Source organism: Telopea speciosissima, chromosome 10 (assembly GCF_018873765.1).
Source record: "Telopea speciosissima isolate NSW1024214 ecotype Mountain lineage chromosome 10, Tspe_v1, whole genome shotgun sequence".
Classification (NCBI taxonomy): Eukaryota; Viridiplantae; Streptophyta; class Magnoliopsida; order Proteales; family Proteaceae; genus Telopea; species Telopea speciosissima.
The window spans coordinates 55,042,118-55,174,078 of NC_057925.1; the positions used below are offsets into that span (position 1 = coordinate 55,042,118).

Sequence of the window (131,961 nt, forward strand, 5' to 3'; positions counted from 1 at the left end):
TGGATCTGACAAAAAGTAGAGAAGGGAGCTTGCTCTGTTAATGGTGGAACTAGCAAAGTAGAGACAAACTTGAACTTCAAGGTAGGTTGCAAAGCTGATGAAGCAAACTTGGTTGATTTTGCTTCACTACTCCTGAATAGGATACCTATTCCTTCCCCGTTATATCCTAGCTCGAATTAGATGCTTCTCACTCTCCACGGCAGTATGCATGCGTGCCAGAAAAAGATGACTGGATGGAAGATGTTCCATTGCAGATCTATGTAAAGGATCTTGCGCCATATTAATTTCTTTTCGATGGCCTCGATTCCTTTTAGTCATGGAAGCTCAAGCTCGCTCCTTTGTCTCCTATCCTTTTTTTTTCTCATTTCTCCTCATAAAAAAAATGAAAATTAAAAAGTCACGACTCATGAGTCAGTCGCGTAACGATAATTTTGGGGCAAAATTTTCCGTGGCCGTTTCCGGTGAAGTGGAGTAACCAGTAAAAATTTTCAAATAACAAAACAAACAATGAAAAATCTAATTCTACAGTAAAATTTGTTTTACCGAAGGTTTATAAGTCAAAACAAACGGAGCCTTTAAGGAATTGGAGAGAATTTTTCGCCCCCCATTTCCCCCGCCACGAGTTCACGACTCGACGATGCGCCTACTGCTGTATCATTTTCAATGACCAAATAACCCCTACAATAATTTTAAAATTCCGACATTCAGTCTTCTTCTGGTTCTCTAGTTTTCTTGTCCCTTAAGCTGCCTGTACCCAAACACACCCTCTTTATTCTCGGTCTTAGAAGCTCAAAATAGCGAAGAACAAGAAAAAAAGGGGAGGGAAAAGAGAAAGATAGTTGAGAGATGGAGTGTGTATTCGGACTTGTTGGGAACGGATTCGCACTGGTGGTGGCCGATTCATCTGCAGTACACAGCATATTGGTTCATAAATCGAACGAAGACAAGATTATGGTTCTTGATTCTCACAAGCTTTTGGGCGCTAGCGGTGAGAGCGGTGACAGGTCCTTCTCTCCCACTTTCTCTTTCTTTCACATCTCTGTGATACTTCTGATTGGAAGAATTTATGGTATTTGATTCTCTTTTATTTAGTCCTGGATTGTGAAACTTCGCATTTCTTAACAACATTGCAGAGTTCAATTCACGGAATATATACAGAAGAATGTAGCTTTGTATCAGTTCCGTAATGGGATCCCTTTGACAACAGCAGCCGCTGCTAATTTCACGCGAAATGAGCTCGCCACCGCTTTGAGAAAGGTCCTTTTCATACTTGATACTTCTTGCTTCTTACTTGCTTGATATAGGGTTTCATGGATTTTTTTAGGTTTGTAGGGCTAAAGGTCTCTTCACCTTCTTTTTGGGGTTAGTTCTGTGCGATCATGAATGCTGCGATCAGACGCTGGAGAGTATGTAGGGTTTGGGCTTGATTTAGTTAATTCTAGGATCCTAACTTCTCTTAAGATTTGGTGACACTTGGTAATATTTGGATACTAAGCTAATCCATTTTGAACTTGTTGGTATAACTGTGTTTGGTTGCTTTCCTGGACGAAAGAAATGGAAAATGAGAGGAAATTTCATCCACCTATTGTTTGGTTGTAGGGGGTAAATAAAGAGTAAATTTATGACGAATTTCAGTGAAAACTGGCCCAAAGTGGTCCAAACCAGAACCGCAAGGTATGGTTCTGGCCTGGGTTGCTTCTTCCTGCATTGGTACTTCAAGGACTACCTCTGATCTGCATCAGCCCCTCTTTATCATTGACTTGATTTAGCCTTGTCCTGTTTGTCACATTTTGAGCCTGGGGATTCGGGATGAGTGATAGTTTTAAAACTTTTATTTTATCATATTGTGGAGTTGTGATACAGAGCTAAAAGTTATAAACATGTGATTCATGATAAGTTTGGGTTTGAGGGGTTATAGCAGGTCAGGTATTTGTGTAAGATATAGTGCTATGTTATAGGGTGAAGCTTGATTAGAAATTTGGTTGAGCAAATCAACTTGGTGTTTTACTGGAGTGTTCTCAAACTATCGTTTTTGAATCCCCTAGAAGAGTATATTGGCAGCTAGTACCTTATTCTAAGCCATGGGATTAAAATCAACTAATTTTGGTCAAAAGCACCGAAATATCTGAATATTTGGGGATTAAGATTCAAATAGTTCACTAAATTGGTGTAAGAATAACTAATATTGAAGTTGAATTCCCAGAAAATATTCTGCCAGCTGTGACTGAAATCATGTTTGAAATTGAATCTAATACTGACAGAAATCATGTTTGAAATTGAATCTTAATTTAATGTATTAGCTAAAGTTTGGGATCCACCTTTGCCCCTGAAGGCTAGAACTGGAATTTTTTTTAACTGGTCTATGATGTCGGGCAAGTTGTTGACTCATCATGACATTTATTCTTTGGAAATGGGAGACTTTTGCTCCTTAATGTTCATGTATTTTGCTGGTCAGTTGGAAGGTCCAGGTAATCACCTTTCATTTACTGTTTATTACTGTTTTTAATCCCTCAAACTCCTTGAGTTAGATAAGTCATGTCATGTTTCATGCAATATTTGCAACGTTAATGGAGGATGGGTGGTACCTTTTCATTTAATGGCTACATAGGTCTTATCTATGATATATGGGGCATTTGGGAGGGGGTAAAAACCAAAGGGAAGGTTTTCATTTGCCAAAACATTCATGAACTTTTCTAAGACATCAGATATTGGTTTCCTGAAAAAATTCCTTAAAAGTAGATTTTTTCGTTTTTTTTTTTTTTTTTTGAATTTTATGATAAATAAATTGAATGTGAAAGTGGTCTGGTGACCATCAAGAAGGCCTTTCAAAACTTTGAAAAAATGTTTATAATTTATTAGTGAAGAAATTGTACCAGAAGATGGAACGGTGTAGGCAAGAGAGCTAGTAAAAAAATAGGTACTTTGACCTTTAAGGTAAGTCATTGATTAACTAATCGCTAACAGGCCAAATAAAATATTTCGTCGTACATATTGATACCCAAAAGAATTGTTAAAACTGCAAATAGTCAAAGAAGTTTGAGCCTAGTAAAGTAAATGGGAAATTTGAATTTAAAGGGATTGAGTTTTCTAAAATTACAAATTCACTCCTTAGTAGAGAGAATGAAATAATGTAAAATCAACTAGGTGGTGGGTCTTATAGTTTAGATTTATCAAGAAATTTGACATGTAGTGATGCAGTTAAGATTGTCCAATTGGGTGAGTTGGGTCTCAGAAGACTTTATTTTGGCCCCATGGTTGGATTCTATCGACCTTTGGCTTCTTATTTTTGGGTTTATTGATGTAATGGCCCTAATTTATCAGCTCAATGCGAATAATATTAGTACATGTAATTAGTTGTTATGTTGGGTGTTTGAGTTAGATTAAGATACTTAATAGCTAGATAGAGTTATGTTTTGAGTTTATTACTTTATTGAGTGTAACAAAGTGATTAGGAGTCCTTTTATGAGTTAAATTAGGAATTTTAGATGGTTTTTATATATGTAATACATCCCCATCAATTAGAGATGATTTGAGTAAAGACTATGAGAGTTTTGGGGCTGTTGAGCAATGCATACAGGATTGGTATCCCAAACCTGATTTCTTCTCTTTTTCCTCCCAAGAAGATCGATCTCATCTCTCTTCCCTCTTCTTCCATTGATCTGTTTTCTTCCCTTAACAACGCAATTGCTTCCTTTATCTCAGATCTGATCACAGATCTGTTCATTGGGCCTGCTTGCATCTGAGATTTGTAATCTGGATTTGCAGATTGCATTATTAGTATCAAAGCCGAACCTGAGGCTACATTATGGAGGTTGATCTTTTCGATTCACGTATGAGATTTGTAATCTGGATTTGCAGATTGCAGATTGCATTATTTAGTAATCTGGATTATACAGTATCTGAGATTTGTAATCTGGATTTGCAGATTGCATTATTTAGTATTAGAGCCAAACCTGAGGCTACATTATGGAGGTTGATCTTTTCGATTCACGTCGTTTGATTATTGATGAAATCCGTTCATTAAAAGAAAGTCTATGAATAGGACTTTGTGATCTCCAAACAGGGCTTCTTGATCTCAAGATTGTTGATAATACTAACCGCTTCTGTGATGAGATGTCAAATATGATAGAAGCTTTAGAGGATGGATCAGAGGTGGTAGAAAAGGTGGACAGCGAAAGTGACGATCATGTTGAAGTAAACAGTCTGATAAGATTGAAGCTGAGGAATTGATCGACGGTCCGATTGCAGATGTGAAATCCCTCTATCAAATTCCAATTGGAGAGATATCGTTTGCCAATGATCATCAAGAGATCGTGAAATTCATTGGATCATTGTCTCATCAAAACCGATGATTGCATATTCTGATTGAGTGGTGCTGATTCTCTTGTTTTATAAAACTTAGAGGACGAGTTTTTCTCAACATCAGGGAAATTGATGTAGTTAAAATTGTCCAATTGGGTCAGTCGGGTCTCAGAAGACTTTATTTTGGCTCATGGTTATGTTCTACGGACCTTGAGCTTCTCATTATTTTTGGGTTTATTGATGTAATGGGCCTAATTTATATTATAAGCGCATAGAGTGGGGATAATGTTAGTACACGGGATTAGTAGTTAAGTTGAATGTTTGAGTTAGATTAGTATACTTAATAGCTAGATAGAGTTAAGAGTTTATTTATTGTAATTGGGTGTATTCGAGTGATTAAGAGTCCTTTTATGAATTAAATTAGGAATTTTAGGTTTTTATATATGTAATACATCCCCCATTAACTAGAGATGATTTGAATAAAGAATATGAGATTTTTCTAATAGTTTTGGGGTGGTTGAGCAATATGCATACTGGATTAGTATCCCAAACCTGATTTCTTCTCTTTTGTTCTCTTCCTCCCAAGAAGATTGATCTTATCTATCTTCCCTCCTCTTCCCTCGATCTGATTTCTTCCCTTAACAATGCAGTTACTTGCATTGAGTTTGGTATCTCAATGTTCTTAACACAATATCTTAGTCTCATGGCTACATGTTTTACTTGGAATTTAAGTGTGTTAACCGGTAAGATATGTTTTTAATAAACAATCTTGGGTTGTGCCTAGGTCGGTGCCTCTGTGGATAGTTAGTCAAATAAAGATTATGTGGCTTGAGATGCTTGCTGTCTAGCATCTTTTTTCATTTTTATTTTATTTTACTATTCGTGGATCATTTTCCCTTTGGAACTCTACCCATTCTGTTTTGTATTACCCTTGATATCTTCTTCCCTTTTTATATTTATCTTTGTTTAGTGGGGTCTTTTGTACTGAAGAAGCGAAGACAATGATCGTCCACCACAGTAGGCTTTTACTTTTCAAAAATGTCAATACTGGGCATTTTTAGTTAGAAGCATGTTCTGCATCTTGATGACACTAGTCAATTGAGTCAATTCAACCTTATCCTAACTAAATGGGTTTGGCAACATGGATCCTTTTTCTCCAATCAGCCCTATTTAAAGCCATACTTGTTACTAATTCTATGCTATGCATGTCTTTTTTCATCACTTCTCTTGGAGTAAAATAGGCTTACCCTGGCTCTTTTAGCTCATTCGATTTAAATCAAATTGCCCCTCTGTATTGGAGCACTCAAAGGCCTCCGTTGCACATGTCCATGCCACCTCAACCGACTTTCTCGCAACTTATCATGTATTGGAACTACTCCTAAATTAGCTCTAATTTTTTTATTCCTTATTTTATTTGTGCTAGTTTTACCACTCATCCATCTCAACATTCTTATTTGAGCTACACTAAGTTTGTTTAAATGTTGTTTCTTCATGGCCAAATATTTGGCTCCATACATCATTGCTGGCTGTATAACCACACAACACTCCAGATGCATACAACCACTTCATCTTTTTGTATATCCAAATCACATTGCTTCTCCATTCATCTAGTATTTTTCTTGTGCTCATAATCTTATTAAACAATTTAATTGGCAAAGTTAATCCACAAATTCCTAGTCCTTCCACAATTTTACTGGGATACCATCTAGATCTATTGATGTATCTATTTTCATCTTCGTTGAAGCTTCCTTTTCTTCAAACACCCTAATTTTCTGTATATATCTAAGGTTTGTGGTTTCTTGATGGCCATTACAGCTGTTTAAAACACAAGTACTTGTGTTCTTTTCATTTAGTAAGTTGTGGAAATAGTTTTGCCATATCTAATTTCCTCACCTCTTATTAATACATTGTCATCTTCACTTTTAATGCATCTAATATGGTTGGAATCTCCTCTTCCTTTCCATCATTTTAGCTAATTTATAGATATATTCTATCCCTTCCGGTGTGCCTAAATTGTTATAGAGATCCTCATATTTCTTAATCATTGTTTTCCCTACTATTTTCATAGCTTCATGCCTAGCAAATTTATATCTATTTTAGATCCTCCTCATCCTTATTCCTTTGCCAAGTTTTAAAAACTAGATTTTTTAGGATTAATGGTTGCTTGAACTTCATCATTCCATCACCAAGTTTCCCTGATGATGGCATGGTAATTTCAACAGCTATGGTTAAGCTGTGAGTTGGATGTACAGCATTAACCACCAGCACTGGCCTTCTTGTTCTGGTGGCTGAAGCAACAATACTCATGTGAGACAGTGAGAGATCGAGCTTCAAATGTGTCAGATGGTCTGATGCTCCATTACCATGTAGGAGGTTGAAGTTGTTTGTCTTCATGCTATTGTGATCATGGTTTGTGCCATCTCATCCATGTGGAACGGGTTCCTCTCGCTGCTAGTGAACCCCATAGCAATTTGTTGGGAATAAAACCAAACAATTTTGTCTTTGGAGGACTCAACCAAATTATGGATTTAAAGAATGTTAATTTGTATCTTCATCTTGCCTCTTATTATTTCAGCTAGGTCTGATAATATGTACTGTTAGATTTACTTGCAAAATTTGTTGGGGGATGACTTAGCGGATTGGTGTTTAAGGCTTTGAGCCGCTGTGTGGGGAGATTCAATTAAGCAGAAAGAAGAGGTCTCTATTGATGCTGGAGCATGTATTGGCTAAGACTAGGTTGGACTGAGCCTCTAGGATTATGGATTTAAGAGCAAGACGCTGTCAGATTTCTTTGCCTCAAGTTTTGAATGATATTGCTGGCAGGAGGTGAATTACACAAGCAACACGAGATTGGAAGGTGAAATTTGATAGATATTGGACTAAGGAAAATTTAATTAACGCACGTATATGATCCTTAGATTAGATTATGGTGTATGGAATGTAATCCAAGGTGTCACATAACTGTAAATTATTCCATTTTATACTCTGTAGAATTTGTGTAAGTTGCTGACATATGTTATGATGATGGGATTATTGGTTCTTATTAACTTTCTGATTTCTTGATAAAATTGGCTGGGTTGTAAACTATAAAGTTTCTTTTCTGGCTGGGTGTTGTGTGTTCTGTGAGACTGGTGGATTGTTCTTTTCTGTTGCATTGTTGAGCACTTGATCTCATAGTGCTTTTTAATGGTGACTGCGAACTCACCTCCTTTCATGCTCTACTGGGGGACAGTTAGTACTGCCAAGGGGCACATGAGTTTGTCTGGGTGATGTCCCACATCCAAAGAGCAATGGTCCTTTGTCAAGAACATTAGTTTGTAGTATCATGTCAAGTAAACTGTGCAAACCAGGGGTGTGCAAATTGTATTACAAATTTATTGTAATTAGCTTGTTTGTCTTCTGTGATCTTGCTTTAGATGCTTTAAGTTTCAACCATAGTAGCATATGATAATCATCTCATTAGTTCTGATTGTCACATTACTCAAGTTTTGAAGTAAAATGTTTGGATTACTGTCAGTGAATTATGAAATGAATTTTGAGCAAGCATTTTGTGTGAAAGTGGTGCTCTCTCTCTCTCTCTCACACACACACACACATGCAATACTCACAAAATCTGGTACAAAGATGGAATACCCAGTGAGCTATGCAGATGGTAGCCTGATTAAATTAGTTTTGAGCACGCATTGGTTCATGTTCCTTGTACTGTGTAAGTTGCTGGGTTTGATCCCAATTTCCAACTAGTCACTAGTCTCAGTTGTTTCCATGTGGTCATTTACACACTGCACTTTGGTATGGATTCTCCTTGATGTTTGTCTGTGCAAACATCCATCTATATAGAGAGGGCTATGGCCATCGAATTCTCCCACTCGTATCAATGAATACCATAATGGGAACAGAATCATTTTGGGAAGTTTTGTGTTCATGTTTTCCATTTGTTCTTTTGAAAAGAAAATATCCTGAAAAACTCTTTTTAAAATTTTTTCCCCTGAAATGTTGCACTCTTGATTTTTCAGAATCCATACTCTGTAAACATTCTTTTGGCTGGCTATGACAAGGAAACTGGCCCATCACTATACTACGTCGACTACATAGCGACCCTTCACAAGATCGAGAAAGGGGCATTTGGTTATGGATCTTATTTCTCTTTGTCCATGATGGACAGACACTACCACAGTGGGATGACAGTGGAAGAAGCAATCGATTTGGTTGACAAATGCATACTTGAGATCAGGTCCCGGTTGGTTGTGGCACCACCAAATTTCGTGATCAAGATAGTTGACAAGGATGGAGCAAGGGAGTTTGCCTGGCGTGAATCCATTATAGATGTTACTGTTTCTTCAGCTTGAGCTTGTTTTGATTGTTCGACTTGGACCATCCATCCTGTCTTATTGTTCTTCCAAAATTTGGTATTCTTATGGAATATAACTTGTTTCACTTGCTTGACTGTTCAAAGCTGTTGAAATGTCATGTATACATGCTTTACAATGGTTGTAGTCTTCGAGGAGTTGCAGATTTGCCGTAAAGGGTTGATGGGAAAGTGCATTGGTGGAGTGGCAATGGTTTGCTTACTTTGGAATTCTGATTTAATTTTGGACTAGCCACTCCTTGTGATAATAACCTTTCAAAAACGAAAATGCTAAGTCACATAAATGTTACTGGATGCTGGTTCTGAATAGAGTTAATGGAAAATGACGATCTCTTCTTTTTTCTAAATACAAGGGAGATGAAGGGGATTTGGATCCTCTCCAATGAGGCATCCGATGGCTGAGCTGTGCTGCACACATCTCTATGGCATTTGTATGAAAGAAAGAACGTTGCCATACTGCGTAGCAAACACTAGTCTCTCTATCTTATAAAATAACTTTCTCACGAAAACTTTAATCATAGTTCAGGATAATCGCTAATGGCATACTTGAATACATGCACGTTAAATCAAAGGTGGTGTTTCAAAAGTTGCTGGACATATTATAATAGGGAATTACTAGTTTTTAGGTTTTCGTAAATGTAATCTTAGTTTTATGACTTTAACTCGGATTCTTTATCATTATCCATTTCTGAAGAGGAGAGCCTGATTGTGGAAGGAATGTTGTTCTATTTCGTAATTAAGAAACAAAAATAGTAACTAAGGGTTTGTATGGTAACCTTTCAAAAAATGGATTCTGACGTTTTTCCTGATTCTGGGGGTAGAATTGAATCAAATTATGTATGGTTTGTCCGGTCCGTTTCTGTGATTCTTTGAAACGGACTGGATGATATAATGAATTCTGGCAAGCTTTTGAGAAACACCAAAATGGAGTTTCTCAATTCTAAGAATTGATTTTATGAAAAATCGGGTAGACTTAGGACGACTTAAGTTAGAGGGGCATTTTTTGGAATTTTCCCTCAAAACATAACAAAACCTAAAACGGCTTTACCCTCTCCATCTCTCCAACGAAGAACACTGCCAGCCCTCTTCTCTCCATCGTTTCAGCCTCTGTTCGAACGAAGGGAAAAGCTCTGATTTATCAAAGCTTGGATCATCTGCATCTCCATCAACTCAGGTAATGTTTCCTTTCTTCTTCTTCTTCTTCTTCTTCATCTGTACTTCTACTACTATTTCTCTTCTTCTTCTTCTTTTTGTGATCTAGGGTTTAAAACCTTAGATCACAAAAACGAAATTAAAACACCGTCTATAAATTGATCGCTCTTTGAGAATCCTCCTCTGTATTTAAAGTAGAAATTAAGGGCAGGACAGAGGTTGCTTGTGTTTTTTTTTGCCCCTCTTTTTTGGTTGGAATTCATCAAAAAAAATTCTTTTCTTAAAGTAGAAATGAAGGGCAGGACGGAGGAGCCCAAGTGAAGAGGCTTTCTTTCTCTCATTGTTAAAGCATTGGCCCATTTGAAAATCAACCTGGATTGTTTTCGTAGGGGATTAGGCTTATGAGAACCAAAAATAGCATAGTTTCGGGCCAACCAAATGAAGTAAAAAATACAGCAAGAACAGATAATAACATCTGCTTATCATTCTTATCAATAGGACAAGTAGCAACAAAGGATTTAAACAGTTCAAGAATGGACGATGATTGAAGGCGTTCAGTCCTTAAACCTAGTGCTCCAGCAGCTATGATCTTTTTCGCAAATTCACAAGACAACAAAATATGCCACTCAGTTTTAATTTCAGTCTTACAAAAACTACAGTAAGGATCAACAGGAAGGATATAGGATAAGTTTAGATCGAGTTTGGATTCGACTGGGTCCATTAAAAAAAAAAACCACAAAACTTTGGATGTATCTTTAGATGTCAAATATAATTCCAAAAACTGGCAAAACCTGGCCTCAAACTCATACCATCATGGATCTTAGTAAACCATTTAGCAGCAATTTTTGTAGAAAACTTCCCAGTCTTACTAAGAGGGAAAAACCAACCATCAATGGCAATCCATACATATTTCTGTTTCTCTGTATAGCATAATCAATTTTTAACCATACAACATTTGTTGGTACAGAATTACTCCAAAAATTCAGAAACAGAAAAAATCGATTCTGACCCAGAATCAATTTTTTGAATCAGAATGGTTACCATTCATACCCTAAGGGGACAAGTTTCCCTAAAGGGAGATGGATATAGTGAAAGGATATTTTTTTACTTTATGCCATTAATATGAGTTTGAAGACTTGGTTGCTTTTGGTTGCATTTTAAGAATGCATTTTTGGTCGATAATGTATTCCAAGATAACATATATACTAAACGTAATTTTTAGTCTTCCACCCAAGATCCTAAACATGAGGACTCCACTATTTATTTGATGTATATTTATCATCTCATCTTCTCAATCTCAATATTTTTATGAGTCCTAAGCTTAGTTAGTAAATATGCGTATCCAAATTTTTAAACGTATAATACTTCCATCCCCGTATTTTCTCGTATTTTTATTAAAAATGTATTTTTTAATCGATCGAGTATTATACTCGTATAATATGCATATTATACGTTTTTTTTAAAAAAAAAAAATACCCAAAAGATTAGAATTTAGGGAAATGATTTCACTTTCCCTCCCTTTCGTCCCTTTTGATTTGCGTTGAACATCCAACCGTAGCAGGCAACAGTTGCCGCCCTCCATCTCCGTTCAACAAAGCGGCATTTAAGTCTTGTACTCTCCTCTTGTTTCTCTGGTCTTTGAACTTTGATGGTGGTAGTGAAGCAAATGAATCTGGTGTGATACTGGCGAGAACGGCTCAATCTCTATTCTATTTTATTCTTGTTTTTCTGTCTCTTGTAGCTAATGTGTACAGTGGAGATCCATATTTGGAACTCTCCCTCTTGTCTTGTGTTGGTTAATTAGTGGGAACTCATCCCCCTTCACAAGAACACATCTGGTTAAAAATATATGGTTATCTCATTGTAGATAAAAAGAAATGTAATGTTGGAAGAATGATTTAATGATAAGGTAATCAACTTGCTCATCTCATTTTCAGACAATCTACATTCATTTCTTGTAGATTATTGATATTTTGGTATGTTAAATGATAATCTTAGAGATGTTATATAGCATATTATATTATTGTGTTTATTTTAGTTCATAAAATCATGATATTATTTTGTTTATTAGGTGGTGAATGCATGTTATATAATGAATATATGTCCGTTTTTTTAAAAGTATTATTGTCGTCTATGTCGTATTATATCCGTATTAAACGTGTATCGTATTATTACCATATGCATTTTATGAAGCCGGATTTTTGAAAAGTATTATTACAGTCTAGTCCGTTTAATTGCCGTACGTATCCGTTCCCGTTCAATTGCCGTTCCCAAACTTACTAACTAAGGTCCTAAGTATACCACCCTCTGAAGATCTCAACCCTAAACCCATCATCAAGTGCCATCCATCTTCTCCAACAAGTTAAAGAGCACTAGGGGAGTTTGAGGTGGACGATAGCTTGGTACACTCTTACTGCTCCAATGGGGGGGGTGGTTGAAGTACTCAACTTAGAAAAATATACAGCCTTAGGCGTCGTGTCCTCGTGCATGAAGTGAGTGGATTCAAGTGAACTGACCGTATACAATTATACTTTGAAAATGTTTAGGATTGTATAGTAGACGTTTTGAAATTAAGGTTGCGTTTGATATGATTTCTTGAAATGTATTAACGACCTAGAATGCATACTAAAAATCGCCATATGTATGATGACTTTATAATATATTAGGGAGAATATTTTTTGTGTGGGATGCAGGGGCCATGCCCATGCACAACAAAGGCCGTAATGACCATCATGTCCCCCATGTATGGCGGAAATTCCGCCTCCTTTTATGCCACTGCATGCGTTTTCATTGGTTAGCGCACACAACGTGGCCCCTGCATCCCACCCAGAAAACAATGTGCCTATATATTATTAGAGAAAGGTTCTCGAGCCGACACCATAGAATGGAATCTTCCACATTTTTCTATGCCAACACTCTACTGACCATTGGATAAGGAAGAAAAGGATCCCAGCCCTTCAATATATCTCTGTCGATACTGTACAAATCACACCCCTACCCCTCTTTGTCGCTCTAGTAACCTCTATCAATAGTGTTTTATGTGTTTTTTTGGTAAGATTGACAAGTAGCCATTGGAGCTTCTTCATTGGTATATACTGTACAAGTAAGCAGATGCATTAATCTCAAATGGGATTTCTTCGTTTTTATATTCTTTCTTGGTTTAATTTATTGTAAAAACACAAACGTTTTTACAAGTGTTTGTACAATTTAAAGAACTTAATTCTACTGAGTAAAGCTTTATCTTATAAAGAAAAAAAAAAATATGGCTTCATGCTTCCCCCAGAATTTTTGTCCTAGGTAGTTACTTACTGTACAGTGTAGTACTGTATCGTATAGTGACTGCACCGGTCATGTACACCATGTGAGACCCACCATACCACATGGCCTCTGCTGCTGCATCGCATGATGCAGTACTGAAGCGTGCTGGAAAGGATAACGATTTCCTTTCCCACCCATTTCTCATTTTAGAGGCTTTTGATTTTGCTTTTTTGTTTCTAAATACTCGTTACTTCTTTAGAGAGGTGACGGTACGGTAGTCGGTAGTCGGTAGTCGGTAGTGCGCACCAGGTGGTGTCAAAAAGGCAGATCGACTTGATTGAACCGATCAATCAAATTTCCCATCGATTTGATAATTTTTTTTTGGTAAATGATTGAAGGATCAAACAAATCATTTCAATTAAAAAAACCCTAATATTATTTTGGGAGAAATATCCTTATCAGGTTACGTGGCTTCTGCACTCAGATACAAAAGGGGTCGAGGGGGACAAAATGACAGTCATGATCTATTGTTTTGTGGAAAAAAAAAAATATGATTGGGATCGTTGTCAGATTGTGTGGTCGTTACGCTAACACGGGTCAATGAGAGAACATTGTTTCCTGACCTCAACATGGATGAGATTTTCAATTTTATAGGGTGAGGTGATAATTTTGCGTGTTTCTATGTTTAAATATAAAAATCATACAATCAGACATTAAATGAGAATACGTGCAAAGATATCAACATAAATAAGGTTTTTTATTTTTCAACAATTAGGTGGTAATTTTGAATGCTCCTATATCGTAGAGGTCACACAGCTAAGCAACATTCATTTGAATCTTGCCTTTATGATAGATAGTAGGTATGGGATGGAGTTCTATTGATGACATATGTTGCTGGGTGAAGCTCGTAATTTTGTCTTAGCCATTCACTAGATTTCTTTCTTTTTAAAGAAAAGGGTGGTAGAGCAAGATTAACATCTAGTTGCCCTGGTTTTAATTATAATGTTTAAGATAATAAAAAAAAAATACATAAAATAAGAGAAGAAGAGAATGCAAGACTGTTTTTAATTTACGATTTTAGTTTCCTACTCTTTTTGTCAATATAAAAAATTGAGATTGAATCAATAATAGATTGATAAAGGATCATGATCGTTAAAAGAAAGAAGGGAAAAATAACTCAATAAGGGAGCATGGCCCGTGCGTTCAGACATAGAGGAGGTAAAATGACCATCTCATCCCCATAAATACAATATCGATGTCCTTGTTGATGCTTCTACGGGTGCTCCCATTGGCCCCACATGAGTAGGGGTCATGCGTCTTCACAGGAAACACTTCCTCAAGAAAGAAATAGATAACGAACCAAATCCGATCAAACCAATAGCTTTTGGTTTCAGTTTGGTTATTGTAGACCAAACACTTTATCCATTTGATTTTAATCTGATCTACCAGAACGATCGTTTTGGAAAGAGATCCTCTCTAGCGTGCTAGTGCCCTCTAATGCACCTTCAACAATTGGAGGCATTGAAGATGCGTGTCCAGGGTGCTCCTAGCCGTTGGGTGAACGTTGAAGAGGATCTCTTTCCAACTAGACCAAATCGGCCATTTTGAAAAGAGAGCTTCTCTAGTGTGCCAGTGCCCTCTAATGCACATTTGATAGTTGGAGGCACTCAGGATGCGTGCCTGGGGTGATCCCAGCAGTTGGATACACATTGGAGAGGTTCTCTTTCCAAATCAGACCAGATCGACCGTTTTGGAAAGAGATCCTCTGCAGCATGCCAATGCTCTCTAATGTGCATTCGACAGCTGTAGACACTTGGGATGCGTGTCAGGGGTGCTCCCAACCGTTGGATGCACGTTGGAGAGGATCTCTTTCCAAACTGGACCAAATCTTTGGAAAGAGATCCTCTCCAACATGCCAATGCCCTCTAACGCACATTCGACATCTGGAGACACTCGGGATGTGTGCCTAGGGTGCTCCCAGCCATTGGATACACGCAGAGAGTATCTCTTTCCAAATCGGACCAGATCGACCATTTTGGAAAGAGATCGTCTCCAACGTGCCAGCCTCTTCAATGCGTATTTGACAACTAGAGGCACTCAGGATGCATGCCCAAGGGTGTTCCCAGTTGTTGGATGTGTGTTGGAAACGATCTCTTGCCAAACCAAACCAAATCGACCGTTGTGGAAAGACATCCTCTCCAACGTGCCAGTGCCCTCTAATGAATCTTAGAAAGTTGGAGACACTTGGGATGCGTGCCCAGGATGCTCCCAACCATTGGATGCGCACTAGAGAGTCTCTCTTTCCAAACTGTACCAGATCGACCGTTTTGAAAAGAAATTGTGCCAGCCCCTCTAACGCGCATTTGACGATTGGAGGCACTCGGGATGCATGGCCAGGGTACTCCCAGCCGTTGGATAGGCTGACACGCTGGAGAGCATCCGGTCCATTTTGACACCCCTGGACTGCGCTCATTGAGTGCACAGATACATGAGTAACTGACTGGGTTCCCTGTGCAGAATCACCTCGATCGAACGATTCAAATTCGTCTCTAGTCTTCAGTCTTCACTGTTACAGTCAGAGAAATTAAAAGCTTCGCTACGTGGAGTGGGACCATGAGTTGGTTTTACTTCTTCAGGTCTGGTAGAGCAAATGTTTATGCAGGTATCTCTCCTGGCTACTTGGGTCTGATTGATTCTTCTTCCTGAGGAAGGAGGGGAGAAGGCATTAAGAAACCCCAAAACACGCTTTCTCTTTGCTATCTCCAGTCTCTCCAGTTGCTATCTATTGCTCTGAAATTTGAAGTCAGGAACACCAAAAGGTATGGACTGTCTTACGTTCTGTAGTTTACTCAACTGAGTTCTTCTTTGTTACGGGGAAGAAAAAGGCCCTTCTCATCTTCTCTCAATCTGCATTGGATCATCTTTGTGTTCTCTTCACCGACCTCTTATCATTTCTTTCGGGGCTCTTTGTAAATAGTGATGACGATGATGAATATAACTTTCATTTTTTAGCTATGATCGGTTTTACATCTGAATTGCAGTTGGTGTTTCATTCTGGTTTGAACTCCTATTTCCCCTTTAAGCAATCGTCGGTTTGACATCTCCTATTTGTCAGTCTCATTTGCGACCTATCTTTGCAGGGTTTTCTTCCCCAAAAAACCCATTCCTCATCTGGGTAGTCGGGAAATGGGTTTTATTTCTTGTGCAGATTGTTGTTAGGATGTTTCTCTTTCTCTGTTTTCCATCCTTCCTCGCATCAATATAACCTCCGTGGGGGGCTTTTTATCGCCCTCTTTTCGTCCCCCCCTTTCATCAATGTAGCTTCACTTAGTTTTCGCTAAACGCATGTAGGCATTCAATCATGCTTTGCAGTAAAGTACAAGTAGTTATTCTATCCTTTGTAGCACTAAGGTGCATGCAGTTATTCAATCATTCATAGTTTAAATCTTGGGTGCTAACTAACTGTTAAGTGAATATTGTTGGTTTTTATTCAAGAACTGAAGGAATTGGTTGGTATAAGTATCAATTTTCTGATGGGTAGCATTAGGGACGATTGGGATGAGGAATGCTCTTACATTGGAGACAAAGGAGAGATTGGATTTATTGATTATGAGGAAGATAAATCAGTATGCAGTTACAATCCGCTTGATGAAGGCCCAATTGTTATTTCTGTCCCATTCCCTTTTACCCGTGGGAAGCCTCAATCCATATTTGTAGGGGAAACAACTGCAGATTCTATCACGATACATAATACCACCTCCGACCCAGTTGAACTTTGGGCAGTCAAGATTTACTGTTCAAACCCAGCAGACTCTTACACACTGTCGTTGATGGAACCTCCGTCAGCGAATTCAGATGTGGAGACCATTCGAGGCTTCTTAGAATCATTTTCCTTAGAAGATAGAGTCCTTCAGCCAGGCCAGACTCTCAAAATATGGTTATCATGTAAACCAAAGGACATTGGTTTGCACACTTCAGTGGTGCATTTTGATGTTGGTGATGACAGGATAGAGCGGGTTGTTTTTCTTTTGGTGGAAGATAAGGTCGCTCAATCTCTGTCCGCAAACAAGCCATATTCAAGAGCCCCCCGAAAGAAACAGTTTGCAGTTAATGAGTATGTGGCAGGTTCTCGTCCTGCGAGGGCAGCATCAACACAGAGTTTCAAGCATAGGCTTCCTAATTATAATATCCCGAAAGACCTTAGGGGTATGGTGGAGAATAAACAAGTCCCTTACGTTATCACAGAAGGTCTAACGAGGGAGAATTATGCTGAGTACTTCAGTGCTTTATTGGTTATGGAAGAAATACATATGGAGGTAATTATCAGTAATTCTCTGAGAAAAAAAATACTGTAAATACTATCCTTTGTTTCTATCACTGCAGTTAATGAATTTCTACTTCAGGAAAAAATGAGAGGCCATGACATGGAAGGCGTCACCATGAAGAAGAGGGGGAGTCGATTCTTGGCCCTTGAGGTACCTGGACTGGCTGAAAGAAGGCCTTCATTGGTCTGTGGTGACCATGTTTTTGTCAAGCTTGCTGCTTCAGTTCTAGATGATAGTGCCCCACCATATCAGGTTCTTTTTTACCTCTGCTCCTTTGTGTTGTAAGCACCTTGTTTATTTGTGGTACAAAGAAGACCATATATGTTAGTCCATTCCATCATCTGAAAATCAATGCATGATGAGTGCTGGATGATGCAACATGAATCAGGATGCTGTAAAAACGAATATATAAATACTCGTGAAAACACAACTTGCTTTTAATACCAAATCATATAAGAAGGGTAAATCTTAGGATTCTTTCCAATATTATAGAATTGTGTTTGCTATAAAAAACAAAAGAAAAGTTAGCAAACAACAAATAATGACACAACAATTATCCATCTTATTTCTTTATTATCTTAAAAGTTAAGTTTTTCTAAATGTCTATAGTCCCGAGAACTTGAAGGCTGGTTCCGGTGTAAGAAATGTGACACATGTCTGCTATATGGAGGATCGACATCACCGCTGGGTAGGCAATCTCCCAGGTAAAGCCGTCCAGTGGTGGTCCTGATCATCTTTGTTTATAACAGATTAGGACATTTGGCCACTGCAACCAACCTAGCAATACTTAAATTGAATTGGGCCTGTTTAAGGAGCCCACTTCTTGCTCCAAAATAAATATATGAGATTGATTTTGATGTAACTTGTAACTTGTAACATTGATATGAATTTTACATCACAGATGCCTGAACTTCTGAATTTTTAGGTTGAATTATAGATTTTGTTGGATTTTACATTATGATTACTAAAGGTTCTCACGAGATTTTACTTTAGTCATGTCATTCCTATCTTTCAATTTTTTCTCTTATCATATACCTGGATGTTTCTCCAAAATCTTGGAGTCCTGATCCTTTGGAACTCACATTTGAGGGATTGCGTTGGATGTCTTAAGGGTGTTTAATCAACTCCAGTTTTTGAATATTAATGACCAAAAATTTACTCTTTGGTTGTTTTTCCTTACGCCTTCAATAAATAGTACATATTTTAAGTTAAAGCATTTTTGTAAGGTGAGGAATACTTATTCTGGGGAAGTCATATGTTAATCTATTGCAGTCGCAAGAATCGTTTTTCGACAGATATCAATGGTCTAAGGTTTGAAATAACCAAACTGTCTCGCCCATCCAAAAAGAAGGGGTTAATTTCTGTGCCTGTTATGTGCAGGGGTTCATTCATCGTGTTGAGGCTGACGAAGTGTTGTTGAGCTTTGCTCATGATTTCCACCAGCGGCACTGTGACTCTAACACATATAATGTTAGATTCAGTTACAATAGGATGAATTATAGGAGGCAATATCATGCTGTTAATGCAGCACAAAATCTAGACAATGTTCTCCTCTTTCCATCGCAGTTATCCAAAATGAGGGTGATCAAAACAAACCCAATGGTTCCCTTAAATCAGAACCTCAATGAACAGCAAATGGTTTCGGTTGAAATGATACGGGGTTGCAAAGGGGCGCCACCTTATGTGATTCATGGACCACCAGGTACAGGTAAAACCATGACATTGGTGGAAGCAATCATGCAGATTTACACAAATAGAAAGAAAGGCAGAATTCTTGTTTGTGCTGCCTCTAATTATGCAGCAGATCACATATTAGAGAGGCTCACCTCTAAGGATATTATTGTGGTTCGGGAGGATGAGATATTCAGGTTAAATGCTCAAAACCGTTCTTTTGAGGACCTTCACTCTGACCTCATCCGTTTTTGCTTCTTTGAGGATCACGTCTTCAAGTGTCCTCCATTGAGGGCTTTGATACACTACAGGATCATTGTATCCACTTATATGAGTGCATCTTACCTAAGTGCAGAAGGCATCAATCGGGGCCACTTCTCTCATATTTTCTTGGATGAGGCTGGCCAATCTTCTGAGCCAGAGACAATGGTCCCTATTTCGAATCTTTGCCGAAGGGAAACTGTTGTTGTTTTGGCTGGAGATCCAAAGCAATTAGGCCCCATTGTCTACAACAGAGATGCAGAAACATACGGTTTAGGAAAATCATACCTAGAAAGGCTATTTGAATGTGAATTTTACCACGGTGAGGATGGAAATTATGTCACAAAACTGGTGAGGAATTATCGATGCCATCCATCAATCCTGGAATTACCTTCAAGGCTCTTCTATAATGGGGAATTGATTGCCTGTAAAGAAGAGACAAATGCCTCTGTGTGTTCATGGGTGGACCTCCTTCCTAACAAAGAGTTTCCAGTTTTGTTCATTGGAATTCAAGGATGTGATGAAAGGGAAGGCAATAATCCATCGTGGTTTAATCGAATTGAAGCTAGCAAGGTTGTAGAGATCATCAGGAAGCTGAGAAGGGGCGAAGTGAACGAATCAGATGTTGGGATAATAACTCCTTACCGCCAGCAAGTACTTAAATTAAAGAAAGCCCTTGAAAATCTGGATATGCAGGATGTAAAGGTTGGGAGTGTGGAACAATTTCAGGGACAAGAAAGGGAATTCATAATTGTCTCTACTGTCAGATCTACTGTCAAGCACAATGAATTTGATAGAGCACATTGTTTGGGATTTCTTAGCAATCCCAGGAGATTTAATGTTGCTATTACTCGTGCGAGATCTTTGCTCATAATTGTTGGAAACCCGCATATTATCTGCAAGGTATAACCCTCTACATCAACTCTCATATTTTCCCTCTCAATTTCAATGTTCTTGTCATATAGGGTGGGCAATAGAAAATGTCTGTTTCATCCATGGATATTGCATTAGATATTCATTTTCTTAAGACCCATATGTGTGACAATTAGTTTCTGTAGATATGGAGCTATGCTTGACTGTGTTCAAAATGATCCACTCTTCATTTCCCTTCCTTTTCCTTCATCATCACAGACTGTTCCTCATTTTGTTAGGTTTGATGTCTCTAGGAACCACAGTTTGTTGCTTATTCTTTTGTTTTTCGCAGATACGTTAAGTCTGTCTATTGGAAGCTATGAGATCTGCATGCTGCAGAGCTGCATGTTTATGCTGTTACTCATTACATGATTAATCCCTGACTAGGGATCCTCAATTATAGTCTACAAAGAGTGAAATTAAGCCCTAAATTACCTATGGTACCAGTTGGCTATTGTAAATTAGGAGGAGAAAGGCTGATGTACAGATCCAGAAAAATGTTAACAGAAGAGAAGAATTAGTATTAGGGTTTCCTGTAAATTTGGATCAGAGTTTAGAGTGGTTAATGGTGGATGGTAGGGACAGGCTATCGTTAAACAAATATTGGGAATTGCGAAGTTATGTTTGGGGGTTGGTGGAGGGAGTTAAAGGGGCTTGACAGCTTTCTACCATATGGAAATATAAAATAGAAAGTATGACCAAATAGCCCAATTGCCTGGTGTCTATGTGTGGGGGCTGTTTTATTAGTGAAAGTTAAATGGAGAAAATGTAGGTAAAAAAGAGTTAGTCATTGGGACTGCTAGGAGTTCCAGAAAATTTAAAGCAAGAAGGAAGGGAAGAAGATAAATTGGGGGTTACCTGAAAATGCACAAAGAGCTGAAAGGCCTTCAAGTAGTTGTGACTCCACGTTCTAGCACTGAACTCTGAGATGAACCAAATTATTTCTATTGCCAAAAACATGGCAAGGTATAGATTCTCTTTCAATAGAGTTGTTGTAGACGAGAGCTTCAACTAATGGCATATATAAAGGTGTCTGGTAATGGCATCTGGACTTGATGGTTCCTTGAATGTTAAAATTCCTGAAAGGCCACTTCCCAAAAAATTCCTGCTTTCATAGGATCTCAAGAGGGCTGGACTGGAATCAGTTATAACCTTTGGTGTTTTTTGGACAAAGTGGCTACCATCTGACTCAAACCCACATCTTCATGCTAGAAGACCAAATAATGAACTTCTAAAGCGACCTGTCTAAACCATAATAAATCTGAATCGTTCCCCTCCCTCTCTCTGATAAAAATCAAAATGCTTGAAAGAAAAGAATGGAGGCCTCCTTGTTCTGTCCCTTATTTAATTAAGAGGTGTCCAACTTGACCGCAGGGTGAAGAAGACTCCAGTTATTCATCAAAGAACTGAGAGAAAACTGGACCTAATGAACGATCTAGCTATTGAATGAAGTAATATTTTTACCCTTTACCTTGGGATTCTAAAAGTGTTGATTTACAGGTCTAAAACTAACCATTCATTTCTACTTTTTGTTCCTTGCCTTTAAACACTAGACTTAAGTAAAACAAACTTCAACCGATGTAACCCAGACACTTAAACATTGGTCGTGATATAGGAATACTGATGAATTTAAATTTTGACCACTGATTTGCATGAAAATTATGTTAATGGGCCCTTTGTATCATTTTTTTTTTGCTTAGACAAATGATGAGCCTCCTTGGACCACATATCTGCCATCCTGACCTTGCATAGCTGAATTATCATGTTGTGCCTGGCAGCTTATAACTGCCATCTGTCTGTTTGTCTGATGTCCAAATCTTGTGTACAGGTAGGTTTCATCCTGCTTTATCCACCTGTCAAAGTTCTAGTTAAACAAAAACTCCAGTGTGCCAAAATAAAGAATCAAAATAGTGGTGAAGTAGATTGATGATTGAAGAAATTTGAGAAATGGTCAATCCAGTGGGCATCCTATCTATTGAAAGGTTCAGGTTTGTCATGATATCCCTCCATGTTGCTCAAAATCAGGAACCCATTTGTGCTAGGCTTAGTACCGCTCTCCGCTCATTGTCCCACTCTTTTTTGCCTTTTGATAGATTGACATTGTTCAAATTTAGATTAAATGAATAAAATGGCCCAGTTTGATAGCCTCTTTCACTGATAACACACAGAAAGCATATATACTATAAATATTCATTGGATTTCTGGGCTTCACCTTTTCTACATGACATCTCTATTCCATTTGTCCAATTCTTGGAGTTCCAATACAGAACCATAAGTTTATAAAAGCATTTTATTGGGCTACAGCGGCAAACCACTTGGAATGTAATTGATTCAGTTTGATTTGAATTCAGAATGAGGACATTTTAAGATTTCAATAGGTAAAAGTCATTTCTATTTCATTTCTGTTTAGGTAATGATTTCATCTTGGGTGATAAAATATGAGCTCAATGTACACTGCAAACCAAAATGAATTCCTTTTATCCCATGCACCTGGCAGGCACAGCCTCAGAATTGTTGTCATAAAATGGCTTAGTTTCCTATGGGTGGGGTGCTCAAGTGGTTGTGTGCTACTGGTCTTTTACTTGTTTTTGTTTGGCAGGATCCATATTGGGCTAAGATTTTATGGCATTGCTCCGACAACAACTCTTATCAGGGTTGTCCTCTCCCTGAAAGGCAAGAGCTAGAGCTAGAGCAAGAGCAAGAACAGGAGCATCCAGAGGAATATTGGGCTGGCGAAGACAATCCACAGCCCTCTGACAGTGCAGCATGGGGTGATGAATCCTTCCAGGTAGAAGAGACACCTCAGCCAGTGACTGATGAAGCTGAATGGTCAGATGGCTGGAAGTAAACAAATTCCTATGTCAGGAGTGTGGCACCGCAAGATTTCTTTTAATGCCCTGCCACCCTCCCCTCCTCTCTCTCTCTCTCTCTCTCTCTTCCCATACACCTTTTTGTCTTTGTTTTTTCCCGGGTTTCCTCATATTATTAAGAATCGTTTCTTTTCTAGTAAATACCATAACCTTAAACAGGGTAATTTTAGATATTATAATCTGGTCCATTTGGTTAAAGATGTTGCCATTTATTGGGGTGAAAGTGAAATGGGGTTGACCTTTTAGTATATTGGGTGATCTTGAGCTGTAGTGTTGTTTGCAATGACAATCTATGTGACAATTTCAATACATTCTTGTTTGGTAATGAGTTTCTAAAAAAGTGTTATTATACTATCACAGAGAAATTCACTCCCCTACCCATCATCTGAATGTACTGCAGCTTGTGATGGAATGCAACTTGTAATTTGACAGCGAAATGGGGTGTACTTTTTCGTATATTGGATAATCTTGAGCTGTAGTGTTGTTTACTCTTAACAATCTAAGCTACAACTTCAATACATTTTGGTAGAAGCTAAGGGCTGCTGTTGTTGACTAACATCATTTTAGGTGAATCTGCCCCAAGTGTTGGTGGTGTAGCTGAACTCTGATTCTGGTGGACAAGCTGATCGATGGGGCTGAAGAATTTTCAGAGCCTGCAAGTCAGTGTTCTGGTGACTAATTCACAAGTCACAACAGAATCACCACTTCCACACTTTTTTTCTTCTTCTTCCATTTAGACATCATCATCACATATCATGGTGCGATTGGAGTGCAGATCTCTCCGATTGCATTTCAGTAAGCAGTAATCAAGGAAGACCTTTGGAAGTAGAAACAAATCACTCCTTTTCGATATTATTAAGGATCTTATGAGTATCTTTCCTTTTTTTTTGATCAGTTACATTCTGGAGAACTTGAACCAATCTGCCTACAATGTTGCTGCCTAAAGTAGAGGCAGTGAATTATCAACAGGAAAAGCAAATTGAACTTAACACTGGTGAAGTGTCATAGACAATAAAATTTCCATTTTAAAAAACCAGCTTGATTATTACAGAATGGATGTCCGAAGAAGAATTACTACAACAAATACCACCCATAAGTTGGTCCAGATCTTGGCTTCCTTCCTGCACTCTCCACTGCACGAGTATGACCTCACAATCCTGCCAATGTTATCAGGCATGGTCAAATTTAATTGACTGTTCTTGTTGGAATGTGGCTCTTCTACTATTGTGAAGCTCCTACCCTGAGTCAAGTTCATCGACGTCTGTATGCCAAGCGGTGGTGGTGGTGGCAGTGGCAGTGGCAGTGATATCAGTGGAGATGGCGGCAGCGGTGCGAAGATGGTGGCCATGGAAGAAGGTGGATTTGTGGGCTCCCTGCCGTCGATGATGGGTGGTAGAACCAATGGAGCTGGGACTGAAATCCAGAAAATTAAATGAGTAATTTTGCCAGAAAAAAAATTAATTACTTCTTATAAGAGAAAAGTAAAATTTGCGGATCAAACCATTAGAGTTGCCTGGACATTGCCTCAAAGGAGGTACAGATATGTAACAATTAGCGAATGGCAATGAAAGTGGGGCAGCTGAGAGTGAGCTTGTGGTGGTGGAAGATAATAGCAAGCACAAACAGTGATATCCAGACTTGACCATTTGATTAAGAACTTGGCAGCAAGCATCCATGGAGCTTTTAACTTGGTAATTCAAGCAAGGTTCAAGGTGGTCTAAGCCTACCATACCTTGGTTAGAACAATCAAGAAATTGGGCTTTAACCATGGAAGGTAGAACAAGAAGAAAAAGAAGAACAAATGCTAGCAATGTTGAAACCCATGAACACTTTGCCAAAACCAGTCCCTTTGATCCCATTTTGCTGCAATTGATTACAAACTAACTGTGTTTTTGTTTTTTTGACTTGTAAACCTCTGAGTTTTTCTACATTATTCCCAAAATGCCCTTCTGGGTAATATACTTTAATTAGAATTTCACTTATTACATGAAATGGGTATATTTGTAATTGGGGGACAACCACAAATTCACAAGCATTGTGATGGTCTTTAAGCCTTAACAAACTTAAGAGGCTTGTCTTTCATGTTTGATACACGAATGAAGCATGATTTAATGAACAGTAGTAATTGGAGCGGGTCAAATCATTATTCCTGCCTGATCCATGCCCGTAATTTTTGGTGTTCAACCAATCTAAATCCTTAATTAGGAATCACTCATGGTCCAAGGCTATCCATGATCTCAGAATTGTTTCATGATGGACAACATCTATTTGAACCGGAATCGGCCATGAATCCTCTTTGATATTATTTTTAGACTAAGTTTCCCTTCACCCATAGAGGACGGTTCACCCATCATCCTAGAGTACACAAATTCTCCTAGGATTTTTGTATGTTTCAAAGATACCCTCATGATACCCTTTCCCTCCTCGGTCCTTTATTTCTTGCTATTCTTTTTGGCTTCTTTTAATCAGTAAAATAATAATAAAATCATTGAAATTATCTATTGTAGCGAGATCTACTAGTCTTTTGAATCAAATACTTCAAAAAACCACAAATCTATGAAAATCTTTGCTTCTTCTTTCCGATTCAAATTACTAAGATTTCGATTGATTCTGGAATGATTCTAATCAGAATTGGTGGAATCCGACCCCTTGCATCTAAGACCAAACAACCAATGACATTGGGTTTATAAAATAATGAATAGATACTCAATAAATAAGGGTACACTCAGATCAGGCCCAAACATATGGAATCTAGACCCACCACAACCCCAAAAAAAATTTGGGAGAAAAAAGAAAAGAAAGAAAGAAAAACACATACATATGACATTCTTCAATAATGAAGAAATAATTTTACATGGGTGACAAAGAAAGGTTCAATTCAATAGCACTTCAAAACCACAACTCCTATAACAAATAATAGGAGAGATGGTGAGAAACTGTGAGAGGGATTGGCAGCTGATGGGGTCAGAACTGGCCGGATTCCTGTATTCGTTGGAGTTTCCGAGCTCACCGGTGAAGACGCTGGAGGTAATCCTGTAGAGGTTTCCGGTTGTGGTGCTAGATCCGGAGCCGCCGTCGTTGATTCCGGGATTGCAGAAGCTGCTCACCAGAAATTAAGTAAGCCATTAACATCTTAGCCAAATATGACCTTGAATTAGAGTTTGAAAGGTAATTAAATATTGGGCAAGAGATCTCTACTTGGCCGCATGGTTTCTACACAAGCATCTGGACCAAAGGGCGAGCATGTCTGGATATCTACCTAGGGGGAAGAGATTGTAGGAAACACCAAGAAGTAGAGATCTTTTTCCCTATAAATATTAGATACTATATAAGTAGATTACCTGTTGGACTAGGGGAAAAGGCACCAGTGGGAGAAAGAGCTGGCCCAAGTGCAACAGGACCTGCCAAATTAAAATCAATTCTCTTAGTTTAAACATCTAACTTAGTAGCTTAATTACCAACATTAAGGGTCAAGGTGGTCCATATCTCTATTATAGTACCTGGAGGAGGAAGAGGAGAACCAGAGGCTGAAAAAAAAAAAGTGAACCCACAATTAGTAATCAAGTATTTTTATCCAATGGCTGAAGTGTTGACCGTATTCATACATATAACTTTACCTTTGCACTGAACGGGGACGCCGGGCATGTTACAAGCACTAGGGAGGGAGAGGGAAAGGGTCCGGTTGATGGGTAAGTTAAAGGGAACACTTCCGGTGACGACTAGACATGCACAATCCATACTACTACTCAGAAGTGACTTGAGATTTCTACAACAATCAGCAGTGGGTGAAGAGCCATTGGCACTACTTCCTGTGATGAAACTCAAGCAAGGGGTGAAGGTAGTGATTATTGTGTTTGTACATCCAGCATTGATCTGCCCAAATACTGGCATTACAGACATCAATAATGCAATTGAAGAGATGGCAATGAAGCACAATTGGAAACCCTTGAACCCTTCCATATTTGTGGTCTTAATGAGTGTAGAAAGAAGCAAATTGATGGTAGATTTGAGGAGAAACAGAGATTAATAGGAAAGGAAAAAGTATGAAATGAAATGTGTTGAAGGGTGTTTTGGGAGAAGAGATTGGGAGGTAAGGGATTTATATAGGTAAGAAGAGTGGTAATGTGGAGGGAAAAGAAACAGGTAGATTTGAAGTGGGTTTTGGAGCTCAACTACTTTAACTAACTTCTGTTAATGGAGTGTCCAAGATTAATTAGGTGGGGTTGGCATATATATGTGTTTTTGGGTATCTTAATTAATTAGGTTGAAGATTGGGGGGGTTTTGATAATTTTTAAGTCTTCCTATCCTTCTTTGTATTATATACGTGTTACCTAGTGGAGTCAAACTTAAATATTGATGTTTTGTAAATTAAGCTAAATTAAATGAAAGAACAAAACTAACGAATTCTGGTTCTGGATTTGGAATGTTACTTCTGTCGTTTCTTTCTATCAATTATTGTATGAAAATAAAAAGAATTGGGAGTAAAAAAGAAAGGCATAAAAAGAACACAACACTCGCCAGGTAGGAGTCGAACCTACGACTTTCTGCTTAGGAAACAGACGCTCTATCCACTGAGCTACAGGCGCCATATATTTAAGTAGAAGAATTTATAAGCTAAATACAAATGAACCAACAGCCCAAGGTCTAAAAATTTGGAATCGAGTATGGGATCGGTCTTCATCGATTCTAATTCAATCCCGATTTGAATTGTTACGAAACGATCACGAGAATCGATCAAACGGTTGAAATTGGTTTTACTTGGCTACACTTGACCTAACTCAATTGGACTCCATACATATATGGAATCGTGATTAATTGAGAAATCAGCCTAGTGTCAATACTGAGTCGAATCAATTGATTCAGTCGATTTTAATTCAATTTTTAGAATCGTGGAGTGGACCAATCAAGCCAAGTGCTCTCAAAATCCATGAAACTAAATCTCAATTGAAATTGAGTGAAATCTCCGAATTGCCTCAATTTTGGGCCTAACTGAAACAAAATCCATGGTCGAAATCCAAGTTTCAACCCTGGGTTTCAACCTAGGTAGGCCCAAGGTACAAAATTAGTGACAGAACCTCAAAATTAGATCCAACACTTCTTAGCTCCGGGCCAAACTAAAGTCGACCTTGAAACCGAGATTTAGAATTTCATTCATAACCAAGGTTCTAAAACTCGGATTTCAACTAGGTTTTGACCACCCAGAAAACGAGTTCGTCTCAGTTACGACCATATCTCGGTCAAAACTTGGGACTTTCTCCAGGCTAACTCGAACCTTGGTTTCGAGGTCCAGAAATTGTTTTTTTGCCCTGATTCTTGTTGTGCTGCCTATTTTAGACATTTTAATCTCAATCCATGGATTAGTTTCACATAGAGATTACTAAAAATATACTTGCGGTTTTGATCCAAGCTTGATACTGTATATTGTTCTTGGACATGGTATCAAATAAGGTTTGACCGGAGCATAACTCCTTCAATATAAATGAGATTTAAGCAATCTTGGATTTGTTAAAAAACTTTGTTTTGATAGCTTTCCAATAAGTCCAAGATTGCTTAAATCTGATTTATATTGAAGGAGTTATCTACCGGTCAAACTTAATTCGGTGTGTGCGAATGCTGTCAAAAATCGCTCTGAATAAAAATATTTTTTTGTACATCAAAAACAAATGAATATTTTACTATACTTTTGGTTTTTAGCAATGTTTATCATATTAAGATTTATTGAACTTTTAGATTTGAGAAAAACCTCAGTATTAGAAAGTTGAAAATTGCACCTACCGTAAAAAATCCAGTTTTTGTTCTTGAACTAGAGGGTTATTTTTTTTTCTTTTGGAATTTTTTTTTTTAACTATTTTTATTGGATTCAAATAGGGGGTATTTTCTTAATTATGAATAATATCTTAAGTAAATGAAATACAAATACAAAACATTTACCTATCTGTCCTAGTTTCGAACCAATTTCCCCTAGTTTCGATGGGCATATGTGTCGAAACCACCGAAATATGATCGAAATCAATCGAAACTGGTCAAAACAATCCAGGGATTTTGTAAAACCCCCCTTCAACTCGTCTCAGAAACTTGGGAAACCGAGTTAACTCAGTGGTTTCGACAAGTTTCGATCGAGTTTTTGTTCCATATTCATAACATTGGAATCCCATGTAAGAGAATAATTAAAAGCAAAATTTCAGTACACAATCGTAGCCCTGATAAGATTATAACTTCAATCCAAAATGCTACTTCATTTGAACCAAAGGCAAATCTCCTAAAGTTGCAACTCTTATCATTCTCTTTGGGGTACTTAGTCTATTAGGTGTACGTGTTTTTTGTGTCTTTATTTCTCTCCTCCTTGTGAGTGTTTGTTTCTCTCCTCCTTGTGAATGAATCACCATGACTATTGAAAGTCATCCAAGCGACGGCAAAGACGAAGTCGAATTTGTGGTAGGGGACGAATTGGAAGACAGTGTTATAGTACCCTAGAATAATGCTCTAGTGGTTTTGGTTTGGCATGCTCAAAAAGAGATGGAGGCAGGTTATGATAGATCTTGGGTTATCAAATACATTGCTATATGGATACAATTTTATGACGTTCCAGGTGAGTTAGCATCTCTCAATTTAGAGAGTGTTGCTATACTATGGTATGAGAACTCGTGAGCTTGGGCCTCCAACGCCACTACAACTCCACCACCGATCTCAATCGTCGGTGTAGTAAATGTTGGTTGCCAACAGGGTGGCTCAGCTGTCGATGCCAATACGTTGATTCCTAGTGATTGTTCTTTTCAACCAGCCATTGCATTAAATGATCATAACTCTACTTAAACGGTTACACATTTAAATGTTCAAAGTGCGGCCAACGGTTACACCACCACATTCTCTGCTACCATGGTTTTTTTTTTTTTGGTAGAAAGAAATTTCATTAAGGAAAACTCTGAAACAGCAAGCTCGAAGTTCCAACCAGAACAACAAAGCAGGGATCAGAAATAGGCCAAACAATCCTATCCGAGATGGATTGGGCCCCCCTGGCAAGGGTATCCGCCAATACATTAGCAGCCCTGGAATGTACAGGAATTCACACTCATCAAAATAGGAACTGAGGTGACGAATGTCCTCCACAACAGGCCTGACACATAGGGCCAATTCCTTCTTAGCATTTCGCAGGCAAGAAATGATCTCCTGGTTGTCGCTCTCCACCATCAGCCTTCAGGGGCCCCTCTGAAATCGCTTCCAAGAGGCCTTCTCTTATCGCCAAAGCCTCACCAATCATGATGTCTGTGAATGGAACGGGGTTGGACACCGGAAAACAAGTTCGACCCAAATGATCACATAACAGGAACCCAACCCCGCTATTCCTGCTGTCCGGATTGAGAGAAGCATCGCAGCTCAGTTTCATAACTGCTTGAGGGGGAGCTTCCAACTTGGAGTTTGGACTCCCACCTGCGTGCACATTGGCCCTGTAGAGATGGCAGCCGAAGACAGGAATTCCACATAAGCTCTATGGGCAGCACTGATCACGTCCCCTGGGGACCAATCCTTCCTCGCAAAGAGCTTATCATTGCGGGCCCTCCAGAGGAACCAAAGAATAAAGGAGCACTGTGCAGCCACCTCCACCGCTATCTTCTTCCCCTTTGCCGCAAACACTGACCAACCTTCAAACCACTTGGAGAGCTTAACCTCACCAGCCCTTGGAACCACATACGACAAAGTGCTGCCGAACCACACAGACCGAGCAAATGGACAATCAAGCAAAATATGAGTGGTCATTTCTGACGAGGCTCCAACCCAGGCACTGAGGATCTACTAGAATATGCCGCTTGTTCAAGGCTGCACCCGACGCTAGGCCGTCGGCACAAGCACGCCACATAAAGGTTTTGATCTTAGGCATAGTATGACACTGCCAGATAGCTTTCCAAACGGATTTAGGGACACACCTCCAATCTGCTAGAGCCTCAGATGGTGGTGAAGGGCTTTCTTCCTCAAACTAAGCATTACAAAGTAAATGGTAGGCGCTTTTAACTGTAAAACCTCCATCCCTTGTGGCGCCTTAATGCTCATCAATCTTCACAATTTATTCGTGCTTACATGCCTTCAATTTCATTAGTTTTAACATTTCTTAGCGAGAATAAATTACCACAATTTCATCCATTCCGTGCACTTAAGGATCATTATGAGGCGCATCAATCTCTACAAATAAGAAGTGGTTACATTTCTGTTACAGATGACAAGCACTTTCCTAGTGACAATGAGCTTAATCATAATAGTCTTCAACCTCTCAACAATCAAGTAGCACTAACTGTAATACACATATAGTCAATGATATGTTAAATGTTGCAGCTTATCCCCCCCCCCCCCCCACCAAAATAAAAAAAGGACTCTCTACGAGTAATGCCCCCAATGGATATGACCGTTACAAAATTATTTGGCATCTAATTTGGAATCACGTATTTTCGTTTTTTACTTCAAGGGAGGAGAACAGCATGACTGACTCCTTGTGAAGAGGACCTGAATCTTGAAGTGTGGAACTCGTTCACCTACTTTCAATGTATGGTTTCATGAAGCTTGTAATTCAGAATCCATGTGTACTACATGATTTATCAATAAAGCTTACACAAGTACTTCTATTTTGGTTTGGTAAACTTTGCATTATTCATTAATGAAAATCCTTAAACTTCTATTATTAATAATTTCAACCTGGAGTATGACACACGTTACCTACTTAATAACTCCTTACATATGGAATACTTTCAAAGCACCACAACTTAGGAAGAGTTGGCCAACTGAAAACGCCCATTTAGTGTTTGTCTCCCTTCTACACTTTACAAAAACTTCTAATTTAAATTGTCAGCTAGCTCTGCCTCCAAAATTCAAACTCCACCCCAGAAGAACACATTGAGCTCGCTCATCATCTTCTGCTGCGACACTTGAAGTCTGAGAAAATCCATATAAACATCACAAAAATGGCAGCAACGAAAGGGATCGAGATGGGTCTTGTTGCAATAGCTGTGACAATGCTTTATTGGGTGGGAGCTGCTGTGGCTCAATCGAGTTGCACAAGCATGATCGTTGGCATGGCACCTTGTCTTAGCTACATTACAGGAAATTCATCAAACCCAACATCTTCTTGCTGCCAACAGCTTTCGAGTGTTGTCCAATCTCAGCCTCAATGTCTTTGCCAGGTGGTTAATGGTGCTGCAACTTTGGGCATTCCAATTAATCAAACACTTGCTCTGTCACTCCCTGCTGCTTGCAATGTCCAGACTCCATCAATTAGTGCCTGCAATGGTAAACCTCAACACAACACAACTCTTGCTCTAGCTAGTGATCTGATATGATATGTAATTTGATTAACTTGAAACCATTTGTGGGCAGCAGCTGTTAATGGACCATCAACTTCTCCGGCAACGGAATCTCCGGTGGGTTCTCCTTATCCTACTGCTAGTACTACCTCTAATGGAAATACAGATTCTACAACTACCCCAGCGGCAGACTCTCCTTCAGGTACTTTCCCCTTTGAATTTAGAGATGCCAAATGTGATTTTCTGTTTTAAAAACTAATTTTTTCTTCTAGTTTTATCGATTGACGATTGATGGATTGGATGCAGGAACTGGGTCGAAGACAGTGCCATCAACAGGAATAGAAATATCTGAAGGAACTAGAATTACAAAATTACCACTTCATCTTGTAGTCTTGATGCTTCTGTTCTTGGCTTCATTTGCTTCAACTCTCCCCAGCTTCTGAGTTCTTAGAATCTGCTTGTGGTAGTGTTGTTGCATCAGCTACCTATTCTGTAACTCTTTTTTTTTTTTTTTTTTTTTTTTTTTGAGATTGTTTTCTGTTGCTTGATTCATGTATTAAACAAAAGATATTTCATTGCCGTACTATCAAACAGCAAAATTCAGAGTATTCTGACAAGAAAATTAAAGGATTTTTATGGCCTTTTGGTTCACACATGGATTCTGAATTACTAGCTTTTAAAAGCCATGGAATGGAAATTGATTAATCATTCCAACACATCAAGGACCGAGCTCTCCTAGCAAGGGAGTCAGGCCAAACTGTTTCCCTCCCTTGGAATAAAAGCAATAGTACATGATTCTAAACTCGATGCCAAATAAGTGATATCTTGGATAATAAGAAGCTTCTATCTTATTTCTAGAAGTACTTTAGGTTAAGAGTAAAATAGGGTTTTCAAAATAATTTGATAGCGACTTCTCACTCGATCATTGTCATATGAGAAATGATAATATTTATCGTCATTGCGGGAGAGAAAAAAGTGTTTTATGTGAATAATTGGCCAAATCAGGTATACTGCTGTACAAAGCATATGACAATGCATAGTAAGCTCAATCGGTCCAGCTGCCAGCAGTGCCACAACTTAGTTTAGACAATGAAAGATATGGTGAGTAAATGAAGTAACAATGAATCAATTGGACCATCAAACAACATTTGCAAACCCTAGGGTTGGTGCTCAAAATTCCCAAAGCACTATGCGAAAGCAAGAGCAAGAGAGTTGTAAGCGAAATTAGATTGGCTCAAGAGTGTTTTCATTTAGGGTGTGTTTGATTGAAAAAAAAAACAATAATAAGATAAAAGTAATGATGAATTTATGTGTCTTTTTCTTTTCTTTTCTTGCTAACCAAACACACCCTAGTAAAAACTAAAAGATGAAAAAAGAACGAAATTATAAACACCTTCAGTGTTTGATCCATTATGAAATTTCAGCTTTTTGGGCTATCTAAGTTTTTTAAAAAAATCTGCTCACTCTTTTCACTGAATTAAGCATGCTCCCAAGCATTTGAATCCAAGGACTAAGAGTAAGTTTGCCACCTTATTAAAAGGATTGTTACTGAAATGCTAGTTACTAAGGCAGTGTTTGGTATGCATTTTTGGAATACATTCCAAGTCAATTTCGCATTAATGCATACCAAACACTGCCTAAATCTTTGAAAAGCATATGTTCCAAGCCTTCACTTAAAAAGCCTCTCAAGTCTGAACCAAATCTTAGTTCTTGGTTGGTTGAATCATGCAATTGGTAATGGTAGGCAAAATCAAATCACAACTAGACTCCATACCCTGAATTCCATACATTGTAATCCATTTTTATTTAGAGGTAATTGCTTATCTTAACCAGTGGATGTAGGCAATACTATTTATCTAGCAGTCTCATCAATCTCATTAAATCTCCTTTTATTCCTTAATTTGTTGCAAAATCATGGAGATTTCACAATAAAAAGGACAATGGAAAAAAGATTTTCTTAGTCCTTTTGGAGAAACTAAATTGTTATTACATGCATGAATTTTGCTGGAGCGTTTGTTTCGGAGACTTAGGCTACGTTTGGTAGCGGTCTCAAGAACGTTCTTTGGTGTTTTTTCGTTCTTTAAGAACAAAAAACGCAAAATCTTGTTTGGGTAGTCGGTTCGTTCTTTTAGTCTTCAAACCTATCAGCAATGTATCCTACAAGATTGTGGCAAAAATCATTGCTAATAGACTGTGCCCCCTCCTCCCCTCTTTCATATCCCCCTTCCAAGCAGCTTTCATACCTGGTTGTCAAATCGTTGACAATATTGCTGTGGCCCAAGAAATTTTCTACTATTTGAACCGCTCAAAAGGAAAAAATGGTTTTGCAGCTATTAAAATTGATATGTCTAAGGCCTATGATAGGGTTGAATGGAAGCTTATTTACAATTTATTCCAATTTTTAGGTTTCAATGAACATTGTATCTCTATGATAGAAACCCTGATTTCTACTACATCCTTCTCGTTCAAGATTGAGGGTAGCCCCTTTGAATTTCTTAAACCCTCGCGAGGTATTCGACAAAGGTGCCCCCTTAGTCCTTACCTCTTCCTCCTAGCTATGGAGGTTCTGTCTAGGATCTTAGGAGCCTATAGAGATATTGGTCTTTTTAAAGGTATTATGATTGCAAGACATGCCCCTAAAATTATCCACCTCCTTTTTGCTGATGATACCTTTATCTTTTGCAGGGCCAATGAAGATGATTTCTTAACTATAAAATCAATTTTGGAACTCTTTTCTGACATTTCTGGTCAAGAGATTAACTTCTCAAAAAGTGAAATTTTCTTTAGTAAATCTGTTTCTCAATCTCGTAGAAAGCACTTATGCTCCCTCCTTCATATGAGGGAGATGCCAAATGTTTCTCTTTATTTGGGAGCTAGACTGTGTCATTCCAAATCTAAATGTAAAGATTTGAGCTTTCTGGTTAATAGGGTGAAATTTAAACTTTCTTTATGGAAAGCCAATTTTCTTTCCTTTGCTGGGAGGAAAATTCTAATTCAATCAGTTTTAGCCTCTACATCTTCATATCTTATGTCTTGTTTTTTATTTCCCTTAAAAATTTGTAAAGCTCTTGACTCTATTTATCTCAGCTTCTAAAATAATAACTCATGTAAACGGAAGAAATGTCATCTTATTGGGTGGGACAAAATTTGCCTACCTACTAGTGATGGAGGACTCGGCCTGAGAAAAGCCTCACATCATAACAAAGCCCTCATCTTAAAACTTGGTTGGAGACTAATCTCTGAAACTTCCACCATTTGGGCCAAGGTCTTGAAGGCCAAATACTTCCCCCAAAACTTCCATTTTTTACCCTAAAACCATTTCTAAAAGAGGGTCTTGGACTTGGAACAGTATTACTGCTATCCTGCCTGATTTGAAAAAAATGGTGATTAGACAGGTGGGTAATGGAAAATCTACTTCTTGTTGGCATGATCCATGGATATCATCCTCCACAGGCAACACTTCACCCTTAATCACTAATCATAATCTGTGTTTCAATTCTATTAGTGATTTTATTCAAAATGATAGATGGAACTTTACTGCCCTTTCTTCTTGTTTTTCTAGTCAGACCATCAATGACATCCTTAAAATACACATCTCTGAGTCTGAGGATTATTGGAGATGCTCCCTATCCCAGAAGGGATCGTTCGCTACCAAGCTCGCTGCCAAATCAATTGCCAATCTAAAGCATCCTAGCCCCATGATTTCCAAATGGTGGCACTTCTTTTGGAAAATTAAGATTCACCCGAGATTTAAAATTTTCTTTTGGCGTGTCTTAAATGCAAGACTACCTAACAGAACGACTATCTCAAAATGGATGTCTGTAGAGCCTACATGTGCTTTCTGTGGTTCTAATGACGAATTAATTTGGCACCTCTTTTTATCATGCGATTGGACTAAGCGTATCTGGGCACCTGACCCCATCGGATTAAGAACCGAGCATCTCTCTAGCCCTTCACTGACTTATCTCTGTATTTCAATATTCTCATTTCAAGTTTTTGATAAACAATCTTTAATTTGGATTTTCTCTGTCTTTATGATCACTAGTTATTTTATCTGGAATCTAAGAAACAAGGTTATTTTAGGGGCTTCCAAAGCCGACCCGATGTTGGTTCTCAATGAGGTTTTCAAATGGATTCATGATATGAATATTCACCCTCTTCTCATTTTTCCATCTAACCCAACCTCACCACCTAGCACACACACCCAAAATATTTTTCCAATGATTGCTAATTTGGATATACAATTTCCCGGTTTAATCTGCGTAGGCACATATGAACCAAGCCTCAGAATAACAAGTTGGATTGTTTCAATCTTGATCGACAGCCAGGATGTTCTAACAGATGCAGGTAATCTACATCAGATGCAAAAGAAGCAGAGCTCTTTGGGATTGTTCAAGAATGGAGACTCGTGCAACAACAAAACCTAAAAATTAAAGAAATCATATGTACAAGCATGGAGCTCTTTGACTTATTTCATCCTACTCCTAGAACTCGCATCCCCTAGAACTTAATTAAATTTTATCTTGAGCTAGCTAAAGAAACAGACAATTTCACTAGTATAGCCTTCAAATGTTGTAATCATATACATCCGTGGCCTAGCCATAATTCTATAAATCTTTTACCTTATTAATATGAGTTTCAATTTCTAAAAAAACAAAAAAAACGAACGGGATGAAATCTTATGAAAAGAACATTCTTTACAGACCGCTTCAGAAATGGTCGGTAAAGAACGAAAACAAATTAATTGAAGCTATCATCGAGAAAAAAGAGGAAAAACCCGTGATTTCTTTGTTGGGTTTGAAGTTCAGAGGGGTTTTGTCTTGCAATCAAGTGGGGAAGAGGAGACCTGCAACGCCACAGGAGCTTCAAGGTGAGTTCTTTGTCTCATCTCTCTCTCTCTCTCTCTCTCTCTCTCTCTCTCTCGCTGTCTCTTTCTCTCTTTGTCTCTCTCTTTCTCTGTCTCGCTCTCTCTCGCTCTCGCTCTCTGTTTTGTGATACCCTGTTACGGTCTTACCCGTTTCACTCACTTGCTTTAGCCAGTTTTCACAGTTTTGTTGAGTCTTTTCGGATCTTCAGCTAATACAGAACCCACTCATTGCGAAATATTCTTCTTCTTGGTTATTGAAACTCCAGAAGCCCCAGAATCAAAACTTCTACCTCGGCAATATTCGGTGCTGCTTTGCCAATTCTGCAAGTACCAGTACGGTTTAGCATCGATTTTATTCACTCTTGTTCGCATCTTTTTCTTCATCTTATTTTTCCTCCACTTATGTTCACAAACTAGTTATAAAAATTTTTCATTCCTTTTGAATTAATCTGGTTGTAACCAGTTTGTGGGTTTGGATCGGAATCTTGCAACCCTACTTCGACTTTTTGGCTCAGTGATGTGAAAGAATTGATTGGAGAGAGTGAATCCTTAAATGGGTTTTCTCCTTTGGAGCTGATTGTGTCTTCAATAGCTTATTTCAGGTTAATTTCTGACTCCTTTTCAGAAGCACAGAGAAGAGAGAGGTGAAGAATATGTTTTATCAAATAACATTTTCGTTCCGAACACGTTCTTCAGATCATTATCAAACGGTCATTTTTATACACAGAATGCCATTCCGACCAAAAACGTTAAAGAACATTTCTGATCAAGAACGAGCATTCTTTACTCAGACCATTACAAAACGAAGCCTTAGTGTTGATCTAGGGACTAGTCAATGTTGATCAAGTGATCAGACCTATCTACCAGCCGCCTTGAAAACTGATCAAGTAGATATGAACAAGTTTTAATTTATAGCAAACGAGACATTAATGGGAACGTGAAACAAGAAGAGAAGAGTGATCACCAGTAACCCATCAATGGTAAGCTGTGATCAGTCTCTCGAAGGGTCAAGATATTTCACTGCCAGTAACTTATGATTAATATTCTGACAGTTTTGATTGATCGACCAGATAAGTTTCAAATAAAAGGAAACTACTATTTTTCCTCCTGTAGCTTTTGTTTGGACAGAGATTTTGTTCCAAATGTTGCTTCCTAGGTTCTATCTGCGCTGTGCATTCCATATAACAAGCGCTACATGTTATGTGTCTGATGGAGCCCGATCTATAGTATGGGTAATAGATTGGGTCAGCCTTGAATGGGATAGATTAAAAGGATTTGATTTAATACGTTGCATCAGCCCTGGAGCTTTTGATGTATCAATCAAATACCTAACACTACATCACCTCTGTTTGTACCTATGTCGTTTTATAATCATAACCAACAATAAAATAGTTGAATCAACCTTTGGCTTGTTTAGACTATACTAGTTAAAATACATTCAAACGTGGTTTGTTTTGCTCCTTTTTCTATTTGTTTTCCAAATTGATTTGAAACGTATGCCAAAAAAAAGTTCAAAAAATAAAAACAATTTTAAAAATTTTAAAATATATGTCTTTTTTTTATTGAAAAAAAAATAGAACTATTTAAAACCAAAAAAAAAAAAAACATGACTTTATTTTAAATAAACTAATTTAATATTATAAAAACTTACGATCCATACATCAAATATTAATATTTAATTTGTACTAAAAACATATTAATATTTAATCAAAATGTTTTCTTTCCCCATTAATATGTCTAGTGAAGTATAACACTTCACTATTTGCCACATGACAATACATGGGTTAGCCCATGTGATAGAGGACCAGACAAGCATCTCACTTGTATAATATCAATTTAAATTGAGTAGACGAAGTAGCTAAATTTACAAAAAGATGTCATTTTTGTTGAATAAAAAAGCAAGACCTCCTTTCCTTGTATAGGAGATGAAGAGACACAACCAACTAACCAAGGGAGGAAAACAACGTGGCTAACTCCTTTGTCAGGTGGGTCCAGTTCTTGATGTGTGGAACTGTTTGATCCACTTCCATTCTATGGTCTCATGAAACTTGTAATTCAAAATCCATTTGTACTACATGGTCTTATTAGTAAAGTTTTGTTTACCAAAAACAGAAAAATGAAAAGGAATTAATTGCCTATATGGCAAAGGATCGTTGTTGTCACATGACAATAGTGACTCGTCACCCTGATGCGGAAGGTGGGCTCGCTTAGACAGCAATATATAGCACGAAAGGAAACAAGAAAGCACAACTAAAGGTATTTGTCTTGAAAAAAGGAATAAAAACAGGGGACTTTTCAAGTTGACCCTCTCCTGTATCTCTCTTGCATCGGTCCAGAATTAGTGGAAGATGCAGATTTTGAATCCATCCGTCACGTCAAGGCGTTGTTTGGCAGTCGATGACTACTCTTTTAAGCTCTTGCGAACAACCTAACAGGGGACATCAATCAATGTGTGTGCCTTGAGAATCCCTCTTTTACTAAGGGGGACACTCATTGTACTTCTATTTTGGTTTGGTAAACTTTGCATTATTCATTAATGAAAATCCCTAAACTTCTATTAATAATAATCTCAGTCTGGAGTATGAACTCTTGGATTGACACGTTACCTACTTAAAAACTCCTTACATTTGAAATACTATCAAAGCCCCATAATTTAGGAAGAGTTGGCCAACAAAAAATGCCCATTTAGTTTTCGTCTCCATTCAACACTTGACAAAAAACTTCTAATTTAAATAGTAAGCTAAGCTCTGCCTCCAAACTCCACCCAGAAGAACACACCAATCACCTCACCACCTTCTGTTGCGACACTTGTGGAGAAGTCTGAGAAGATCCATAAACATCATAAAAATGGCAGCAACGAAAGGAATCGAGATGGGTCTTGTTGCAATAGCTGTAACAATGCTTTATTGGGTTGGAGCTGCTGTGGCTCAATCGAGTTGCACAAACATGATTGTTGGCATGGCACCTTGTCTTAGTTACATTACAGGAAATTCATCAAACCCATCATCTTCTTGCTGCCAACAGCTTTCGAGTGTTGTCCAATCTCAGCCTCAATGTCTTTGTCAAGTGCTCAATGGTAGTGCTGCTGCAACTTTGGGAATTGCAATTAATCAAACACTTGCTCTGTCACTCCCTGCTGCTTGCAATGTCCAGACTCCATCAATTAGTGCCTGTAATGGTAAAGTTCAACACAACACAAGTACTCTTTCTCTAGGTATTGATTTGAAATGGTATGTAATTTGATTAACTTGAAACCATTTGTGGGTAGCAGCTGTTAATGGACCATCAACTTCCCTGGCGGCGGAATCTCCGGTGGGTTCTCCTTATCCAACTGCTAGTACTACGTCTAATGGAAATACAGATTCTACAACTCCCCCAGTGGCAGACTCTCCTTCAGGTACTTTCCTCTTTGAATTTAGAGATACCAAATGTGATTTTCTGTTTTAAAAACTAAATTTTTCTTCTTGTTTTATGGATTGATGGTTGATGGATTGGATGCAGGAACTGGGTCGAAGACAGTGCCATCGACAGGGGTAGAAACATCTAAAGGAACTAGAATTACAAAATTACCACTTCATCTTCTTGTCTTGATGCTTCTGTTCGTGGCTTCATTTGTTTCAACTCTTACCAGCTTCTGATCAGTTCTTGATTCTGCTTGTGGCAGTGTTGTTGCATCAGTTACCTATTCCTGTAACTCTTTTTTTTGAGATTATTTTTGGTTGTTTGATTCATGTATTAAACAAAAGATCACTTCCTTGCTGTACTACCAAACAGAAAAATTCCGGGTATTCTGACAAGAAAAATAAAGGATTTTTGTGGCCATTGGGCTTATATATGCTTGATCATTAATTGAGTTGCTGTAACAATCTAATATGTTGCTTCTCCACTATTTCTAAAATCTTTTTTTTATAATTGGTAACTACATAAAATTCATAAGAGTGCAATTTAATTATTGACACTAAACTTTTTTTTGGTAAACAAAGCTTTGCTGCTAGTGCTAAGAAAGCCTAGTACGCATTGATTCCAAATTACAAGCTTCTAAAAGACCTGGAGTGGAAATTGGCCAATCAATCCTACACGTCAAGGACCGGGCCCCCCTGGCAATGGAGTTGGTCAAAGTTTTTTCCTCCCTTGGAATAAAAGTAAAAGTACATGATTCTAAACTCGATGCCAAATAAGTGATATCCTGGATAACAGAAACATTTTGTCTTAATCCTAAAAGTAATTTAAGTCAAGGGTAAAATAGGGTTTTCAAAATAATTTGATAGTAACTTCTCACTCTGTGATTGTCATATGAGAAATGATAATATTTACCCTCATTGCGGGAGAGAAAAAAGTGTGTTATGTGAATTATTGTCCAGATCAGGTATATGGTTGTACAAAACATATGACAATGCATAGTCAACTTGATCGGTCCACCCCTACCAGCTGCCATCAGTGCCACACCTTAATTTAGACAATAAAAGACATTCTGAGTAAATGAAGTAACAATGAGTCAATGGGACCATCAAACAACATTTGCAAACCCTAGGGTTGGTGCTCAAAGTTCTCAAAGCACAATGCAAAAGCAAGAGCAGAAGAGAAAGAGAGTTGTAAGCGAAATTAGATTAGCTCAAGAGTGTTTTGATTTAGGATGTGTTTGATTGAAAAAACAAAACATAATAAGATAAAAGTAATGATGAATTTATGTGTCTTTCTGTTCTTTTCTTGCTAACCAAACACACCCTAGTAAAAACTGAAAGATGAAAAAAAGAATGAAATTATACGCATCTTCAATGTTTGATCTTATATGAAATTTCAGTTTTTTGAGCTATCTAAGTTAATAATAACTAAAAAAAAAATCTGCTCAATCTTTTCACTGAATTAAGAATGCTCCCAAGCATTTGAATCCAAGGACAGAGAGTAAGTAAAAGGGCGTACTCAATGCACGAGGCTCCCGCCACTGCGGGTCTGGGGAGGATCATAATGTATGCAGCCTTACCCCTGCTTCGCGGAGAGGCTGTTTCCAGATTAAAAGGATTATGTCACTGAGATGCTAGTTACTAAAATCTTTGAAAATCTTATGTATCTATCAAAAACATTGCCTTCACTTAAAAAGACTCTCAAATCTAAACCAAATCTTATCTCTTGGTTGGTGGTATCTTGCCATTGGTAATGGTAGGCAAAATCAAATCACAATCAGACTTCATACGCTGAACTCCATACATTGAAACCCATTTTTATTTAAAGGTAATTGCTTATCTTAACCACTGGATGTAGGCAATACTATTAATATAGCAGTTTAATCAATCATTGTTTTTTCCGAGAAAGCAAAATCGACCTATAATGCATACCAAACACAGCCTTAAATCTCCTTTTATCCTTTAATTTGCTGCAAAATCATGGGTAAGCTGTTACATGGATGAATTTTGCCAGAGCTTTTGTTTGGAGACGTATTGTTGATCACCACTAACCCATCAATGGTAAGCTGTGATCAATCTCTCTAAGGGTGAGGATATTTTGGATCCAGATCGTCTACAGTGCGATGCCCGTAGCGGCCTGAGCGGCGCACAAATAGGGCATGGTGCAATGACCGTCTTACCCCCACTCAGGCAAGGCGGTCATTGCAGCGCACCTTGTTTGTGTGCCACTACGTAGCAGCGTGTCGTAGAAGATCTGAATTGGGATATTTCATTGCCAGTAACTTATGTTCAAATATTTTTTAAAACTTAATTTTTTTTTATTTTAACTAACTTAATTTAATATTTTAAAAGCTTATGGCCTACACATCATATATTAATCTTTAAAACCCATGAGTTGATCTCACAATTTATGTATGCATATTATCGTTTTTTTGCTGTCCAATATTTTCAAATCTAAACATTTAAAACTCATACTGGTTTTTATTTCTTTCATGTTTTCGAAATGTTTGACCGTATTTTTAATCATCCTATTCACATTCTATGTCATTTTAAACACACTTTTCCAAAACTTTTTTTTTTTTTTTTTGCCTTTCCGATTTTAACTTAATATGGAGTATGGACCATACCAGCTCACTAAACATCTAAGGCATGAAACATGAGAGGGAGGGCGGTGGGGAAACTCATTTTTGGAGGTGGAGTTGGTTTCATTTCTATCTGCAATGCGGCAACTAAGTTGAAAAAAAATTGAAAAATTAGTCCTAAATTCAATTAACTTCTTTGAAAAACAAAAGAAAAGGAAACGGAAGATATTCCACAGCACGGATGTGGCCAAGCCAATCCAACCCATCCATCCTGGTAGGAGACCTACAAGGTTTTATCACTTTTGGGGTGATGCCCTGGTCTACACTCCATACAACTACCATACGTACGCTTCCCACATATTGCATTTATGCCACGTTAACCTGCGAAGGTGATAATATCTTAAAAGAGTCAAAAGGACCTCCTAACGTCCTCTTAATGACACTATTCATTATTCAAATTTCAAAAGGTGTGGAGGCCTTGTTACCTGCCCACATGGCTTACAAGTTACCCACATGGGGATGGGTGGGGACAAATCTGACCCCTCCATGGGGTATGGGTCCCACACCCCATGGAGGGTTCAGATCTATCCCCACCCAAATGACCATTGGATGAGCCTTAGATCAGAGATTTTTTTTTTTTAAGTCTATCTCGATTTAAGGGCCATAGGCCAACTACAAACTACAAAGGGAAGGAGAACCTACAACTACCAAGGGGAAAGGGCGAAAAGACATATGACAAGGAAAATAAGAACCCTTGGCCTCCTCGTGAAAGGTATACACTTCAACCGGCAAGTCTCCAACCAACCGAACTGGCAACTGTTCACAAGATCAGAGATTTAACATTAATTAAGACACCAATCCACTTGTGACATTGAGATTGAATGATTAAAAAATAAAGAGTACTAAGTATGGAATTCAATTTCTGTCAAAACTAATTGAAAGCTTCAAATTATCTCAATTTTGAGCCTGATCGAAACGAAACCCAAGTTCGACCCTGGGTTTCTACCCAAGGGGCCTTAGGATCAAAACCCAATGTTGAAACCTCGAAATGAAAAACCAAGTTGTCTAGGTTTCGCATTTAAGGCCTAAGTCGCCTGATCGAAACCAAGATATCAATCCTCAAGTACAAGTCAATAAGCCCCTCAGACCAAATTAATGAAAATGCCATATCCTGAATTGTATTTTGTACTTTGTACTTCATTGGACAAATCATGAACTGTCCTTCCAAAAAGATTTCCAGAACCTTAAATTTTCCTTTCAAGACAGGTGAGAATCCCTTCCTTGACTACCGAAATGATAGTATATGATTGGAATCCCCGATACCCTTTTGAATTACATATAAAATTAAAAGGTGGGGTTGTTCACCAAAGAACCAGTTAGAAAGTAGGCGAACGTTAGGCCACCAAAATAAACATTTCCTTTTGTCCCTTCTTCACCGTGTATTCCTTTATAAACTACCAGCCCTGTTCTCCTCCTTCCATCCCAAAATCCTCAACCACATAGCACAGCACAGCACAGCAACATAGTCTCACATCTCCCAACCTCTCCCACACTTCGAGTGACAACACTACACAATTATTGAAATGGCAACAAAAGTGATGGAAATCGGAATGACTCTGGTGGCAGTTCTCATGGCCATGCTCTGGGTAGGAGCCTCAGCTCAATCCAGTTGCACTAATGCTCTTGTTAGCATGTCCCCATGCCTCAACTACATTACAGGGAACTCATCAACTCCATCTTCCTCATGCTGCTCTCAGCTCGCCAGTGTTGTTAAGTCACAACCACAGTGTCTGTGCCAGGTCCTCAGCGGCGGAGGCTCTTCGTTGGGGATCAACGTCAACCAGACCCAGGCACTTGCACTCCCTGGTGCCTGCAATGTCCAAACTCCATCTGTTAGCAAGTGCAATGGTAAGTGAAACCTAATTGTCCTCAAAATTTAACTCCACCACCGCTAGACTAAGTATAACTTAACCTTGCAGTGCTAAGGTTATTAAAAAGATCATTTTCATTTCATAGAAGCTACTTGGAATGAAAATTTAAGCTTATGTCAACTTTTCACTTATTATGCAGCTGCTTCAGCTTCACCATCACCAACAGAAACACCAAGCACTCCATCATCAGGTACAAGATAGTTAGAGAATGGCTCAAGTTACTGAATTTTGTGCTTTAGATATAGAGTAATAAGCTATTTGTTGGTAATGAAATTTCATGTTTAATGCTTGAATGGATGCAGGAACTGGATCCAAGACTGTCCCATCAACAGACGCATCATCAGATGGAAGCATTAGCAAATTGTCATTTTCTTTGCTGTTCTTCCTTCTCTTTGTTACATCATACTCTTCAACCTTCGCCAGCTTCTAAGTTCTGTTTCTACATGTTTGGTCCTGTCACAGTTAGTATGATTCTTTATGTAGTCTTGTTCTTTGGTTGAGTGGGATTGTATTATTTATTTTTTAGAGATGGGTATTGTCATAAGTTAGTATCAGTGGAGAGCTTGTATTATTTATTTTTTTGAGATAGGTATTGTCATCAATTTGTATTAAATAAGAGCTGTATTACTCTCCCTCTCAAAATAAAGATGAATCAATGACTTGTGGATTGGAGAGATTTTCTACACAACAACTGTGTTCTTTTCTCTTTTTTTTTTTTTTTTTTTTTTGGGGGGGGGGGGGTGTTAGAGAAAGGAATCAAAATCCAAGGGCGAACTACAAGGATTACTATAAAAGGTAGAGATAAACGATACTAATGCATCAAAATTACAAAACAAGAACCAAGAATCATTGAGCTCTTACTTACCCCCTTCATCCCCCCCCCCCCCAAAAAAAAAAAAGAAGATGAAAAAGTGCCAATGTGTAATGTCCAACAAAGCAAAGTGATTAATGCCACCCAATTCTCTTTCCCATCTGTTTCACAAAAATGTGTAAACGAGAACAATGAGCACATATCTACCCACTATGGTGCACTGATATGGGTCTAGTGTCAAAATTCAACACAAATATGGAGTGCCAGACCTATTGAACCACACAATAATTGCACAGGGCAATGAGTATTATATTGTACTGTAAATGTAGATATTTTATGAATTGTATCACTAGTACCAAAACAAAGAAAAAAATAATAGTATCATACACCTACAATGCCATGATATTTTATCACCAAAAGCCATAAAAAAAAAAACTCAATTTAGGCATAGTCCATATATAATAGCTGTTAATGTATGGTATGCAAAGGAAACATAAGATTAAACCTAATTACCTAAAGTGTGCACGACAGAATCCAACACATACTATAGTAGTACAGCAATGATTGAAAAAAACACATGCAAAGCAATTACCCGCAAATGACACATGTATTCCAGAGAGCATTCAATATCCAATTCAGTGCCTTCGAAAACTTTTATACTTCAGATTTGATGTCAAATACAAGAATTAAGTCAGCTATACCCAGTTTTGGTAGAAAATGATCATTATTACGAACATAGGACCAGAGTGACTCCGAAACACTTCCAATGGAACAATGCATCTACACTGGAAAGTTCATTTTGGGTGAGTAAATGATCATTTATTCACCCCCACCCCCCCCCCCCCCAAAAACATTCAGCCCTTAACACTTATGAGGTACAAGCACACACGTGATTCTTGAAGGGGAAGACCCTGAGAGAGTTAGGCTTAAGTTGGGAATCTTGAGACTGAAACGTAGCTCGCTTAACTTGACATGCAACAGAGACTTCGACGGAATAAAAAAATAGAGGGTAGAATCGTAACCATGGAATACGACCCTAATCGAAATGCATACATTTGTCTCATACAGATAAAAGAGAGATTTTACATCCTAGAGGAGCTATAATTGGATATTCCATATTTTTTGGTACAGAGTATTAATAAAAATAGGCGATGGGTTCAACAAATTTAGGGAAGAAGTGGCTCAAATACTCGGAGAAAAATTACAAATGAATACATTCGAAGCACTGAAAATTGCTCTCCTGACTATGCCAATTCTAAATGGTAGCAGTAATAATAACCAGCATCAAGATGATCAGTAAAGGTGCTTACCTACAAAAATGTGCACACAAAGGGCACCATGGAAGGGTTATGCTATCACCTGGGATATTTCAAGACAATGAACCCATGTACTTTGATGTCAGGAGCAATAGCTGTGGACCACTTCAGACTGAAAGAGTTAAAGAGATTTTAATGTGGCAATCGTATATTCGTATTAACCCTCATAATATCATGAGCTTTACCAATGGGTACAACAATAATACATCCATGCAACCAAACCCAGGTCCTCCCCCTTATATACAACATGTTTTTATGGGACTTGTTTTTCTCTATAACCAGACCAATTTATTGATTGGGAAGAAAAAAACAGAAGCTACCAGGCTGGTAATGCATATAATGTACAAGGAAAGCAAGAAAAAGAAGAAAACCTAATACATCAATTGATAGAGGTTACAGGACAGGCGGACCATAGTACATACATAAACTCTCCACAGGCTCCTCCCTTAGTCAGTTTGTCCACTGAAGTTTTCCAAATGCCTTTTACATTGCAGTGATAAAATTCTTGCAGCCTCCAGCAGTCATGTCTGCTGATCAAATGAGAATAACTCCCGTCCATACCCCCAATGCTAGCTGGCATCCATCTTTTCACCAATGCTGTGCATCTCCACGGAGGGAAGTTAGATGTTAGAATATTTTTGAATATGTCAATCCACACTCCTAGTAGGCACTTGTGCATGAAGGAAGAAAGAATCTATCAACATGGATAAATCATGGGGATCCACCAGAATGCACAATATCTTTCATGAAACCATACTTCAACAGCATTAAAGAGAAGGTTAAGTAGCCAAACTGATGGTAATTGAATAATTAAAGATGGAATAAAATAAAGGGTAAATTACACGACACCCCCTGAAAATCGAACGATACTCAACTCACCCCCTGTTTTTTGAAAATACTCACCCGTCCCCCTCTAAAGTAACGTTGTTCACTTAAAACAATCCAAAAACTGAAAAGACAATTTTAACCTTAACCAAAATAAGATAAACAATGACAATTGAGGTACCCAACGTTTATAGAAAATGCACTTTAGATACCCAAAGCTTGTAAATTATATTTAGGATGCCAATTTTGATATTTCCAATTATATCCTAAATCACCACCACCACTACAACCACCATTGCTGCAGCCACCGCCATCCAAGGTATGAGCAAAATCATAGTCCGAGCGCAACTTCTCTGCTAATTGTGTAAAGTTTTCAAATTTCTCCCCCGAAAAATCTGAGAAAACCCCAACAATAAAAATCTTTTTGTCATCAATAAGATTTCCAGCATCTTCAACAGATTTTATCTCAGCTGATGCCAGACCAGCTAGCTTTTTCAAATATGTCACTATACCATCAGCATCCCTAGGACCTTTGTAGTCTTGAACAGTCTTTCCTCCATTTCTTAGAATCTTGATAGTAGGGAAGCACCTTATCTCAAATTCAGTGGTAAGTCCTTTGTTTACTTCATCATTGGCATCCACTTTAGCAAGAACTACAGGAGGGTCATGACTACTCAAAACTGATGCAGCTTTCTCATACCCAGGAGCAAGATTCTTAGAATGACCACACCATGGAGCTTAGAATGACCACACCATGGAGCATAGAACTGAACGACAACAAAGTTATGCTTGTTAACAATATCAGTGAAGTTGGAATTATCAAGGGTGACCACAAACTCCCCAGCCTTGCCTTCTTCTTCGGCAGCAGAGACTAATCTATGAAACGAAGTAAACAGACAGAGAACGAAAATGCAGAAGCAGATCGGAGCCCTAGACGCCATGGCCAGAGCTCTCTCTCTCTCTCTCTCTTGTCTGCGGAAAATGGACTGTCCACGCCTGCCTTGTCTCTTTCTTCTCTGGAGATGTCTTTAAACTCTGCTGGAATCAACTCTCAAAACCTGCAAAATGTTTTGAGATCGATTTTTTTGGGGGGCCACCGCTGAGTTTTACCCGCACCTGAGACCGGAGTCGTGGTCGCAGGAGGAGGATGGTAGTTCGCCAGTATCTTCCCTGGCCGCTGGCCCTCTCATTCGACCGCCGCAAGAGGCGGCAGTGTGATCTTTAAACCCTAGGCTTTCTTCACCAAATAGGGAAAAAGGGGTTTTGGCCTTTTTTTTTTTTTTGGGTTTCATCAGCATCTGAGGCCGTGATTATGGCCGTCGGACCCTAACGGTCGTTCGCCGTGTCTGAGCTTGGCCGCCGGCCTCTGGTGCGGTCACCACAAGAGACCGCGGTGGCGGTTGTTAAAATCCTAAATGGGTTTTCTCCATTCTCGGTTTAGCGATTTGGGGAAGGAGAGGGAATATTCCCTCTTTGATTCCTTGTTTTAATTTAAAAAAAGAAAAAAAAAAAAGTAAGACCTCACATATCGTGCATGTTGCAGGTCATGTGAGGAAGAGGATCGATTTTGGGGTTTTTAGATCCAAGGGTAAAAAAGTAACTCTACACTAGTCAAGGGTAGTTTAGGGGTTTAAAAATATTTAACTTGCTGACTTCATAACTTAACTGCATAAAACTAACAGTGGGGACTAAGTTGTAATATAGTGCTCTAATACAGGGGGACGGGTGAGTATTTTCAAAAAACAAGGGGTGAGTTGAGTATCGTTCGATTTTCAAGGGGTGTCGTGTAATTTACCCTAAAATAAATAATGAAAGGTAACAAGAAGATTGAATTGGTTGTGTGCCACACCGCAGTTCTTAATTTTAGGTCTGTAGTGCAGACCCTTTAAATCTTGCAGTTTGGGTTATCACATGGTTCATATAGTAGGGAAATTTGAACAACAGAAGGGTTATAGTACTTCGTTGTGGGGATATTTAAAATCTCCCTAGTGTCATTAGTTCAATTGTGGGGTTAGTTAAGTCCATATATATAATATAATACATATGGTAAAGGCTGGGCACGCCGGCTCCGCACCCAGCTTGAGTCTGTCTCTCTCCCACCCCTATGGAAAAGGACAAGGTTCAAAAACTCGTCTCGACCAAGTTGAGGCGACCGAGATCTCGGCAAGTTAGTTTATTTTTTTTTGTTTTGTTTCGGTGGGCAAAAATGGCCATAGTTGGCTCCAAAACTTTAAGAGAAATAAACATATTTAATTCATCAAGTTGTAAAATAAAAAAAGAATTGACAATCACATTGTAGATTGGGTTTATCAGTGTGGAATTCCATTCAATGCACTTAAGGCAAGAAGTTTTGAGGTGATAGGTAAATCCATTGCACAATACAGGTTAGGATATAGGCCCCCATACTTATCATGAAGTGAGGGTGCCTTTGTTAAAGACGGCAAAGGAGAGAACTGTAGAGATGAGAAAGACATATGAAGGGTGCAAACTCATGTCTGATGGGTGGACAGATAAAAAATGAAGACACTTGAACAATTTCCTTGTTAACTGTTTAGAGGGGATTTACTTTATGGGTTTTGTTGATGCATCGAGTCATATACAAGATGCAAATATGTTGCTTCAATTGATTGATAGCAAGGTTGAAGAAATTGGGGAGGATTATGTTGTGTAGGTTGTTACAAATAATGCTGTCAATTATAAAGCAAACGGTGCATTGCTGATGCAGAAGAGGACTAGGCTATATTGGACTCCTTGTGCAGCCCATTACCTTGACCTTATGTTGGAAGATATTGGTAATTTGAAGGCATACAAGAAAGTGATAGCGAAGGCTGGAAAAATAACAACATTCATGTACAGGCACACACGCCTTCTAGATGCTATGAGAGCCAGAACAAATGGGAGGGATCTTGTGAGGGCTGCTATAATTAGACTTGCAACTTCATTTCTGACACTCTAGAGCTTACTCAGATAAGAATGACTTGAGGCATTTGTTTATATCTGATGAATGGAAGAATTCTAATTTGTCAAAGACAGAGGCAGGAAAGAAATTGGAGGAAACTGTGTTTGCTACTACATGTTGGAATGGTGTGCAAGATTGTATTAGAGCATCAAAGTCACTTATTGTTGTCTTGTGAATTGTCGATGCTGATGAGAAACCTGTCATGCATGAAGTCTATGTTGCCATGGAAGATGCTAAAAAGAAGATAAGAGAAAAATTTAGGGATAAAGAACGGTTGTGGAGGAAAGTGATAAATATTGTTAATAGGCGATGGGAGTGTCAGATGGAGTGCCTGTTGTATGTTGTTGCATTTTTTTTTAATCCTGAAAAGTTTTATTAGCATACAAAAACTGATCATTATCAATTTATACAAACTTTACAGATTGTATTTAACAATCGTCGTCACTGCAAGACTAGTGCCCGATGCGTCTTTACAAGACAAGATAGGTAATCAGGCTGGTCAAAACAGAAATGCTCGAGGTCCTTTTTCAACAAGTATGGCGATTAGACAACGGACAACCATGAGTCCTAGTAAGTAGCTAATTGTTTTTCAATTTAAAAACTTAAGTATTATATTGTTTAGTTATTTTGTTTGTAGTTTGTAGTTTGCACCTACTTTATATGATGTTTTACTTAGCTAATTACATTTATTTTTTGTTTTTAGATTTTAATTTTGTTATTAGTTTTAGGGAAGAATGAATTGGGATCCTCCTCAATTGCTTATGAATTAAGATTCACACCAAGAAGAGGAATAGACTGGAATATGAACGTTTGAATGATCTAGTCTATGTTCAATACAATCGCCTTCAACTCTTCAAGTTCTCTCCAAATCTAGGGAGCTTATATGTTTTGTATAAGCTTTATGACCCTCATAAGCAGAAGCTCTCTGATTTGGAGAGAGAACTTGAAGGCAAGCAGGCAACTGATGAACTCATTAAGGCCCACTTAACAACAAATTTTACCAAACGCCATACTTGTTCCAGAATTATTCTTAGAACAGTTCTAGAACAGATTTGGCAAACGGTCAATTACAGACAAAGAACATAATTCCAGGCCAAGAACAGCAAAAAATGTTTCCAGGAAACAACACCCGTTCTTGACGAAGAACGTTACCAAACACAGCCCAAGGTGGATTCTTAGTTACATTCTTTCCGTTTCTTCTCTTTCTGTCTTCTCTTCATACCTCCTACTACAATATCCATCAGCTATTGTTACCAGCCAAGATACATCAGCCATCATTATCATACCATCTACATTCGAACTTCAGAGCTTCCCACCAGTCTACCATAGCAACTGCATAGGCACTCAAGAAAACAACCTGCAAATGATTGCATATGGAGAAGCATCCAAGAACTGTACCAAAGTACCCAAGCCTACCTACACCTTGTAAAACCCTAGAGAGAGCAAGGGGGGCTTAAATCAACTGGTTATCATATCTAATCTAAGACAATTGCACCTCCTCCTAAAAATCCTACGACTGAATGGTAGTAAGAATTAATCATTATCCCAAATGCGACCAACCAGAAAATGATCCTCCATCAAACATAGCATCCACTTTCAAACTTTAGAGCTTCACACAAGTCTACCATAGTCAATTGCATGGGCACCCAAGAAACCAACCAGCAAATGATTGCATGAGGAGAAGCATCCAAGAACTGTACCAAAGTACCCAAGCCTACCTAAACCTTGTAAAACCTTAGAGAAGGAAACGGGGGCCTACATCAACTGCTCACCATATCTAAGCCAAACCTCCTCCTTAAAATCCTACAACTGAATCATATTAAGAATTAATCCTTACCCCGAAGAGACCTAGTTACCCGTCTCAAAATATCCTAGTTGGGAGTATGGAATTGTCATCCGACATCAGAAATTCAGTTAACATCCCAAGATTGAACCTATGAAATGCATAATTGTTTCATCCATGAGCTGATAAGTTCCAAATTCTATGAATTTGAACAGCCCATTGTAGAAAATCAGTAAAGTGATTACTCTAGCTTGATAAGTAAAAGGGCTGACATTGGCAGGTCAAGTTCAACGCCATCCCCTTGAACATACAACCAACATATACAGAAATGCACTGCTGTGACACATACTAACATTTGAAAATTTAGTGAGACAGAATGTAAAAGCTCTCATCCTGTGCATATCGACAAAGTTACTAAAAATGTTGATAAAAGGGCTTGGAAGAATTGAAATACTAATAATTGGTATGCTTTAATGTTTTATGCCCAACAAGAAGGCACAGCTAATAATAACAGGATTAGAAACTTACATATTTGACACTTCAAGTATGTGACCGTGACCGCATGAATTCTTCCAGCCGGTCCCATACCTCAAGAGCCGCAGCTCTATCCTGGTGTCTCTTATTCTTGCTAATCTGTGCATGTATTCACCACACAAGGCTCTTTCTATGAAAAGAAAATCAGCACACAGAGTGGCCAAAGAACAGAAAGCACTTGATGACTTAAAAGGAAAAAGAGCAAAGAGGGTAGGAAGATATAAGAACAGATTCTTTGGTCACCAAAATGATCTTCACATTCCACTGTTTCACCATCTTTGCTGACTCAACACTGTCATCTTCAAAATGCATGTAAACCCAATAACTGGATATGATTCAACATACATTTAATCCTAGAAGATTGTTTCTCTTGCCCGAGTGTATTCAAGTTAGCTAAGAACAAAATGAACCTGAACCCACCAGAAATTTAAACTGTAAGTAGTCCATCTAAATAGATCAAATAAACCATCAAATTTGTCTTACACAACAAAAGCACCCTTCTACGAATCAAGAGGAGTCCCCCGAAAAAAAATTGTGCACCCATTTTTATTTTTTGAAGAAGCACATAAGAACATTGTCCAGTTAGTATCTACTCCACTACGACCAAATTTTCACATTCAAAACAGCTTAAGAAACAAAAAATAATAATAATAATTGAAGCAAATCTAATAATGCAAAATTATACAAGGTTCTCTCTGAACTTACTTTTGTTGAATATCTCAACATGATCCTTAAAAGGCCAATCCTTGAACTGCCATTCCTTTCCCAATACAAAAACTGCAACCACCTTGTCCCAATCCTCCGCTTCAAGGTCGACGGTTTATCCCTAACCTCATTACCCGTCACCACCCGATCCCGACTAAACTTCTTCTGCACGGTTACACAATCTGGCTTAGCTCCCTTCATCTGCTTCATCTTCACATCCGTTGGTATGAAGACCCCATCTTCCAGAAACTCTTTCACATTATAAATCGTGATCAATGTCTGGAATGCACTGGACACCAGAATTATGGGCACCCCCTCACCAACCTTACTACCCTTCAAATGCATCTTCGGTTTCAGTGTAGAATCATAACCCAGATCCTCCCCATCCTTACAAATCGTGATCATAACCCAAATCTCTCGTCCGATCCCATCAATCTGCTCTTGGCCACCAACCCATCCTTTCTCTGCTGCTCTTCCTCCTACCTCGTCGATGACACAAGCACACTGTAGAAGTCTCTATGTCTACAATCCAACAACAGCTCACGATCCTTCAAGGGTCTCTCGAGAGCCTTAATCATCGAGACGTAATCGACATTCTCAGGAATCCTAAAGCTAGACTTTTCGTCTTAATCTTCGTCGGCGGTCGCCCGAATTCCGATCGGATCCTCCGGCCGATACTCTTCCACGTCAATGAGGACGGGATCCGGGGCTTTAGGGTTTTGAGGAACAACGAATTCCATGGCATCATTATGAAACTGCTGAGATGTACGTTCACCTGTTGGTACGTGCAGATGATTCATAACTTTGCCGTTGAGATACTCCGTAATGGTTTACAGTTGGGTAGCATAACAGTTAAGATTTTTTTTTTCTTTTGGGTAAAAACATTTTATTTATTAACGTGAAAATTCATGGCTGAAGACTACATAAGTCCAAGATTCATCGGAAAAGGGTCAAACTATTGTACACGTCAAGGAGTCGGCTAAGTTGTTAATCTCCCTTAGAATAAAAAGAAAACTATATGTTTCCAAACAAGAGGAAAAATAAAAAATATCTTGAGTAAATTACTCTCCTCTTCCCTCGATTATGTTCTAATGACAAACCCCTCCCTTGGGTATTGAGTAATGACTCTTCCCTCCCTTGAATTCAAAAGGTTCTATCAATCGTACCCATTTCGTTAAAAATGACTGTTACCCTAAAAATATTCATTTAAACCCCAAAATACCCTTATGTTTGTGATATTCCAATTATACCCCTAATCATATCAAAACCCTAAAAACCTCGTTCCTCCAGTTTGACTAACGGTCACCATCATCACCGCCACCACTTCCGTAGCCACGGTAAACACCGCCGCCCTCACGATGTCCATAACCACCTCCGTAACCTCCACCGCTAGAGCAAGAAAGCCTTCTCTTCTCCCTCTCTCGCCTTCTCTTCTATTTTCGGCTCTTATGCTGCTCTGTTTTTGTTTCTGTGTCCCCTGTTTTTCTTTTTTTTCTTATCCAACCCCCTCTGTATCGGCATCTGAAATCAAACTAGTAAACAAACCCATGTCGATATGATTAACAAAAACATATAAAGGAACTTGAGAAAAAGAAAAGAACACCATGATTCAAAGATTCGCTTTTGGTAGGTCTATGGTTTTTTTATTTTTCTTTTGGTATCGGGAATTTCAGTTAAGACTGAAACCACTTCAACCAGATGGAGGAGGAGCTTCTCTTTGCGCCATCTATGTCTCTCAGTCTCTCTCTCTCTGTCTCTTTTGCTAGTTTGCTTGCTCGAAAATAGTCCAATACCCTAAATGGTTGAAGCTTCATGTCGCCGAGATAGCAACCGGTTGGGATTCAATGCATTTCATTTCGTTTTTCTTGATCCAAATTCCAACTCCAACCCCAATCTCCCTCCCAAAAAAAAAAGGCACATTTATTTTGGGTTCACGGAGATCTGGTATTCGTGACGGCACCAGATGATCGTCGTTGCCAACGCCGGATTCAGGGCACTAGCACCCGATTTCAGAGGCTATGGCCTCTCCCAACAGCCCCATTAACCTGAGAAGGCCTCATTCAAAGACCTCATTGAAGATCTCCTTGCCATTCTCGACTCCTCCTCCAATATTCCCAAGGTATCTCGTTCGGTTGTGAAATACAAATTCAATTTCTATTTCTCGTTCATCACAACGGCAACGAAGGGATTTATACGTTAATTTTAAGTGTATAAAATTAATGGGTTCCCATCAAAAGGTAAGCAGAGATTGAAGATATCCAATGATTTTTCGTGGGTTCTATGCATCTGATCTTGAATTTTCTACCTCTATTAAATCGGAGTTTGATAGTTCTTCAAAAAGAGGAGGAGAAACAGTATCTTCTTCTTTTAATGCCTTCATAATTAGTTTGTGTTGTTCCTTGTTAATTCCTCCATTTTTGCAGGTTGAAGCCCAAAATGTATCCGAACAATCCAGTCCTTTGGAGTTAACACTCAGGAAGACTCCGTCCTTTCTAGACCTCATAGAGACAAGCTGTCTCGGGGAAGGAATCTTAGTCGAAATAACGTAGATTCCGATAAGGGAAGAATGAGGAGAGAACATGAGTGGCGGCGGTGAGATGGGTTGCGTTGGCAGTAGGGTTGGGGCGGAGTTGAAGGAGGAGTTGGAGGAGGAGAGGAAGAAGATGAAGATGAAGAAGAAGAAGAAGGGGTATTATAGTCTTTTTCTAATACTTAATAGTCATTTTTAACGGAATGGGTACGGTTGATAGAATCTTGTTAATACAAGGGAGGGGAGAGTCATTACTCAATACTCAGGGGAGGGGTTTGTCATTAGAGCATAATCGAGGGGAGGGGGGAGTAATTTACTCTAATATCTTCTAAAATAGGACGGAAGTTAAGTAGTGAAGAAGATAAACCTCCTTGTAGATAAGTGATGATGCTTTTATTATCAGACTCCAATTGTACACGATCGTAACCCTCCGAAATAGCCTCCAATAGTGATGAAATGCGAGCATTTTGTACATACTTATGAACGATGTGAGTATGAGAGAGACACTACGGCTTGCAGTTAATAATGTATATGTATACTCGGGTCATCAAGTGTGGTTCATAGAATCGTAGTCTGGAAATTTTTAACAATATTTTCTTACCAAAAAAAAATTAATAATATTTTAAGGTATGAAGACAATAAAATTTACTCCTTTGGTTTTGCTTATAACGTGAAAATTATTGCGTATTTTCTGGCTAGGAGGGCCCTGTCTGTGGCAAATAGGATAGTCTCACTCTGGCCCGTATCCTTACCTTGACTTCTTGATCTATGTAATTAGGATGTCTCGGGCCTTTCTTAAATTTTCGACCTAGGTGAAACATGGACCCCCTTAGCAATGCCTAAATTACACTTCTCAACATCATATTCTCTGTTCTCCTTCTTTATATAACTAGAGGTTGTTTTTTTTTTTAACCAAAGATAAAAACAGATTTTTTTCTAAGAATAAAAGTATGACCAGAGTTTGAAAAAGGACATCATTCTAGGGTTCACAAATCCTTAAAGGGTTTTAGTATGTTATCGTCTTTGATATTCTCTCACGCGCATCTAAATCCCCATGGTCAACGTGTCCTTGGGAAGACATATTTTTTTTTTTGGGTTAAGAGCCTTGGGAAGCCACAATCCTTTAAAATAAAAATCGTTATTTCGAAGAAAAAAAAACGATAATCAATATCATAGATTGGATCATCAGACCATGGTTTGAGGAATCGGTATCAGATCGGGTGGATCTGTCGAATCGTATCGGTATTGATAGAGACCAATACCGATTATTGGCCGATCCCATATCAGTGGATTAGAACGGACTAAAAATATAAAAGAATCAAGTTTTTTAAAGAAAACAAGATCAATACGGACCGATATCGATACCGATTATTAAAACCCTGGATTGAATACATTTGGACCCACATCCTCTAATTACTCTGGCTTTGTCCAAAATACCAGCAGCAACTCAACACTCAACAGTGGAGATATGGATAAATGCTTGAAAATCTGGATTTTTATTGAGGTAATCAAATATTGAATACAAGTATCAAGCACCTCATATTTTTTTTTTTATGCTAATTGGATATTCCATACATGTATTAGCTTCGAAAATATACACTTTATCTACACTTAAAGATTTATATGATATTTTTATAATAAACAGTTATTATATATTTTATTTGTTTTTTTATTTTATTTTTTGTATTTAGCTATCTTGATAAAGATATCAAAGCAGCCCATATATTTGCTATGTGGTAGATCAAAGGAAGCCCAAATTTTCTGCACAAGTAGATTCCAAGTTCCCTCACTCACTTGTAAAATGTCAACCCAAGACATAGTTTGTCAATTGGCAAAATATAGCTTTGAAGGTTCATGATTATGGAAGAATTTCACAATAATGGTCGGAATATCATAAGTATGCATGGACATACAAAGAGATGTATACCAATATAAGACCATGTAGTATTTATCCAACAATGAGATTTGTCACATCTATCATTACATATGGTACAATGATGATGAATTTGAATACTAATGCATGTAGGGGTGTCAATCAGTTGGTCCTATTTGGTTTCGGTCGGGCCCTAATCTCTCCTCACCAATTTAAGATCATGTTGTTTAGATAAATGGGCCCCATAGACCAAGCATGGAGCTATTGATATTCAATTAGTCGATTACCGGTCCATAATATATCAGGCTCATGCTAGTCAGGCTATAAATAGTATGTTACAAGGTTTGGTCAGGCGCTCGTCAACCTACCATCAGGAGTCGAGCACAATCGAACACTGGACCATTTACTAACTGGTCAAGCTGATTTCGATTTTAACTAGTCAAATCCGATTGGTTTAATTTGTGTGGTCCATATGTTGACACCCCTAGCCCATAGGTATTTGCATTCCACATTTGCTCCTACATCTTTACTCATTGTTCTTTTCTTTTCTTTGATATATGTTGAAATTTATTAAGCCAATATAAGAGTAGTGGAGAAAAGTTCTTTGTGGGGGAGTGTGTGCCCTGTGCCTAGAATTAGAGGTGGTGAAATGACCACCACATAGATGCCACAATGCAATCTCCCATTGGCCCTCATACATGCGTTGGGCCACGTTCCCCCACTTAGAACTCTTGCCCAAAAGTAGATTACAAACCTTCCCAAATCTCAATTAAACAAAACGAAGACTTTTGATCCCAAACTTTAGACAAACCACAACCTTCTCACCAGGTGGCAAATGAATGTGGTTCATAAGACCCAAGTGAGATTCCTGTGAACAAAAGGAAGGCGAGTAAGGGTGTCAAGGTCCAGCCCGAGCCAGTCGGTCTAAAAAAATTATAAATTCAGACCCGACCAAGCTCATATTGAAATCAAATCGGACTGACCAAGTGCTCCAATCGCAAAAAACAAGCCAAACCCGATAAAAACCTGAAATTGGAAATTGAAAACCAAAATGTTCTCATTGTTTTCCTTATTTATACATGTAAACCCGAAATGAACCAGAGCACGATGGTAGCTCAATAACAAACTGATTAACAAAATAAGATAAATCGAAACCTTCATAATGGTTTGGTTTCGGGTTAACCTATTAAAATATCAAAACCAATTCAGCCCAATGGAAACTGGACCGAACCAACCAATTGAGAGAGAGAACAATGGACTAGGGGTATCAAAACCTAGTTCGAACCAACAAAACTGAAATGAGCTTTTTGGATCATTTTTTGGGATTGGGATTTTGTGACATTGAAACCGATAAGACACTAAACCAATTTGAAAAAAAAAAAAGAAAAGGACGAAAACCCATAGCAGCTCAAAATTCATAAAATATACTTTTTTCCTGCATTTTTTTTAAATATATATTTACAAAGCAAACCAAAATCAACCCGAAACGAAAACAAATAGTAAACCGCTAAAAGAAACTAATATGAAATTGAAACTAAACCGAAGCTGAACCAAAATCGATACACCCTTATTGGATCATATTGTGGACTCACTTATTCTCACATCGAAACTGGTAAAACCAAACCGAAACTGGTCCAAACCGATCGATTGACACTCCTCAATGGACCATAATGGTGCCAAGTGGACATGAAGTTTAGCAGCTAGCCACACCTAATGTTTCGCCTAAGGGTGTCAAAACCTAGCTTGAACCGTTAAGACCAATCGAAGACGACCGAAAAACCTGAGATCGAACCAAATGGGTATGACAGGACCGCCTAAAAACCGGATCGCACCGGACCGATCGTTAACAAACTGAAACCGAACCAAATGAAACCGATCATAAAATGAGTATAAGGTTATGAATAATTGAATTGATTTTAATATTAATGAGTAAATTTATGGTTACAAGGAAAATTGTTACAAATCAATGAGTATGAGGTTATGAAAATAGGGAAATTGATTTGTAACAATGCTTCTTCCATTGGTCTCATTTTTAAGTGTGGAACTAATGAAATATTTCATGTAGTTGAAAAGAGAAAGAGAAGAAAATAGGCAAACCGAACCCAACTTGTTTTAAAAAATTCGGTACCGATCCGAATCCAAATCGCTATCAACCCATACTATAAATCGGAACCGACATGAAACCAAACTGCATAGAAACCGAAAAATCTTTATTGGTTCGGTTTCGATTTTCTTAAAAATCACACCAAAATCGAAAAAAATCAGACCGAACCGACCAATTGACACCCCTACTGTCGCCCTTAATATATATGTCATGTTTGGAGAGCAAGAAAAAGGCCGTTGGAGACGAATATTCCCTTCATTTTAGGGTAAGTATAGGTTAAGTCCCTCAGGATTTCACGTCACGGTCACGCCCATTGCACCGTTTAATACACACAGCATCTCTTCGATTCTTACAAATTTTCTCAACAAGGGGTGTTACTGACTGTTAAATGCTTTGGGCATATCTCCGATAACGCAACAACTAATTTGCAGATGTACTATTACCTTCCCCAGAGCTCCACCATCGTCAACCAATACTGAAACGAAAACGGAAGAGCAGATCGTAATACGCTTCCAGCTGGTTTCTTTCGTCAGTCTTCATCTTCAAGGTAGCATGTCTCTCTTCCTCTCTCAATCCAAAATTTCTTAAAATTCGTTTTATTTTGTGCGTTAATTCCTTGAAATCACTCAATTCCATTCACCATAAAGAAAATTCGAAGTGGGTTTTTTCGTTAAAAGTGAGGACGAACTGCATTCATTTCTATTCGGTGAAGAGGAAGAGAAGGTACATGCGTTTTGTGGGAAAACTAGGAGTGTTTATCTGTTCATTAAAGGACTTTGGACATGAATGGGTCAATGAATTCATGATTTAGGTATTTGTTAACGTTTTCGGGATTTAGTTCCAGTTTTCGATTACTCAAGTAATTGATTGCGTTGGGTTTTGTGGAGTTCCTGATCCGATGTTCTATGTGTTTCGTCTTGATTTTTCTGTCCTAAAATATGTAATGCCTGCTTGACCGGTTTGGTTCTGTGGTACATATGATGAGGCTTTCACTCAAAATACGAATTGTCTCTATGATAATTAAGCAGGAGGGGCTTGCTTGCTCTATGACCTTGGAATATGGGTTAAGTTTTATTTTGAAAAAGTTTTAAAATTTAGTCCGAGACCCTTCATAATGGAAAAGTATTGAGTTCATTCATTCATTTATAATTCTACTTATTGGAGTGTGAGGCTTCTGTGACTGGCTTATTGTGCTCACGAATGCCTGTTCGTAGATTTTATTTTATTGTTATGATCTGGGTTTTGCCATGAAAGAACATTTCTTTGGCCATGGTTTACTTTAGCCAATGATGTTTGGAATTGAGCTTAACATTGAGGCTTTGAGTTTTGATATCAGTTTATCTTTCATGAATACATAAGCTTAGGTTTTCCTTCTGATGAACTTCCTGGGTGCATGCTGCATTTCCAAAAAAATTTGTTACATTAGTTATTTATGCTGAGAAACTTTATTTCTTAATGTTGTATTTCCAAATTAATATGCTTGCTTCAGAATATTCTGCAGAAAGAGAAACACTGGAAAAAAAAAAAATAGAAGGTGTTTGCTGGAGCCTGTAGAATAGCCTTCTTGCTCTGAAGAATCCAATCAGACGGGGTTAATAGAATTCATACAAACTTCGTACCATTAAGATTTATTTTTATGACATTCCCATTATTCTATTGAGTTATTGATTCTGGTGCAGCAGTGGCTGGTGGAGGGCCAGTAGGGAGGAATGGAATATCAGAGTTGCAGGGGAGAGGGAAATCACATAAGAAGAAGAAGAGGGGGAGGGGGAGAAGAAGATCGCACAATCACTCTGGCCATGCAGGCACTCACAAACACTTCACTATTCCATTCTTCAAATCTGAGTTCTAGTTGCACGATTACATGGTATAAATAAAAGAAATCAAAGCACTCCTATTCTAACTCTAAAACTGAAACATAATGAAACTCTACCACTGGCTATAGCGTGTTTTAAAATTAAACAAAAGACTAAAAGATAAATCCAAATAAATAAATAGACTAGTAATTCCTACTGGACCCAAAACTCAAACTGCATCTAGGTTCCCAGATGGGTTTGGGTCGGTCCGAGGTAGTGCACCTGCCTCAGTGGCTCATTATCTGTGTCTTCAGTCTCCTTGGTTTAGTGCTCTTTGTTGCTTGCCGGTCCATCAGTAGTTGAAGCTGTCTGATACTGTTTTCTTTTAATCCACTTTTTTATCTATTAAATATTTTAAGTTTGATCTAATGTGTTTCTTTCATATGGTTTGATTTGTAATATATATTTTTGTTTATTGTGTATGTTAGCATTTAGAGAAAAAAAAAATTACAATTGCCGTTTGTCTTGAAAAGATTGATGTGTTTCTTGCAATTTGGGTTATAGGAAATATTATTAATTCAATAAAATTAATGGAATAGATCAGATGGTAACTAATGATAATATAACTATGTGACTGGTAACGTTGCCATACTTTGCATCCTTCCTTGTGAAACCTTTAGAGGGCTAACTAGATAAGAGATTGGTAAATAATGGAGCTATACCAGCTTGGGAACCTTTCCCTGCAGCAGCTTAGCTCTTCTTAGTAGCTACGCCTACATGAGGAAAGAAATATCATAGAGACAGCCAATAGAATCCAGGAATGGCCAAAAGATGGGTGTAAAACGGTGGGATATTGATTATTAGAGGGATATTAAAATCAGTTTGGTGAATGTGAATTCAGCAATACAGTGCTTCTGATCATGCCCATCATGGAGCTGTGGAAGTTTCCTGCAAAACATAGGCACTCTCCGGAAGTGGGTTGAGAAATTCTGGAGGTACTGTTGTCAAAGCTAAGATGCTGGTGGAAGGAAGATTCTGTTCATCCTCGTATCTTGCATTTCAGTATCTCTAATACGACAAACAATTGCCTGAAGCTTGGTATCTCGCACCCAAGCGTAGGATGCTTGTTAGAGGTATGCTAGCAGGAGTTTGTTGCTGGGGTGGGGTTGTCAACCATGTGGTTCCAATAATGGGGGAGGGGGACCTTTTTGTTTGTCTTCTAGGCCTTGATCAATAATTCGCAACAATGGTTAGCATGGAGTGAGGTCAGGATTTGGATGCGAGAAGATGCTTCTGTTGATCGAAAGATGTAGCTCAGGAGAGGGGTAAATGGAAATGCTAAGCCTATGTGCACTAATTTGGAGGATGCAGAGTAACTAAAAACACAAAAGAAAAGACACAGTATTTAAAGTGGTTTGGCTAATGCCTACATCCACTAACTGGTGGATTCAAGCTAACATCTTAGCATGTTCAGAATCCTCCCACAGGAAGCGCCGTATGTGGACACAACCAGCAAAGTAAGCTGAAGATATCCCCCAAATGAAAAGTCTGATCAGCCCCAAATTAACATTATCCTTATTCTCCCTAGGGTGACAGGTCTTTTATACCCCAAAAGTTGATCCCAATCTAACGGTGAGATGGTGAGATATTGTATGATCTCCAAAATAGCAACTAGGTTTCAGAATCAGTAACCTAACTGTAACTTCTTATCATCACAGAAACTCACCATCACATTAACAACAGATGATCCTCACAATAATTGGGATAACATATATCAAATCCAAGGTAATCCAACAGACAGATTGAATAGACCGATAGAAGCATAGAAAATAGCAACTAACAACAGAAAACAACAACCATACACAGCTCACTATCAGCTGGCCTGTTATGGCTGAACTTCAGGCATAGTTCAAAATCTCGGCGAGATCTCGGAAATCTCGGTAAACTCGAGCTAGTCGAGACGAGATATGATACGAAACTACAAAATATCAAATCTCGAAAATCTCGGTCGAGATTTCAAATATTTCGAGAATCTCGGAGAAATTTCAGTGAAATCTCAAATATTTCGAGAATCTCAACCTCCTCAGTACTCATAGAGTCATAGTATTGTATTGTTGGGACTTGGGAGTTAACACGAGGAAGACCATGGTAGTAAGGTGTCTATGATTTATGTATTATTCATTGTACTTAGGTTGGGTGTCTATGTAATATCCATTGTGAAGACTTAATTGTATTCTTGTGGTTTGTAGTAGAAACTTTAAGTCTTTAACTATTTCTTAAATAATTATTCAATATTATGTGCATAATTTACTTGTTTTACTTACCAATTATGTCCCATATCATTCAAACAATGTGTAGAATAGGCAATATTACATTAAGGGTTCGGCCTTTATTGCCAAGTGCCAACCAAGGGTGCAAATCCAAAACACCAAACTGGGTGTTTTTTTTCTTCAATTTGAACCTTTAAATATGTTTATTAAGCCTACAACAAGCTTACCTTAAAGTTTCGGAGCCAACTATGGCCATATGCCCACCGAAACATAATTCCGAAACATAAAAAAAAACAACTGTTTCGCCGAGATCTCGAGATCTCGGAAACTCGACCTGGTCGAGACCGAGTTTTCGAACCTTGACTTCAGGTCAATGGTAGTGCTGGACTGCTGGAACAGATCTTTAAATTCTCTCAACAACTCACTCAAATCCGATATATGGATTCTTCAGAAAGAATTTATTTGCTGGCCTGGTTAGGAAGAATTTATTTGCTGATGCCAAACTAATCGAGTCTGGTGGATTGCGCACCAACGACATAATAGGATTTGAGATATCAAGTTGGTAAATAGTCGGACTGAAATGCAAGAGGCCATGAATCGACGATTTTTGCCTACTGATTACAAGCAGTGCATGCATCTCAAGTTAGCTCAATTGAGGCTGGTTTGCATGACCGCTAAGCATAGTTGTCATGGCACCTAGGTGACTCAAGGTGTTGGAGAGGGCCCAAAATCAAGGTGGCACCAACTAGGTGACCAAGGCGCCTGGATGCCTAGGCGTCACCTAGGGGACTATGCCATTGAGCAATATGTGGCATATTTTTGGAATGGTTTGCACCGTCAAAGCATAGTTGTCAAGGCGGCAAGGCGCCCGCCTAGGCGACAAAGGCGCCCTCAAGTGCTATTTTTTATTTCCCCCTTTTCTAACATTATTTAGTGTGCTACAATATTTTAATATGCTACAATATGTACCTTATATCATAAAAAATCAACATTAAGCCTCCTCAAGTCATAAAAAAATCAACATTAAATCTACTCAAGTCATAAAAAATCAACATTATGCCACATCAAGTCATCAAAAATCAATCTTAAGCCACATCAAGTCATCAAAAATCAGGATAGAACTAGAAGACAACAGAGCTGAAGAAGCAAGCTATAGCAAGTTTGAAACAATCAAAAGTTCAAAACATACATTTGGTTTATATTGTTCTTAGAAAATATAATCTTATCTATAAGTAATTCAATTGCTCTTGATTTAGAGAAATGTTCTTGTTCTCTAAGAAGTTAGACTAGTTAAATGATTTTATTATCACATGAGACTTTTTTGTATTAGTTAGAGCACAAAACCAGCTTTCTAACAAATCCAAAATTGCTTACATCTGATTTATATTGAAAAAAGTTATGTTTCGGTCAAACCTTATTTGGTATGCGCGAATGTTGTCAAAATCGCTTTGAACGAAAATATTTTTTTTAGATATCAAAACAATTGAATATTTTACCGCACTTTTGGTTTTTAGCAATGTCTTACCATATTAAGATTTATAGAATTTTTAGATTTGAGAAAACCCCCAACATTTGAAAGTTTAAATTTCACCTACTGTCGAAAATCCAGTTTTTGTTCTTGAACTAGGGGGGTTGACTTTTTATCCATTTGGAATTTGATTTTTCAACTATTTTTATTGGATTCTAATAGGGGGTATTTTCTTATTTATGAATAATATCTTAAGTAAATGAAATACCAAATAAATGTTATTTGGCATAAATAAGGGCAAATACCGGGCTCAACACAAATAAAACCCAGTGCAAGGCGCCTTACAATGACGGCGCCGCCTAGGTGACACCTTGACCACTATGCGTCAAATTAGTATAGTGATTCTTATGATGAAGGATGTTGTGTAGGTAGCATATCACGTGGAAGAGAACAGTCTGAAGGGCCTTACAATCAAAGGAGCTTCCCAGATACCTTCTCTAAAGGTTATAGTACAAGCAAGAAACCTCCTCCACCAGAGAAGTCCTTCAGCATGCCACAGGTTAGCGGTTCCTTTATGATATCTTCGTTGCTAAACCACCCTTACTCTCTACCTCAAGGTCGTGGTTCTGACAGACACTCTGTGATGTCAAAGGCTGTGATTCAGTGGTTCACGCATAAGGGGTACGAGCATATTTCTGTTTAGTTTCCCAACCATTTGGTAGCTTATATTGACAAGGATTCTTTCATACCTCTTGCTTTAGAAGAGCAATGGAGTCTCGAGACAATTTGTTTGGAGAGAGAGTGTGAGCCTAGTGAAGGCAACGGTAATGACATCCACTTTGGTATCAGAGCTATGGTGGAGGGTAGTACAAAGAACCCAGATCAGACCTATGATGTTTTCAATTGAATACTTGAGTCGTTGCAACAATTGTCTGCAGAACAGAGGCAACTGGATAAACAATTGGCTCGAATGTATTGATGTTGTCTGATTCTGAAGTTGAGCACATTGAGTATGTCATTCTGCCTAAATTCTTTGAGGAGAGAGGGCCATGTCTGGAGGACTACATCCCTAGCTGTATAGAGCTGCCAGAGTATGTGTATGACCTGAAATTGGACGTGCACCACACCAAGATCACCTGTAGGCTTATATTAAACTCGTGGACGAGTTTTTTCAATTGGGGGAAGAGCTGATGCAGTTCAAGGGGGTTACCGACTTACCGTTCATGTGACATTGTTCATGTGGTGTTCACATGAACGATGATGTGGGGCCATTCTGGCCATCAGAAAGTGATATTTTTGGAGATAGTTACAGCCTTGTGTGGGATAATATCTTAGAAAATCTTGTGGGTCCCATCAGAGGTATCTTGGACAAAATATGGTTTGCGTGAGAGGTCCAAGAAGATTTTGTTCTGATATTTGTTTCTATTTGCTAAGTAATTATTTAGTTTCCAATTTGGTTGTAACATGAGATTAAATGTTTGGTAGGATTAGTTTCTATGTTGAGAATTTATTGTAGATGGGATCTCCATTCATGCATGGAGAGTTTCTTTTTGTATTTGAGTTATTTTATTTTATAAATACAAGCAAAGGGGAACCTCCCCTACGATTTGGATTTTGGAAAAGAAAGACTTGGTTTTGTAACCATGGCTGAGAGAGTTAGTTTTTGTGTGAGGCAATTACGGTGTGATACTGTGGGTTAAAGACCCTATCCCCATTCCTTCTTCCCCTTCTTTCCTATTTTTTCTTATTCTCAGTGTTATTTTATTTTTTGCAACCTGTGTTTACTGTGAGAAAAACCAAGGTATCATTCTCTGTTATTGGGCTATTTCATGTCCTTCATAAGGTGGATGTATTGAATATTCAAGCACCCCTACGACACTTGGATTTGAGAATTTTCTGGAAGAAACTTGTGGCAAGCTTTTGATATCCTTATGTCCATCACAGAACCTTCCTTCAACAGTGAGTTGGATTTAATCCAATGGTTAGATCTCTTGGATCTATAAGTGACAAACCATGGCATCTTCAAGGCCAAACCGCCCTACGCTCTACCTCAAGGTTGTGGTTCTGACAGAAATTCTGTGATGCCAAAGGCTGCAATTCAGTGCTTCATGCATAAGGGGTATGAACATATTTCTTTTTTCAGTCTCCAGTAGTGCCACATAGTCTTCCCATGACATACTGTTGCATATAATGCTCCACAGCAAGCATATAAAATTTGAGATGAATCTTGAAGATGTGTAGCTGAATCCTTCAAATGTGCAGCTGAATCAACTCTTCCGCAGGTTACAATTTGAAATCCAGAGGTAAAATGAGTCACAACCTTCAAATGGGGAAGAAAATAACTTTTGGACAGAACTAGATCGAGAAATATCGAGTTTTGTCGAGTTAGATGACTTTTAAAGAAGTAGATGGGTCGAGATTTGGGTCACCCGAGATCTCGAGTTACCCGAGATCGATAGTTATCAAGGCGGGAAGGCGACCATGGCGTTTTAGGGGGTGAAAAGATCAAGGTGACACAGCTATGGCAGAAAGGCGCCCGCCATGGTGTCCAAGGCGACCAAGGAGCCTGGATGCCATGGCCACACCTTGATAACTATGCCGAGATCTCGACCTAATTTGAGAACTTGTATACCAACTCGACTCGGCCTCCCAAAAAAATGAGATTCTTGAGATTTCGCGAGTTCTCGAACTATGAGTGTCCCAACCATTTGGTAGTTATATTGACAAGGATTCTTTCATACCTCTTGCTTCACAAGACCAATGGAGTCTCGAGACAGTTTGTTTGGAGGCAGAGCAAAAGCCTAGTGAAGGCAACCATAAAAACAGTTACGGGGAGCAACATCCTTGTTATGTTCTTTGTCCTGTTTTTATCATTCACAAGGTTTTTGAGGAAGAAGATTGACGCCGCAACAACTGCCTCTGAAAATGCCATTCATAACCTTAGGTTGAAGATAGAGCCACATCCCAATCCGTATAAGGTTGCATGGGTGAACACGACCAATCTTAAAATTATTGATGGGTGTTTACTCAAATACTCTATTGGTTGGTTCGTGGATATAGCGCAATGTGATGTCTTACCTCTGAAAGTGTGTCTCATTCTTTTTGGGTGATCTGGCTATTTGATAAGAAGGCACAACATTAAGGGTATGTGAATCTCCTCACGCAGGATCATAAGATAGGCAAACCTATTTGCCCTAAGGTAAGGTGGTGGAATTTGAAAGGTGAATCCTTGAAGTCATTACTGACAAGGTGGTCAAACAAGGAAGTGGAACTTGGAAGGAGATACTAATTTGATGTGGAACGAGATGTATACGTGTATGAAGAAGGTGGCTAAACATGTCCTAGTGGAATCGAAAGGAAAATGTCATTCTCCTAAGGAGACTTGGTGGTGGGATGATGAGGTCCAAGCCTCCATCAAGACTAATAAAGCTAGTTTCAACATGGCAAAGGACTAAGGATGTGGAAGATCTAAAAAGATATAAATCTGCTAAAAATGAAGTTAAGAAGATTGTGGGGAACACTAGAGCGAAGAAATATGAAGATCTCTATAACAACTTGAACACCAAGGAAGGGGAAAAAAGCTATCTATAATATTGCTAGAATGAGGGAAAGGATGAGTCGAAACTTCGGCCATGTTAGATGCATTAAAAGTGATGATGGTAGAGTCCTAGTAAGGGATGAGGACATCGAGGAGAGATGGAATCGTTATTTCTATAGCATATTTAATTAAACCAATCCGAGTTATGGTGGACTGGGAGAAGGTACTAAACATCAACTTACCTGTCAGAGGTATATACGTAAATTAGGGTTTCTGAAGTAAAATAAGCACTAAGAAAGATGAAAATAGCCAAGGCTCCAGGCCCAAATGGGGTCCCCATAGAAGTGTGGAAGAGCTTAGGAATCTGTGGCTTATCTTGGTTAACTAAGTTGTTTAATAAGATTATGTGCACTGAGAGAATGTCAGATGAATGGAGGAGAAGCTTTGTGGTCCCGATTTACAAAAATAAAGGGGATATCCAAAGCTGCAACAACTATAGAGGCATAAAACTAATGAGTCATACTATGAATAATGGGAGAGGGTTATTGAAACACAACTGAGAAAAGGGACCACTATTTCAGAGAATTAATTTGGTTTTATACCAAGAAGATCCACAACAAAAGCTATCTTCCTACTTGGGAGACTCATGGAATGATTTAGAGAGAGAGCAAAAAAGATCTCCATATGGCCTTTATAGACCTAGAGAAAGCTTATAACAGAGTTCCTAGGGATTTAATCTGGCATGTACTAACGATGAAAATTGTTTCAAGTAAATATGCGGACATAATTTAAGATATGTATGATGGTGCGGTGACTAGTGTAAGAACTGTAGGGGGTCAAGATAGTGAATTCCCAATTATAGTTGGGTTACATCAAGGATCAGCTTTGAGCCCTTATCTGTTTGTGCTTATTATGGATGAGTTAACCAGAAACATCCTAGGTGAGGTTCCTTGGTGCATGCTTTTTGGTGATGACATTGTTTTGGTGGATGAGACAAATGCTGGAATTAATACCAAACTGGAGTTATGGAGATCAACCTTGGAATCAAAAGGTTTTAAGATAAGTAGAACTAAGATAGAGTATATGGTTTGTAACTTTAGCAACTTCAGGACAGATAGTGAGAGGTTAAAAGTTGATGAGATGGAGATTCCGCAGAGTGACCATTTTAGGTATCTAGGATCAATCATCAGTAAGGAAGGTGATATAGAAGATGATGTCACTCTGAGGATTTGAGTAAGTTGGATGAAGTGGAGAGGTGCATCCGGAGTGTTATGTGATCGACGGATTCCTTAAAAACTTTAAAGAAAATTTTATAGGACAGTCATAAGAGGCTATGATGTATGATGGGAGTGTTGGGCTGTCAAGAAGCGTCATATAGATAAGCTAAGTGTAGCAGAGATGAGGATGTTGAGATGGATGAGTAGCAAAACCAGGAAGGATAAAATAAGGAATGATAATATCTGAGGTGGCATGGCCATGTTCAACGGAGGCCTTCGGATGCTTTAGTTCGAAGGAGTGACTTGATTTTGATTGAAGGTTCTAAAAGAGCTAGGGGCAGGCCTAAAATGACCCTAGGAGAAGTGGTGAGTAAAGACATGCATAGTTTAGGTCTTGTTTCGACTATGACGTTGAATAGAGCTGATTTTGTGGGAAAGGATCAATGTGTGGCCGACCCCATTTATTTGGGATAAGGCTGAGTTTTTGTTGTTGTTGAATAGCAGAGAATTGAAGCTTCTTCTCACCAAGGATATCGAAAAAAAGCTCCAGAAGGTAGCTGGATCGTTTCTCCTCCAACGAGTTAACTCAGATGGTATCCTTGGTTCTTATCCAAACTCAATGGAGTCGAGTTCTTTTCGGGGGAGGAGAATTATTCGGTGGCATTTTCATGGCTGGTCCGGTAGGATCGGATCTGGAAACCCAGATCAAAGTGGAACCGGCCGAACCTAAGTTTTTGGACCAACAAGGGTTGGTAGGGGTTTGTTAGTTATTGGGGGTTATTATTGTAAGTTGCAATTTATTTATTTGTTTTATTGGAGATGGTCATACGTAGGAGATAGGACTAGTGTCCATAATGGTATTGGTTTTCTAGGTTTCCTTGTGTAAAGTAGTTCCAAAATAGATTAGATTTCTATTATTTTGTTTGGAGTTTTCTTTATATATTTACCCTCATTGTTTGGAATGGAATGAAAATGAACATTGAGTTGAGATTGGAGTTCATCCTTACAGGTGTGAGTGTGCATGGTGTTGCCCTTTATTCTGATCTCTCTCTATCTTCTGCTCGTTCGATTGAGACCCTCCTTTTCTCAGGTGAGTCTCTCAATTAATCCTCACTATTCTTCCAATCCTTCTTTCCTCCATCTCTTTATTTATCCTATTTTCTTCCCTGTTTTCTGTGTTTGCGGTACAGCTAATCTGAGGAAAGTTTGTTTGAATCCCATCTCTACTACTACGATAAAACTGAAACTTTGGTGATTGATTCACTCCCCTAGGGCGACCTTAAACCTGGAGTTCCAGTCCAAACCAATTTCCCTGCTAAGAGAACTAGGCTTCAAATTGTTGTTGAATCTGAAACTTCTGCCTACCAAATGGCAATTTTGTAAATAACCAGAATTTTAAGGGGGTTGTTGGGTAGACAAACATAGGAGGGACAAGGAGTTAAGATTAAAAAATAAGGATACTCTTCGAATTAAACTAAATAGAGGAGAGGAGTAGAATTAATATAATGGAGAAGGGCATTTCAGGAAAGAAGGAAAGATGGTGACAAAAAATAGTGTCACCTGGTCATCTTCGTCTACCTTTTCGTAAAAGCAGAAACCAGCGGAGGATAGGTTCCCCTTATAGTTGAGAGAACTCTCTCGACTTTGATCCAATCGAACCAGGATTTTAGGGGGTTATTCCCAACCCTATATCCTATAGAATAAGAATAAGAGTGGGCATTTAGATGTTGTGTATCATATTCTCAGGTACTTGAAGTCCAGTCTAGGAAAATGACTACTGTTCTCTAGACATGACCATATGAAAATTGAGGGGTACAACTGATTTAGTAATTTATGAGTTGATATGTTGCATAATTCACACACAGGGTTAGGTGCACTACTATCTGGCTATTATTCAGAACCCATTTTGTTATTATTGTTGAGGTTGTGAATAAACCAAACAGAGAACCTGATTGATAGGAGTTGGATTGCAAAGTTTGCAATGGACCCTTCTTTCCGGACAGGCAAGCTATACTTTTAGAACATATGGTATGCATAGTTGTCAAGGCGTCGCCTAGGTTTCGCCTTGTGTGAGCACGACCACCACCACCATTTGGAGATGTTATGGAGTGAACCAACTGAAGAGTAAAGCCCATGTCTGAAATACAGGCCTATCAAACCTCTCATTCTAGGAATTAAGTAACGAATAATTTCATTTGTAGATTTCTAGCTAGTGAAAAAGCAAAAGGATTGGAGTTCACAGTAACAGATCTTTCAAGTTGTGAGTTGTCATCCTTCTTGAATTCTTGCAGAAAATGTTCTAATGGCCATATCATATTTTAGGGTAAAATTATCCAGGACGACCCGTTCTGATAAGCTTCTCATGATGTCTCAAGTATCTGCAAAGTAGCAGCAAGATCAAATGGGCCAAATTTTGTGGATGGGTTGACCCAAGGTCCCCTGTCTTCATGTCAATCTACAGCTCTAAAGATCCACCAAGTGGCAAAATAAAGTTTTGAAAATCTTAGGAATATGCGAGGGTGCATGGACATACTTAGACGGTTGAAAATTACAAGAATACATGGGTTGGTATTTGATTGAAGTTGATTCTGAAATTTGACATGTGGCTAATCCAAAAGTGTACAATTAATTGCCAAGGGACGAAAACCAACTATCCACATGCCTAAAAAATGGTGGATGACTTGAGAAGATTACCATGACAAATCATCTTAATTAAATTTTATTCATTTTTCATTCAGAATTGGTTCGTTAGGAAATCCTTCGGAAAAGGTGTCGGGATAAGTTAACAAGAATGCAATGGTTATTCATATAAAATTGAAAGTGGCAGGCAAGAGAAAACACATCGATTACATCTATGTATGAGTCGAGTACATGATTTGATATATTCTGCTTCAGCTAGAATGAAAAGTAGTTTGGTATATTTGTGTTTGATTATATCTCAGAAAATCATTTTTAAGATCTTTTTCATTTATAAAAGTAATTGACAAATACTTGTTGGCATCTCTAATCCAATGAACAGAGGATCCCTAACATCAATTACATGCCTTCACTAAAGGACAGAACTGCCTTTGCTTTTGCTTCATTTAGCAAAACGAAATAAAAGAGAAAAGGTGAAGAAAACAAAAGAAAAGAAAGATCTAGTTGCATGAAGCATACACACTTATCAGAAAAAAATGGAAACAAAAAGAAAATAAAAGAGAGATTTGGTTGCGTGCAGCATACACCCTTAATTAGATATAGACAGTTCAAGTCAGTTCTACCTGCATTACTTGGGGTTTACATGGGTCCACTACATGAATCCTGTTCCACTAGCATTCCCCTCTGTCAGGGCGATATCTTTTGATAACTCACAAACACACATCTTTTCCCACCACTTCATCCCAAGTCAATTTTGCATTCCCTTATGTACTTTCTGACACCTTCACTTGAATCTTTTTTTTTTTTCCTTTCCTTTTTGGATCTTTACTGCACATGACAAAGCCATCTTGACATCTGTTGGTGCTACTTTAAAGTTCTGTTGGATGCATTGGGTTCTGACCCTATCTTTCGTGGCCTCTCATCCATCTCAATATTCTCATCTCAGTTTTATCACTGCATTATGTTTCTGTGCATGCTTAGTACATCATTTTTTTTTTAGCATGTGAAAATAAATAAAAATTGTTTCATGGGCAGTTTTTGGGTTTACAGACCCAATTTCTTGTAGTGAACTGTTAAGGTGCTACTGTGTGTGGCTTTCTTTGGTATTGGGTTTTTGACACAATAGATCTTTTCGAGAGGAAACTGGAAGTAGCTGTTCTGGACTTTGTAGATTGATCCAAGATCTAGATATTGATATGAGTCAAGGACTGTGTAAAGATTTTGATGTGCATGCTTTTCTTAGCTCCTATTCATAAAAATAAATAAATATAAAAAATTTCACAGGATATTTGCTACTTGTTCAACAAAAGGTTGGAGATGCCCTCTTGTGCCATACAACTTTTGGGAGCATTATTTGTGAAGTTATATATATTCAATATCTAATTTTTATATTTCTTGCACTAAGCAGTATGCACTTCATGTTTCAGATTATACGCTCCACAAGCAATGCTCATCACCATTCAGTGAGGAATCGTCTGAATGGGATGTAAGAAGGCTCATTATGTCTGGACTAATTGAAGGTCTCCCTGACGCTGTTGCGCTTCAATGCCTTGCACGGGTGCCGTTCTCTCTCTACCCCAGCTTGCAGCTTGTTTGCCGTTCGTGGAGAACCGCTCTTCGTAGTCCAGAGCTCTTCAAAGCCCGCCGTGAGCTTGGTGCATTAGAGGAGTTCTTGTGTGTATGTGCTTTTGAGCCTGAGAATTTATGGCAGCTTTATGATCCTCTCAGAGACCTCTGGTTGACACTACCTGTTCTGCCCTCAGAGATCAGGCATCTTGCACATTTTTGTGTGGTCTCTACTGCAGGGAAGCTGTTTGTTCTTGGTGGTGGCAGTGATGATGTCGATCCATTGACTGGTGATCATTACGGTATTTTTGCAACTGATGAAGTGTGGTCATATGATCCTATCCTCCAACATTGGGATCGGCGGGCATCCATGCTAGTACCCCGTGCCATGTTTGCATGTTGTGTGCTGGAAGGGAAGATTATTGTTGCAGGTGGTTTCACCAGCTGCCGAAAGTCTATCTCTAAGGCTGAGATCTATGACCCAGAGAAGGACATTTGGGTTCCGATTCCTGATCTCCCTCATACACACAATTCAGCGTGTTCTGGGGTGGTGATCGATGGCAAGTTGCATGTATTGCATAGGGGGCTGTCAACAGTGCAAGTCTTGGAGAATGCTGCGTGTGGTTGGGCAGTTGAAGACTATGGTTGGCTGCAGGGCCCAATGGCAGTGGTTAGAGGGGAACTATATGTGTTGAGCCATGGAGTTATATTCAAGCAGGGAAAGGAGCAAAGGCTACGAAAGATGATGGCAGCAGCACCAGCATCAGCTTTGGACTTTCAAAGTAGAATTGGGTTTGCAATGATCGGATTAGGAGATGAGCTTTACATGATTGGAGGGGTGATTGGTCCTGGCAGATGGAATGTAGACATCAAACCACTGTCTGATGTCGATGTCCTTACTGTTGGGATCGATAGACCAACTTGGCACCAGGTCTCCCCTATGACGCAATGCCGTGGCACTGTACTTGGGTGTGCACTGTTGAGGATCTAATACTGCTTTATCTCTACTTTGATGAGAACCAGTAGTGGTGCTGCTACTGGGGTTTCAGTCCCCCAATTGGAAGGGAGAGAGAGTTAGCTAGCGTTTATACCCAGCTTCTGTTTTTTAGTTTTTGAACATCTTGTTACATTTGATACACTCAGATATTTTCTAAGAGGAATTGCCATTCAGTGAGGCTACAAAATATTGGTTGATTGATTGGATGCACTAGGGGGTAACAGATTAAAAACTATAATATATCAATGAATATGTTCTTTCTATTGAATTGTTCTTTTTCTTTTCTAAACCAGAATTATACATCAAGCATAAATAATTCCTAGGACCGAGTTTCCCTCCATCCATGGTGAATGGGATCCCATTCACTGAGGGGCGGGAGAGTGGGTGGACGAAAACTTTGTCCTAATTCCAATACCACATGGTCCTACAGAAACTGGAAATTAAACATACACACTGGAGTGTTTTCCATCTCTATTGTCCAAAGGTTCCCTCCATAGCTGCTTTTGCCACTAAGTCATCTATGGCATCAAGAGATCACCTGATAAGTTTAATGCAAACAACAACTACTCAAGCTTATCCTAACTAAATGGGGCCGGTTACATGGATACTTGCCCTACAATTAGCTTTATTCGAGGTCATACTTGATACAATGCTTAAACTATGCATGTCTTTGCTCACCACTTCTCCTAGGGTCATTTTAGATTTGCCCTTGGCTCTTTTAGTTAAATTATCTCAATCAAATTAATACTCTGTATTGGGGCATCCAAAGGCCTCCGCTAACGTTATTTTTTTAATATTTTTGATAGCTTATCATATATTAGAGCTACTCCCAAATCAGTTCTAATATAATCATTCTTTACTTTATCCTTCCTAGTTTTTTAACGCATCCATCTCAACATCCTCATCTCCGTTACACTGAGTTTATCTATATGATCCCTCTTAACTACCTAACATTCCATGCCATACATCATTGTCAATTGTGTGACTGTCATATAAATTATGAGGAGATATACTTATCTTACACAAAATGACTACAATGGAAGTTATTATAATGTAATGATGTTTCATAAACAATTTTTAACATGTCTATTGCAACAAGAAACTTGTAGTTGTTATGAGAGGGGCTAAGGTGTGCCATCAGTCACTCTTATTAAAACTGTAGATGCCCCTATGATGCAATTCGGGTATTGCAAATCAACTTTCAAGATTAAACAATCCCAATAGGCCATTCCAGTAGTTGTTGCACTCATTTACTGGGCCTCGTCAACATACACTCAGGTTGTGCTCAATCAACAAGAATAGGAGTTTAAGAACACTACTCGAAATAGTAAAACAGGAGGCAAAAACCAGGGAGAGAATTTGAGAGAGTATGTGAGTGAAAGAGAAGTATAGAACACTTGGAGTATCATTTTTGAAGTATATAGAGGAGAGAGACCCCCTGAAAAGATCTGTTTAAGAGGGCTCAAAAGATGTGCCTTTCGGAGAGAAAAGACAGAAACTAGCTGTTGTTGACGTCCAATGGATTCTGGACAATGTGCAATGCAAGATCGTGGATGTCGGTAAAACCTCATTCAACATTGGACAAAGTTTAAAGCATGTCGGCAAGTTCCTAACAAACCCCGACTTAGAACATGCTCTAGCACACATTCAACCATCAATAACTACATATCACACATACACTAATGTCCTGCCTTACCAGACCATGTCATGACCTGACCCAAACCGGCTCGACACACCCATGTTTGTGTAAAAATAAACCTAAACCCCCTTGGAGATGAGAGAACCGTAGCTTTGTAAATTCTCTATTGTGTTTTTTTTTTTTTTGGGGGGGGGGTGGGAGGGGTTGTATTTGCAACATTTTTCTCCCTCCCCTTAACACTCAAATCTTGGGATTGGATCCCCCCCCCCCAAGATTTGACAATACAGGATCAAGATCATTACCAGCACACTAGATTGACACCTTTTGCAAAAATCCCCGAATCAGCTCCCCGTACATGAAGCCTTCACGTATGATTTTGTTGTGACGACACGTATTCTTTTACTTCCATAAATACCTCTCCATATTGCCATTAAAAGTATTTAAAATGGTATTTGTACGTGGAATAAAAAGGACACTAGATTGCCACCTTATGCAAATTCCCAATTGTTGATTAGTCCTAGTTAATGGGAGGCCCAATATTTAGAATGGTAGTTATACCAGTACTGATACTTCAGGTAAGTCAAGCTCACTCATCTGCATGCCCACATACGTAAATAGGGAAGAAATGGGTCTTTCTCATTTTACCATTTTCTGTTCATGTTTGTATTAAATTGAGAAGGAGAAGATAGAAAGTTGAATTGACAAACACCCACACGCAGGACGAGAAGGAGGAGGATCATTAGTATCGGATGTGATGATGCAGCATCAGATCTACTACTCTTGTCGGTACTCATACGGAAGCGGCAACAAAAGGGGTCAGAAACGAAGGCAGTTGGCACTGTTTTAGCTATGCTTGCGGTGCTAGTGTTGCACGGCAGGTGGGGATCCCAGCAATATGTTACGTGCATGGATCTTGGTGGAGATAAACTAGAGAAAAAATATAAAAATAATAGAGAAGATAGGAGAGACAATAGAGATTCGACTTTACGGACGAAGCTGGGCGTCCTAGCGCAATTGGGAGGCCACCAATCCTTTCTCAAGATAAACTTAAGAATAAAATTAAGAATTTTTCTGCTCTCTTTCTAATTCTTTATTCATCAATAAATACACGGATAATCCTAAGTACCCACTTCTCGCTCCTACATTTTCTCCTTACAACTTATCCCACTTCTAATTAATAACTACATATAATTAATAATAACTACCCACAATCTGGTACGTACATATAATTAACAATAATTGACTACAATCACAATTAAGCATACAACTAAGCAAGAACCGGCACATAACACAGTATCTGTGCCAACATGCCCTGTTGCTTCGACATTGATTGCCAGCTCCTGACAAGCCCTTCTGCTTCTATGCCTTCGTTCCCAAGTATTGCAATTGTAACTCAATTGCTACATGAGCTAGCCATGAATGTGTTATATTATATAGATGTTCTCATGCATATACCCCCTCTAGAGCGGGCCAAGATGCAACAGTAAAGGTTGCTCAATTGTGACCAAGTGGTCACGGGCTTGAGCCTGGAAACAACTTCTACGCAAAAGAAAGGGTAAGGCTACGTACATTATGATTGTGGCTATCCAATTCATTACATTCCTTTGCCTGCAACCAATTAGTGAAGGATAGATCAACAAAAGTATGATTCTAGGCTCCCACAAATGCACTCTATAATTAATGTATATTGCAAACCATTATTGATTAGCATCCATTTTGCAAGTCTTAGCATCCACCTTCATCACCCTCCGCTCAAAATGCACTCAATATATTACAAAAGATCTTAACTCATCTTAACAAAATAATTGATGCCCTTTATATGGTATATGATGCAGAGGAAGAGTACAAACAACAATAATAATAAATGATGGAAAAGGGTTTGCTAGCATGTGTGTAATTTCCAACAATGAGAGGATGGGAAATTGAATCGTCCAGTAAGGGGTGGGTTTTAAAGTGGAAAGAGATTGTAGGGTCCATAGGTGGGTGTGGGACGCTGTATGCCAGAATCTGCACCATGATGTCACAATAATTTATCCCCAAAAATTATAACATGAAAAAGTTTCTCTAGACATTTCGTCTAGATTATGGAAATGTACCTTGGGGTTGGAATAAACATGATTTTTTTGAATGAGATGAAACAAACATGATGATGAGAAGATAATGAGTAAAAGGCAAAAGTATGAGAGATGAAGCTTTGCCATCTTAGAAAATAACTGCAATGATTCTCCATCCTCTCATATAAAAGTCTCGAATTCTGAAGATTCTGTGAGACCTAAGGGTGTCAAAACCAAACTGAATTTGTGAAACCACTTAATAAATGGTTTGGTTTTGTTTTCAAATTTGAGATCGTTTAGTTAAAAGATTTAAATCGAATCAAAGTGTTTAATCCAATGATAAATCATTTATATAAATTGTTTAAAATCAATTAATATGTACAGAGTAAATTAGTCATTCATGATTAAAATAAATAACTATGGTAAGAAAAACAAATCCCACTAAAAAGTTAAGAGACATTCAAACCTTTTGAATAAAAAATTATAACATGTACAAAATTATAACCTTACAATTATTATAAGAAAATCTATAACAATAACAAATTCAATTCTATGTTAAGTTTACATTTATTTTAATAAAATATTAAAAGATAAGAGAATATATTTGAATAAAGAATTTAAAAAAAAAACATTTTCAACCATTTAAAGCCGTCTAAAACCCGAAACCATTGAAAATGTTTACACTGAAATCAGATTGTTTAACACCCTTTAGTGAGAACATTGGTTTGATTCTATGATTCTATCTTGGCATTAGAGCTTGTGTGGGAGTAAAGCAATTATAGAGCCCATGAATTGAGAGTTGTTAGGTGATGCCATCTGTCCTTAAATATCTCTCTTTATACATCTTTAATGACAGCATGCGGCATAAATGTCATCATCTAATCGTACAAGTAGTGTACACGTATGAGTAGATGATCTTGGTTCCTTTTCCTCCTTATTCTCTCTCCTCTATATGGACGTATGAAACATTTCTCCTCTCTTACGAGTCACACATGATTTATTCGTGGTTAAAGTTTTTCTTCATTGGAAGTGAAGGAAATTCCACCACTGAGATGCCATAATGATTTTTTCCTTATATACGAATTTTTTTAACTGCTTTGCTTACTATTCCAAAAGTCCCATCTGAGTACTAGAACCCATGAATGAAGATATTCTCTCTTCATTGTGAGTGATGAAAAACTTGATTCTTTATTTATAATGACAAAAACCTCTCATAAAAATCGTTTCTTTCTCACCCCACTCAGTCTAAATAAGAAGATTATACTTTTCTAGTAATCTAAATAAGTAAAGGGAAAGGTTTGGATATGCCACTAGTTTTCAGTACGCTAGAGGCATACATCAATCACAAGGCTGGATACAGGAGGGCAATGGAATCTTTTCCAAAGGGGAGGAGAGAGGATGACACATGCTAGGCACTTAGGTAGCATGCCCAATCTTTTTCCAACAGTAAAATTCAAATCAAAATAAATTTTGAAGAAAGTTTTCTTGAAAACCCTATTGACAAAGCCTTATTAAATAGACCAAATTCCCCTTGTAACGATCTATCCCCTCTTTTAGCATGATATTGTCAGCTTTGGCTTTAACTCCCCCTCATAGCTTTAAAATGCGTCAGCTCAAGTAGAGATGTCATCCTTTATCAATAGCTGAAAATCTCCCTCCCTAGTCAATGTGGGACTAAAGATTCTTGGCTCACATCACCACCTTGTTTCTTGGCTCTTGTCTCACCCCTTCTACATGATATAGTGTCCTCGTTGTGCTTGGCCCCACCACTAAGATCAGGAGTTTTGCTCTGATACCAATGTAATGACTCAACCCCTCCCCTGACATGATATTATTCGCTTAGGGGTTAACCCTAAATTAATATGAATGATAAAAGGTAGTATTATGTTTAATTAGCTCCTAATGTTCTCTATCATCACAAATCCTTATAATCTTTTTCTTGCAAATAATGATAAATTATTTATTTAAATTTCATTTCTACCTAATCTATCACCATTTTGAATGATTACATGGTCAATATAACTATTTAGCTCATGTCATCTTTCATTAAGCCATGTTTGTTTGCCAGTAAAAACAGGGGTGGATAAAAAGGTATAGAATAGCTGTCTTTTTTAATAAAATCTCAAAAATTATTGTTATTTGGATACATGGAGTGAGATTTTAATAAACAAAGATCCTTAAATTACGGATTGTCTCTCACCCCACTCCTCTTAAAAGTCCCACCAAATTTTATGGGAGTTTTGCACTATTTATAGGGAAAGAACATCATATGACCCACTACACTATTTTTTTTATATTTTTCCATCCTTCATTTTTCTGTTGATCCATTCCACTACATATGGAACTCACCCCATCATCTTTCCCACCCCTTTTTTCTATCAAATGAAAGTGGCCTTAGTGGTGTGACTAGATAATTAATGACACTATTCATCTTGTGCCATCTTACATCACAATATTTTACCAACATAATGTCCTCCCTTTAAAAGCTATTTGTAATTGAACCTTGAGCATTACATACTAGCTACACCCATAATAGTTACATCATTAAATCTATTACTTTTTAGTTAACTAATCAATAATTTCTACATACCTTAGCATAGGTATACACATATAGGTGTCTAATTAAGTTACATTAAATAAGCAAAAATCTTATACCATATAAGGATTTTATAATTTAATCAAATAATCCATCACATTTTATGCATTAGTTTTACCAACAAGCAAGCACCATTGTTAAATTATATCTAATGGAATTCTAATAGTTATAGCTCAAATATAATAATATAATTAATTCCATCATATTTAAATTAGTTAAATAATCTAAAAGATTTGTTAAATTAAAGGCACTAAAAGAAGCTATGTTTACCTTTAGGCGTTTGTATCCCTCAATTCCCACTTGGCAACCACTAATGAAAAGTTATGGATTTATTCTTAACAGAAAATAAAAATTCCCAAGTTAACCACATAAAAATTTGTGGGATGTTAACTCTAAAGCAGACAATATATCCTACTAAGAGAGGGATTAGTGTTGTAACAGTGGTATCAGAACAAATTTCTGATCCTGGTAGTGGGGCTGAGCGTAGCAAGAATGTTGTGCCCCATAGAAGGGATGAGGCAAGAATAAAGAAACAACCTGGTGAGACTAAAGGCAAGAAACAAGACTGTGAGGTGAGCCAAGAACCTTTAGTCCCACATCAACTAGGGCGAGAAATTCTGAGCAATTGATAATGTGTGTCCTTTTCTATTTGCTATGACGAGTTTTAAATCCATAAATAAGTTTAACCCTAAAGCGGACAATATCATGCCAAAGGAGGGGCTGGGTCGTTACACCCTAGCTCACATGTCAAGTTTTCAATCCAGTTAAAAGCTGGTGTATTATTATTTCAAAAAACATTTTTTGAGTCAATGTATTATTTCAAAAAGCACTTTTAGAGTCCATGTGAGTCAAAGTTTCAAAAAGTGTCTTTTGTTCATTCCTTCCTTTTTATCTTCCCTCCATTTTTTAGTTTGTATTTGTTGTGCACTCTTGTGTGCAAGAGGCAATATTGAGCTCAAGAATAGTCCCACATTGGTTGTGAGAAAGTAACTTGAGGGGTATATATATATATATATATGGTTGGTTCCTTAAGGTGTGAACCTTTTGGAGAGGTAGTCACCTTCCTCTCTAGTGTATGGGGTCCTTGGGATGCTTTTAAATCGCACGAGCCGAGTCGAGCCGTGCCAGGCCTTGGCCGAGGTCGAGGTCAGGGTGTGGGTGTGGGTAAAACCTTATTTTTAGATTTGAGTTTTAATTTTTATGTTTAAAACTCGGTTTGGTTCACCCATGATTCATCTATACGGTTGAACTGTACATAGCTATTCATATACGTATATGAATAGATACACCCCCTCCCTGTACGTGAAGGAAATACATACTGTCTTATCTGTATTCGTATAGATATATCCCTTCATGAAATGGTACTTCAGCACTATAAATGCCAAGTCTTGCCTGCCATTTCATACACACAACAGAGAATTGTCTCTGCAACAATCCGTTCCAGAGACCAGTCTTTTACTATATTTTATTTTATTCAATAGAGGGCTAGTATAGCTGTTTGGTATCCTCAGTACTCGTATCAGGTTCTGCAACCTATACGTTTAGGAGTTGTTTCATCTTGGAGGGTTAAGTGCAAAGTCAGTCCCGTTGCAAAACTGGGGACATCTAAAACCTTAAGGAGAGTATCTATCAGATACGACTCAACTCACATTGTTCGTGATTGTTTCTGTTTGTACTGTACAGAGTTCTCCTCTCTGGTTCGTGTCTCGGTGCTACTAACATGTATTTTTCTATTACCATGTTACAGATTAGTCTTATAGTCTTTGCCTTGTATAACAAAAGCAAAAGGAATTTTGAGAAAAATGAATGAAAATAAATGGATTGTAAAAATATAATAGGCAAAGGCCCTAAATTTTTATTATTTTTTATAAAAAAAAAATAGTGCCTAGCTATTCAATAGTTAGAATTATCACATCACCTTTCCACATGGTATAACTAAGTGGATCAATTTTTACAAAAAAAAAAAAAACCCCTAAGTGGATCAATTCATTCTTTGTTATCTATCCAATAAAACTTTCTATTATCTGAATCAAATTAATCTAAAATAGATAAGATGAATCATCCATAATTTAATTAAAATAGTGATTTTCTTATTGACACCCGTAAGGTATCAAATAATTTGTAACTTTATTTTTATTTTTTACCTTTTTAATATAACACAAAATTTTCTTCAATGAAGATAAATATTGTCATTTCACATATGTACTAAAAAAATATGCATTACAAAGATAACTTTTGATAATAACAGATAAATCACTTTCAAATTATTATTGAAAACTCTTTTATACTTTTTACTGAAAGAGCTTTTGATAATAAGACAAGGGACAATTAAAAGAAGGTGTCAAGTTCTATGCACACAAATAGAGTTGTCATTTAAATAGTCCCATTAAGATAAAAGGTTTATTTAAGTAACCTAAGATAGATTTTCAAAAGGGCATGAATGCATGATTACAATATCACATAACAATGAGTAGAAATTAAGGACAGACATAAGCATATGAACCATGGGGTACATGTAAGGTTTTAAAAGCCAAATCGCATTAGTAGGGCTCCCGATTCTTGTCGATTTGAATAAGCCGATTCATATTGTATTTCTATGGTTCAGGCATTTTCTTTTTTTTTAATTCCCAACCGATTATTGGAATCGGAATTGAATTGAGGCCGATCCCTTTGCCGATTCCGCTTACTTGAACCATGGTATGAGCCTTGGACCATACTTAGTATAAGTGGTTACACTGAATAATCATGGATCTCAATAACTGTAATTACATCATCATCATCAGTTCAGATTTTATCAGATAGAATAAGCTCAGAGCCTCAAATTTTTTTTTCCTGATAGAAGCTCAGAGCCTCAATACATACCTAAATCCAAACCAATTATGAATGGATTTAATCATAATTCAGTCAATTTAGGGACCTACTTGAAAGGCTAGGCTGGGTTTGAAAGCCCACGAAGAGTTCTAAATGTCCAAATCCCTAAACCCTACTTCCTTTTGTTAAACAAACCCTACCCAATTGGTGGTGGGAGAAAATAACAGGTTCCGGGTTGCCATTGCATAACACAAGAAAACTGTTTTCTGGAGGGAAAATGGCGGAAACAACCATCGACGAGGGAGAAACTAACAGAGAAATGGAGGTAGCTCCGGCTCTAATCGCAGTTCACCCGCTTGAAAAATCTGTCGCAGTCGCTGCCGGTGCTGAGCTTCGCGTCTTTGACTTGGAGTATGTTTTTTGGATACGTACTTGAGTATGCTCTATTTGTTTCTTCTCCTAGTTTCTAAGATTTGATCGAGTTTCTTTGATGAATTTGCGTAAGGTTGGAACTTGTTCAAACGTCTGTTAAAGTTGGATTTGAAGGGTTTCGTAATTATTTAATGCGTCAGATGAAGTCACTAGTGCAGTTAGTTAACATAATATGAGTTTTGAATCACGTAAGATAATTGGAAGAGAATATTTTCTAATTAGGGTTTCTCCTTCCTCTCTCTTTTTCTGTTTGTTTGGGGGAGGGGTATTGGTTGTGATTCTTCAGTTTTGGATAAAAAAGGATTGAATTTTGACATGTTTTGGTGTCGATTGGAGCATGTTCTTCTAATTAATTGTGCTACTTATTAATGTAGACCAGTCACAAGTGATAACCAGTCCACAAGAGGATCTCAAACTTCAGGTCCAGCAACAGTAAATACTTCGATCGGTTCTCTGATTTGCAGGAAATTTCAGAACAATGAAGTAAAAAACAAGAAATTGAAGAAGGGAAGAAGAAGATAGTGTAGTCTCTTTTAGACTTGGGTCTCTCATCAATGGCAACTTACCAGTTACCATACTCTCTCACAGACCAAGCACAAAGCTATGTTTTTTTCCTTCTCAATCTCATAATCAAATTCGTGTACAAGGCTGTAACCCTTACAAATGTATATAGAAGACTCACAAACAGACTCAAATACTAAAAAAGACTTAACCCAATCCTTCACTAATAACGTAACATAAACTGATTAGGAAACTAAAATAATAACCCAATCCTTAACTAATAAGGTAACATAAACTGACTAGGAAAATAAAATAATAAAAGAAAGAGTAAACATCTAGTAGACCCCCTGAGGTTTGTTGACCTATCTTGTAGTCCCCTCAGGAACTACCAAACTAAAACCTTACTTACGAACCCATATAACGGACGGAGTACTCGTTCCGTTACAGACAACGGGTCAATTGATGATGTCAGCTAGCCATAAAAAAGTAAAAGTCCAAATTACCCTTTTATCCATCGTCTTTCCTCTTTACTCTTCTTCCTTTTCTTCTTCCTCTGCTAGGTTGAAAGAGAAGGACAGCATTGTTTTCACCATTGCAACCATCATCTTCTTCATCTCTTTGCCATACCTAATTCTCTCTGTTCGGAATCAGTCGTCACAGTCACAGCTAGTATTGGTTCTTCTTTGTGGTGAACTAGAAGTGCTCTCTGCAAATTCCGCCAGAGCGGAACGGTACAGAACGAAATAGTCAAACACCCCTTTAGGCGGAGGAAAAAATTGTTTGGAGCCGAGTTTTTGTCTACATGGAATCAATTTTAATGGTAAGGAATATTAGTATTTTATAAATTCGTCAAGTGGATTTAACGAGGATTGGGATCCGGTAGGGGAAGAGAAAGAGAGGAGGGAAGGATCTGATCTATGTTGGCAGGGGAAATGTTCAGTTGAATTAGTTTCTGAGTTTTTTTATCTTTTTCCTATGATCTGGTTTTCTGGCTTGAAGATCTTAGCTTGTATGGGGGTTCTGAAATGGAGGTTTGTCTTGTTTACCATGTTGGTTTGAGGTATAGTCGTGTAGATCTCTTGTTTTTAGTTCTTTTTTTAGTTTTTGTCTTGCGGGGGACTGAATCGATGAAGATTTTCAGAATTTTTGTTTGGGGGGTGAATAGTTTTCAGAAATTAGTCTCTGTTGAAGGAAACTGCAGTCCGATGAAGAGGCAAAGGATCTCATTGGTTCAGATTGTTGAAGTAAGTCATGACAATGGTTACTTCGAATCCATGGGCAGCTTCAAGCAGCAGCACTACCGTGGGGGGAGGGGTGGGAAGATGGCTTGCTCCGGCAGCAGGGGGTGGGGGCAGAGAGATGGTCATCGGTAGCAAGGGGAGATGGGTTGCGCTAGTAGCTTCAAGGTTGCTCGATGACCAACTCCGACTCAGCAGAGTTGATCATCGGGTTTCGCAGCTCGAAGATCGCGATTGGAAAGATTACTTCTGCAAACGCCGTAATGGAGTGATAGGGGTTACTAGACTAGAGTGATTCAAATCTGATCAAACGACTTCACACCCAACTAGTGGGTTTTGGATTCAGTTTGTAAGCAGCGATTAGTGGTTTATCCGTCGGACTCATTGTTCAATTTGAACTTTGAAATTCAGGGAACCGAGACCAATCCCTAAACCCTAGTTGGAGCTCGCGCGCCCCACTTCATCTTCTTCGATCTTTCAACTTGTTGGAGGCTTGAACCTCGCGTGCCGCTACTCGCGGAGATGACGCCTTTGCCAAGAGCATTCATTTGGGCAAATAATCATCTTCACATTACCCTATCTCTCTGTATCTCTTTCATATGCGAAAGCAACAGCTACTTATTTCTCTCTGTCTGTATCTCTTTCATACGCCAAGAACTAGGTTTAGTTCAAATTCATTTGTTGAAACCATTTTGTTCCCACCAAAGGTACCATTTTCTTTGTTTTCAAATAGTGATGGTGGAGAAAGCCTTGATTTTGTTTCATTATTCTTCTCTTCCTTGTAACCCGTTAGTTACCATGGACCAAAGACTGGAGTGTGCTCTTGTTTAATAGAAGTTGTTAGTCTTTTCTCCCATCCTTCTGTTGCCGGAATTTCAGTGATCGGAGAGAGAAGTTGGAGCTTCAGATTTCACATAGGGATGAAGCTAACATAGAGGAGCTTCAGATTTCACTTGGGGATGAAGCTAACATAGAAGAGCTCCAGATTTCTCCTGGACAGATGCTATTGAATAGAGATTGAGCTTCATCGCATCGCCTGCAACTCCTCCAACGGTCTTCTTTGCCAACGGTCAGGTGTACAGGGATTGATTTCTAAGGTTAAAGATGATATAAGGATATAACTGTAAATTCCACTTTGTAATTTTTCATTAAACATGTACAAGGGTATATTTGGAATATAAAATGATGACATCATCACTTAACTGTGGTCTATAACGGAACGAGTAGTCCATCCATTATATGGGTCTGTAAGTAAGGTTTTAGTTCTTGGGGGGGGGGTTACATGATAGGTCAACAAACTTCAGGGGGTCTACTAGATGTTTACTCTAAAAGAAATTGGTGCAAAACATGACTCTAACTAAACTAATGAAGTAAATCTCGTTTTCCTACTTTCCCATATTTTAGGTCCATTAAAGTAGCCCATTACAAAGAAAACCCATGAGATCAAAGGCCCTGCACTTACATAACCCAACCCAAGGCTTATTTTAATAAAATAAGCCCTTTAGACGACTTATCTGCATCACTTATTCAGCAAAGGACTATAAGTCCGAAGACGTAATTGTCTCCGAATCTCAACCCCATTCCAAAACATAAAAACAATTTGAGAAGAATTTAGTTTGGCCTCATATCAATCTGTTTTCTTCAGCTTGAAACCCCCCTTGGGTGCCCTTTAATGCTAAAATAGTTGCTTTGTCAGTAACAAGGTCTGTCCAACGGAGGCCTAGGGACGCTCCAGTAAGGAGGAGTTATATGATCCTGATTGAAGGAGCTAAAAGAGCTATAGGGGCAGGCCTAAAATGACCATAGGAGAAGTTGTGAGGAAGGACATGCATAGTCTAGGTCTTGTACCCAGTATGACCTCGGATAGAGCCTATTGGAGGGCAAGGGCCCATGTAGCAGACCCCATTTAGCTGAGATTCTCCTGACTTGCTGGGCTGTGCCTCTTTCCTCTTTAATTTCTTCCTTCATCTTTCATTTGTATTTTTCCATTTTTTGATTAGACCTCAGTGTTCCCTACTTTGTTTTGTTTGGATCCATGTAGCCGACTCCGTTAAGTTGGGATAAGGCTGAGTTTGTTGTTGTTAATGATTAGGAAAAGTTCCATTTATTTTTGTTTTAGCTCTGTGTTATTACATTTTACATATAACCAAATGGATCCAAAAGTAATTATAGATAGGAGGTGCTCTGGAAGTCAGTTCTTGACTTTGCTAAAAAAATATGTACATCTGGTTATTGTTTCGTTCCTCTTGACAGGGGAGATTGTCCGGTTACTTTACTTGATGATTCTGGTGGGCCTCTTCATGCGGATTCCATAAGGGCAATACGCTTTGGTGCAAAGGGGAGGCTCTTTGCATCTGCTGGGGATGACAAACTTGTCAAGATTTGGACCACGGATTCCTGGCGCTGCCTACGTACTGTGTAAGTTCATGAAATTCTTAAATCTGTTGAATAGATAATACCCACTGGTGTGACTGTAAAGTTATCTGACAGCACTAAAAAAGGCGTACCCAGTGCACGAGGCTCCTGCCACTGTGTGGTCTGGGGAGGGACGCAGCCTTACCCCTGCTTTCGCAGAGAGACTGTTTCCAGACTCAAACCCGTGACCACTTGGTTACTATGGAGCAACCTCACTGTTGCACCAAGGCCCACCCTCTTTTTCTGACAGCACTATATACATATATTTCACATCAGTAGTGCTGGACTCAGCTCTAGATGTATCATCTGACAAGGGAGTATGTCCTACTTCAGGAATCTTTCTTGATTAGTTGTCATATTGGTTTATTCTGTCACCATCCCTCTAATGCCCAGACAAATATATGATGAAGAGTGTAAGGAGAAAAAAAGAGAAAACGGAACACTCTAGAATCAGATGGTTATTTATTAGATGATGACTGTTTGATTTGGAGATGTATTTACTGGGACCCATGAAACAGTGGGTTTCTTTAACGTTCTATCATTCTATGTATGTTGTATTTACAACTTTGTGTTTGTTTCTGTTTCTAATTTTTTGTAGTATTCTATTAGTTATTTGTTTCTAATAACCACAATGGAAATTTATCTTTAACTTATTTCTGATTATTTTCCCGTTTGCTGTAATGATCCAGATGCTCTGAAAAGCGAGTGAGTGCAGTTGCCATAAGCCATGATGGTCTTTTTGTTTGTTTTGCCGACAAGTTCGGTGTTGTGTGGGTGGTGAGTTTAGACGAGGAAGAGGGAAATCAGCCTTTGGTCAATAAGAAAGCAGCACCAATTCTTGCTCACTATTGTAGCATCATAACTAGTTTGGTGTGTATCCTTTTTTTATTTTGACCTTGCCTTGCTTATTCAGCGTTTTAACCTGTCTCATGCTTTGTTACTTTATTATCTCATTTCCTTCTCATTTTCATTTTTATTCCAGTCAACATGAGCAAATGTATCTGCAACTGACAGCAAATCTTGTTGATTATAGATGGATTTGTTAAGATCAGATGCATGCTATACAAACTGATGCTGATGGTGGAGGATCTGTGTCATTCCTCCCCTCCACTTCCAACCTCCCTCTCCCCCCCCCCCCCCAAAAAAAAATAAAAATAAAATAAAATAAAATAAAAAAATGAAAGGTTATTATTAAATTATGTACACCAGAATACCATGGGGGTATTCTGGTCTTTTGGGTGTTTTATTTATTTTTTATTTATGTATTTATGAGCAAGGGTAGAAATATAATTAGGGCTGTGACACTGTTCACGTGAACAGTATCGTGAATAGTGTTTCCCCTTGTAATCTCTTTTATTATTATTATAAATAGAGAGCTTGACTGATCTCATTGATCATTCAAGCATTATTCCACAAACCTGTTTTGTTAACAGTTATGCTATCACAATGTCCTCGTTTTCATATGAAAAACTTTCCATTTTAACAAGGCTTGTGATGAAAATATCAGTGCTTTACAGTTAGAGAAAACAAGACCACCTTACACCCGAAACATGCAAAAACCATGAAAGGAATGTGATGCTATGCAATCAGGATCTCTAATGTTATTTAGTGATCGCCAGAGTTGATCTAATTCCAAGAGCTGCATTTGGTTGGAAGATTATTCTCGGATAATGTCCAATTCTGTCAATATTATTCCATTTCATTCAGATACTGATCCATCTAAATTTTAACTGAGCACTCTTATCTATGTGTATTGGTATTGGTCTATTCATTAATGATTCAGTGTGCAGGAATTCTCTCCAGATGGGCGGTTCATCATTAGTGCTGACCGGGACTTCAAAATTCGTGTAATCCAATTTTCAAATCCATTGAAGTATATATTATTCTCAATATCGATTTTTTTATTCATCTTACACTAGTTATTCTTGTCTTGGCAGGTTACTATGTTTCCTATGAAACCTTTCAAGGGAGCTCATGAGATACAAAGTTTTTGCCTTGGGCATACTGAGTAAGTTACTGCCTCCAACTCTTTATTGAATTTCTGATTCTTCCCAATTCTTATTCCACAAATTTACTTTCTATATTGACCATAGTTTATACACTTAGAAATTTATATGCTGAAGCTAGTTTGAGGAGGAAATTATCATTATCCTTGGTTGTAGCATCTGCATTTTTTGTTGCATGCTGAGCATTTTATTCAGAATTTCTGACACATAACATAATCCACAGGCATTGCCCCATATTGCTAATGTGCCCCCATGTCACTTAGATAGAAAAACAAAAATTGAAAGTGAAATTAAAGAAGATTTTGTTGAAAGTGAACTTGCCAAAGATTTTAACCATGAGGGAAAAAAAATGCAAAGCCTTTAATGATATAGCAATTCATTACAGTTAGACATAACAACAACTCAACCTTATCCCAACTCAATGGAGTCGGCTACATGGATCCTTTTTCTCCAATTAGCTATATTCAGACCCATACTTGTTACTAATCTTAAGCTATGTATGTCTTTCCTCACCACTTCTACTTGAGTCATTTTAGGCCTACCCCAGGCGCTTTTAGCTCTTTTGATCTGAATCTTATCCCCCCCTTCATACTGGCACACTCAAGGGCCTCCATTGCACATGTCCATGCCATTTCAAACGACTTTCTCGCAACTGATCATGTATCGTGGTTACTCCTAGATTAGCTCTAATTGTTCATTCCTTATTTCATCTTTTCTAATTTTATCACTTATCCATCTCAACATCCTCATTACAGTTAGACATAAAACATTGTAATTGCTATTTTTACTACCTACACACATAATTTCATGGTCTATCCTATCAATTCCCCTTGATATGGGTGTGACTTGAAAAATGTCTATCAAGAATGCTCATCATTACTGTTTTTCATAAAGGATTAAATGGCTCATTTACCTAAGTCATATCAATGACTTGATGGATTTCATTGCAACGCCAGGTATAGTTACTTAAAAGGGATTATTGAACTGAACTTTTCGCTGCTCTGGATACACTTGATTTACAACTTAAGCTTTTGTAATGACCCAATAACTTTTAATTCAATAAAAAAATATCCGATATATTTTAGGTTCTTACTAAATGTCAGTAGGTGAAGATAAGTTTTGTGATTTTCGGTTTGAAAATTTTGAACGCTAATGACAGTGGTTGGAAGAATGGCGACTGTAGAAAGGCTCCAGGTGGAGGAAGTGAATTTTTCCAGTGTATCTGCAAATCATAGAAGTTAGATGAAGGAATGGATATAGGAACTTCGTTATTAGAGGCCATGGGAGGGGAAGGGGATAGTGGAAAAGCAGTGCATAGCTACTCAATATCAAATGTTTTACCTCCTGTCTGGTTATTTTCTTTCTTATTTTGTAATTTCTTTTATTTTATTGGCTGTTACCTTAGTGTTGTTTTTTAGTTTGTCCCTTTATGTCTGTGTCTGTTGTCTGTCTGCGTGACAATACCCTTTTTCCTGGGATTTTTGTGTTTGTGTGTGTGTGTGTTTGGGGGGGGGGGGGTGACAGATAGGCTTGGATGCTCTGGGGCATGTTGGAGGAGGAGATAAGTGGTGAGTCTGCACTGTTTCTATTTGGGAGTGGGCGAATGGGTGTTGCTGAAGGTCTTGCCCCTTCATTTTCTCCCTTCCCAGCTCCTTTTTTCCCTGCCTCCGTTTTCTTTTTGGGAGCTTATTCTCTATTATGCATTTTGATTTATATAATTTTGTTGCCACATTGAAAATAAAAAAAAAAGAAGTTTGATGGGAACATTTAGTATTTACTTCTGGCAAGATCAAGATGGTGTAGTGTAAAAGATGCAAGAAGCCATGATGAAGTTCTGGATTTGGTACCCAAAATATAGTGGCTTAGTTAGCATGGTGGCAAAAGAGATATTCTTCTGGATGCAGTTTTGGTTTTTACTCTTCTTGGTTGTGCAATGATTGTGTAATTTCTTCGTTGGCAGGCATTAAATATTGGTATTCATTATGCCAATTTACTGGGTCCAACATAGCTTTAGAAGGTAAACAAAGGACATTTTAACACATATTATTGAATATGAATAAATCATCGTGAATTTACAGATAATTTGGAGTCTTTTATGGCAAGACATGATATATAGTGTGCAGTTTGTTGATTTAGGATGTTTTATGCAATATGGATTGTTTTTCATGGTTGTAGAGATTATTTTACAGATTTACATTGTTTGGTAATACATTAGGCTCCAGTATTTGGTAATACATTATACTACATGCAATATAGACCAAATACTATAGAGTTGCTCATCTGCTATGTCTATTTCTGCAAGTCTTGTAGACTATGAACCACCTCATCTTTTACTGTTCATTTGTGGTAATTTAAAAGGGCTCTGCTCTTTTAACCGGACGTTTAACACCTGGACTGCTGTGGCTGTGTCAACCATCTACTGCATACACCAAAATAATGCTGGTTTGTTAGATTAGTTTGACTTTTAGTCCATAAGTTGAAATTTCGCGGTCTGTATCCCAATCCTCTTTTCTTGGCTTGTTCTGCTAGGATATTATCAAACAAGAATCAAGATCCAAGAGAGTTCGAACTATCAATCTAGGCTAGCTTAAAACCTTTGCCCTTTCAGCCTCAGGAGGGAGGGAGGGAGGGAGGGAGGAAGAGAGAGATAGTATTCTTGTTTTTCTTCTTCAAGTAGGCCCCACACACTCTCCTAGCTTCCTTGTTTAGGACAGTGCCTAGGTTGTAAAAATTTCTACTTCAAACTTCCTTATTCAGTTCTCTTGTTCATTTTATTTTATCAATGACACTGGATCTACACGTAAAGCACTCATTGTACTCTCAATATTTTATTTATTAACTCTCTCGGAGCTTTTCATTGATCGGGGCAACTTCTAAGTCAGTTCTAATCCGCTTGTTTCTTATTTTATCCTTTCTAGAGACACTCCAGTAAGGAGGAGTGATATGATCCCGATTGAAAGGAGTTAATAGAGCTAGGGGCAGGCCTAAAATAACCATAGGAGAAGTTGTGAGGAAGGACTTGCATAGCCTAGGTCTTGTACCGAGTATGACCTCGGATAGAGCCTATTGGAGGGTAAGGATCCATGTAGCAAACCCGATTTAGCTAAGATTCTCCTGACTTACTAAACTGTGACTCGTTCCTCTTACATTTTCCACTTTTCTCTTAATCTTCCATCCTTCTTTTGTCATTTTCCATTTACGCATTCCCATCTCATGTCAATTTCCCCTTATTTGTTCTTGTTTGGATCCATGTAACCAACCCCATTAAGTTGGGATAAGGCTGTGTTTGTTGTTGTTTCTTCAGCATAAAAATCTGTGTTTCTTTAGTTTGGAGTTACTGTTGTGCAAAAGAATGTGGATCCAAGAGAGAGAGGGAGAGAGTAGCATGTAGGGAGGGAGGGAGGGAGGGAGGGAGGGCGGGGGGAGAGCAAGTGACTAGGATTGTTTGCATCTACAAGAGAAAGAGTATAATAGCGTTTAGCAACACTTCTGCCTCGCGGGAGTGTTTCTATGGTATAATAGCATGTTTGATAACGAGATGTAAGAAGTGTTTCTTAATCAGAAAAGAAGCAGAAATGTGTTTGAAAGGAATTTTAATAGAAGCACTTCTGCAACTCTCAATGTCAATCAGATTTACATGTTCCCCATATCAAAAAACTTATCAGATGCAACATCCCAATTCCTCCTAGGTATAAAAGCTGCATTATATTGAATGTTGTTCTCTTGAATATGTTCCCATTAAGTGAATTTCTTAAATAGAGCAGCTACATTACAATAAAAAATAAAAAGCGGTACCAGAAGCACATTGAAACTCACTATATAAGTAGATTGTACTCTTATCTAAATTTTTTTTGGGTCATATGGGTACTTCGGTAAAACTGTATCTATAACGAGTTAGGCAGAGTCTACTTAAGAGTTGCTGGCTTAAGATTTCTGTATACCTACTTTGTTTACCTTTTTGAGCTTGAGTGTTATTTGAGCTTTGAGACTTATTTATCCTTTTCATCTCCATAATGTTTACTATTCTGCCACTTGGTCCACCATCATCTTTTGCTTGAATTCCGCTTACTCGTTGAAACATTGGATTAAGGCAATTGTTTTAGGTTTTAGTCTTGATTCTTCTTTTAAAATCTGTTCCACTTTTTTCTATCCCCTCAATAAGGTTTTCATGAATAAGGTAGCATTCTCACTATTGGCAACCTTTGTCGCAAGGCTTGTGTTTGGCTTCTCTTGAATAACACAACCATCATTGTCATTTACAATCCCAACCCAAGCAGATTTAGTCTATCTCTTCAATACACATAGGGGTGGAAGTATATAGATCTTCCTCTCATTGAGTACTTTAAGGATATGTCTGCATTGAATGCCCATGAACTCAATTTTTTTATAGTTACATACGACTGTGTTATTGGAGAATTCAAATGTGACAAAACTTTTACCATTTTCCTTTCTTTAGTAACTTTATACACACAAGTTGATCCTATCTCCTCAACAATAGCATAATGAAAGACAATCCACTTATTATATTCTTCTTCAAACAATAGCATTAGATGGTCAATGTGTATTCTTTGGTTGCCTTCCTTTAACATCGTTACATTACCTCATAATTTAGGGAAACTTTGATTGAAGTTAAAATATTCAATTAATTCATTCAAGCATTATCGTTCAATTGCTTTCTCAAACCGTTTCAAAAGCCAGCAGTGATTGTATTTTCTTTTCAAGTATCTTTTAAGATAAGTAGTAGTACTCTCACTTTGTTGAGTTGTTATCATGTTTGTACAAAAGGATTCTCTTCCATTCTCTCAAATTGCAAATAAATCTTCTAAGCATTTATTTCTTTCATGATTGAATTCCTTTTGAAATCTATCCCAAGCTAAAAAATTCTTCGGTTTCAAGGCCATATATAAAATTGTTGAACCTTTTCTTGAAGTGAAGAGTATAGGTAACTGAGAGATTTTTAGTTTTATTAAGGTATGCCACAAAGGCGATGACATGTCTCTAGCATTACAATAGTAATAGATTTCCCTATAGTACCATGCTAGTCTGTAAGAATTGTTTTTGGAGCTCGTCCAAACATAACTTTTAAAAATGCTTGAAACAACCAAATAAAAGATTTTGCTGTTTTACTCAAAAGTAATATCACACCAAAACATAAAATTAGCTTATGATGGTTTACACTGACAAACAATGCAAATTGCCGACCATACTTGTTTGTCTTATAGGTTGCATCAAAGCAAATGACGTCACCGAAGAAAAAATTAATCTTGATTGACCTTGTATTCATCCCAAAAAATTAAAATGTCATTTTATCTATTTTATCAACTTGTACACTATAAAAGAACATTGGATCTTCTAGATGCTTATTTTCCATACTCAAATACATTTTGAATATCTTTATTTTTTTAACTCCCTCCTACGCTTGCTACATAAATAATTTTTGTACTCTCCTTTAGTAAAGCAAATATTTTTCATGTCTTCTAGCCTCCTCACATAAACAATCATATCCTTCTGTAGATGAGATTCTTGAATTATCCAATGTTGAAATTTAATAGCTTGTGTAGGTTTTATAACCCTCTGTGACCTATAAGCAAAAAAGCTTCTGTTTCAGTTACAAAAGGATGATTGTGCTCATATGAAATTTTGGTAACCAGCCAAATAATGTAGAACCAGTTCCTAACTAGGTACCAGTCCATAATAGGATCACTAGTATTCTGTTCAGCAGTAGGGTCACAAGGAACACAATCGCAGAATATCCTCTTCAGTCAACAAAATTAGCAACCAATATGTTAGACTCAAAAATAGAAAACAAACAACCTCAGATGGACAAATCTTCTCAATTGATGGTTGGGAACTTGGTACAAAATAACATTCGTAAATTAAAATTAAATCTGATTGTCTGATTGTGACATATGTGGTTCTCAGAATTAGAAAGTGAGGCTCAAATTTGTAGTACGACTCCTTTGTTGGGGAAATTTTACATCTGAAAAGGCCGATCAAGAAAAACAAAAAAATGTACTGTATGGCGAAGAATATTTGAATGTTAAAAAGGTCATCGAAAAGTAGTAAAGCAAAATTGTGATAAAACCTATGCAGGATGGGATATGGTCGGTTACTATAATTGTGTATGAGCACAATCATTCTCTTACAACCATAGTTGTCATGGCGTCGCATGGCGCGCCATGCGTCGGCGTGGGAGAGGGGCATATCGAGCTACGCCATGGTGGATGTCAATATATCGTCGATATGGCTTCCATGGCGACGCCATGGCGTCGCCATGGACGCCATACCACGATATGTTGGCATATCGGTCGATATTTGTACATATAAAAGTTAGATTAAAATTTTTTTTTTAAACCATTTAATAGCTTAGATGCTTTGCTCCAAATCACATACACTAAAGAAAGACTATTGCTATCAAGCTTCGAAAGTTAGCCTATCATTTGATTTTACTATTGCTTTCAAGTATTTGATAGGTTAATCTATATTTTCAATTTTCATACTTTCATATACACTAATGGATATTAGTTACACTTTCATGAATTAAACCATAGTGGCATAGTATATTAGTAGTAGTGTAGTACACTTTCATGTTGATTTTTGATGTTATAGGACATATATTATACCATACTAAATGACATTAAAAATACAGAAAATAAAAAATTAAACATGGTCGACATGCTCGCCATGGCAACGCCATGGCGGGCGAATTGTCGATATATCGACGTGACACCCTTCCACCGACTTGGATCGCCGTGACGCCGTGACAACTATGCTTACAACTGAAGTGGAAATTTTTTGCTTAGGTCACAGAGGGTTGTAAAACCTACACAGGTTATTAAGATTTCAACATTAGATAATTCAGGAATCTTACCTACAGAAAGGTATGACTATTTATGTGAGGAAGCTGAAAGACATGAAAATAGTGGCTTTACAAAAGGAGAGTGCAAAAATTATTTACATAGCAAGCATACAAGGGAGCTGAAAAATGGAGAATATTCAAGCTATATTCGAGTATTTGAAAAATGATTGTTTAGAAGATCCAATGTTTTTTCACAATATGCAAGTTGATAAAGAAGATAAAATGACAATTTTTTGAGTGGATACAAGGTTGATTCAAGATTGATTTTTCTTCGGTAACTTCGTTTGTTTTGATGCAACCTATAAGACAAACAAGTATGGTTGGCCATTTGCACTATTTAGTTGATGTAAACCATCATTGGCTAATTATATTTTTTGGTTTTGCATTGATTTCGGATGAATCAATAGAATCTTTTATTTGGTTGTTTCAAACATTTTTAAAAGTTATGTTTGAATGAGTACTAAAATACAATTCTTATAGACTAACATGTTGTTATAGGGAAAGTTATTGCTATTATAATGCCAGAACAAAGGCATACCTTAATGCAGCTAAAAACCACTATTTAGCCTATACTCTTAGGTTCAAGAATGTCATATATGATCCTAAAATCGAAGATGATATTTTTTTTAGGGCTTGGGATGGATTGCGAAAAGAGTTCAAACTTAAAGGAAAGAAATGATTGGAAGATTTATTTGCAATTCAGAGAAATGGGCTCTGGTGTATGAAATTCTTTTGTGCAGACATGTGAATAACTCAACGAAGTGAAATTAGTAATACTTATCATAAGGTATATTTGAAAAGAAAATGAATCTCTTTTAAGTTTTGAAGCGGTATGAGAAAACAATTGAACGGTTATACTTGAATGAATTAATTGAAGATTTTAACTCCAATCAAACATTCGCTAAATTGTAGGGTGATGTGACGATGTTATAGGAAACAGCCGAAGAATACAATATTGACTGCCTATGCTATGTTTGAAGAGGAATGTAAAAGGTGGATTTCCTGTCATTGTGACATTGCTGAGGTGGTAGGATCAACTTGCGTGTATAAAGTTACTAAAGAAAGGGAAAATGGTGAAAGATTTGTCACATTTGAGTCTTCCAATATGTATGTAGCTGTAAAAATTTTGAGTTCATGGGCATTCATTGTAAACATGTCATTAAAGTACTTAATGAGAGGAAGATCTATACATTTACACCCTGATATGTATTGAAGAGATGGACTAAATCTACTAAGATTGGGATTGTAAATGATGGTTGTGTTATTCAAGAGAAGGCAAGCATAGGTTCCCATTACAATCAAGGATCAAGATCTCAGTTTTGGACCTAGTTTCGGTCAGGCCCATAATTGAGACGTTTCAGATCTTGTTTCGACACTTGGTTTTGACCCCAGGCCTCTCTGAGTTGAAATCCAGGGTTGAAATTGGGTTTCGTTTTGTCCAGGCCCGAAACCCAGACAACTCGGAGATTTTGTTCAGTTTCGACTGAGATTTAGTTTCATGGTTACAATGATATATGCCACTGAAGTGTTAGCCTTGCAACATGGGCTGCCAATAGTGAGAAGGCTACCTTGTTCATGAAAATCTTATCAAGAGGGATAGAAAAAAAAGTGAAAGTAAATTTTAAAAGAAGAATTAGGATTAAAACAAGTGCCTTAGTCCATGGTGATCCAATGTATAAGTAGAATTCAAGCCAAAGATGATGGTGGACCAGGTGGCAGAATAGTAAGCATTTTGGAGAAGAAAAAGAAAAGGAAGTCTCAAAGCCTAAATAACACTTGAGCTAAAATGAGAACAACTGCTCCTGGTTCTCATCTTCCCTCCCTCCCCCATAAAATAGGTACCTATCTTAAAAAAACACTCTAGCTTAAAAAGGTAAACAAGGTAGGTATACCGTAATCGTAAACCAGATAATCTTAAGTAGACTCGGCCTAACTCTTTATAGGTACAGTTTTACTGAAGTACCCATATAACCCTAAACACCCCTCTGCCACTCGATCTTAGAGAGCAGCGTCAGATTTAATTTTTCATTGTCTGGAGGATTTTCTAGGGTGTGACAAAGTTTCAGTGTCTACATGGGCCACCATGAAGAACTGCAACTTCCCTATTGTTTTTTTTTTGGGTACTTTCGACATTTTTCTCCTTCCCCTTAACTCTAAAATAATTGATAGAATGTAAATCAAAGTCCAGGGCTAACAGCTGCCTTATATTGAAGGCTGTTCTCTTGAATATGTTTCCGTTAAGTGAATTTCTTAAAAGAGGAACTACGTTTTAAAAAAAACCCTTCTCTCACAAGAAGACATTCACCATGTTACAAAGAGCTTCATATCTCAAAAAACCAAGTTTCAATCTTCGCTTGAAATATAAAAACCAAAATAAATGATAAAATAACCTTTACTTGTCTACTCCAAAAATCCCTTCTCTCACAATCACAAACTCACAAGCTCCTTTCTAGTAAATGGGGTGCAAAAACGACCTGTAATTTCCTTCTAGTCTTCACTCCAACTTTATTCCCATTGCCTTCATCCTTGGTCCCGAATCTTTACCAACAATCTCATTGTTCCTCAACAGAAACAACCTCAAATTAACAAATGCCCAATCCAACTCCAAAGCAGGGCAAACCCATCTTCCAGATGAATTAAAGTAACTCGGCTTCCCAACTCAGCCCATTAACGCCACCGGATTCTACAAACTCGACAGCCTGATTTGTAACAGGACAGGAAAGCACGCCCATACCTTTTTGCTTGCAACTTCAACTTCACCTAAATCCTAAAGTGGAGATGACCTACGCTTGAGATCAGCCAGGGTGTTCTTAAATTCTAAACGAAAGAGTGTTACAATCGAATCAATCGCAATCACCTTAGTGGGCACTTGACGAGATGGGTCTGAGAGAGAGAGAATCTAATGAATGAATCTTGTTATCATTTATGCAATTTTCCCGATTGCTATTTTTTTTGAACAGAAAAACACCATAAATGCGGAACCAAACGAAGTGTAAGCTTTTATCCAGATAAACCGAACCGAGTAAAATTTGGTTACAATCCGAATCTGAAATGTAGGAACCAAATTCGGTTCTGGTTCCAGCATAGGAACAGTCGGTTCGAACTGAAACCGAACTGAATTTGGGTATTAATTATAGTATATTAATACACTATAATATTAATAAACATAGTTGTGAAGGCGGCAAGGCGACCTTAGGCGGTGGTGGGGTGCCTAAGCACTTAGGCAACAAGGCACCCACCTAGACGCCCAAGTGTTATTTTTTATTTTCCCTTTTTTCTAACATATTTAGTATGCTACAATATATACCTTATATTATCAAAAATCAACATTAAGCCACCTCAAGTCATCAAAAATCAACATTAAGCCACACCATGTCATCAAAAAATCAACATTAAGCCACATCAAGTCATTAAAAATCAACAATAAGTCACATCAAGTCCTAGAAAATCAATATTAAGCCACATCAAATTATTGAAAATCAACATAGAACTAGAAGACAATAGAACTGAAGAAGCAAGCTATTGGAAGTTTGAAACAATCAATACATACATTTAGTTTATACTGTTCTTGGAATTGGTCATTTTCCCGTTATAGGTAGTCCCACATTTGGTTTATACTGTTCTTAAAAATATGATCTTATCTTTAAGTAATTAAACTGCTCTCGATGTAGAGAAATGTTCTTGTTCTCTAAGAAGTTTGACAGGTAAAATGATTTTATTTTTACATGAGTCTTTTTGTATTAGGTAGAATACAAAACCAGCTTTCCAACAAATCCAAGATTGCTTAAATCTGATTTATATTGAAGGAGTTATGTTCCGATTAAACCTTATTGGGTGTGCGAAAGCTGTCTAAGTCACTCTGAATGAAAATATTTGTTTAGATATCAAAACAAATGAATATTTTACCGATCTTTTGGTTTTTAACAATGTTTTATATTAAGATTTGATAAAGACGCCAACATTTGAAAGTTGAAAATTTCATCTACCGCCGAAAATCAAGTTTTTGTTCTTGAACTGGGGGGTTGACTTTTTATCATTTTGGAATTTGATTTTTTAACTAATTTTATTAGATTCAAATAGGGAGGTATTTGCTTATTTATGAATAATATCTTAAGTAAATGAAATCCTTTACTTAATTGATATTGGCATAAATAAGTGTCAGAACCATGTTCATTACCAATAAAACCAGTGCAAGGCGCCTTGCAATAAGGCGACGGTCGCCTTGACCCTAGCAAAATTGCCTGGACGCCAAGGCGGCCCCTTGACAACTATGCTAATATATTATACTATGTATTAGTTTATAATAATACTATTATATTATAGTATATGAACCAGTACAGGAGTTGGAACCGAACCGAACAGGTTAAGTTTGAGTATTGATTTTCAGAACCGATTCAGTTCTCGGTTCGGTTCCGGAACACTAAAACTCTTTGGAACCGAACTGAATACCCAGTTCGGCACCAATTTATACCCTTAGGGAGAACACAAGAAGGATAAATTCTATCCAAAGAAAATTTTATCAATTTAAAAAAGTATGCCTTAAATTTTATAATTAAAACATCGTTCGTACTTTTATATATTAATATGACATACTTATATGTCAACTGTTTGAGTTTCTAAATGGAAAAAGAAGTTCAGTGGTAATTCTGTCAACGTCTTAGCAGTTGGAGACTGATTTGTGCTGGTCATGCAGGTTTGTCTCTTGCCTTGCATTTCTTTGTACTCCTGATTACTCGCAAGGATTTCTTCTCTCTGGAGGTGGTGACTCAACAGTGAGTATTTCATAAAGCCAAGCTCCAATTCAACTGCTTAAACTTGTTTAGTAATTGAAAGCCCAGCATCACTAGTAGTCTATTTTTTTTTTCAGGTTCGTTTGTGGGATATTGCTTCTGGATCCCTTCTTCACACTTGTGAAGTTGGAGCACAGGTGAATTTCTTTGTTCTTCTGTCTGACCATTAGTGTATGTCAATAAGGCCAACACATAATTGGAGGGATGTTTATAAATCTTCTGATTATGCAAGTCACTTGATAGCTTTTCCCTCAGCCATCAGTGACCGCTTTGTAGCATCAGCATTTACTTTTTTACTTGTTTATACTTGCTTTCTGAAGGCAGAACTTGTAGAGTCTAATGGAGATGAAGTGTGCCATCCTGCTGTGACTGCTATATGCACCTTCCCTGTTGGTTCATTAATTGCTGTGGCCATTCAAAGGCAAGCCCTCCAATTCTTTTCGACTGTTTTGTTTCCTATTTAAAATTTAAAATTTTGGGTTCATATCAATGCTTCTAACATCGTCCCCCCCCCCAACCACCCACTCCCCAAAAAAATAGCTTGCATGGAGTGATGCTTCTGAATTGTGATCTTTCTGGTAGAACCCTTTCTGTTGTCAAGGTAAGCATATTAAATGCTGAATATATTAAATATGTTTGGGTGTTCTGTAGTAGAAATTTGGCATCTGGGTAGGGATTCCAATATTCAACCCAACCTGTTCAATCTACACAAACCCTTCCAGGTTAATGATGGGTTCTAATGGGGTCCAGCACTATGCATGAATTTTTGAAGTCTTGTGTTGGCTCGACATAGAAAAAGAAAGGTTACAAAGATTCTGGCTCAGTTACCTAATAACTTGCATGCTTTCTTCTAACACACAACCGGTGGGTTTTTATTGCAGGTGGTTTCCATGGGGGACGTTTTTATTGCTACCAGCCTTGGCATGAGTTCTGCAGGTCGTTTGTGGATGGTTACAGGTGCCTCCAATATCCATGGATCAAATTTTACATCTTTGGCCCGTGTGAAGGTTCTTGCTGGTTTCGAAATGAGCAACAACCTAGACTCCAGTGAGAATGAGCCATGCATGCTGGAGGATGCCAACATTCCGGGGGGCGAGAAAGTGCTTGAAAAGTTACAGGGATGTGTATCACTTGCGAAAGAAGAGAAGGCATTGGCGGCAGCCACAGAGGCGGTGAAGATAGCCATGCGTAATCTATTAATTAAAAAGCAGTATTCAGTGGATAAACGAGAGTTGAGAAAGAAGAGCAGAAATGATAGAAAGCTCAAACAATAGGTTACCAGGATGAACATGAGTTACATTTAGGGGATAAGCAGTTGGATTAGAAAATAGTTAATCTTGTATTTAGATATGTTGCCTGCCTCAGTCGGTACCTTGTCTAGGGTCCACAGTATGTGCTTCCTGTCAGAGAGAAGGTAGGATTGGTAAATCCAATTTTGAAGTACACTCAGTTCTAGGCTTTAATCTATTGAGTTCATTATCACAGTTGGTCATTTGTTTTACTGCAAGTAGTGTATTGGAATCTATTGAGTTCATTATCACAGTTCTAGGCTTTAATCTACTGAGGGGATAGTGTGTATTTGTTTCCACACTTGTAATTCCAATTCATCCTTGGAGGCCCTCCTTTTGTCTATAGTTTAGTTTAGAGTTCTTAACTCCCACCCTGGTTTAATCATATTCCATCTCTGTCCCAATTGTGACTCTCAAAACCCTAAGGCCTTGTTTGTTTGATGGAAAAAAGTAGGGTGGAATATTTTATTCTAAAAATCAAAATTGTTTGTTTACGTGGTGTGGTAGTGGTAAAGTAACAGACAATATGTATTAAGTGTTAAATTGCATGAAATGTTTTTTCTGTTTATGTGGCAAGAGATTTATTACATCTCACCCTTCTTCAAAGTCTTTCCATATTATTTTCTGGGAGAAAGAACGCTAACCGGTGCTTTGACTGGGTGTGTACCTGTGTCCAGACACAGCCGAATGCAAAAAAGACAAGTGCACCCCTTGTCCCAGCACGGACAGGTTACTGTTCCTTTTCCTTTATTTTATCATTGCAGTACATCTTTTATTACCATTTCTTTTCTTTTCCTCGTCTTTGCTGCCCCTTGACTCTATTACGGTTTTCCTTTCAGATTCTGATTACTCGAACAATGCTCTCTCTCTTTCAATTGTTGATCACCAAATGTGAAAGGACTCCATGTATTGGTCATAGGACTCAGAATCTCTCCAGCGTGCCAATGCGTCTATATCATACATCGTACGGCTGAGTACACCCGACATGCATCCAAGTATGCTGTACAACCGTTGGATACACGTTGGAGAGAATGTCTATCTCATGCATCGTACGGTTGGGCCCACCCGACATGCATCCCAGTATGCTGTACAACCGTTGGATGCACGTTGGAGAGGATCTGGTTCCATTGGTCATAAGTCTTATTTGGGTCTGTCTTAATCATTTGACCCCATTAATTGTGTTTAATCAATTTCCTTGGACTTTATTTGGACAGTGGTGGGTGGGATCTTTTTGGCCTTTGGACTAAAATTAGGAGGGGGGGGGTGGCCGAGGCTTACTTACCCATCAATGAAGTTTAGGACCCATTTAACCTGCCACATGAAGATATGCCAAGTGTTTAAATAGAATGCTTCAATTCTGCTTAAGATAACATAAAATCAAAACCTCTTTTTATCCCCAACCCAACCCAACCCCAAGGGAAGGATGTTTTAATTGTACTTTAGACAGTGTAGTGTGTCAGTTGATTATCCAAGCATAAAAGACCAAGGACAAAACCAAATCTGTCTTTTGGCTTCCAATTGGTATCTCATCTCATCACTCATCACTCATCACCCATCACCCATCACCAATTGCCACTACTTGAGTTTTAAGGGTTCAAATTTCACCCTATTAGAGAGAATCCAAGCTGATATTAAGGCTGTATTTGAACTTTGGACAAACTTCTTAGTCCTTTCAATTCAGTAGGGTTGAGTATCACCATCAAAATTTTTTGCTAAGAGGGATAGCTTTTGCTCTTAATTTTCATTTTTCTTTTAAGGATATGGGATCTACACGCTCTCATTTATATCGATATCTTAAATGTCAAGTCCATAGCAAGTAGTGAAATAAGAAAATGAGAACAATCGTTTGTTTGATTGATCAATGGTTTGTCAGCTGAAGGGCATGTTCCGAAGAGGTCTTGTGATAGACTCTCTTGATTCACATGTGTGGCTGAAGGCACTCCCTTCCCCCTGGTAATTGTAGGTTTATGTTGGTTTCTCTTAGCCTTTCCCTTGGTAGTTGTAGTTGGCCTTTGGGCCCTTGATTAGGGTAGATCAAAAAAAAAAACGAAAAAAAAAGAAAGACAATGAAATAATATATTTAATGAGGAGAGAGTGGGGCTAACATATTTAAATGAGGAGACCAATGAGGGGAAAGACTTTAATAAGAAAATAAAAATTGATAGCATATATTTCTTTTTCAATATTTTCTTTTAAAGTATTCTCTTTAGGTAAAAGGTTCTTTGAGCCACTAGGGTAGGGGACACTGCACCTCAATGTCTCTCTCTCCTACTCACATAAAATGGCATTGTTTCCCTTCAATGTATGATCCCATCTTATCACGCTTCATTGGTGCACACCCCTATGCTCAGAGAATCGTTTCTTTTCTCTTTATTACTAAGAATTAAAGAGTAGAAAAGAAAGGGAAAAGTTTTCCTTCAGCCATTGAGCGGAAAGAATCTTTTGCTCACTGGTGATGTGACTTATTCTATTAAAAATTCTTGTTCTATTAAAGATACTGATAGCCATGGGCAAGGGATTCTCCCTTGACTAGGGGAGTGGGAAAACTCGATTAAGAAAGAGAATCAATGGGCATCTTCTTAAAATCATTTACTTGTTTTTTTTTTTTACAAAACTCATATACCATCCCATTAATTATGGGTGTAAATGAATAGTCAAAATTTGTTTCCGTATCCGTTTAGCACTATCCGAATCCGTCCGAAAGCTATACGGATAGGCTCTAGCTATCTGCAAAGCTATATTTACATGTAAACGGATAAAATATCAGATCCGTATCCGTGTCCGTATCCGTTTAGCACTATCCGAATCTATCCGATAGCTAATCGGATGCGGATGCGGATATAGCACTATCCGAGCCAAATCCGATCCGTTTGCAGCCCTACCATTAATCCCACCAAAATTCCTATTTTTATTGCTCAAAGAACATTATTGGAAAGGGTTGGAATCTTTGAAAGGAAAAAATCTACTACAACCCATTTTTTCTCTAAACTGATCACAAATTTTAATGTGGTCAATATAAGAGAACAAAACACATCATGATCGATCACTGGTTTTTTCCTTGTTTCAGTTGGTTACTTCTTCATTAAAGGGTCATTTTCATCTTCTCTTGGGCCCAAGACTTTAATGGCCATTGATCCCCTTCTTCTTCTTATGGACACTTAAGATCAGGGTTCTTCTGTGGCTAAGCTAGTCAACCAAGTGACCACTTAGGTCTTGACATTTGTGCTCAGCCTAACACTAGATCCTTTTACTCAAAATTACTAAACACTTGTCACAACAGAAAGTGATGTCCACTTGGTCTATGAAAAAGGTGGGGTCATCAAACACTTTCCACCAAAGAAGAATGCATCATCTAGAGAGGTCCCACTATATTCAACTCCCAATAAGGATTTGACATGTGGCTGTTTTGTTTTGTTTTGTTTTTTTAGCATATTCGATTAGGTGAAAGGTACATATCTAAATGCCTATGCATATGTAAAAGAGACTAAAATGGTTGAATAGATAAGGCAGAAGAAATTGAAGGAAAGAACTACTCCATGATTGGATTGGATTGAATTGAAAGAGGCTAAGGGAAGAAGAAGAAGAAAAAGGGTATTGAAATTAGAGAAGAGAAGAAAAAAACAAAGACTTTTATTACCTTACCTTGGCTAAAATAACTTCATTGATGTGCATAATAAGGACAAGAGAAGGTATATAGTATCTATCCACTAAAACAAGAATAGCATTTTTTTTTTTATGAGAAGTTCAAAGGGACCAAATTTGATGTCAAAAAGGGATGGGATGGGAACACTTTTTTTCTCTAGTTAAGAGTGGAAAGTATTTTAGGTAATGGGGATAAGGGTTTGATGATGTTCCCTTGCCCTTTAATCTCTTGTGAGGAAAGAACATTAGTGCACTACTACTATCTCAAATCTCAATCACTCTCTTCATAAAAAGTAAGTCTTTCAAAAACAATAGTAGGAGCTTTAAGAGTGGATAGAAACAAGGAACTAATCATAATGCTTAGAAACTTAGGTTTGATAGAATCTTATAATGTAACCCTATTGGGATTTCTTGGATTTTAGAGTTCTAACTCAAGATAGTGCATTGGAGAGAGAGAGAGACAGAGAGAGTATTATTAGGGATGAAAACGGATCGGATTCGGCTCTAATAGTGCTAAATTTGTATCCGTATCTGTTTAGCTTTCGGATGGATTCGAATAGTGCTAAACGGATACGGACACAGATATGGATAGGATATTTTATCCGTTTACATGTAAATATAGTTTTTCGGATAGCTATACCCTATCTGTATCCGCATCCGTTTAGCTTTCAGACGGTTTCAAACAATACGAAATGAATACGGACACGAATACAAAAACGGATTTCGACCATTCATTTACATCCCTGAATATTATTGGTGGTGGTGTTTACTTTTGATTTTAAACCTCTATATAAAGTATAAACATATGGGACCCAAGCAAAAGGGTAAAATGGTCATCAGGGTCATAGTCAATTGGGGAAAGGACATGTTGATAAGGAGTGATTAACTGAGCAATGGGTATGGGTCCTAATGGTGGGCCAAACCATTGAATAATTACACATTGGTGAGGAGTGATATTTTTCCTCCTCTCATTTTCACAAAGTCCTCTCAAAGGGACCACCCAGCAAAAGCCACCATACATGAAAGAAATGAGGACCATAGGAAAAGAACCCTAAACAAGAAGGCCCCACCACCCACTACAAATAAACTCTACAAAAGATTGGGTCCTCATCACTACTTCTATACTCCTTAGTTGATACTGTCATGAACATAAAGTACTTGATTTTGAGGTCTATATGGATGTTTGCCTACACTTAGGGTTACATCACCTCAAAAAAATAAACTTAAAAGTAGCCACTTAGTCCAACTAGGGTTAAGGTTTTAGCAACCTCATAATAATATTGGGGACATGATGTCGACAATTATTAATCTTTGGACCATTTAGCCCTAAGTCCTAATTTGGGATATCCAGCCAATTTTGGTGGTCCTTTATACCCTTAAAAGTGATCTCTCTCTCTCTCTCTCTCTCTCTCTCTCTCTCTCTCTCGTATTGGTATTGGTTGAGGGTTGATGTCTTATATTTTGTAGTTTGGACTGTAGGTTGTCATGAGTTGTTAAAGTTCATAGGTTATAAAATTTTATCGGGTTTAATATTTTATCTTTTTATGTTCCCTCTAAATTGTTGGCTATGAGACTTATTTTAAGGTTACTGAGAATTTTTTGTATAGACAGAGAGGGGTAAGGAAAAGAGCTTATAACCCTTTCTCCATTGCTAATGAAACTACTCTTCATTTTATGGATACAAGCATCTTGTAGAACCACATATATTCTTGTGGTGTGGTTGTGTGATTGTTTATTTTTTCTATTTCATTGTGTTTTTTGCATCTTATATAATTTTTTGTTTCTAAGGTATGGTATCGATCGCTTATCAGTATCCGAAATCGATACTTGATCGATTCCATCACGGTTGATTGTATCGATCATGATATCCGAAAGATTCAACTTAATTGTTATTAAGAAAATAATGTCTATATTGTATAGGATCACCTTCTTTTACAATCAATAATCTAATGATAATTTATTCAGGAAAACAAAGAAGGATGAAAGGCAGCGTGGCTCCTACACCCTAACACAGAGGGGGTGAAAATGTGAAATGCCTACCCCACCCCTCATGAAAGACAGTAATCCCACCTTGTTGATGCTTCCACACACTCCCATGGGCCCCATGCTAGCGTAGGAGCCACACTGCTTTTCAAGAAACCCTCTCTCTTTATTCATTTTATTGAAAAATTGATCCTTTATTTTTAAATTCTAAACACAAAATTAAATTGATTATTTGATAGGATTCGAATTTGAAAGTAGTTGGTATATTTGATTTGAATTTATCTAGTTTAAATCTTGAAATTGTGTTAAGATTCATATAAGATTTGAACAAATTAATTGATCTACATTGTATTGTAGCAAAAACCATTAATTGGTTGCCCAAATTGGTCCATGTAGGTTACATAAAAAAAATGCCCCAAAAAAATTTGTTAACATACCTAACATCGACTGGTCAAACTAAGTATGATGTTTATTAAGTAATTAATTTAATCAGGGATTTTGATTCAATTTAGACAATCTTAACCACCATTGGGTATGGCACAACTATATAAATAGGTGGACTAATAGATGTTTTTTTTTTTTTTTTTTTTGGGTAAATGGACTAATAGATGTTGACACACACGATGTATTGATATACTAATTTATGGTTTGGATTACAACGCGTCATATCCCACTTGATTTGGTATCTAATGAAAGATTAAACAAATTTTAACACAAGATTAGTTGTGATAAAAAAAAATCGTGCAAAGCTAGGGGTTTAAGCCTTAATTTAATTACTATTTCTAGATAGTTATGCTATCTAGTTAAACCACCTTCCACCACCCCCACCCCCAAGAACTATCATGGACTCAAGGTACACATTCCCCCAACTAGGGTTTTGGAACCCTTTTTTGTTTTTATTTTTTATTGTTCTTAATAAAGAGCTGAATCGGCTCAAACTGGTTCATTATGGGCCGGTTCTATACAAACAACCTGAATTTAGCTGGTCGGACCATACCTCACTTGCTATTATCCTCGTTATAAATTTAAGGGGACACCATTTTGGACTTTCAAATTTGTTCTCGTTTTTAAGGCTCTCTTTGGTATATTTTATATGAGGCCACATTCTCTGGTTGGGAGCGTATCTGGGCGCAGGCTTCATCTAGACACATGGGGTGGGGTTTGGGTCATTCAGGGGAGGTGGGCCAATCATTTCGCCCACCCCTTAGGTGTCTGGGCACACCCTGCACCCCTAGTGCAGAGAACTTTATCCCATTTTATATTTAGGAGAGGGTTCCCTACACTATTCGAGTGCAGTTTTGGATGAATAAATGAAACCTCTTTGGAATTTGACAAAAGGGCTAGGGGCTTTTATGACATATCACATCCTCACATGAACAGTGATATGTGGAGTTGGGCTTACGTTCACGTACGTGAGTGTATGAGAACGGCTCCCAGCTGTTCAGATGGAATCCATCCATATGGGTCCCACAAAGTGAATTCCATCTGAACAACTGAGAGCTGTTCTCGTATGCTCACGTACGTGAACGTGAGCTGGACTCTGATATGTGAGGGGGTATGCAACTTCATTTTTGAGTTTGCTTTGTACAAAACCTTTTCCCTTTATATTTATAAAGAAGTAGTTTTCGATCTGGGATTGTAGCTTACGCTAGCACTTCCATGTGTCTATCTGTCTCCTCTTGAAAACAAGGAGGCAGAGGTGTCGTTTCATATGGGAAGGAGAGAGATGTGACTCATGGGAGTACTGACGTAGGCCACACTTTCGGACAAAATTCTTTTCCTATATTTATATTTATGATTTATTTAATAAAAAAATCATTTATAATGGTAAATTCGTTTGATTACTACACTTGCTTATTAAAAGTGAGCGCATAAACCACAATAAATGATTTGTGGCCATAATTATTTGTTATTTTTTATTTATTTTAATTTATAATAAAAATCATAAATCATACTAAATACCTAAAAATAGCAATATGTTAAATAAATAAAAATATAAATCATACCAAACCATGGGAGAATAGACAGCCATAGTTTGCTTGATGGGAGAATAACATGGGTTAAGAGCTCCACATATATATTAAAAATCATTGGCATCATTACCCTTTATTGTACTTTAGCTCAAAAAGCGTAATTTAAAAATAATTGTTTGGGAGAATATTATTCTCTGTGCCGCCGTGCAGGCTGCGTCCAGACACATTGGTAGCTTGTGCAGGGGGTAGGGTGGTCATTGTGCCCACCCCCATGTGCCTGGGAGTAGCTTGCGCTGTGGCACAGAAAATAGCTCCCCTAATTGTTTATAGACAATAAATTTTAATTATATTTAATACAAGCAGATTAAAAAAAGGTTCTTTAATGCCAGGGAGTGCCTAGGTGGCATCCAATGGCTGGGTTGTGCCGCACACATCATCCTGATGTGCATCAATTAACCATCAGGATGTGTGCGGCACAACCCAACCGCTGGATGCTCCTCCAGCCTTAGGCATTGGGCTCCCTGGAGACGGGCTCTATGCAGCTCAATGGCAGGCTGCTAGACATGAGACTACTAGAGTTCGACCTTCCTACCATGGTTTGAGGTTGATGAACCAAATTATTATCGAACTGTAAGATGATGACTCAGGTCGGCTCAGCCCGAGGGCTAGTCTAGATTGGTATCTTCACTCAGGTCAGCTCGGCCTAAGGGCTAGTCTAGAACGATATCTCCATTCAAATCAGTTCATAAGATCAGACTTCAACTCATCCTATTCCACTTGTCATGCCAAATAGACAGCGTCGTCATTGCATAAGCAACTTCCGCATCCAGGTCATTCGGTCACCACCTCAGCAACAAACAAGTTAACCTAACAATTAATCTATCTAGTTAAGGTCATGCTTTCCACATGACCCCTTGGTAAATAGGTGTCCACCCCGGAAGTTGCCACATACCCAAATAAAGTCCCACAAAATGGTCTATTGTCGTTTAAAGTCCTACACCGATCTATCACCTCAAACCTAGAAATTGTCATCCCTAGCACAGGTAAAGGGAGTCAATTCATTTTTTCACTTTCTCTTGCTTAGAGATTTATCTATTGCGAGAGGTTTAACTTTAGTATCGGAGTGACTTCACCAATTTAGATGGGCCCGATAGCTTTGTTCTGTTCTTTTATGCAGATCAACTCGGCCACATGAGACGACAGTTTGGATCTTGCCGCAACAAAGGTATTGATATATATGGGCATCCGTATCGGTATTGCCTGTATCAATATTGTTAAGTCACTGATCGTGATACCATGTCATTACCGTATCAGTGAAATGATATGATACGAACCAAGGGTAAAACAGTTTAAAATTTTAAAAGCCCCAAATCTATTGAAAAATAAACAAATCAGTCAGCCCACATAATGTTCTGCATAATATCTGTAGATGGACAAATGATCTCAACCTTTTCCTTCCATTGTCTGACGGGCTCTCACTTGCCACGGTACTACCTGCATCCCCATACCAACCGGATACACTTTCACAATCTTTTTACCAAGATTTAGACACTCATGACACCTATATCATCATCTCGGAAAAATCCCACAAGTTCCTTTGGTGGATGGGGTTTCCTAATCATTTATAACAAAAATTCTTGGTTTCATCTATGTGCTGTAGAAACGTAAGATCAACATAAAAAGCGAAACTGCGAGGACTCCAAGTAGAATTCTAAAGAGCACTTTCATTGGAATGCAAACATAAAGCAAAACTGCGAGGACTCCAAGCAAGACTCTAAAGAGCACTTTCATTGGAATGCAAACATCTAATTGCATGGACTGACTCACCGGAGCTTGTGAACTGGCTGCAACATCAGGTGGACTACCCTTGGCCATTCCAACTGATTACTTGGCTTTTTGATATCTCCCACCTTATTACATCCCATGGTTCTATAATTATACTAAAACAACTTAGGACTTATACTGCACCAGTAGACAAGATTGCTAAATATGCTAGAATACATCAATACTCTACGGACAACATCATCTCTGCTGCAAGTATAATGTTTGACTAATTAAGTTTTCTTTTTCACCAAAAAATAAATAAAAAACAAGAGCCAACTTGTGTGATACAAAATTGATCCGTATCGTATCGGATTTGAGTAACTAGTGTGACCAGTGGACCCCCTTTGGCCCCTTGTGGGTCCCTATCTTGGAGATGGTGGCAGTTCTTTTCTTATAAATACAGCCAAAATGATAACAAATAAAGATACCGCCATTTTTACTTTTTACTTTTGACCTTTGGCTCTTCTCCCAATGGGGGGTGGGGGTTTTCAAAATTTTCAATGAATGTAGTAATGTGAAACACCTGCGATTTTGCGAATAGTCAGGGGACTCGGGGCTGCTAAGGAATTCAATACGACCACAGCAGCCCACGTGGACGGTAGAGATGTATCTCTTGGGTCCTGAGAAATTATCAAGAATCTCGTACATTGACCATATAGCAGTTCGACGCGTGTAATAGCTGCCTAAATTGATCGCGATCGTACCACGCGCGTGCAGTAAAAAAAATAAGAAAAGTTAAGAAAAGGTCCAAAGTGGTCTCGGGATCGGTAAAATGTAAAAAAAAAAAAAAATGAGTGGATTATGTAAGCAGAGTGGGTCCCACTTGGCCCTTCAAACGTTTTATACAAGGTTAATCTTGATTTATTTATGACAAACGACAAAGAAAACTTGATTTTATGGTTATTTACAAAAATATCACTACGTACAACCTCTTGAGAGAGAAATCAGACCGTCCAAAGGAATTTTGATGACATATGCCGAATGGAAGATTCCGAAGGATTCTAATCCGACGTTCAACATGACAGTTATCGATGATTGGTGTGAGTCGTGTGACTCACACGGTTCAATAGTCGTGGTCTGATGCCACGTGTTAACATCAGAAAGCGAGTGATGGGTTAAGGAGACTGTGAACGCGACTGTCTTTATCACTTAAGATCAGTTTGTTCAAATAAAACAAAGGAGAAGAAAAGCGGAATGTGGGCCCCACAAGAGGTGTGGGTCTGGAATCTTCTAACTGTAGTTAAAAGTGGGACCAGCCATCAGGTACTTTTTTTACGTAACCATACCTTTGGGGGTTGGAATTGTGGATGGGGGTGTTATGGCCTATGGGGTTCGGTAGGAGGATGATGATGATGGATGGGTAACTTATCCGACAGACGGTCCGTGACTCTGCCCCACAGGCCACACCAGGCCCTGGGCCAGTGGGCCACCTTGGTATGTTTGGATACAAGGGTGAAAAAAGCCCTGAGGCTCTCCTCAACCCGGTTCCCTGTGACTCGTTTAACTCGGCTACTATTGGCACTACCTAATCACATATAATTAATGTGGTTCCGTACTCTATTTTTATTTTTAATTTTTTTAAGTTTGAATTAAAACTTAAGAGCAGCGTCTTATGCAAGGTTGTAAAGAATCGAGATTTGGATTTATTAAAAAAAAAAAGATAGGAATCGAGATTCAATCAGACCAATCTGTACCAATCCAGCTTAAATTTGTTCAATGTCTACATAAATTGGCCAACTCGTATCGATATTGTTGATGCTAGGTTTGAATGGTGATTTAATTCCTTGGTCTTATATGATAATAAAACATTTTACGGAGTGTGTTCTTTGCGTGGCACATAGGGGCCATGCCGTTCACAGCAGCCAATGAGAGCTCACACATTGGCACATTGGGAGTGGAATTTCTGCTATTCATGGGGGTGCATTGGTCATTTTTTGTTATTGGTGAAGCATGATTTTGGTCCAGAAAGTGCATTTGGGATCTTCGGAGGGCTGTTTCGGTCTCGAAACAACCTCAGATTGCCGAGAAATGGCGTACATAACTGCCAAAGGCTTGTGTTGGCCTCATCGAGATCTTCGAAACAGTATATTTTGGGATATATGTTATGTTTTGGTTCGATCCTGTTAGGTTTGACATTTTTGGGTCTGGGGGTATTTCTGTACTTTCTTAGGTTAGGGCTTCTCTATATAATGTTCTTATCCACTGGGATGGCTGTATGAAAAGTTTTGTAATATTTTCCAAAGGATAGTGAAATCTGTTCTATTGTTCGGTCTTGAATGTAGCTTCCCATCTTGGGGGTGAACCATGTAAATTTCTGGTATTGTGTGTCTTCTCTGTTTTTTGTTTTTCTTCTGCAAATCATCATTTCTGGGCATTGTTTTCTTAACATTTTCGTCTACCATTTATTTGGGTGTGGCCCCTGCATCCCACGTTGAGAACTATTCTCTAACGTTTTAATAGAAACTTAATCCAATGTTAGATGAAGAAGTGAAAATTATGTCTTCAAAATTTGGGCACTTAAACAAATGTTTGCCAATGCAGTAGATTGACAAGATGGTTCGACCTTCGAAGCACGGTTCAAGGAATCGGTATCGAATTGCCTTAAAACCGACTATAGGGTGATCCTTTATTGATGGATTAATACGAATGGAGGATAAAAAGGTATACAACATTTTTTTTTGGGAAAAAGATCCATGTTTGGTGGTGCCCCCTATGCCTTCTCAGAGGCACTGCACCGTGAAATGACACCCTTGCACCCTGAATAGATACCTAGGCGTGCTTCCCCATTGGCCTAGATGCCGATGTAGAGACTATGTGACCAAGTAGCAATCTCTTATCATTTTTTTTATTATTTAAAATCAGATCAAAATGTCTAATATGAGCCAATCGGGATCAGTATTGGATCATCATTGGCCGAGATCGTTCTCATCCCCATACCAATTCCTAAAACCGTGATCGGGAGAATGGTTCATAATCCCGGGATCAGTCTTAGCCAATTCCGATCCGATATCGATCTGGATCCATCAAAATCGATTTAGACTGGTCAAATGTGCTAAAAAACTCGATTTTGCTAGATCGGCCGACTAATATTGGTAAAAAAAAATTCCAAAATTTTCACTGTGTATCGGATTGGATTGGGACGATCCAATTGAGTTGAGGCAGTTGACCGATCCATAAGCGATCCACTAACTTGGGATTGATTTTGAGGTATTGGTATCGTATCACACGGGTGATATGTATCGATTTTGCAAATCAACGATCCTGATATCGTATCAGTGATTCGATACGGATAAAGGGTAAAATAGTAAAAAAATCCATTTTTAAAAGAAAATTAGGAACAAATGTATTTGATATAACCGATCCAGTGCCGATACAATATCGGTGTAATGGTTTTGCAGGTGACCAATACCCGATCCGATACCACTAAAACCATTGTATGCCTTCTCAATTCCCTACCAAAATGTTTGGCGAGTGTATTGCAGGGGAAGATATTTGGTTAACTGAAGTTAAAAGTTAACTCGCACGGAGAGGAGTTAGGGGTTAAGTTCCCATCAGCTGATTCAGCTCAGAGAAAAGGCTCAGGGTTCTACTGCTCAGAGAAGTGATTGATGTACGGACGGCGAGAGATATGGACGTAGCCTATCGTCAGCCTTCGAGTGTGTGAGTTTATATTCGCATTCAGTGATATCAATTCAGGCAGGCCTGCCGCCTGGGAGAGAGAGACCAGAAACTGCAAAATCTTCCCACAGAGAGGAAAGAGGAAATAAACCAGTGGAGAGAAGGGGAAGATTAGGGTAGAGGAAATATAAAAGGACACCCACAGACCCATCCATCCCATCCCATAAACTCTCCAGAGTCTCTCCACTCCACTCCACCATGATTCATCCTCCACAGAGAAAGCAATGAAAAGGGTCTAAGCTTTCAGTCTCTCTCTGTTGCTGTCAAAACCGCCAAAACTGCCATTTTAGCAGCGGCAGTTTTTTTGAATCCCCGGATTACCATGCATACGTGTCTTTAAATCCTCATCCAACAACCCCTTCACTTCACCCACGAGTTTTTGGTTTTGGGTTCTTGTTTGTTTAATCCTTTCTCTAATATCTCGATCTACCCAAAAAAAATAAGAGAGAGAGAGAGAATCACTGATCTAGAGTGAAAAAAACCTCTTTGTTTTCAAGTTGGTTGATCTTTTTTAGTGTCTGCTATTTTTGGTTGTGGGTTTTGTCTGCAATTGCAACCTGCTTTTGAATTGTTTATGAAGGGGTAACCAGTGTTACTGAGAAAGAAACAAAGAAGGATAAAGGCAAAGGAGATAATGAAATAGCAACAAAAATATAAACTTTTTTTCTTTGTTTACCTGTCGATGCTCGTCTGGTTTTGATCGTGACCCTTGATTGTTTGTGTTCTTGGGTGGGACTTGAGAGGAGATACCAGTCTTTGAAAGCAGAAAAAAACCACTAGCTTCGGAAGAAAAATCAAAACAGCTCTGCTTTTTACCCTTTTGTTATAATTCTTCCTTCTATATATGTTCTTGATCTTGGAGGTCTGGTTCTGGGTATTATTGGGTTAGTGGTGGTTTTCTGCCAAAGAGGTTTCAAGTGGAAGGCAGTTTTGCCATTAGCAACTTCGGTGAGTCCAAAATCATGTACTCGATTATTTCTCTATTTAGGAAAATGATTAAAGAAAAATTCTAACTTTTTCTCTATTTTGCATTTTTCTGTTTTACAGAGGAACGATAGGTTTCGGAGAATTCAATCCAGCAGAGGAAGTGATGATTAGGAAGAGATCTAGATCAGTGACACCTAATCAATCTCTTATGGCTGATCATGGTTCTCTCCCATCTCCCACGGACAGATACATCAGGCGCAGTTCGTCTTTCTTCAGTTCTCCAAGGTTGTTTACAAGTCTCTCTGCAAAGGGTTTCTCTGAAACGGATGCAGTGATGAGCCCAACTTCAATACTTGATAATAAAGGTCTTGGAACCCCTATATGGTCCGAAAGAAACACTCCCAGATCCCCAGAACTTAATCTGGAGAATAAGCATCCATGGGAGAAACTTGAATCAGGAGTTGGGCTTGGTCTAGTTGATGTTCTAAATGATGAAAAGACTGACAACAATTTCTCCAAACCTGATAGCAGAATGGTTCTGTTTGGATCACAGCTCAAGATTCAAATTCCTCATCTCTCACCTTCTGTTTTCTCCCCAACTGAATCCCCCAAATCTCCTGTAGATTTCGGTATCAAGACCCGGAATTCTCAGTTGGGTTCTTTCTCCCCAGGCTTATCTCCATATTCTGTGAACAAATCTCCATTTGGATCTGCAAATTCAGGCCTTGAAACTCCTGGGTCTTCCAGGGTTTTTACCGGTTGTCTCTCTGCAACCGAGATGGAGCTTTCAGAGGATTATACTTGTGTCATCTCCCATGGACCGAACCCCAGAACGACACACATCTTTGATAACTGCATTGTGGAGAGTTGCTGTGGAGTTGTTGGGTTATCTGGGTCAAAGAAAGAGAATTATTTCTCCGATCGTTCGAACTTCCCACCCGAGAATTTCCTCAGTTTCTGCTACACCTGCAAGAAGGATTTGGGACAGGGGAAGGACATCTACATCTACAGGTTAGCAGTATTTCTTTGTTCTGTTAAGAAGGATTTGGCTTTCTTCAAAGTTGCAATCTATGTGAAGCTCTGTCAATCACATAAGAATCCAGACCTGACCACACCATCATTTTGGGCTTCTCTTAATTGGGGTGTTATTATCTTTTGATCTTACATGAATTGCTTCATGATCGTAGTCATATTAGCCATTAATGGAGTTCTCATTTCTTATCTCGACATGTGTTTCAGGGGCGAGAAAGGATTTTGCAGCCGCGAATGCCGATACCAGGAGATGATGTTCGATGAGGGTATGGAGAAGCCTGAGTTGGATGAAGATAGTGGTATCTGTCCTTGATGCTTTCTCTTTCTCTCCGTCTCTTCCCCTACTTCAAAGAGTTGCAGAAAAAGTTTCAGCAAGTTGAAGAGGGGGTTAATCATCTGTAAATTGTCAATTTTTCTATAAGTGTCGATTATCAATCGATCTGAATAGATTAGACAGAGTAGATTCGAAGATGGAGATTAAGAGAAAGACTACTCTGTTTTTGGATACATTGAATCTACTTCTGTTTAGGTGTTAATTTCTCTTGTTCTTGTAATTTTCCTTCTTTTTCCTCAATTGTTGTCTCTGTTTTCTCATACAAATTAAAAAAGCTGATCGATCAGAAGCTTGGAATATTGTAGAGTTGGATTTTGGTAGTGATTTAATGAAGAAGAAGATGATGATGCTGGTGGGTATTATCAATTCTGTTTAATATTATCTAAACAGTTCCTGCCTTGGCTTCTTTAGTTAAATGATTGATGAACTTTGTCATCATCTTTCTCAATTTTTATACACTAATCATCTTCATGCATTGAACATTAATCATGGCGATTCTCTTTTCTTTATTGGTAGTGCGTGCATCTTATCGTTTCTGTTCCCTTAAAGTTTTATTTTTTCAGGATAAAATAAATCCAAACTGATTAAAAATACTTCATAAATCAAAGAACTCAAAAAGAACCCAATTTACATTTTTGTTACAAAGGAGAACTGTTTGCTTCAATGTTCAAAGTTCCCTCTTCCTTTCTGTTTTTGCTTACTGTTATGGTTTTACTGGGATAGATCTAGTTTCCTGGCTAAGGAACAGAAAGCTCTAAATCCAAATAAGTACTTGCAGTAAAACCATCTTCATGACCTAAATCTGTGGATGGTTGGTTACCTTTATTGCTTCATTTGATATGACACAAGCCTAACTCTTTTACCAGTGATCATGCATGCACGAATGTTCATCTCCAAGGCATGTAACCTTTGTCTTCAATATACTAACAAAGAATTATTATTCTTAATCTTTGTTTTATTCAAGGGAGAGGGTTGGGTATGTCGGCAGCTTTCTGTAAGTTAGCGGTATACACCAATGACAGTGCTGGACATAGGAAGAGGATGATGACATGTTGCCAGTGTGCCCAACCTTTTCCGTCATTTTCCATTTATTTAGTAATGGATATAAATAAATTATAAAATAAGTTGGAATCTTAGGCCTGATATGTTTGATAATAAGGTATAGATTTCAAATTTCTTAGAGTTTAACATGTAAACAGATATCTCAAAAGCTCGAACTATTGGGTGAAGGAACTAACAGGTATAAGAGGGAGCGAAAAACCCCTAGATCATTCTAATGACTGTAGTATGAGTATGACATAATTACAAGTCCTAATCTGTTTCCTTTTTCTGTCAAAGTCATTGATATCAATTGATATCGGTCTCGATCGATATGGATATCGACTCATATCGATTGTATTTTGGATATCGGTCTTGATCGATATGGATATTGACTCATTTCGATTGTATTGAACGATTTTGCCCTTAATTAAAATTTAAAAAAAAAATCGGTTTTAGTTCCATCAGATTCAAGATCAGCCAGGTATTGGTATCGGGTATGGCCGATATTTGCAATCATGGTCAGACTTGTATCTCCTCATATTCTACAATAATTAAGCTGTGTTTGGCAATTTCTTGTTTGTGTTGTTTCATTTTACTTACCCTCCTAGACCCTTGGGAAGGGGGGAGGGGCTAAATCGTTATCATCATTATTATGAAGTGATGCTACTTGGTCTTTAATTGGGCCAGTTAATGGGTTCTTTGACGGTCGGCCCACTTGATCAGGCTCTCTTGATTCTGTGTATCTTTATAGGCTTTGGGATAGGTTTGTTGGGCCAAAACTCATATGGCTCTCCCTATTGAGTCATATTCACATTAAAAAGATACTTGGCAAATCGATTAGAAAGGCTAAGCTTTTGGAGATTTACTGACATGTCAACCTGGATTGAGTTAAGATGTGTTTAATGACACTAATCTTTTTCACATGGCATGTTTCATGTCCTGAGATTTGATTTGATGGGTCTCTAAAAGGCAATAAGCTGCTTTAATTAACCAAAAGCTTTTGAAGTAGAGACTAGAGACTAGAGAGTATCCTCTTCTTATTTGGTAGCAATTAATTGATGCAACAACTCTTCCTTGTACTGCCAATATTAATTAACAGAGGGAATGGTACAAAGGTACAATCAGGGTTGAAACTTGTAAGTAGTAATCTCTAATTATAGTCCTGAAAATGGGACCGGCACTGACTTGTTAAATGGGGTGGGTCAGTGTTGGTTCGCTCATGGTTCAGACCGGTTTTTATTACGACAAGTAAAAACTATTCGTATGGTTTTGGTTGGGTTTCGGTTTGTTTCAGCCAAGTTTTATTTCTACGGTAAAATGACAGCCAAAATCATTTTAGGATCGACAACTAACAACTAAAGGCGGAATGAAATTGGCAACATACCTCTTTAGGCTCGACAATCCCAATATTTGTCGGACCCGAATCCTGTGCATCTAGGCAGCCGGACTACATGTGCAGCGCCAAACTCAAGGTGGCGCGCTTTGACCGCCTTACTTGAGCAAAGGTAAGGCAGTCAAAGCGCGTCACCTTGAGCTTGACGCTGCACATCCAGCCCGACTGTACATGATCTTTTTGCGTATTTGTCCAACGTATCCTCATCTTCTAGGCAGTGGCGATGACAATTGCAAGGAGAATGATAGGAAAATAGAGAGATGTGCCTTATGGTTCCTTGTTTTTAAGCACAAAGAGAGATGGATACCCATGCATTACTGGTACCACAGTCAAAGACCAACCCTAAAACTTAAAACCTCTGTCTCTCTCTCTCCCCGACCTTGTGACCTACCTCTATCCTCCATTCCTACATCACTAGAAAATCCTTAGAACATGGCCAGAGGCTTCACCTTCACCTCCTCCTCTCAAGAGATGGAGTTTGTCACAATTTTCTCAACTCCCCCACCTTGAAAAGAAAGCTCATCACCCTCTACTTTGTTTTGCAGCTAAATCAATGAAGCTCGTCACATTTTCGACGATCTCCTTGAGGCTGAATAATTGAACATGTCCCATAATCCATATGGGTCACCATGTACATTGCATATTCAAGAAATTGGCTCTCCTAGGAGTCCCTCCTTGTTTACTCCAAGATATTTCACTTGGTACATCTGACCAACGAGGGAGGGGAGAGGGAGAGGGAGAGTGAGTGCCAGAGAGGAAAGGGAGGGGGAGCTGGAGCCGGAGAGGAAGGGGAGTAGGGGAGGAGAAGAGGGGATCGTTATAGTGACGGTGATGGTTGGGGTAAAATGCTAATGTAAGAGATTTCATTACACCTCTTGCTAGTGTGTAAATCATTTTTCGGAGGAGAGAGAGAGACTCATGGGAGTGCTGGTATAGGCCACTCTCCCAGACAGAAAACTGATCAAAACAATCATGCGAAACATTCATGGAGATCAATGAGCATACACATAAATTATGGAGATGCGAATGGCGTACCTGGATTCATGGCTGACGCAGAAAACTTGCTTTACGATCCCTGTCTTACACGAACGTTGGTCTGGTCTCTCCTCTTCCACTTGACTTTAAGTTTTCACTAAGAAGTCACTTAATGGGTCAGTGACAACTATTTATAGTGGTGAGGGTAGGGACCGACCCTGCATAGAAACTAGGGTTTCCTTCCTATTAAGGAAACAATACTTTAGGTCCACACATGGTAACTGGACTCATACCATTAAGGCAGCTCCCATCAACACAACTAAACCGATTTTAATAAAATAAAGTGGGACTATGCCAGCCCACCTTATGAAAATCTTACAATCTCCCACTTGGGCTGCATATGTCACAAGTTTTATTTTGAAAATTATTTTAAAATGACTCTCCAGTTTAGACAAACTGATTGTGGCCACAAAAGACTGTTGAATAGAGTACACCTTAAACCTGATGCCTTGGTCCGAATGAAAGTACAAACACCCAACAGTGCAAATCATCACATCTAAAGAGACATGGGACCTAACACGTCAAAGTGCTTTTTGCCTCATCGACTTGGATTGTACAGTATGAGAGTGTGGTATGGAAAATCCATGAGACCGTGATCAGCATGCCAATTTTCAAATTGATCCAAGCTCGAAAATCGAATGAGCCACATGAGACAAAAATTGGAGGTCTCATCAACCGCAAACGTCACTCAAAATGCTTATGCTTCACCTAAGGAAGCTCATTGGGACTAGATCCGGATGTCCCAAAACACTAGCACCATTTCTCAATCCAAGTGAGACTTTTACTAGTAACTGGATGTGCGTGTATTGACTGGAACTTCGAATACCGAAAGAGGTAAATACACCACATATGGCCTCAATTTATTCTGTAGGAGGCAATTATCCAAGTGTATACACATAAACAAATTACCATAAAACAATGCATGCATTCTCGAGATTAGTAATAATAAGATGGGATAACTGAAAATCAAAAGTAACTGAATACATAAGTAAAACTCCCACTAATAAAGTGCATCAAAAGAGCAAACTAATCCCATTTTAGTAACATGCTCCTAAAAAACTTTTGGAGTCAAACCCTTAGTGAGAGGATCAGCAATCATAATATCTGTAGTGATGTGCTCCACTATGGTCTGTGACTCCCGAATTTTCTCTCTGACGAGAAAATACTTAATGTCAATGTGTTTGAAACCAGAAATGCTTCTGCAGTTATGAGCAAAACGAACTGCATCTGAGTTGTCACAGAACATCCTTAATGGCTTAGATATAGAATCAACAATATAAAAACCTTGAAAAAAAATTCCTCGACCATAATGCCTGAACAGTGGCCTCATAACACGCCACATACTCTGCCTGCATAGTAGAGGATGCAGTAAGTGTCTGCTTGACACTCTTCCAGGATATAGCCCCACCAGCCATGAGGAAAACATATCCAGATGTAGACTTGAGATCATCTGGACATCCTGCAAAATCTGCATCAGTGTAGCCAACCACATCAAGAGAATCAGATCTTCTATAAGTAAGCATGAAATCTTTAGTGCCCTGTAGATATCTCATGACTTTCTTGGCAGCTACCCAATGCGCTTCACCAGGATTGCTCAAGTATCTACCAAGTACACTAATGATATAGGCAATGTCAGGCCATGTACAAACTTGAGCATACATCAAACTACCAACAGCAGACGCATAAGGAACGTTCTTCATCTGATTACGTTCCAATTCAGTCTGTGGACTCTGAAACTTAACAAGTTTATCCCCCTTCACAACAGGTGCCTTACTGGGTGAATAAGCTAGCATGTTAAATCTTTTCAGTATCCTCTCAATGTAGCTTTTCTGAGACAAACCAAGGATACCACAAGACCTGTTACGATGAATCTCAATACCCAAGATATAAGAGGCTTCACCAAGATCCTTCATATCAAAGTGACTAGATAACAACTGTTTTGTCTCATGCAAAAGACCAACATCATTACTGACAAGGATAATGTCATCAACATAAAGCACAAGGAAAATGTACTTACTACCACTGATCTTCAGATAAATACACTGATCCACCAAATTTTTCTTGAAAACACAAGATGTAACAACCTTATCAAACTTGAGGTACCACTATTTGGATGCCTGTTTCAAATCATAAATAGATTTCTTAAGCTTACATACAAGACGCTCACTCCCAGTCTGTTCGAAACCAGGAGGTTGCATCATGTACACATTTTCTTCCAGATTTTCGTTAAGGAAAATTGTTTTGACATCCATCTGATGGAGTTCTAAATCAAAATGCGCTACTAAAGCCATAATGATTCTAAAAGAATCCTTGGTCGAGACCGGTGAAAAAGTTTCCTTGTAATCTATGCCCTCTCTCTGGCTGAATCCTTTTGCTACAAGTCTGGCCTTATAACGTTCAATCTTGCTTTTGGAATCCCGCTTGGTCTTAAAAACTCAGTTGCAACCAATCGGTTTACTTTCTCCTGGCAATTTCACCAAATCCCAAACACCATTAGTTGACATGGAATCCAATTCCTCCTGCATAGCAACCTTCCACTTTGAAGAATTTGGACCACTAATAGCTTGATCAAAAGTAATTGGATCAGAATCCATGCCAACATCATACTCATGCTCTTGCAAATAAACAACATGATCATCAGATATAGCAGACTTACGAGCTCTTTCAGATCTCCTCAAGGGAACATCAACAATAGGCTGGTCCTGAATCTCATCAACTATAGGTGGTGCAGCTTCAACTACTACAGGCTCCATATGTCCTTGAGTGGGAACATTGTCTTATACAGTCTGAGGCTGTACCGCTGTAGGATGATGTGTCAAGGGAACAGGCATAAGAACACGCTCCTCCTCAAAAACCAAATTACGTGGTTGAGCAATCTGAATTTTCATATTATCTTCAAGAAAAATTGCCCGATCAGATTCCACAACTCTGGTAGAATGTGTAGGACAGTAAAATCTGTAACCCCTTAATCTTTTTGAATAACCAATAAAATGACCACTGATGATTTTAGGATCAAGTTTCCTTATCTGAGGGTTAAAAGGTCTAACCTCTGCTGCACAACCCCAAACATGTAGGTGAGATAAATTTGGCTTCTTGCCAGTCTACGACTCATAGGGAGTTTTGGGAACAGACTTACTAGGCATTTTGTTCAAAATATATACTGTTGTTTTCAATGCATCACCCCACAAGAAATCCGGTAAAGATGAATTGCTTATCATGCTTCTAACCATATCCATAAGGGTACGATTTTGCCTTTCAGCCACCCCATTCTGCTCAGGGGATCCTGGCATAGTGTATTAAGCATCACTACCACATTCTTGTAAGAATCTAGTAAATGGTCCAGGGTTGCGCCCAGTTTCATCATATCTGCCACAGTATTCTCCACCCCGATCAGACCTCACACTCTTTATCTTCTTTTCCCTTTTAAGGTCTACCTCAGAATTAAAAATTTTGAAAACATCTAAGGAATCTGATTTTTCTTGAATAAGGTAAATATAGCCAAAACAAAAAAAGTCATCGCTAAAGGTAATAAAATATCTGTAGCCACCCATAGCAGCAGGAGTGAATGGACCACAGATGTCTGTATGAACCAGCTCTAGTGCCTCATCTTTCCTGGTTGCACCATTCTTTTTAGCTCTAGTGTGTTTTCCCTTAATGCAAGCAACACAAGTTCCAAAATCTGAGAAATCCAACTGAGGAAGAGTACCATCCTTAATCAACCGTTCTATCCTCTGTTGGGAGATGTGTCCTAAACGTCTATGCCATAACATAGAAGAATTCTCATCCAGCCTACCACGTTTAGAACTTGAAGCCATATTTGCAACAACATAATTAACAAGATTGGGAGAGGTAGTGTCTAAATCAACTTTATAAAGGCCATCACACAATAATGCAGATCCAACTAAAAGAGAACCAGAATAGAGAGAAAGTTTTTCACTACCAATATTAAAAGTGTAACCACAATCATCAAGTTTAGAAACTGAAATTAACTTCCGCCTAAATGACGGTACATAAACCACATTGTTCAAATCCAAAACAAAACCAGTAGAAAAATGTAATCTAACTACTCCTATGTATTCAACTTGGGTCTTCTCTCCATTCCCCATGTAGACCACCATCTCTCCTTCACTTGGTTTCCTCCTATTTCTTAGTTTTTTTTATTCTCCAGCCATTTTTTGTATCCAAAACAATCTGTTTTCCTATGCCCATCCTTCTTACAGAAATAACACTTTCCCTTGAAAGCTTCACTCTTTGGTTTCAAACTCTGATAAGTTTTCTCAGATTTTGCCTGCTGGTTACCTGATTTCTTGCTTTTCCAATTTTTCTTGAATTTCTTCTTCTTACCCCCATTATTGGAAACAAAATGGGTTGAATTTGCTTTCTCCTTTTTCTTTCTTTCTTCTTCCTGCACCAATATGGTAGTCATCTCCTCAAGACTCCACTCCTCTTGATTAACACCATAGGAGCTCTTGAGACTTTCAAACTGTGATGGAAGCGACTTCATAATCTGCCACACGAGAAAATAATCTGATATGGTCATTTCCATCTCCCCAACTTGTTGGCATAGTTGGTCATCTTCAGGATATGGTTGCGTACACCACTTGTACCATCATACTCGGTGTTTGTGAACCATTCCATGTAAGTACCATTTTCAGTCTTATCATGTTTGGTGAATTTCTTGCTGATAGCTACAAGAAAATCCTTAGCCTTTTCAGTTGCAGGCACACTCTTCTTTATGATCTTGTCCATGGTGTGCTGCATGATCAATAAGCACAACCTATTTGACTCCTCCCATTTTTCATAGAGAGTCTTTGCTACAGTGTCACTGTCAGCTGTGGGCTCATAAACTCTCAGGGCAAAATCAAGTCGCATGATCCCAAGAGTAATAATTAGAGAATCTTTCCATTCCTCAAAATTTGAACCATTCAGAACTTTGATGGAAGATAATTGGGAAGTCATACTTGACAAACATAATTACAAATATTTACCAAAACATACTATATGCAAAAGCTGGAAGCATATCAACATCCCGATAATATAATCAAACCTGATTAATTTGGGCTCATTAATCAGATTTATCCCAATTTTATTTTTAATAACTGTAGGAAAACATAAACTAGGGAAAGATTCGGCGTCATAGGGGTCACACCTGTGGTGGCAAGATCGCCCAACACGCAGTGGAATCTCTCACATGCAAGGCGAGACGCTTGAAACAACATCACTCTGAAGATTCTGTCACCTGTGGTGGCAAGACAAGAACCTCCAAAACTGTGAAGCCCAAAACGTCACCCTTACACCATCAAGCGAAACCGACCAAACGAAGACTCGCTTGTGGTGGCAAGAGCACATCATTCGTCATATGGTTTCCTTGACTGCAATCCATCTGGATGGTCGATAGTGATTCCGCAACTTCAACAAGCAGCCCACTGAGTGGAAGCGTAATTATTAAAATTACAAAATTCTATAGACCTGGATTGCAACTGTATGCCCATTTAATTTTTAAACAATTTCCATCAAAGATTTGCACTGTAATATTGAACACAAATGTATGAAAAAATATATGTCGAAGGTGTTCATATCATGCCATTATTAATGCAATCAAGTAAATAATATACCAACACAATGACAATCACAAAGTCTCACAATGTGAAAATTGGAAACACATCAAAATTTTCTAAGTGTTAGAAGTTGTGTGTTCCCTATCGTGACAGATCAGAATAGCACAAGGTATAAATAGAAACAGAATGGAAACCAAAACTTCATTGTTTATTTCTGTTTATAAATGAAAGGAGAAATAAACCAGAAATAAAAACCAAAACAACTTCATTTCTGTTTTCCATTTCTGTTTCTGTTTTTTGTTTTCCGTTTCTGTATCTGTTTTCTGTTTTCTGGTCAACGGCCAAACTTTGACCGGTCAACGGGTCAGTTAACCCGGGTCGGGTCAAAATTTGGGTCACTGGGTCGACCCAACCCAGGGTGCACGTTAGCCAGACAGGTGCTGGCGGCCAGGGAAAAATCTAGCGAAGAATCCACTCCCTTTGGCGACCTCAACCACGGATGGGATTCCGGCAAAAAACCCAAACAACAACTAGATTTTGAAAAAAATAAATAAATAAAAAACCAGATTTATGGGTTTCAAAAAACCCCATTGCCGCCCCTTGCGGTGGCTGGACAGGGGCACGGCGGCTACTGGTAACCTCGGCAAAAAATCCTCTCCCTTTGGCGACCACAATGCCGAGGTTCGGTGCCAAACAAAGTTTTTTTTTTTTTTTAATAAAAAACACAGCATAACAGCTACAATGGCCGGAGAAGGGTTTCTACCTTATTATTATTATTTTTTTCTTCGTTTGTGGCTTCAAAAACATAGACATGCCGAGAGAACTTGCTTCATTCACACGACCATGGTTTCAGCCATGGCCGATGCAATCTTTTTTTTGATCTATCTGGATCTAATGCATTCACACGCAATGACAATAATAAAAATTGCAGCCTCATTGATGAACCATGATCAGGCTCTGATACCATTGATAAAAACAACCATGCGGAACATTCATGGAGATCAATGAGCATACACATAAATTATGGAGATGCGAATGGCGTACCTGGATCCATGGCTGACGCAGAAAACTTGCTTTACGATCCCTGTCTTACACGAACATTGGTCTGGTCTCCCCTCTTCCACTTGACTTTAGGTTTTCACTAAGAAGTCACTTAATGGGCCAGTGACAACTATTTATAGTGGTGAGGGGAGGGACTAACCCTGCATAGAAACTAGGGTTTCCTTCCCATTAAGGAAACAATACTTTAGGTCCACACATGGTAACTGGACTCATACCATTAAGGTAGCTCCCATCAACACAACTAAACTGATTTTAATAAAATAAAGTGGGACTATGCCAGCCCACCTTATGAAAATCTTACAAAAACTACTTCCCCAAACATAATAATCAATCGAGTTTGGTTTGCGGAGGGCGTGTTCTGAAGCAATTGCATCAGGGGAAGGCTTTGTGAGAAAGCATATCAATCTGGAAAAGCAATGCTTGAGATGTGGAGTTCCTTCGGAGTCAGCAAACCATATTATTCTTCATTGCCCCTTTGCCAGAGCAATTTGGTTTGGGAGCCCTCTTTCTATAAGAATGCCCGCCGACAATAGCTTTACCATCCCCAAATGGATTGGGAACTTGAGTAAGCTGAAAGGTTGAGATAAAAAAGAAACCAGATATTATTTTGGCCTCTGTAGTTTTTTAGCATGGAACATATGGCTAGCTTGTAATGATTTCATCTTTGGTGGAAATATCATGCCCCCAGGTGAAACTATTCAAGTAGCCCTTCGTGCTCATGATGAATCCTTAGCTGCCTTAAAGATCTTGAAGTTCCAGTTATCAAGCATCCTGAGGTAGGTGAGCAGAATAGTAAGTGGCTGCCTCCAACTCCCCCTTATTTCAAATTAAATAGTGATGCGTCATTTGCAAATGAGGATCAGCCTGTGGGATTGGTATCATTATCAGGGACCATATGGGTAAGCCTTTAGTGGCTAAATCTGTTCCGAAAACTTTTGCCTACAGTTCCATTGGGGAAGCTAGGGTGATAGTCGTTGGATTACTTGAAGCAATATCTTTCGATTGGGAGTTCTTAGAGGTGGAGTCAGACTGTAAGGAGGTCATTTCGTACATTCTTAGTAAAACCAAGGCAGTTCCCCTCAACCGTCAAGCTCTTATCTCTGATATTCAACAGCTCTCAACGTACTTTCGTTCTTGCAGTTTTTCTTGTATTCCTATGGATAGCAATTTTGTTGCAGACATCCTAGCTAGGAAGGCCATGTCTATACCATGTATGACAACCTGACCAAATTCCACTGTGTGGCTGTTGGAATCTTGTATTCCTCCTTCCACGTGTTATCCATGTGCTTCTTAATAGATTTCTTGTTACCAAAAAAAAAAAAAAAAAAAAGAAATCGAGTTTTGTTCTTACCCGGAAAAAAAATAATAATTTGAGTTGTAGTCGGTGCCCCAATATTGAGAACCGTATGGTTCTCACGAATCGTTATCCTCTTCTGTTACAGCACGACGCAGTAGCGCATCGTGCGGCGCTGTAGAGGCCAAGTGGCACAACGGGCCCCACATAGTGCACATGGTCTCTGCAGCCGCCGCGCGATGCACTACTGCACCATGCTGTAACAGGAGAGGATAAAAATTCTGGCTCTCACTCACCGTTAATTGTTAAGTGCAGGGTTTCAAAAACTAGGAATCGGATGGGTGAGTCCACCAATTTGTAATGGAATTGGTTTACACTAATCCCGATTTTCACCGATCTTAATCATTGTTGCTTGAATCAGAATTGGAACGATGATTCCT

At 38.3% G+C, this 131,961-nt stretch overlaps 10 protein-coding genes, 1 non-coding gene and 1 pseudogene across 18 annotated transcripts; 8 read left to right on the forward strand and 4 right to left on the reverse strand.

Annotated features, from left to right (window-relative positions):
- The first annotated feature begins 788 nt into the window (after positions 1 to 788).
- Positions 789 to 8,897, forward strand: LOC122642092 (proteasome subunit beta type-2-A). Its single transcript, XM_043835508.1, has 3 exons — positions 789 to 1,004; positions 1,134 to 1,257; positions 8,316 to 8,897. Exons 1-3 carry the CDS (start codon positions 847 to 849, stop codon positions 8,646 to 8,648), a joined length of 615 nt encoding a protein of 204 aa, XP_043691443.1. The 5' UTR covers positions 789 to 846; the 3' UTR covers positions 8,649 to 8,897.
- Positions 8,898 to 15,840: 6,943 nt separating this feature from the next.
- On the forward strand, positions 15,841 to 23,838 carry LOC122642089 (probable RNA helicase SDE3). 3 transcript variants are annotated; one of them, XM_043835505.1, is made up of 7 exons: positions 15,841 to 15,897; positions 16,573 to 17,394; positions 17,482 to 17,655; positions 18,784 to 20,238; positions 22,847 to 23,134; positions 23,210 to 23,392; positions 23,597 to 23,838. In XM_043835505.1, the coding sequence occupies exons 2-5, from the start codon at positions 16,612 to 16,614 to the stop codon at positions 23,093 to 23,095; spliced, it is 2,661 nt and encodes an 886-aa protein (XP_043691440.1). In that variant the 5' UTR covers positions 15,841 to 15,897; positions 16,573 to 16,611; the 3' UTR covers positions 23,096 to 23,134; positions 23,210 to 23,392; positions 23,597 to 23,838. The 3 variants fall into 3 exon arrangements, with proteins under 3 accessions (XP_043691440.1, XP_043691439.1, XP_043691441.1); XM_043835504.1 differs by having other exon boundaries at positions 15,875 to 15,954; positions 16,575 to 17,394; XM_043835506.1 differs by lacking the exon at positions 15,841 to 15,897 and having other exon boundaries at positions 16,409 to 17,394; positions 22,847 to 22,924; positions 22,955 to 23,134.
- A 315-nt stretch (positions 23,839 to 24,153) lies between these two features.
- LOC122642091 lies at positions 24,154 to 25,022 on the reverse strand. The gene is made up of 2 exons (XM_043835507.1): positions 24,619 to 25,022; positions 24,154 to 24,530 (listed from the first exon to the last, which is right to left on the reverse strand). The coding sequence occupies exons 1-2, from the start codon at positions 24,974 to 24,976 to the stop codon at positions 24,163 to 24,165; spliced, it is 726 nt and encodes a 241-aa protein (XP_043691442.1). The 5' UTR covers positions 24,977 to 25,022; the 3' UTR covers positions 24,154 to 24,162.
- An 887-nt stretch (positions 25,023 to 25,909) lies between these two features.
- LOC122643761 (non-specific lipid transfer protein GPI-anchored 20-like) lies at positions 25,910 to 27,145 on the reverse strand. Its single transcript, XM_043837345.1, has 4 exons — positions 26,735 to 27,145; positions 26,618 to 26,644; positions 26,459 to 26,518; positions 25,910 to 26,216 (listed from the first exon to the last, which is right to left on the reverse strand). The coding sequence occupies exons 1-4, from the start codon at positions 27,075 to 27,077 to the stop codon at positions 25,996 to 25,998; spliced, it is 651 nt and encodes a 216-aa protein (XP_043693280.1). The 5' UTR covers positions 27,078 to 27,145; the 3' UTR covers positions 25,910 to 25,995.
- A 486-nt stretch (positions 27,146 to 27,631) lies between these two features.
- On the reverse strand, positions 27,632 to 27,704 carry TRNAR-CCU. The gene has a single exon. It is a non-coding gene; the product is annotated as a tRNA-Arg (tRNA).
- A 4,339-nt stretch (positions 27,705 to 32,043) lies between these two features.
- On the forward strand, positions 32,044 to 32,887 carry LOC122642093 (non-specific lipid transfer protein GPI-anchored 5-like). The gene is made up of 3 exons (XM_043835510.1): positions 32,044 to 32,391; positions 32,482 to 32,607; positions 32,712 to 32,887. Exons 1-3 carry the CDS (start codon positions 32,067 to 32,069, stop codon positions 32,846 to 32,848), a joined length of 588 nt encoding a protein of 195 aa, XP_043691445.1. The 5' UTR covers positions 32,044 to 32,066; the 3' UTR covers positions 32,849 to 32,887.
- A 7,068-nt stretch (positions 32,888 to 39,955) lies between these two features.
- Positions 39,956 to 40,910, forward strand: LOC122643762 (non-specific lipid transfer protein GPI-anchored 5-like). The gene is made up of 3 exons (XM_043837346.1): positions 39,956 to 40,450; positions 40,544 to 40,669; positions 40,774 to 40,910. The coding sequence occupies exons 1-3, from the start codon at positions 40,120 to 40,122 to the stop codon at positions 40,908 to 40,910; spliced, it is 594 nt and encodes a 197-aa protein (XP_043693281.1). The 5' UTR covers positions 39,956 to 40,119.
- Positions 40,911 to 44,668: 3,758 nt separating this feature from the next.
- On the forward strand, positions 44,669 to 45,708 carry LOC122644239 (non-specific lipid transfer protein GPI-anchored 5-like). Of its 4 annotated transcripts, none has more exons than XM_043837869.1 (3): positions 44,669 to 45,166; positions 45,332 to 45,376; positions 45,489 to 45,708. In XM_043837869.1, the coding sequence occupies exons 1-3, from the start codon at positions 44,839 to 44,841 to the stop codon at positions 45,614 to 45,616; spliced, it is 501 nt and encodes a 166-aa protein (XP_043693804.1). In that variant the 5' UTR covers positions 44,669 to 44,838; the 3' UTR covers positions 45,617 to 45,708. The 4 variants fall into 4 exon arrangements, with proteins under 4 accessions (XP_043693804.1, XP_043693803.1, XP_043693806.1 ...); XM_043837868.1 differs by having other exon boundaries at positions 44,669 to 45,163; positions 45,326 to 45,376; XM_043837871.1 differs by having other exon boundaries at positions 44,669 to 45,163; positions 45,335 to 45,376.
- Positions 45,709 to 53,325: 7,617 nt separating this feature from the next.
- On the reverse strand, positions 53,326 to 54,919 carry LOC122643763 (annotated as a pseudogene).
- A 6,070-nt stretch (positions 54,920 to 60,989) lies between these two features.
- Positions 60,990 to 76,400, forward strand: LOC122642893 (F-box/kelch-repeat protein SKIP30). Of its 2 annotated transcripts, none has more exons than XM_043836511.1 (2): positions 60,990 to 61,173; positions 74,980 to 76,400. In XM_043836511.1, exon 2 carries the CDS (start codon positions 75,054 to 75,056, stop codon positions 76,107 to 76,109), a length of 1,056 nt encoding a protein of 351 aa, XP_043692446.1. In that variant the 5' UTR covers positions 60,990 to 61,173; positions 74,980 to 75,053; the 3' UTR covers positions 76,110 to 76,400. The 2 variants fall into 2 exon arrangements, with proteins under 2 accessions (XP_043692446.1, XP_043692445.1); XM_043836510.1 differs by lacking the exon at positions 60,990 to 61,173 and adding an exon at positions 71,897 to 72,005.
- A 9,037-nt stretch (positions 76,401 to 85,437) lies between these two features.
- On the forward strand, positions 85,438 to 104,943 carry LOC122642864 (tRNA (guanine-N(7)-)-methyltransferase non-catalytic subunit WDR4). 2 transcript variants are annotated; one of them, XM_043836466.1, is made up of 10 exons: positions 85,439 to 85,626; positions 89,640 to 89,804; positions 90,491 to 90,671; positions 91,592 to 91,648; positions 91,739 to 91,809; positions 103,360 to 103,438; positions 103,534 to 103,593; positions 103,777 to 103,877; positions 103,997 to 104,057; positions 104,338 to 104,943. In XM_043836466.1, exons 1-10 carry the CDS (start codon positions 85,493 to 85,495, stop codon positions 104,728 to 104,730), a joined length of 1,302 nt encoding a protein of 433 aa, XP_043692401.1. In that variant the 5' UTR covers positions 85,439 to 85,492; the 3' UTR covers positions 104,731 to 104,943. The 2 variants fall into 2 exon arrangements, with proteins under 2 accessions (XP_043692402.1, XP_043692401.1); XM_043836467.1 differs by lacking the exon at positions 91,592 to 91,648 and having other exon boundaries at positions 85,438 to 85,626.
- A 13,937-nt stretch (positions 104,944 to 118,880) lies between these two features.
- On the forward strand, positions 118,881 to 120,517 carry LOC122641875 (FCS-Like Zinc finger 8-like). The gene is made up of 2 exons (XM_043835193.1): positions 118,881 to 119,783; positions 120,012 to 120,517. Exons 1-2 carry the CDS (start codon positions 118,936 to 118,938, stop codon positions 120,115 to 120,117), a joined length of 954 nt encoding a protein of 317 aa, XP_043691128.1. The 5' UTR covers positions 118,881 to 118,935; the 3' UTR covers positions 120,118 to 120,517.
- Positions 120,518 to 131,961: the final 11,444 nt, after the last annotated feature.

What these genes read in the sequence shown, in the direction of transcription:
- LOC122644239 (XM_043837868.1), top strand. Translation starts at nt 44,839, where the DNA reads ATGGCAACAAAAGTGATGGAAATCGGAATGACTCTGGTGGCAGTTCTC. An exon ending in ATCTGTTAGCAAGTGCAATG is followed by an intron (nt 45,164 to 45,325) that starts GTAAGTGAAACC and finishes CTTATTATGCAG; the next exon opens with CTGCTTCAGCTTCACCATCA. An exon ending in ACCAAGCACTCCATCATCAG is followed by an intron (nt 45,377 to 45,488) that starts GTACAAGATAGT and finishes GAATGGATGCAG; the next exon opens with GAACTGGATCCAAGACTGTC.
- LOC122642092 (XM_043835508.1), top strand. Translation starts at nt 847, where the DNA reads ATGGAGTGTGTATTCGGACTTGTTGGGAACGGATTCGCACTGGTGGTG. An exon ending in AGCGGTGAGAGCGGTGACAG is followed by an intron (nt 1,005 to 1,133) that starts GTCCTTCTCTCC and finishes ACAACATTGCAG; the next exon opens with AGTTCAATTCACGGAATATA. An exon ending in TCGCCACCGCTTTGAGAAAG is followed by an intron (nt 1,258 to 8,315) that starts GTCCTTTTCATA and finishes TTGATTTTTCAG; the next exon opens with AATCCATACTCTGTAAACAT.
- LOC122642089 (XM_043835505.1), top strand. Translation starts at nt 16,612, where the DNA reads ATGGGTAGCATTAGGGACGATTGGGATGAGGAATGCTCTTACATTGGA. An exon ending in TGGAAGAAATACATATGGAG is followed by an intron (nt 17,395 to 17,481) that starts GTAATTATCAGT and finishes TTTCTACTTCAG; the next exon opens with GAAAAAATGAGAGGCCATGA. An exon ending in ATAGTGCCCCACCATATCAG is followed by an intron (nt 17,656 to 18,783) that starts GTTCTTTTTTAC and finishes TGTTATGTGCAG; the next exon opens with GGGTTCATTCATCGTGTTGA.
- LOC122642864 (XM_043836466.1), top strand. Translation starts at nt 85,493, where the DNA reads ATGGCGGAAACAACCATCGACGAGGGAGAAACTAACAGAGAAATGGAG. An exon ending in GTAGCATCATAACTAGTTTG is followed by an intron (nt 90,672 to 91,591) that starts GTGTGTATCCTT and finishes TTCAGTGTGCAG; the next exon opens with GAATTCTCTCCAGATGGGCG. An exon ending in GAACCCTTTCTGTTGTCAAG is followed by an intron (nt 104,058 to 104,337) that starts GTAAGCATATTA and finishes TTTTTATTGCAG; the next exon opens with GTGGTTTCCATGGGGGACGT.
- LOC122643761 (XM_043837345.1), bottom strand. Translation starts at nt 27,077, where the DNA reads ATGGAAGGGTTCAAGGGTTTCCAATTGTGCTTCATTGCCATCTCTTCA. An exon ending in CGTCCCCGTTCAGTGCAAAG is followed by an intron (nt 26,645 to 26,734) that starts GTAAAGTTATAT and finishes TTTTTTTTTCAG; the next exon opens with CCTCTGGTTCTCCTCTTCCT. An exon ending in CTTTTCCCCTAGTCCAACAG is followed by an intron (nt 26,217 to 26,458) that starts GTAATCTACTTA and finishes TCTGGTGAGCAG; the next exon opens with CTTCTGCAATCCCGGAATCA.
- LOC122643762 (XM_043837346.1), top strand. Translation starts at nt 40,120, where the DNA reads ATGGCAGCAACGAAAGGAATCGAGATGGGTCTTGTTGCAATAGCTGTA. An exon ending in ATCAATTAGTGCCTGTAATG is followed by an intron (nt 40,451 to 40,543) that starts GTAAAGTTCAAC and finishes TGTGGGTAGCAG; the next exon opens with CTGTTAATGGACCATCAACT. An exon ending in AGTGGCAGACTCTCCTTCAG is followed by an intron (nt 40,670 to 40,773) that starts GTACTTTCCTCT and finishes GATTGGATGCAG; the next exon opens with GAACTGGGTCGAAGACAGTG.
- LOC122641875 (XM_043835193.1), top strand. Translation starts at nt 118,936, where the DNA reads ATGATTAGGAAGAGATCTAGATCAGTGACACCTAATCAATCTCTTATG. An exon ending in AAGGACATCTACATCTACAG is followed by an intron (nt 119,784 to 120,011) that starts GTTAGCAGTATT and finishes CATGTGTTTCAG; the next exon opens with GGGCGAGAAAGGATTTTGCA.
- LOC122642093 (XM_043835510.1), top strand. Translation starts at nt 32,067, where the DNA reads ATGGCAGCAACGAAAGGGATCGAGATGGGTCTTGTTGCAATAGCTGTG. An exon ending in ATCAATTAGTGCCTGCAATG is followed by an intron (nt 32,392 to 32,481) that starts GTAAACCTCAAC and finishes TGTGGGCAGCAG; the next exon opens with CTGTTAATGGACCATCAACT. An exon ending in AGCGGCAGACTCTCCTTCAG is followed by an intron (nt 32,608 to 32,711) that starts GTACTTTCCCCT and finishes GATTGGATGCAG; the next exon opens with GAACTGGGTCGAAGACAGTG.
- LOC122642091 (XM_043835507.1), bottom strand. Translation starts at nt 24,976, where the DNA reads ATGGGATCAAAGGGACTGGTTTTGGCAAAGTGTTCATGGGTTTCAACA. An exon ending in ATGTCCAGGCAACTCTAATG is followed by an intron (nt 24,531 to 24,618) that starts GTTTGATCCGCA and finishes TCTGGATTTCAG; the next exon opens with TCCCAGCTCCATTGGTTCTA.
- LOC122642893 (XM_043836511.1), top strand. Translation starts at nt 75,054, where the DNA reads ATGTCTGGACTAATTGAAGGTCTCCCTGACGCTGTTGCGCTTCAATGC.